At 38.6% G+C, this 144,179-nt stretch overlaps 1 protein-coding gene across 1 annotated transcript; it reads right to left on the bottom strand.

Annotated features, from left to right (window-relative positions):
• Positions 1 to 26,451: 26,451 nt before the first annotated feature.
• CD2AP (CD2 associated protein) lies at positions 26,452 to 140,902 on the bottom strand. Its single transcript, XM_081093990.1, has 18 exons — positions 140,730 to 140,902; positions 124,056 to 124,216; positions 102,396 to 102,549; positions 84,133 to 84,233; positions 81,116 to 81,236; positions 75,314 to 75,501; positions 67,563 to 67,641; positions 67,075 to 67,169; positions 65,817 to 65,921; positions 62,927 to 62,963; positions 61,534 to 61,596; positions 50,208 to 50,373; positions 49,431 to 49,573; positions 42,401 to 42,513; positions 41,032 to 41,133; positions 39,354 to 39,535; positions 33,623 to 33,686; positions 26,452 to 27,983 (listed from the first exon to the last, which is right to left on the bottom strand). Exons 1-18 carry the CDS (start codon positions 140,731 to 140,733, stop codon positions 27,942 to 27,944), a joined length of 1,920 nt encoding a protein of 639 aa, XP_080950116.1. The 5' UTR covers positions 140,734 to 140,902; the 3' UTR covers positions 26,452 to 27,941.
• Positions 140,903 to 144,179: the final 3,277 nt, after the last annotated feature.

Here is a 144,179-nt window from a genome sequence, read left to right as displayed (position 1 = left end):
CTGGCAGCCTGGGAGCCCTCGGGGGATGTCCACTTGCCAGTGGGGAGCAGGCCTAAGCTGCAGTCGGACATCCTCAGCGCTGCTGAGGAGGCGGGAGAGGCTCCCGCCACCACCGCTGTACTGGCAGCCATCAGCCTTGCTTGTGGCTGAGCAAAGCTCCCCCTGTGAGAGGACACTGACCACCAGGGGGCAGCTCCTGCATTGAGCATCTGCCCCCTGGTGGTCAGTTTGTGTCATAGTGACCAGTGATTCCCAGTCATTCTGCTGTTAGGGTCAATTTGCATATTACCCTTTTATTATATAGGATTATTATTATTATTAGTGTTATTCTCTTTTTAAAATATGTTCTTATTGATTTTTAGAGATAGAGGAATGGAGAGGCATAGAGAGATAGAAACATCGATGAGAGAGAAACATCATTGGTCAGCTGCCTCCTGCAGGCTCCCACTGGGGATTGAGCCTGCAACCCTGGCATGTGCCCTGACCAGGAATTGAACTGGCGACCTCTTGGTTCCTGGGTCGACACTACTGCTGAGCAACACCAGCCAGGCATTCGTGTTATTGTTAGTTCACTTTCATCCTAATCAGGCTTCAGTCTTTTGCTTAATAAAATCAGCTGAAGGCATACAGCCCGAGAAATCACATTGAACTCAAAACCAGTGGTTTTTATTCACTCTTTTCTCCATTGCTGAAAGAAAACTTATTTCTAGCTTTTTCCAACACTTAAAGTATCAGTAAATACATTCCTTAAATTCCTTAGAAATGACCTCGTCTTTGTAATTAAGATTCACCCTAAGGTTCAGAGACCTACTGTGCACCATGCTTGTGTCTTTGAAGGGGTTTCACACACTGCTTAGCTCCTGGTGGCTGGTAGGAGCTTTGCATTCTTTCTTTAGGACCTGTCAGGTCAGTTTGTTTTCCCCTCTGGGATTCAAAATCTGATGCTCTGTTGTAAGAGAAAAGCAGAATGGGCACAATTAAGTTTCCATTTTACAGTATCGCCTTTCTTTTAAAATGTTTTTATTCAAGTCAGCTCAACTCCATTTGTTAGGATAAGGGTCTCAAGGTCTGGGCAGTTCTTACTAAATGCTGTTCTTGCTAAGTGTTAAAGTAGAGCACAGTATTTTGTAGGAAGAGCTGTCAATACGATGAGCTTGACAGGAACCCAACCTGATTAAGTGTAGCCAGCTGCAAAGAACAAATCGATATGTAATTAACCAAATAGTGGCTATAAGCAATGGCTAAGCCTCCGTTTCAGGGAGGTGAGTTTTTTATGTGAATCCTGTTTCCTTTACTTGGTTCAAATAGATACAACTACCTAATAACTGAAGGGAGTAGCCAAAGAACATACATGCATAACCCATAGACACAGACAACAGTGGTGATGACCAGAGGGAGGGGGGCGCGAGGGCTGGGTGGAGGTGGGCAAAGGATGAGCTGGGGAGAAATGGGGACACCTGTCAGAGTAACAATAACAATAAATTAAAAAAATAAAACTACCTAATAACAACCATGTCTAATGGAGCACCCCAAAGAGTGAACCTCCCCCCAACACTTTCACCCAAATATGTTGAGGTGATTTTTAACTCTTTTAAGTAAAAATTCTTTTTAAAGCGCTTACCAACCTCCCTGTTAAATGCCTGCAATGTACTTACAGATTTCCTTTAGACAGATGTCTCCCTGATATGAAAAGTAGAAAGTTGAAATGCTGTTGAATTTGCTTCACAGATTTTCCTGGTCCCAGCAGAACTTTGTCCTGTGAGGAGCCGGTGGAGTCTTGCCATTCACGGAACCCTGGGAGTGAATCGAGAGAACCGTGGCCATCATCAGTACTAAGATGTCTCTGAGAATGGCTGGATGTTGGCTCTTTGGTCTCACCTCCACCGCACCGGAAAATGTGATCATCTAAAGTTGTCTTAGGCGGACGAAACCCAGCAAGGACTTCCCGAAGCCACCTGGCCGCTCAAGAGACCATAGACCAGGGGTGGGCAAACTTTTTGACTCGAGGGCCACAATGGGTTCTTAAACTGGACCAGAGGGCCGGAACAAAAGCATGGATGGAGTGTTTGTGTGAACTAATATAAATTCAAAGTAAACATCATTACATAAAAGGGTACGGTCTTTTTTTTTCAATAGTTTTATTCATTTCAAACGGGCCGGATCCGGCCCGTGGACCGTAGTTTGCCCACGGCTGCCATAGACAGTATCACAGTCACATCACCACCATGGATCGGGCAAGTGTCAACCTCTCTTAGAACCTTTGTCCACAACCTCCATCACTTTGAGATTCAATACATGATTTGCTATTGAGAGAGAGAGAAAGCTTTCTGTTAAAATAAAAAGTTATGTCCACTGCAGACAAATTTGAGAAAATATTTTGCTAGGGAAAAGAAAAATAGAATAAAAGAAAACAAACTTACCCATGACCCTACATCTCTTTTCATATTTGGTATGTTTCCAGTCTGGTTTTATTGCTTTCATTCTATTTTTATATATGTATATGTACACTTTTCTGAGCATAAACTATATATATATCAAAGCTGAGTATTATCTCTACACAAACTAATGTATGTTGATGCTTCTCAAGGTATAGTCTGTGAGCCTGCAGCCTGGACATTCTCAAGAAAGTTTAGAAATGTGGAGTTTCAGGCCCCACCCCCGATCTGCCAAATCAGAATCTGCAGCTGACCAAATCCCTAGGTGATTCACATTAAAGTTTGAGAAGTCACAAATCAATATATACCAGACTTCACTCTTGTAATCTCTAAATGTTAGAGATTGACATGACAATGTATGTATTTCTGTATCCCACTTTGTCACTTATAAAAAGTTTTTATTTTTTCCTGTATTCATTCCCCCTGGTTAACAGTGCTGTGTAAATAATACTGTATAGAATTATGAAAACATTTAGAGATTACAAAAGAGCGAAGTCTGGTAGACATTGATTTGTGACTTGGCATAGAAAGCTCTAAAAAGCTTTGTAATTTTAAAAAAGGCCTTATTCTAAAAATTTTTCCTAATAAAACATGGATTGATTATGGGAGTTAGAACTACAGACATGTGGGGCTTACAGACAGATACATACGGTCTGAGAAATGCATTTTCCCATTGTAGGCATTTTCATCTTTGTGTGAACATCATCAAGTGTGCTCACAAACCTACATGGCACAGCCTACTACACGCCGAGCTCTCTGTACAGCCTGTTGCTCCCAGGCCACCCACCTGTGCAACATGTTACTGTGCTGAGTACTGTAGGCAGCTGTAACACAATGCTAAGGATTTGTGTATCTAAACATAGAACAGGTACAACAAATATACACTATCAAATATGAAAGAGTGTCCACCTGTATAGGGCACTCACTATGCATGGAGCTTGCAGGACTGGAATTTGCCCTGGGTGAGTCAGAGTGAATGGTGAGTGAATGTGAGAGCCTAGGACAAGACTGTACACTATTGTAGCTTTTATCAGCACTCAGGCCACACTACATTTAAAAAATAAAATGAGATGAAGTCAAGCACAGGAGAAAATAATGCAATCAAGAGACATGCTCAACACAAGATGCATGATGAGGCTTTTCATTATAAGTAGAAAGAGTATGCTGTAAAATAATGATAGAAAGTATAGTATATAACCATAGCCAGTTTAGCTCAGTGCTTAGAGCAGTGATGGCGAACCTATGACACACGTGTCAGAGGTGACACGCGAACTCATTTTTTTGGTTGATTTTTCTTTGTTAAATGGCATTTAAATATATAAAATAAATATCAAAAATATACGTCTTTGTTTTACTATGGTTGCAAATATCAAAAATGTCTATATGTGACACGGCACCAGAGTTAAGTTAGGGTTTTTCAAAATGCTGACACGCCGAGCTCAAAAGGTTCGCCATCACTGGTTTAGAGTGTCAGCCCATGGACTAAAGGGTCGAGGGCATGTACTTCGGTTGCAGATGCAATCCCTGGCCCCTGTTGGGGCAGGTGCAACCAGTCAATGTGTCTCTCTCACATCGATGTTTCTCACCCGCCCCCCTCTTTCCACTCGCTAAAAATCAATGGGAAAAATATACCCGGGTAATGCTTAACAAAAAAATGTAAGAAGTATAGTAAACACAAAAACAAGTAACATAGTCATTTATTATCATTATCAAGTATTATGTAGTGGACATAATTGTATGTGCTGTGCTTTTGTGCACTTGGCAGTGCAAGAGGTTTGATTGCATGAGCAACATCCCAAACCCATGAGTAATGCTTTGCAGTATGACTTCAGGATGGTTACCAAGTCACCAGCCGGTAGGAGTTTCTCTGCTCCATTATAACCTTATAGGACCAGCAACTTACATGTGGTCCCTCTTGACGGAATATTTTTATGCAGCACATGATTGTATTTCAGAAATGTGGTTCTTTCATTATCTAAGAATATGAAGCAATACACACACACACACAAAAACACCCTTAGGGAAGGAGGGCAACAAGTCATTAATGAGAGCACAGCTGCAAGAGTTCTGCAGGCCAGCCAGGACTTGTCAGCACTTGCAGTAAATTGCTAGGAGGTGGGGGAAGGTGGCACCTGAATTGTAATCACCTGATTCAGATAAGAAAACAAAGACTGTGACTGCAGAACATCTGGACATCTTACAGCTCTACTTTCCTCTTTCATTCTAGCAAAAAGCTCTGTAGCTTCTCCAGATAAGAAAAGAAAGAGTTCAGTGTACTTTGGAAAGACCTAAGGTATTATAACCAGCTCTCAGGCACCAGGCAGACAGTAGGTAACAAAACAAGATTGGGTTGCTTCAAAGCAAGGCATTAACTTGACATTCTAACTCCGAGTAAAATGGAATTCTGAGTGCTTTTAGGAGACTGCAGCCTTCAGCACTAAGGACCCAAAAATATTCAGAGCCCGATATAGGGAGTCGGCCAGCATCGCTGTGCTTGGCAGGGAGCAAAGGCAGGCAGGGCAGTGGGAAAACTTTACAGTGACTAACGTGACCGCATTATCCTCAGCTTGACTTCAATTTAGGTTTCTTTGTCTGTAGGCTCCTGACCTCCCTTTTTCTGAGAGCATTTACTTGAGAAAACCTGCAAGTATAAATTCTTTCTCTGCCCTTTGAGATGTAAATCTCTCAACCTCTGGGAGCTTCTACAACCTAGGTACAACACAGTGTCTGCAAGAGGGTAGGGGCCCAACTTTCTTAAGCATTAGTTAGCAAACAGATGGATTACGGACACTGACCACCCTCCCCTAATGGCTTTCCAGTACTCTTCCACCAGCTCACCCCAGTGCCTCAAAACCCTCCCACCTTTTGTTTCTAAGGGGTTGAGTTCACTCTCTCCTATTGCGTAGTCTTGAATAAAGTCTTACCTGTTTTACTTTGGTGCAATTTTTCTTGGACAATAGTGAAAAGAGGAAGGCTTCGTGTGTGCTCTGATAGTATGGGCAAGCTGGAGGTCGGCTATGTAGAGTGGCTTCTTATATGGTTGGTTTGGGGCTTTCTGGTGGGTCCTGAGTTGGAAGGGTGCAATCAAATAGGGAAGCTGGCAGTCAGATAGGGAAGCTGGCAGTCAAATAGGGAAGCTGGCATTAACCACATCCTAATCTCTCTGGGCTGATTGCAGCAGAGGCTACAGTTTAGCTTCCCAGGCTAATTGTTCCAGAGGTTGTAGGTCAGAGTTCTACAACATGACAAATAGTATCAATCTCGTAGGGTTTTCTTCTAGGAGTAAGTTAAAAATACAATGCCTGGCATACAAGAAGGATTCAAACTTAGCTATGATTATTGTTGTTTAGTTCACTTTTCATTCTAACTAGGCTTTAGTCTTTTAATTTTTTTATTTATTGATTGGTTTTTTTAGAGAGAGAGAAAGGGAGAGAGAGAGAGAAACATCGATTTTTGTTCCACCCACGTATGCATTCTTTGGTTATGTTCTATATGCACCCTGACCAGGGATCAAACTGCAAACCTGGTGTATCGGGAGGATGCTCCAACTGAACTACCTGGCCAGGGCCTGGTCTTTTATGTAATAATAAATTATTTTTTAAAAAAAGAGCAGAAGGCATACAACACAAGAAATCATGTCAAACCCAACCTAGTGTTTTTAACTAATACTCTTCTTTGTTTTTCCCCCACATATTATATATGGTCTGGACATTGTCCGTCTATATACTTAATCATTAATTACAGGACTATCTTAAAAAACACAGTTGGTAACCAGAAGACCCAGTCACAGTATTTTGCGGGGGTGGGGGGGGGTGGGGGTTATCACATATTTTCATTTATTTCTTAGAAATGTCCAGAATGCAGCATTGCAAGTAGTTTTTTATGGGGGTGAACTATGCTTCGGCGTAGTTCAGCCCTGACTGGTGGCACCCAAGATGGTGTATAATGGATTGATGTCACCTCACTGAGAGTACAGTAAGATCTGTACAGAGTCCACCTGAGCAGAGTCTTCCTCGGTGATCACTGAGGTTACTGAGTGCGTAAACTTCATCTTCAAGCTGGCTTGTTGCACAACCTGCCCCAGGCACAAAACCCTGAGTGGCCAAGCTAATTTGTGTGCCCACTGGATCATCATTCGGCTCATGTCCTACTTCCAAAAAGTCTTGTGAAGATTTATTTTGAAAGTCCACAAGGTCTGTGGGCAAGTGGCAAAATTATATCCTGAATTCAGCTTGGCAGAGGGATAGAAAGGTTTAAGTGGCACCAGATACGTTTTACCAAACCAAGAGAACTTTAATGGGGGGCTTCTGCACACAGCCCGCTTCTGTAAGAGTCCCTCACTACTGATGTTCGTATCTTAGAAGCCCTAAGCTTCCCCGTGGACTTCCCAATCAACCTCAATATTGACCCACATTCCTAGGATTATGAGGTTCAGGCTAAGCTATCTTTTTGTCTCAACACAACTGGGTGGGGAAATGTGCAGACTTATGAGTAAAATAATCTTATAATCGAAATGTTGGAGTAGAAGAGAAGAGATTCTGTGGCCCCTCTTCAGTGGCATGCCAAGGACTAGGCACTGGGCAGAGTTTGCCCAGAGGTGAAAACACACAGTGCACCATCTTTAGAGATTTGAAACAATGATAAAGACGGACTAAAAGTCAGTCTGCTTTGTATCATTGCCAGGTGCTTAGTGATAAAATACTACTCTCCTGCAGGGGTGGGGGTGGGGGGGGGCATTGTTGATCTAAATTCTAAAAAATTCCTATGATTACTGTGTGAATTTTAATAATATAGATGTAAGCTTCAAAATAGCACTTTTTAAAATATTTTTTCTATATGGAAACTAAGGAATTCTCAGTGTTGTCCCCTAATATCTCTCTCTCTCTCTCTCTCTCTCTCTCTCTCTCTCTCTCTCTCTCTCTCTCCCTCCCTCCCCACATGCACACAAGGAATCAGTTTAATGCACTTATTCTGAGAGTCAATTCCTAAGGGTTCAGAGTCTTTCAAAATCACTTGGAGTGTACTTTGTGTCTCCAACCCCTATATATTCCTGCATTTCATGAGCAGATTCAGCCCTGGCTGACGTGGCTCAGTGATAGAGTGGTGGCCTGTACGCTGAAGAGTTGCAGGTTTGATTCCGGTCAAGGGCATGTAGCTGGGTTGCAGGTTGGATCCCTGGCCCTAGTTGGGGCACATGTGTGAGGCAACCAATCAATGTGTCTGTCTTACATTGATATTTCTCTCTCTTTCCTCTCTCTCTCTTCACCTCCCTCCACCCCTCCTTTCTACATTTTTAAAAGTTGAATGACTGAATCTGATCAAAGTTAGGGTGAGTTTCCAAATATGAGAACTGATAATATTAGCAAGTGTTTTTTAAATTTAAAAAGTCAACAGTTCAAGATCTGTCATTTTAAATCATGGGTGAAGTAATGTAAGCCTAAATTTGAAGCAGTCCATGAAATTTTACATTATAATGGTAAAAAGTATTTCTAAAACTTGAAAGCTGTTTCTACATTCTTGCTCAGTAGCAAAGGTTCTTATTCAGAGGCCTCAGTGAGTCCACGACCAGCCCCAGGGAAAACTGTGTGGGTATTTTTTCAGTTCATTTTTTCTGGGTAAACGAAGCACAGCTCGTACCAGATTCTCAAAGGGCCTTATAATCTAAACAATAAAGTTATTGAGCAAATCATCCACAAAAATTCCAGTAACATTTCAGAGTGGGGGTGAGTAATGGGAAAAATTACAGAATATCAGTCCATTAAACGGAGAGTCAGTTGAAGTTTAACAGTAAGAATAACAGTGGCTAAGAATAAAAACAGTATTGAAGTGAAGTCAGGGGAATGGCTGCATGAGAGAGCCCCTTGATCTCTCTTCTCCAAGTTTCAACAATTTGAGCAGCTACTCAGCAAAAGCAACCCACAAACTCGCCTGAGGGATCAGAGAGATCCGCCCATTGAAACATCCAAACGTGGTCACATGGGAACAAATGGGGGAGGCAAGAAGGGAGAAGGGCTGAGAATGGAGGTGAGATGGAGGAAAGGCTGAGATGATCCAGGGACGCAGCCCTATGGCCCAGCGCCCTCGGAGGGGCTCAGCGGGAGAGGGCAGGAATCCGGTTGTGTCCGGTGCTTCCTTCAGCGGGAGGAGCAGAGAGATCTGGTGGGCACTCCTGCAGGAGTCAGCAGCCCGAGCCGCGGCTGAGGCCAGAGACTTGGGCAAGGACACAGCTGCAAGGGTGCAGCTGTGGTTGCTGGGTAGTGGGCATTCCAGACAGAGGAACAACGCATACAGCCCTGCTGTATTCATATTCATACAACGCATGCAGCCACCTGGAATTGCGGAGCACATTCTCTGCAAACCTGAGAACTGGTACTACAGAATCACATTTTCCCCTGAGCAAAGGGTGCACTCTGTGACCGGTGCCAGGGTTGGGGCTCAGGGGGGACCCCAGAGAGGTCTGAGGTCGCCATTACTCTGGCAAAATGAGAGAAGCTGGCCAGTTCCTCCAGCCTATCCCATCCCCAGACATCTCTGTTGCACTGATAGCAGCGTCTGGCTGCAGGGACTCAATGATTTCACAGAGCTAAAAACTTGTGATTTGGCGCCACCTACTGGAAAATAATAGAAAGACATTTTTGTATTAATCTGCTAGAAAAGTGCCCAGACAAGGAATCCATCAATTACCAAGAATAAAAAAGGTAGCCAGGCAGCTCAGAAAGAATATGAATCTCCAGGAAACATGCTTAAGGACATGGAAATATATGATATAAGTGACAGAATTCAAGATCGCAGTTCTGAAAATACTTAACAAGATGAGAGAAAATACTGACGGGCAATTTAATGCTTTCAGAAAACAAATTAATGAACAAAATGAGTACTTTACCAAACAGATTGAAACTTTAAAAAGAACCAAACAGAGCCCTGGTTGGTATATCCCAGTGGTAAGAGCACCGGCCTGTGCACTGAAGGGTCGTGGGTTCGATTCCCGGTCAAGGGTATGTACCTGGGTTGCAGGTTGGATCCCCAGAGTGCGTGTTGGGAGGCAGCCAATTGATGTGTCTCTCTCACATCAATGTCTATCTATTATCTATCTATCTATCTATCTATCTATCTATCTATCTATCTATCTATCATCTATCTATTTCTCCCTCCCTTCCACTTTCTCTGAAAATCAGTGGAATATATCCTGTTAGGATTAAAAAGAAAGAAAGAACCAAACAGAAATTCTGGAGAATAACTCAATAAAAGAGATCTAGAATGAACTATAGAGCATAGGAAATAGAATGGAGAAGACGGAGGAAAGAATTAGTGATATCAAAGATAAAAATCTAGAAATGACACAGAGGGGAGAAGAGAGAGACTTGAATATTAAAAAAAAAACTGAAATAACTCTATGAGAACTATTTTATTTAATCAGAAAGAGCAATTTAAGAATAATAGGCACGTCAGACGAAGAGGAGGAGGAGAATGGAATGGAGAGCCCATTCAAACAATTTGTTGGTTAGAATTTCCCAACCTATGGAAAAAGGTAGATTCTCAAATCCAAGAAGCGATCAGAACACTTAGTTACCTCAATCCAAAAAGGCCTCCTCTAAGGCATTATTGCATTAAAATTGTCAAAAATTAACGACAAAGAAAGAATTCTCAAGGTAGCCAGGGAAAAGAAGGAAGTGACCAACAATAAAGAAAAAAAGCCAATCAGGTTATCATCGGATTTCTCAGTGGAAACTCTATAAGTCAGAAGAGAGTGGAACCAAATATTCAAATTACTGAAAGAGAGAAATTACCAGCCATGAATAATATATCCAATGAGGTTACCTGTAAGTATGTAGGAAAAATAAAGACTTTTCCAGACATACAAAGCTGGGGGAATTTGTCACCAGAAGACTTCCATTGCAGAAAATACTCAAGGGCGTTATTCTACCTGAAGTAAAGAACAAAAGGTTATAACACTATGAGTATGATCACCATCAGACTTACAGCATAAATGGATACTTTCTGCCAACAAAAACACAAAAGGGGAGGGATAAAAGTCTGAATTTGCAAAGGAGGATGGAGGCCAGACCATTCCAAATAAAAGGGACTACTGTATATATGAAACTTTCGTTTTCATAAATCTAATGGTAACCACACACACACAAACAAAACTGAGACACTTGGCATAGAAAGAAGCAGCAGAGGAAGGAGGTATGGAACACCATCAAACAAAAACAGCAGACAAAACACAAAGGAAAAGAACAAATGGAGGCACCAAGCTCCCAGAAAACAAAAGATAAAATGGCTAGAGGAATCCTCATACATCAGTAATTATCCTAAATGTGAATGGACTGAACTCATCAATAAAGAGGCATAGAGAAGATTGGATTAAAAACACACACACACACACAACAAAACCCCAAACATATGGCTGCCTTCAGGAGACACATCTAAGCTGCAAAGACAAAGGTAGACTCAAAGTAAAAGGGTGGAAATGATTCGCCAAGCAAATAACATCCAGAGAAAAGCAGGTGTAGCCATACTTATATCTAACAAAATAGATTTCAAGATAAGAAAGGTAATAAGAGACAAAGATGGACATTTTTTTAAAATATATTTTATTGATTTTTTACAGAGAGGAAGGGAAAGGGATAGAGAGAGTCAGAAACATCGATGAGAGAGAAACATCGATCAGCTGCCTCCTGCACACTCCCCACTGGGGATGTGCCCACAACCAAGGTACATGCCCTTGACCGGAATCGAACCTGGGACCCTTCAGTCCACAGGCCGACGCTCTATCCACTGAGCCAAACCAGTTAGGGCAAAGATGGACATTTTATAATGATAAAGGGTTACATCAAGAAGACATAACACTTCTTAAACATGCACCCAATCATGGAGCAACAAAATATGTAAAGCAACTACTAACAGAATTAAAGGGGGAAACAGACCAAAGCACTATCATAGTGGGGGACCTTAACACTCCATTGACAGCTCTTGACAGACCATCCAAACAGAAAATCAACAAATATTGGCCTTAAATGACACACTAGACCAAGTGGACATAATTGACATCTACAGAGCCTTTCATCCCCGAACATCAGATAATATACATTCTTCTCCAGTGCACATGGAACATTCCCAAGGATAGGCCATATGCTAGGTTACAAAACGAGCCTCAACAAATTCAAGAAAATTGAAATTATACCACCCAGCATATTCTCTTCAAAATTAGAAATCAACTACAGATAGGAAGTAAAGAAACCCACAAATATGTGGAGATTAAACAACATACTACTAAATAATGACTGGGTCAAAGAAGAAATAAAAGGTGAGATCAATAAATATATAGAGACAAATGAGAATGACAGTATAACATACCAAAACTTATGGGACGCAGCAAAGGCAGTAATAAGAGGGAAGTTTATATCATTGCAGGCCTATCTCAAGGAACAAGAGAAATCCCCAAATAACAAGATAACATTACATCTTAAAGAACTAGAAAAAGAAGAACAAAAGCAACCCAAAGTCAGAAAGGAAATAATAAAAACTAGAGAAACTAAGATGGCGGCATAGATAAACACCGGGAAATAGTCGCCTCCCACAGCAATAGAAAATTATCCCAAAGGACGGAGCAAACATCGTCCAAAACAACAGGAAGGCTGGCTGAGTGTAATTTCTACAACTAGAAGAAAAGAAAAGCACGCTGAGAGCCAGAGGAGCTGCGGAGGCTGAGTGCAGAGGTACGGCGGCGGCTCGCGCGCGCGGAAAGGGGGTGGCACCTGAGGACGCGGCTGTCTTTTTGAATCACAAGCTCCCGACTGCTCTGATCTCCGGTTCTGGGAAGTCTCTGGGGACCCAGGACTCATACGGGCAGAGGCTGCTCTCTCAGGCAGCAGCGGGCGAACTTGGGGGGCCGCTTTCCCTCAGAGGTGCTTGCAGCCGTTGCCGGGACACTGAGACGCGCGACTCCGGGCGCGGAGAATCAGCCATTGCTTCTTTCTCCGGCCTTTTGACTCCCTGAGACCCCGCCCCACCCGGGCTGCGGCAGAAGCTTTTGCATGTGAATGCCCCAGAACTTTGCAACCTGATAATTACCTAACTGCAGCCGGGCCAGCCAGACCCGGAACTTCCAAGAGAAGGCCCAAGGCCCCGCAGCGGCTTGCATTGCTTCACAGCTGAGCCTCTTCATAGTTCCTGCTGTGTGGCCTCAGGCAGGGGCTGAATTAGCACCTCCTTAGATCCAGGAGCCACTGTACCCAGTGGTCAGAGGGGGTCCATTCTCCCACTTCAGACACAGCTGCTTCCCACAGCCAATTGGCCTGGAGGTCAATTCCTCCCAGTGATCCTACATCAACCAAGGCACCAAGAGTGCACCAAGAGTGTCCACCCCAGGTAACTGGGGAGGCTGAGCCACTGGGCCCTACAGGACACCCGGCGCGCAGGCCACTCTATCAACACAGGGAAGCAGCCAAAATGCGGAGACAAAGAAACAGGTCACAATTGGCAGAAACGGAGGAGGCCAGACGACTGGATATAGAGTTCAAGGCCACGTTTATAAGGTTTGTCAAGAATTTTATGGAAACCGCCGATAAATTTAATGAATCCCTCAAGGAGTATGGTGAGACCATGGAGGTCATGAAAAAGGACCAATTAGAAATTATGCATACACTGACTGAAATAAAGAATACTTTACAGAGATCCAACAGCAGACAAGAGGATCCCAAGAATCAAGTCAAAGATTTGAAATGCAAAGAAACAAAAAATACCCAACCGAAAAAGAAAAAAGAAAAGAGATTCAAAAAATATGAAGATAGTGTAAGGAACCTCTGGGACAACTTCAAGCGTACCAACATCAGAATTATAGGGGTACCAGAAGGAGAGAGAGGGCAAGATATTGAAAACCTTTTTGAAGAAATAATGACAGAAAACTTCCCCCACCTGGTGAAAGAAATGGACTTACAAGTCCAGGAAGCGCAGAGAACCCCAAACAAAAGGAATCCAAAGAGGACCACACCAAGACACATCATAATTAAAATGCCAAGAGCAAAAGATAAAGAGAGAATCTTAAAAGCAGCAAGAGAAAGACAGTCAGTTACCTACAAGGGAGTACCCATCCGACTGTCAGCTGATTTCTCAACAGAAACCATGCAGGCCAGAAGAGAGTGGCAAGAAATATTCAAAGAGATGAATAGCAAGAACCTGCAACCAAGATTACTTTATCCAGCAAAGCTATCATTCAGAATGGAAGGTCAGATAAAGAGCTTCACGGATAAGAAAAAGCTAAAGGAGTTCATCACCACCAAACCAGCATTACATGAAATGCTGAAAGGTATTCTTTAAGAAGAGGAAAAAGAAAAAGGAACTCTTACCATTTGCCACAGCATGGATGGAACTGGAGAGTGGATAAATACCACAAGATCTCACTTATTTGTGGAATATAATGAACAACATAAACTGATAACAAGGACTGATCCAGAGACGGAGAGGCATTGATTGGACTGTCGGGCCTTGGAGGGAAGGTAGGGGAGGGTGGGGGCAAGGGGGAAAGATCAACCAAAGGACTTATATGTAAGCATATAGGCCTAACCAATGGACACGGACAACGGGGGGGTGAGGGGGTGAGCGGGGAGAGGGGGGGTAGAGGGTACACATATGTAATATCTTAATCAATAAAAAATATTAAAAAAAAAAAAGAAATAATAAAAACTAGACCAGAATTAAGTGAAATAGAGAACCAAAAGCTATACAGAAAATTAATAAACAAAGAGCTGGTTCTTTGAAAAGGTTAATGAAATTGACAAACCCCTGGCTAGACTCACAAAGGAAAAAATAAAAGACCCATATAAACAAAATCAGAAATGAAAGAGAAGTTACTACAGACATCACAGATATATAAAGGATCATACTAGAATACTACGAAAGACTATATGTCACCAAATTCAATAATCTAGAAGAAACGGATAAATTCCTAGAAATATATATACCCTTCCTCCTAGACTGAATCAAGAAGAAATGAAAAATCTAAGTAGACAATCAGCAATGAGGAAATTGAAAAAACCATCAAAAACCTCCCCCAAAATAAACATCCAGGACCAGTGGGCCTCACCAGTGAGTTCTACAAATGTTCAAAGAAGAGAGGATACCCATCCTTCTCAAACTCTTCCAAAAATTTTAAGAAAAGGAAATACTGCCAAAACCGGTTTGGCTCAGTGGATAGAGCATCAGCCTGTGGACTGAAGGGTCCCAGGTTCGATTCCGGTCAAGGGCATGTGCCTGGGTTGTGGGCACATCCCCAGTGGGAGATGTGCAGGAGGCAGCTAATCGATGTTTCTCTCTCATCGATGTTTCTAACTCTCTATCTCTCTCCCTTCCTCTCTGTAAAAAATCAATAAAATATATTAAAAAAAGAAAAGAAAAGGAAATACTTCCTAACATTTTATGAGGCCAATAAACCCTGATGCCAAAACTGCAAGGATAACACTAGAAAAGAAAGCTACAGACCAGTATCTCTGATGAATACAGATGCAAAAATCCTAAACAAGATACAAGAAATTTGTAAGCAAATTGAATACAACAATACATTTTAAAAAATGATTCATCATGATCAAGTGGAGCTCATTCCAAGGGCACAAGGATGATTCAACATACACGAATCTATCAATGTAATACACCACATTAACAAAAGAAAGGATAAAAATCAGATGATCTTATCAATAGATGCAGAAAAAGTATTTGGTAAGATACAACCTCCATTTATGATCAAAACACTCAAGAAAAAGGGTATAGAAGAAAAGTTCCTCAACATCACAAAGACCATAGATGACAAACCCTCAGCCAATATCATACTCAATGGTGAAAAACTGAAAGCTTTTTCTTTAAAATCAGGAACAAGACAAGGATGCCCACTCTCGCCGCTCTTATTCCAAATAGCTCTGCCAGAAGTCCTAGCCAGACCAATCAGCAAGAGAAAGGAATACAAACTTTTTAAATTCTCACCTTTAGAGGATATCTTTATTGATGAGAGAGAGAGAGAGAGAGAGAGAGAGAGAGAGAAGAAACACCAATCAGTTGGTTGCCTCTGATATGCGGCATGACCAGGAATTGAACCCGCACCCTGTTGTGCATTGGACAATGCTTCAACCAATCAAACCACCCGGCCAGGGTCCAATAAATTTAATTTCAAAATAAATAAAATTTAATAAATAATATCCATTAAACACACACACACACACACACACACACACACACACAGACACACACACACACACAGTACTTACCAGGGGCTGAAATGGCAGTGGCAGGCTGGGGGTGACTGCATTGCTGCTCAGAGGGGTGGTGGTGGGGGGGTGGGGGTGACTGTTCATGCTGGTGTTGCCACAGCCCCCAGCCGGGTGCGGGCCAGTATTGTGGTCCATTGTGTGGGGCCCGGGGCTGTGGCGCCTGGGGCTGCTGGAGTGGTCATTTCAGAGAGATGACAACGCCCACTTCTGGAAGGGGGCTCACTGCCCTGAAAAAAACCAGGACAGCACCTTGTCCCTGTCACAGCGGCAGCTCAACGAGGAGGAGCTGGGTCAACTTTGGGATGTGGCCGCCCTGAATGGCCTGTGCTGTGTCCAAGTCCGTGGAGATCTGGGGCCCCTGCTGGCCCCAAAGCTGGGGGCTAAGTCTCCTCTGGCCCCCACACCCTAGGATGGCAGCCTTCATCAGGGCCTGGAGATGGGGCAGGCGCAGAAGGCCAAGGACGCCAGGAGCAGAAGTCCTTCGTTCCTAAATAGTGGATAAACGTCACTCCTGTCCTCCTGTCCCTCACGATGGGGGAGTGACGGATCCCAGGGTCCAGGTGGTGGAGGGGGTCTGTGCAGGGCGTGGTCCAGTCAGCGCTGACCTCTTTCATCCAGGGGACTCCCTCCTGCCCAGAGCGCTGAGCCTGGGTCTTACCAAGAGGGATTTGCTATAACCCCAAAGACTTCCTTTTGCCCACGGGATGGAATCTAAGCTCATGGGCCTCTCTGAACTTCTGTCCTGTCACCTCTACCTCCCACCCATCCCCACCACCACCACCACCATGACACACACACACACACACACACACACACACACACACACACAGAGCTCTGTAGTCTGGGAACAGGCCAGCTCTCTCCAGCCTCCAGGCCTTTGTTCTTAGTTCTCACCCTGCCTTCCCATCCTGGCCAGACAGCCCCCCGCCTCCTAGATGATCTAACTCATCAGACACACTCCTGTCTCCCTGTCCTGGTGGTCACAGAGCAGACCTGGGCTGGCCTGGCCCTGGGCACCGGGCCACTCCTCCTAGAATCCTGCCCCAGGGCCCCGCTCTGCCTTGTCTCTTCTCTGCCCAGGATGCCAGGCCTGCATAGGCTTCTGGGATGGAGGTTTCACTGTGACATTTCAAGTCTCCAGGCCTCTGCACACCGTGTGCCTTATGCCTAGGACAACCTTCCATCTCATTTGCTGGCCAACTCCTTGTCCTCAGTCATGGTTCAACCCAACTGTCTCTGGGGAAAGTGTCCTCCAAAGCCTGAGGTGAAACTGAGCACCCCTCCTTTTGCACATTCCCCTAGAGCTCATGCTGTAATGTTGGAAGCTGAATCTTCCCCCCTGAAATCTTCTTCACCAGGGTTGACATCTGCCGTGTCTTGTCCACCTTGCTCTAGCCTAATGTCAAATTGGTTCACATCCCTTTTCTTTTCCATTGGCCGTGACTGCAGCCTGAAAGGACTCTGCCCACCTCTACCCAGAGCTTCACCTGGCTGACTCATCCTTGTCCTCAAGTGTCTCCTCCACTGTCTCACCTTCTATGACCAATCACCCTGGCCCAGACCACCATGGTACACGGTACACAAGACTGACACCACCTCATCACTTATTTTTATTCCCTCCCCCCCATCCCCACTCCTTTAGCAACTATCAGTTCATCATTTAGATTTGAGTTCAAATGTCACCTCCTCAGAGAAGCATTCCCTAATTTGGCAGCCACCATTTACCTACCCATGGTCATTCTATCTTCTTTGTTGCCAAAAATCTACATTTGATGATTTATAATGATTTTTTTTTCACCCATTGTGGCCACTTTTCTTTTCTGGTCATCGAATTAGATGTAGAAATGGGACCATTTGTGTTCGATGAATTTTAGGGAGAAGCTGGCTGGAGAGGACTGAGCTTCTAGGAAAAATTTCTTCCTGATAAAATGAGAGAGCAACACTAGAAAAAAGGTTACCTTGACCCTCTTCCCCCATTTCTTTCTCCCTCTGGCTTTCAAAGCTGTAAAAGAATGTAATATCTGCAGCTACAACAACCATCTTGCAACCATGAAGCATCGAGCCTGAGGAAAAGGCCAAAATGTTGAGGGTAGGGGAACAAAAGGATGAAAAGCCTTGGTCCTTAATGACAGCACTAAACGACTAAGCCCACCTTGGGATCAATAACCTCTGGGCTTTTAAAATAAAAAAGTAATGCTCCTAAGACTTGTGCTATGGTGAGATCTTCTATTACTTGTGGCCAAAGTAGCTTAATTGATACTTCTAACACCTTATTAATAGCAGCACCCCAATCATTCTCTCTCATATTTCACTTACTTTTTATCTATATACCTAGTCAAAATGATCATGCTTGGAAAGGTTATTGGTTAATTTTATTCCCCATGGATTATGGGGACAGGAATTTAGTCCATTTCATTACTGCTGTATTTCCAGGACCTAGGTTAATGCCTGACACCTTGTGGGAGCTCAATAAATATGTGCTAGACAAGTGCTCAGAGGAGTAAACGCCTCTTGTGACAACTCTGGTTCTTGTCCATCTCACAACAAATGGTGAGCTCCTATAGGTCAGATACCCAGATTTCATTATTTTATTTCCCCCAAACCTAACATACTGCTTGGAATATAGTAGGTAAATAATATTTTATGAATGGATACACATGCTCTCTGGATCCCTTCTTCAATAACCACCTTTCTACTTAAGATACAACTTCTGAACATCCAATACTGAACACCTTGGCAAAGGAATTCTGAACTATCATTTCACAAGAGTTAAGCTTACAAGAAAATTTTATGATAGAGTCTTAGACTGGCAAATATCATAGAGATTGGCCTTGTAGACCAAACTTCTAGATGAAACACTTCCAGTAGTATAGAGCTGATCATCTCAGGAGAATGGGCTAATAATGAGGTTGGAATTACATAAAATGTGAATGGGCTCAGAGAACCAAGATGGCAGCATAGCTAAATGCCTGTACTCACTGCCTCCCACAACCACATCAAAATTGCAACTAAAAAACAGAACAATCATCATCCAGAACCACCTCAAATCTGGCTGAATGGAAGTCCTACAACTAGAGAAGTAAAGAAGAAAGCATATTGAGACTGGTAGGAGGGGTAAAGACATGGAATGGGCTGGTCTGACACCCATATGTGACATTTTTTTAATTGGGAGGAATATCTCCAAAGCCCCTGTGAGAATCAGGGGTCCCAGCTGCACACCAGACCCCCAGCCCAGGGTTCCAGAGCTGGAAAGAGAAGTCTCTGTAAATTTGGGTTGTAAAAACCAGCAGGGATTGTGGCTGAGTGACATGTAAACTGCTGGAGACCCAAGTGTTGTTCTTAAAGGGTCCACATATGAACTTATACAGTTTCACTTCCCTTAAACTCCAGTACCAGTGGCAGCTTTGGGGGAATCCAGGGAAATACAGGCAGGAACTCAGGGGCAGCTTTCTCCCAGACAGGGATCTCATAGGGGTCATTTTTCCTGTGCTGGGACCTCCCCCATCACAGGGTTGACTGGTAGCGACATCTGAGTTTCCATCAGTGTGGCCCACTGATGATTCCCTGAGACCCTGTCCCATTCAATTTACAGCCCCACCCAAGCTGTTTGCAGCTGCTTTTCCATATGAATGGCCTGTCCTGGCTCAGGCTTCAGACTTTGCTAAATCTCCAAACAAGCAGCTGCCCCAAAACTATCAATAAAAGGCCCAAGACCCAGCACTAGCTCCAGCCTGCCTTGCTTTACTGCTGGGCCTCACCTGGGTGCTTCCAAGTTCAATACAAGTAGCAGTGATCTGCAGATCTTGAGTTCCTGCCAAGTGGCCCCAGGCAGTGGCTGACTTTGCACCTCCTTGGAGGCCCCAGTGCACCCAGCAGATAGCTTCAGACCATAGCAGATTATAACTCTACACATCCACAAGCAACACACTTAAGGGGCAGATTCAATGAGCACCAACACCCCACTGAAGCAAGTCTTGCTCCATACCAATGGACACAGCAATTCTTCCACTGTAGTCAAAGCTGGTCCTCACAGTCAATTGGCCTGGAGGTCAATTCCTCCCAGTGACACCAACAGCAATCAAGGCTCACCTACAACAAGACTATGCACACAGCCCACACAGGAGTGCACCTAGAGTGCCCAGCTCAGGTGACTGGGGAGTCTGAGGCACTGGGTCCTACAGGATACCTACTACACAAGACCACTCTACCTATTCCAGGAGACATAACAGCTCTACCTAATACATAGAAACAAACACAGGGAAGCAGCCAAAATGTGGAGACAAAGAAACATGTCACAAATTAAAGAAATGGAAGCAAGCAAACTATTGGTTACAGAGTTCAAAACAATTGTTATAGTGTTACTCAAGGATCTTAATGAGAGCTTCAAGGATCTTAGTAACTTTCAAGGATCTTATTGAGAATGTCAAAGACATAAAAAGGACCAGTCAGAAATTAAGCATACACTAACTGAAAAAAAAGAAAAATTTACAGGGATTCAACAGTAAAGTAGAGGATTCTGAAAATCAAATAAACAATTTGGAATATGAGGAAGCAAAAAACACCCAAGCAGCCAAAACCGGTTTGGCTCAGTGGATAGAGCGTCGGCCTGCGGACTGAAAGGTCCCAGGTTCGATTCCGGTCAAGGACATGTACCTGGGTTGCGGGCACATCCCCAGTAGGAGATGTGCAGGAGGCAGCTGATCGATGTTCCTCTCTCATCGATGTTTCTAACTCTCTATCTCTCTCCCTTCCTCTCTGTAAAAAATCAATAAAATATATTTAAAAAAAAATAGATTCTTACTACATTTCTTAAAAAAACAAAACAAAAAAAACACCCAAGCAGAAGAGCAAAAGGAAAAAAGAATCCAAAAATATGAGATAGTGTAAGGAGCCTCTGGGACAACTTCAAGTGTACCAACACTCTCATTATGGGGTTGCCAGAAGAAGACAGACAGCAAGATATTGAAAATCTATTTGAAGAAATAATGACAGAAAACTTCCCCTGCCTGGTGAAAGAAATAGACCTACAAGTCCAAGAAGCGGAGAGAGTCACAAACAAGAGGGACCCAAAGAGGAACACACCAAGACACATCATAATTAAAATGCCAAAGAGAGAATCTTAAAAGCAGCAAGAGAAAAGCAGTTAGTTACCTACAAGAGAGTGCCCACATGACTTGAGCTGGCTTCTCAACAGAAACTTTGCAAGCCAGAAGGGAGTGGCAAGAAATACTAAAAATGATGAATAGCAAGGACCTACAACCAAGATTACTCTACCCAGCAAAGCTCTCATTTAGAATTGAAGGTCAGATAAAGAGCTTCACAGATAAGAAAAAGCTAAAGGAGTTCATCACCACCAAACCAGTATTACATGAAATGTTGAAGGGTATTCTTTAAGAAGAAGAAGGAGGAGGAGGAGAAGAAAAATATGAACAATAAAATGGCAACAAATACATATCTATCAACAATTGAGTCTAAAAATAAAAATAAATGAACAAGGAATCTAATGAACAAAATAAACTAATGAATAAAATAGAATCAGAGGCATGGAAACATGGAAGGACTGACGAATCTCAAAGGGAAGGGGGTGGGGGAGGGTGGGAATAGATTAACCAAAGATCTTATATGCATACATGCATTACCTATGGACTCAGACAGTAGGGTGGTGAAGGCCTGGGGAGGGTCAGGAATCGAGTAGAGGGGGGCAATTGAGGAAAAAAGGAGAATATCTGTAATACTTTCAACAATAAAGATTTTTTAAAAATGTGAGTGGGCTCAAATAGGCCTCTTTGTGATAGGCAGCTATTGTCAAGCTGTTATCTATTCATCTTGTTTTTGAAACCTGACCCTGAAAGAAATGCCTTCTCCATGACTTCACACAGGCAGCTGAACTTGGCAAAGATATGATTACCATATTTCACTGATTATAAGATGCTCATTGTTTTAGGACCATTGACTTAAAAAAATACTGACAATTAAACTCTGAAACAATGCTAGAAAACTATGGAACAATATTAGAAGGTATTCCAATTTCAGCATACGTCTTAGATTTGACCAATATAAAACATGGACGTTTTGGTGTTTTTTAAAATTAATACAGAATTCCACAGCCCTTCATGCAGTTGGGCAATCCTCCTGTGATTCACTGGCAGGTTCGTTTTTCCACGATCCTGGATGACTAAAGACATACATTTGATCTCTTCAAAGTGCTGGTAGAACTTCTCCCCATTCCTCACATTATCAACGTCACTTGACATTTTGCAGAGAAAGTAAAAACCATCCAATGTAAACTCTATCCACTCTCACCTTCACTCCTGTCATCGTAGAGGAACTGTCTGTCTTCCTGTCAAAAGTTGTCCCTTCCCAGGAGCTGTCCCCTTCTCCTCACACTTCCTCAAAGACAGCATTCCTGAAGACTTTCTATTCCTTGCCTCATCACTTTCTCCCTCTACAAGGCATCATTCCATTAACATTCAAGTATGTTCAAATAGCTTCCTTCTTCAAACCAAACCAAACCAAAAGTATCCCTTAGTTTCTACTGACTCTGCCCCAAGGCTTACTCCCTGCTAAGCTTTCCAATTCTAACCACCGTATCTTTTAATCTGATGCCACCTGCAAACATCGCAAATGTTTACCAGTTTATCAATTCCTAGATCAGCGATCAGAACGAGTGTCACAAGCCCGTTACAGGGACTCAGACGACTCTCAGTGACGACAGCTCTGGAGCCCTGGGCGTTATCGATGGCGATGGTGAGGGCACTGGCGCAAACGCGCCCACCTGTGCTCTAAACATGGATGCGCATCACTGTGCGAATTCTACCTCAAATGTAACAAATAAATAAACAAATAATAAATGCCGGCTGTGTGATAAGAAAGCCGAAGGCAACGGGTATTTTCTGAAACAGAGTTAACAGAAGAGGCCCGCGGGAAGGTGTCACTGGAGAAGGGCCCCTCCCCAGGCCTCCTCCTCCCCAGGTGCCCCCACCTGGAAGCCCCTCCTCAGGCGTTGCCTAGCAACAGCTCATTGCAATCTGATCCTTAGCTCCGCCCACATAGTGATTCCTGGACAGTTGGCCAGGTTGTCTGGTGGGGCTGGACGCTTTGGGCAGAGCGACCAGGTCAGCTCTATGACCCCCAGTGATGGCCATTCCCTGGGGCAAGTGGGCGGCTGTGTGGCTTTCTTCACAGACACAGGTCTAACTTCACAGAAGAGGGGCTGCTGGAGGATCAGAAAAAGAGGAAGAGACACCTGACGCTGAGAGGAAGGAGGTGGGAGCCACTCGGGCAATGTTAGGAGCAGAGAATGAGAGACCCGAAACTCTCTGTGGTGACCTAGAACAGACGCATGAAGCGTCAGAGCTTCAAATGCAGCAGCAAACTGCTCCTTGCTGACATCAACTACAACAGAAAGACTTGGAAGTCAAACTTCTGAGAGGAAGACAGACAGAGCTAAGGTGCAGAAGCTGCAGTCAGCCCTTCGTCAGGAAATTCTGGAGCTGGGTTGTACCATCAACCCCTGCATCGCCTTCACTGGTGATGACACCAACCCTCAAGCTACCGCCGTTTACAAAGACGTAGAAATTAAACTTCTGAGAAGAAGACAGATCGCGCTAAAGAATAAGTTGCAGAAGCTGCAGGCAGCCACTTAGGAAATTGGCACGGGGTGGCTGGTGGGGGGCGGGGGCAATGTCGCCGGCCAGCTGAGCACGTACCAGAGCAGGCACAGCACCGCACCCCAGTGCCGTCCCGTTCAGCGCTTCCACACCTGCACCTGCGTCCCCGCTTCCCTGTACCCCTGCCACCTGCCTGGTCATTGGCAGAGGTCGGGCAACGGTTGCTAGAGCAGGCATAGCGCCGCCACCCGCTGCACCCGCCCTGCTCCCCGCTATCCTGCCGGGGCCGCAGTAGCGGTTGGGCAGGGGCTGTCGCTGGCATGTGCCCGCTGGCATGTGCCCGCCTGAGAGCAGTGGCTAAGTGGGGTGGCAGGTCACGCGCCAGGCGCGCAGCAGCGGTGGGAGCCCCGCGCACAGCGCCAGGATGTGGCACAGAGAAGGCGGGCGGAACGCAGAGGCGCTCAGGATCAGCTCTCAACTACGCCCAGCAGGTACCCGAGCAGGCACAGCACCGCCGCCCCCCACCCCACTTCTACCACAGCTGCCAGCCATTCCAGTGAGCTTGACTTTCCCCCCCAAACTGAGCTGAACTGTGTTGCGCCAGGCCCGAGGGCTTCAGTGGCGTCTTAACCCTTTTCTGTGATTCAGGTCTGAATGGATTTCTAGAAAGCCTGGAGCCATGTACTGGCGTATTTTCAACAAGAGTGCATAGTCCTTGATGTCTCCCTTTGTCAGTTACAAGTTCAGAAACCCACGTTTATGCGCATGTTTATGCTTACGGAACCTAGCAATGCATGGGTAGCTGGGACTCAGGAATGATTCGTCATCAGTTTAAAAATCCTTGTGGATTGTTTGCATCTCTTTGTCCTTTATTAAGTAGGTTCTTTCAAATCAGCTTTTTCCAGGTGGCAGAAGAATATAACTGCAGAGAGCTCCCATGCTGAGTCTAGCTCTTTATGTTTCAAATATTTTAAATCTCAAGGTCTCTAAGTCAATAACACCATTTGGGCACAGTACTCTCCCTTCTGCCATCACTGGTGGCCAGAGAGGCGGAATCTGCGAGATGGAAGCAGCTCTGTTGTGAATATAATACAAATGAAAGGGGTATCTCCCCCAAAGAAAGGCAGTACAGGGGCCTTGACTTATGAGTTTAATTCGTTCCGTGCTCATAACTCAAATTACTCGTATGTCAAATCAAAAAGTGAGACACGTGATGTGGCGTTCACTGTGACGTTCGCTGCGCCAGCTAGCGGTGGGGTATCTGAAGCTGGCTCTTAACCCGAATTTTAGCTCGCAACTCAAAGCAAAAAATCGATGGAGACGGCTCATATCTCGAAAAACTCGTTGGTCGGGACACTCGTAAGTCAAGGCCCCACTGCACTAGGCCTCCACATCCACCTCTCTAAAATGCTTCTGAGAAGAGTTTGGGAGGCTCCCATTAAAAAACAAACACCTCCATGCCAAGCACTCTAGAAGGTACTTTATATAAATCATTCAAATTCCCCCAATATTCCTGTGACATAGAAAATGGACTCACAAATGTTTAGTAAATATCACACGGATCTAGAACTTTTAATGCTTTCATTTTACTATTTATAGTTTCTTTTATTTACAAAACTGAAATATAATTTTCACTGTACTCTGCACTAAGCATATGCTAAAGTTAATTTAAAAAATAACCAAGAGACTACATGACTGGCAATAGTATTTTTTATTATTAATTTTTCTTTTTAAAGGAGAAGCATGCTTTTTTTTTTTTTTTTTTTTACAGCACCTGTAAACAAGTCAGTGAGTGTTGAGTTTCTGAGTTTTTATATATATTTTTTCCCACCCACCACGGAATGTTAGCATACTACACCACCAAACTGCATTACATAACAGTTATGTAGGCAATAGTTATTAAAGGCAAGTTAGGCAAAAACAAGGGTAAAATTTCATGGCTAAAAATATAGCAGCAACTTCTAAAAGATGATTTTATTAAATCAAGTCATTGCACTTGGTCATTTTATTGCTATAGCAAAACAAGGCCATTAAGTTTGTAACACTTCTCATTTCTGGTTTCAACTGATTGTCTCCTCTATTCATACATTTCAAGTTTAAATGCAAGCATAAAATGTTTACCAACACCTAGAGAGCACTTGGGTTTGGTTTCAATGATCACAGTAAGAAGCATATAAAAAAGAATCATCTGTTACTCCAGGCCCACTTTCCTTTCTCCCATCTTCAGACTTAGGTTTTCTGAAGAAGCTTCAGAATTAAATTCTGTAAAGGAGCTTTGTGGTCACACACGTGTGCACACATGTACTACTTCTAATATTGAAGCACAATTAGGAAAATTAGTAATATTGTGTGTTTCAAAGAACAGCAACCTGAACGATACATTCACAAATAACTTGGCAATGACAGATTCCGTGCTACTCACCCGTCTGTCATTTATGTTCTCAGAGCAAATAATAATGATTTACCCCCAAGTAAAGGCTGTTATTGTTACACACCATTTTGTGTTATAAACTTTATGAATAGGAATTAACAAAATTCCCATATCAAGGACAAATACTGGAAAATTGCTAGATTTAAGTAACCAGTTTTCCCTTTGAGTATGAATTTGTTTGGTTTTCTCTACTTTTTGGTCAAAGGTAGAAAAATAGAGACAGTACTTTAATTACTTTTCTATTCTGATTGAATAAGTTTATAAGCAAACACTTTAAATGTATTTCTGGACTCATGACCATCTTGCCTTTATGTGCTAGTGAGAAAATGACCAACAGAAACTAACAATAGCCTGAAGTCCGCTGGAAACTTCCCCACCCCATTATTAGGGGGAGGAGGGGCCACTTAGAGATTTTTTTCAGACAGAAAGCTGAGGATGATTTCTAGGACACACTGTTTGTTTCTACTTGAGGACTTTCATTAAAAGAAAGTAAAGTCTAACTTATTTAACAAGAAGGAAGCCATTCATTTGACAAGTCATTTAAAAACATTAGAATAGGAGTAAACAATTTTGTTTAGTAATGACCTCATCAGAAGAGCCCAAGGCCTTTAAAGAGTTAAAACGTACATATTCAACACAGTAAGTTTGCTCCAAACACTCATGTAAGTTGTGCATCTAACATGAAGTAATTATGAATTGGAATTTCTACTATTTTTGGCTTCAGTTATTTTATTTGAAATGTGACAAAATTGATACAAGATTTCAGAATTATAAGATCAAAACTTTAAAGGAAAAATATTGGTTTGGTGCTTTAAAATAACATAAAAAGGAAGCATGATAGAGGGTACTCAAAATCTAAGTCATTTGCAATAAAAAAAATCGTAAAATCTAAATTATTTTGCAAATGAAGAATGTCAAATTTCTACTTTTATTATAAAAACGGACATTTTCAGACTACACATATAACACTTTAAAATATCCAACTGTTCATAAATGACTCTGAAGGAACTGCTAATTCATCCATTTTGTGAAAATGCATTTTTAATATGGTCAACTATATTTGGTTTTAAATAAGCTACGATTTAATGATATATTAACAGTCTTTATGAAGCTGCTTCCTAAATCACAGTCCAAAGTATCTCCACCACTTAGTTTGATCTATTAGGTCAATTAAACATTGTAAAATCTAGCATTTACACAATGATAACTTGTCAAAGTATGAAACCTCACACTGAACTTCTGAAAGTTTTGAGTTTTGTTTACAATTATTAAAAATCAGAGGAAGGGGCATAAAGGATTAAATCACAAGATTATGAAATGGGTAATAGAGAAGCCTGTAAAATAAGCAGAAAAGCACAGCAATAAGGCTGGTGTTTGCATATCATGTATGTGCTGTAGTTTTTAGGCACAACAAGTTAAGGGTTAAATTGACATTTTTAGTTCTTTATACCCAATGAATTTAAAATATAGCTCGTATTTTTCCAAATACATTTAATAGTCCAATATACCTTAACTAAATTCCTTTTATAAATCCTATAGTGCAAGCAATATGAAATATTCTAAAAGCAGAAGAAATTATTCTGATTAATTCATTAGATATTCCTATATGCATGGGTGAGTAATCTGGATACAGCTAGAAAACTCCCATTACATCGCCCAGAATATAAACAGCACTGCAAACAAACAGGCACAACAGTGTCATCCTGGGTAAGAAGCTAAAAGTGAAAGAAAAAATACATATTTATATATATACACACAAAGTACATATCTCCTAAGTATAACGTAGTGACTATAGTTACTATAAAGCTAATTTGTCCCTCTCAAATAGTATATTTTACAGATTATTTGTAAAGATATCACCATATTTATAGTATAGATCTCTTTAAAAATAATACATTTCAATAAAAAAAACTATTGTGAATTTTCCTTTTTATACAGATTCAGTAGTATTTTCAAGCAAACTAAAAAAGAAGTTTGCAATCCCAGCACGTAAGAAATAAGGCCTCTTTTCCCCCTCATATTGGCAAAGCAAAATATATAAAAAAAATTCACCCTCCCCCTACTTTTCTATAGATATTATAGTTCATATACTCATATTTCTTTACCACAACATCAGCATTTGTTATTTTTAAGTAACAAGTCAATTGAAGTTCATAGTGTTGCCTCTGAATCCCCATTTCATTATAAATACTGGGTCTGTGCCTCTTCAAGAAGACAGGACAGCTTTTTTCAGCTTCTCGATTTCTACCTAAAATACAAAACATAAATTGAGCAGCAGAGACAATATCTTTACCCTAGTCAAGATTTTTTTTATTTTATCATATGTCATTAAGATCTGGTCATACTTTCAAGCCTACAGATGCTGATTTCCAGTCTAAATCCAATTTCCAATGGTGTGTACAAAGTTCAACAGAAGAAAATGTCACCATGCAAGTTCCTAAATGGCAAGCAACAACACAAAGGCAACTACAGTTGTTTCAGCCAGGAAAAGGTTATGCCACGTAAGCGTTTACAAGAACTGTAAGAAAATCAGCCCCACAAAGAACGAGGATCTTTGAAACCAAATTAAGAATTTATACACAGACCTTTAACAAAAGGGACAGTGCAGAACAGCAATAATAATAATAATAATAGTAATAATAATAAAAATATATACATAAAGTACCAGTTTAGTTCTCTTTTTCATGTACAACCAATGTGATATTGGTAAATCACTTAACCTCACTTGGTCTCAATTTCTGTATCTGCAAATAACATCTTCTAAACTGTTATCTTTAAATCCCAGAAATGCATTTAAGTTTCAATGTACTGGAAATATTTTGACCTGTAGGCAAACTCTATCCTTCAATTAACAGAAGTTGGCAATTCAGAAACTTAAGAAAATTTGAAGAATTCATTAAATTATCACAATAACTACAGTTATGTAATTTTGATATATTACAACTAAGTTGAGGCTCAAAGAGATTAAATACCATGCCAATGGTTTCCTGCTAGTAAGTGGCAGAGAACTTGTACTGATAAAGTCTAAGGCCCTAAAACACTGTTTTTATAGTCACATTGATATATTTTGATCATCTTTGACCTTTCCTGGCATGTGGAAATATTTAGACCTTACCATCTCCTGAAAGCATCATCCCTCTACCCAAAAGTCTATACGTGCAATGGCTAACCTCTGACAAATAGTTCATTATTAAACAACTAGAGGCCCAGTGCACGAATTCGTGCACCAGTGGGATCCCTTGGCTTGGCTTGAGGGATTGGGCTGAAACTGGCTTTCTGACATCCCCTGAGGGGTCCCGGATTGCGAGAGGGTGCAGGCCAGGCCAAGGGACCCCACCAGTGCACGATCGAGGCCAGGGAGGGACATGGGAGGTTGGCCAGCTGGGGAGGGACCACGGGAGGGCTCCAGGGCATGTCTGGCCCATCTTGCTCAGTCCCGATTGGCTGGACCCCTGGTTGTCAGTGCACATCATAGTGAGCGGTTGAGCGGCCTTAGCATATCATTATTGTATTACACTTTGATTGGCTGAACAGCTGACCAGACAACCAGACACTTAGCATATTAGGCTTTTATTATAGACAATGAGCATTTTTGTCAGTAAAAAACTGTAATTCAATATGCTCACAATTCTCTCCAGGGATTCTAACCATTCAAGAATGGTCTGTTGCAAGCTGATGTGGCTCAGTGGTTGAGCATCAGGAGGTCACAGTGTGATTCCCGGTCAGGGCACATACCTGGGTAGTGGGCTTGATCCCCAGCAGGGTGGAGAGGGGCTGGGCAGGAGGCAGCCAATTGATGATTCTCTCTCATCATTGATGTTTCTATCTCTCTACCTCTCCCTTTCTCTCTGAAGTCAATATAAATACAGTGGGGCCTTGACCTCTGAGTTTAATTCGTTCCGTGACGGAGCTCGTAACTCAAATTACTCATATGTCAAATCAAAAAGTGAACGAGTGAGACAAGTGATGCTGGGCTGATGTTGTGGCGTTCACTATGACGTTTGCTGCGCCAACTAGCAGTGGGGTATCTAAAGTTGGCTCGTAACCCGAATTTTAGCTTGCAACTCAAAGCAAAAAATTGGCCAAGAGACGGCTCATATCTCAAAAAACTCGTTGGTTGGGACATTCGTAAGTCAAGGTCCCACTGTACATTTAAAAGAAGAAAAAAAAAAGAATGGTTTGTTAACTCCAGGATCTTTCTTGATATTATTATTTGACTAATATGATTATTAAACATTTTAGCAGCATTTGATTGGGACAATTCTTAGTCTTCAGACTGGATGAAGATAAAATTGCTCAATGGCCTGCCTACTATGCTATTATTGTCTCTAGTCCAAAGATACATTGACCAACCGTACCAACTTTAATGGGAGAGGAAACACAGAAATAGAAAGAAAAAAACACTGATAGAAGAGAGAGTAGGGGGTAGAAAAAATAATCCCATATGCAGTCAGTAATACTCCTGACAGACTGCATAAATTTAGATATTAGGTAAATACTTATATTGCTGGAGTTTCTCTCACCTACTTCTTTTATGTTCATTATTCAAATGTAATGCTATATAATGCTAACTTCATAGTAACTCAAAGTACTACTTTTAATTTTTGGGGAAATATAATTTCTCCTCGCAGCAGATGATTCTAAAACTCAAATGCCTAAAGAAGAGTGCTTTTACCAATACAAGTGAAAACTTTCCCCATTAGGGAAAAAAAAAAAAAGTACAAGTCACTGAACAGCTAATAGCTGATTTGGCTAGAAATAATGAGTCAAACAACTTTCTTCAAAAACTAACAGTTCTGGCCCTGGCCAGGTAGCTCAGTTGGTTAGAGCGTCGCTCCAATACACCAAGGTTGCAGGTTCGATTTCCGGTCAGGGCACATACAAGAAGCAACTAATGAATGCATAAATAAGTGAACAACAAATTAACATTTCTCTCTCTCTCAAATCAATTAAAAAAAAAACCAAACCCAACAGTTCATTTGATTCTTGTAATATTTAAATATTTTTCCCCTTTATTGAATAAGACATTACAAATGTGTCCTTATCCCCTCAATGTCCCCTCATCCCCCCAATCCTGAGACTCAACACTATTAGTTCCTCTTACCTATTATCATATATGAATATAAATGTGTATGTATAAAATGTAAGGAATAAAAATCAAGAAAACATTTTAAAATTTCTCAATTTCTACCATGTTACACACTGGGAATTTAAGACCTTTTTAGCATGTATCCTCTAACATTTATCAATTTGACAAAAGTTGACTAGCTATCTAATATGTACATAGCACTGTGTTAGAAGATATGGGCAAAGATGAAACAGACATAGATCCTGTCTCCAACAGTCTTATAGCTAAAAGGTAGGCAAAAAGAAGTACATAATGTAACAATGATAAGATAAAATTAATTTCTTACAAAACTAAAGTATATGAACTTGGAGAAACATAAATTAATCTTAATCAGAAAAGACTGGTACCAACTTAAGTGACTGAGCTGGGCCCTGAGAATCTGTAGAACTTGGGCATGAGAAGATGAAACAAAAGGAAAATAAACAGGCATAGAAGTTCAGATGATTAACTGTAAGGGACAATGGAGGATTAGCAAGTGAGGAAAGAGAGATAAACTAGGATCAGGTCATAAAAGACATATGCCGAGTCGAGAAGGTTAAACTTTATTCGGCAATTAAGAGAAAGTTCTTAAAAGTACTGAATAAGGAAATTTGAGATAAGAATGAGAGAAATTTCACCAAGCCAAACAGAAGATAAAGAGCATGAGAAATAGTGGGAATAAGGAGATACATGTTAGGATGTGAAGCTAACAGGCCTGAATGGAATGGAATCAGAAGAGAACAGAAGTACCATGTCCAAATGCTAGAAGGGCAATAAAACCATTGACAGAAACAAAGAATCAGAAGAGCAGGAAAGGAAGATGATAAATTTCACAGGGGACATGCTAAGTCTACATTCAAGTGGAACACCCAGGAAAACTAATAGCTAGAAACACAAGATAGAAGATGGGACAAGAAGGCTTAGATTTAGATGGAGATGCACTAGAGCTAATCAAGATATTCATGGGCTCAGAGAAGAAGAGGGAATGCACAGAAGGGAGGATCAAGGACAGTACTGAGGGAGCACCTCACTTACGCCACAAGAAAGGAAGAAGAGATGGAAAAGTTAAAGATAAAAATGCAGGATCATAAAAACCAAGCAAATCTTTGAAAGAGTGGCAATGTCAAAATGTGAAATGCCGTGGTTAACTGCAGACACTTTGGAGTTGCCATCAGTAAACTAAAAATGCCAGGGGTGAATTCAATGCCAGGACTGAATTAAAAGTGAAGAATTAGAGACTGCTAATATATGCTTTTTCTTCTTCTTCAACAGATGAATCCCAAATGAAAAGAGAAAACTACAGTAGATCCAGAGGGTATCTGGACATGAAAAGGGGCTTTTCTTTGTTTTATTTAGACTAAAAATAAAAAATTAAAAAAAGAGTGTTTTTATGGAAGAAGGAAAAGAACCAGTAAAGGGGATATCTCTATATTTAAAAGCCTAATATGCTAAGTGTCCGACTGTTCGACCAGTCGCTATGATGTGCACTGACCACCAGGGGGCAGATGCTCTGACCAGTAGGTTAGCTTGCTGCTGGGGTCCAGCTGATCAGGACTGGGCAAGACAGGCTGGACATGCCCCGGAGCCCTCCCACAGTCCCAATCATGCACCGGTGGGGTCCCTCAGCCTGGCTTGCACCCTCTCACAATCCGGGACTCCTTGGGGGATGTCAGAGAACCAGTTTTGGCCCAATCCCCGCAGGCCAGGCCGAGGGACCCCATCAGTGCATGAATCCGTGCACCGGGCCTCTAGTGTCATATAAGGGTAAAAACAAAGTTTTGATAATTGACTAAATATCTTCACATATAACACCTCAACAACCAAAACCAAATAAGGCTAAGTGACTTCCTCAAGTTCAAACTGTATAACTTAACCCCCATGAGCAAAGGTTCTGAAGTCTGGCTGCTTTTGTTAAAAATTTCAGCTCTACCGGTGACTTAATCATTCTAAACGTGTTTCATCCTTAAAATGGGAATAATCCTACAAGTTGTTATGTGTGTCCAATGAGATAATGTACAGGAAGCATTAAGCCTGACTGACCCATTGTTTAGAACTGGAAGTCATGAGTAGAAGCCAGAAGAGGAGCTCAAGTTTTTAATGGCAAGTCCGTGTCCTCTCCATGTCTCAGTGCTAACAGAAGAAATGGGTAAGTATAATGAGGCAAGGGAAAAGTTGGGGAAAGTATAAAATAAATAGAGAATGGAATGAGCCTCTGAAAAAAAGGCAGGACACACTGACATATGCAGAAAAAAAGACAAATGAAGGCCAAAAATCAGTGAGGATGGGGAAAAAGTTAAGGAAGACAAAGAAAACAAGTGAAATTGTCAGTCATCAGCACAATGAAGACGATGACATTACAGTTGTAAACTCTCAGTGAGAGATTCAAGTCAGCAAATCTATAGTCATCCCATTACCACCACCACCACCAGCTTTGTTCCCAGCAAAAGTAAGTTGAAAAAAAGAGAACTTAGCTCCAGTAAGAAGCCGGTTGAGTGCAAAAGATCTAGAAGTAGACACTCTTAAGAGGCAAGAGCCATGCCTTACCCACATGCCTCATGCACCGCCAATGAGAGGTAGTGCACAAAGAACATGTGCTCAATCACACAATGGAATGTGACAGGGAGTCAACAAGAGGTTAATTAAATGCTTACAAGCAGCAAGGAGTGTCCAGCTGAAGTAGGATAGCATCATTTGTAGTGGAACCAATCACCAAGTTGGGATGGAAAAAACATGTCTAATTTATCCTGCCTGCAATCTCAATGCTGGCAGAAATGAGTTACCTCTAGATTACTTCTCAGCACCTTCTCTTCTTCCAAATCTTTTCGTAGTTTTTCCAGTTCTTTCCTAAAAACAAAGTCTTAATTACTGTTGAGGCTTAATTAAAATATACATTTGACTAACGTCACCAGTCTCTGGGTTGCCTGACATCCCAAAACATGGGGGAAACTTTTTAAAGGAAAGAGCCATGTTAATTGAGAAAAATTTCAAAATCTCTACATGGAATGGTTCAGTATAAGAGGTAATACTCAACAAAACATGGCACAAGTACCTGAGAATAAATTTTTTTTAAGTGAATACAGAACAGCTCATGACAACTTGTTTTTAGAAGCAATTGCCCATATTCAGTTACCATGCATTTCCCAGGCCTAAACAACTTGGTAAAACGAATGTCAAAATATGCCCCGTATAAGGCAAATTATAGTTTATTAAGATAATCATTTCTCTTCTCTATTTTTTAAATTAAACATTACATTAAAATCCCAAAACCAAACCAATATTCAAAATAACTTCAGCCACCAATCCCTCTTCTTTAACTCATGTGTTCATTTTGTTATGTTCTATCTACCTCTTTATAGTCATTTTTCCTTCCACACATCTCAATATATATTGTATATGTGTCTTTTTCACAAAGTATTTTACACAACATTTCCATGTTGCTAAAATTTTCACATTTCTGATGACTGCTGTTCGGTATTCAAATACTCAGGTTTTTTGTTTGGTTATAGTTGGTTTTGGGGGGGCGGGGGAAGGAAATTGGAGGAATAGGAACTTTAACATCATGAACACATCAATAGATCAAATTTCTAAAGCAAAAAGTGTGGACATTATCAGCCTCCTGATATACTAGGAAAATTATCTTCAAGAGTATTGTAGAAATAGCTTGAGAAAACTGTGAAAACTCTCATGAAGAATATATGAGAAAAAAAGGAAGTTTTAAATTATATAATATCAAAACTAATTTCTTGTGTGGTTTCAATGATTATAAAGCCATATTGTGATTAAATTTTCTACCGACTAATTTTTAAAATATTTAACTCATATTTATGTAGAGTTAAGTTTGATATGTGATATAAAATGTACTTCTAAGTTATTTAACTTCCTATTTTGATAAAGTTTTCATTAAATAAAATAATGCTTCTTTTGTCCAATTATTCTATTATTCTGAATTTATTATACATTTAATTCATATCTAAATTAGTATCTACTCCTAGGATATTTATCCTGTTCTCTATATCTATACTTATAATATTGTTACATTATTCTAAGTATTTGTTTTTTATTTTGATAATTTAGAACCACTTTCACAACTTTACTGCCTTTCAAAAACACATTTACAAAGATAAGCTTTTTACATAGCATTGTTTTCTCTTTACAAGAATAAGATCAAACTACACATCTTGTCCTGTAACTTTTCTACTGAAAATATAAATTACTGACTCCATCACTCTTTCCATGGCAATCTCCCTCAGTTTTTTAATGACTTGTTCTATGTATTTGAGGTTTTAATACTGAATGCATAAAGTCTATTTATGTTTTTATAAACTATAAAGATATAATAACAAAGCAAAAAGCTAAGAACTCCAAGTCAGCTTAGGAAGTAAAATATATAATACCAGTTACCTCTGATACCAAAAGTGACCCCCTCTCCTCAATCCCATTTCTCCCGTCTCCTTCATAGGATGAGTTTTATAGTATTTATTGTTCTTTTTCTTCTTTTTAATTCTGTTATGCATACAAATGTATCATGAAACAAAATAGTTTGCTGTTTTATGTTTTTCAACTTTATGTAAATAAAATAATACTGTAAGTCTCTAATTTACTTTTCCTGCCCCCCCCCAACATTTCTTAGATTAATTCATGTTGATACATGAAGCCATAATTCATTTATTTTTACCACTGTACACTATTTCTCTGTATCAATATACATACATATATGGAATATATATATATACCAGAGGCTTGTTGCAGGAAGATTCCTGTAAGAATAGGGCTTCCTGAGGCCGGAGTAAAGCAGAGAAGGGAGCGAAGCCCACCTTGGCAGGCTTCGCTCCCTTCTCGGCTGCTTCGGCTCCCTCCTGTCTCCGCTGCCTTGGCTCCCTCCTGTCTCTGCTGCCTCGGCTCCCTGCTGTCTCTGCTGCCTCGGCTCCCTGCTGTCTCTGCCACTTCGCTCCCTCCCATCTCCGCTGCCTCAGCTCCACTCCCATCTCTGCTGCCTCAGCTCCGTTCCCTTCTCCGCCGCTTTACTCCCTTCTGCAGCGCTTGGCTTCCTTCTGCTTGGCTTCCTTCTACACTGCCTTCAGTCTTTGCTCCATGCCTGTGTATGCAAATTAATTTGCATATCGCTCTGATTGGCTGGTGGGCATAGTGGAGGGATGGTCAATTTGTATGTTTCTTTTATGTTTAAAAATATACATCATGCCCTAATTGGTTTGGTTCAGTGGATAGAGCGTTGGCCTGCAGACTGAAGGGTCCCAGGTTTGATTCCGGTCAAGGACATGCACCTTAGTTGCGGGCACATCCCCGGTTGGGGATGTGCAGGAGGCAGCTGATCGATGTTTCTTTCTCATCGATGTTTCTAACTCTCTAGCCCTCTCCCTTCCTCTCTGTAAAAAACCAATAAAATATATTAACAAAAAATAAATAAATAAAAATATATTTAAAATATATTAAAAAAATACATCATAAATATTTTATTCATTTTACAGCTAATTTAAGAGCACCTACAGGAAATTTGTATATGTAATTATTAGTTCAGTAAGCACACCTGGTATCAAAAAATGTAAAATGTCAAAATCAACAAATCAGGAGAATTCTTGGGTAAATGCATGGTACTCAGTAAATATTTCCTAGATGAAATAACTTACAGTTTATAATGCATATATTACAGAATCTGTGAAAAAAATAGCTGAACTCAGAAGAGAAAAACTAAAGGATTCAAGAAAGAGCCATTATATATCAAATTACAAATACTCTCCCTATATGATATATATGCATAAAATAATTTAAGTAGTCATTCAAGATAAATTTTTATTTGTATCCAAGGGATGTTTATAAAAATGCTCTGCAAACTACAATACATTCAATTATTCATCTCAATATTGTTTTTATTAAAGAATTGAATGCCAACTGAGTATTGGGAGAGAAATGGTACATTCAAGCTCAGAGGTAACATGATATCTGGTACGGACTTTTACATCAGATTCCAGGAAATACTTGTAGAGGTTATAGGAGACAGTGAGAAAGGAAAAGAGCACCTGACCCTTCACCCTCACTTCAGTTAGATAGCTGATCTTTGATCTGTTTAACTACTGGGCTTTTGCAGAAAACGGTCTTAACTTTCACTGAGGGTATGTGTCAACATACACCATTATCAAAAACTTTCAGGGGTGGAGGAGAAACCAAGATGGTGGCATAGTTAACGCCGGAGATTGCTGCCTCGAACAACCACTTCAAAAAACAACTAAAAGACGGAACGGACATCATCCAGAACCACAGGAAGGCTGGCTGAGTGGAAATTCTACAACTAGGAGGAAAGAGAATATCATACCCAGACTCAGAGGAGGCGCAGAGCTGAAGTGAAATACTAAGGTGCGGAGTGTGCGCGGAGCGGGCTGGAAGCGGAGGGCGCGGTTGTTGTTTTCAATCGGGAGGGAGTCTCAGACTCTGAGCTCCAGATCCGGGCGAGTCTCTAGGGACCCAGACTCAAACGGGAGAAGCGGGACTGTCTGGCTTTGGTCGGAACTCGAAGGCAGCTTTCTCTCCGAGGTTTGCAGCGGTTGCTGGGACTCTGTGAGGCAGAGCCCCTAGGGACGGAACTGAGAGCAGCCATAACTGCTCGCTCCGGCCCGCCCTGTAGATCCCCGGGGACCCGCCCCGCCCAAGCCCTGCGCAGAGCCATTTGCCGGATAGCCTCAGGCAAACGCTAGATTAGCACCGCCCTAGAGATCCAGCACAGAAACTCTTCCACTGCAGACACAGCGGACTCTCATAGCCAGTTAGCCTGGAGGTCAAATCACCCCCAGTATTGCCAACAACAATCAAGGCTTAACTACAACAAGACTGCGCACAAAGACCACTAGGGGGTGCACCAAGAAAGCATAACAAAATGCGGAGACAAAGAAACGGGACAAAACTGTCAATGGAGGATATTGAGTTCAGAACCACACTTTCAAGGTCTCTCAAGAACTGTCTAGAAGCCGCCGATAAATGTAGTGAGATCCTCAAGAAATCTAATGAGACCCTCGATGTTATGATAAAGAACCAACTAGAAATTAAGCATACACTGACTGAAATAAAGAATACTATACAGACTCCCAACAGCAGACCAGAGGAGCGCAAGAGTCAAGGCAAAGATTTGAAATGCGAAGAAGCAAAAAACACCCAACCAGAAAAGCAAAATGAAAAAAGAATACGAAAATACGAAAATAGTGTAAGGAGCCTCTGGGACAGCTTCAAGCGTACCAACATCCGAATTATAGGGGTGCCAGAAGATGAGAGAGAGCAAGATATTGAAAAACCTATTTGAAGAAATAATGACAGAAAACTTCCCCCACCTGGTGAAAGAAATAGACTTACAGGTCCAGGAAGTGCAGAGAACCCCAAACAAAAGGAATCCAAAGAGGACCACACCAAGACACATCATAATTAAAATGCCAAGAGCAAAAGACAAAGAGAGAATCTTAAAAGCAGCAAGAGAAAGAAACTCAGTTACCTACAAGGGAATACCCATACGACTGTCAGCTGATTTCTCAACAGAAACTTTGCAGGCCAGAAGGGAATGGCAAGAAATATTCAAAGTGATGAATGCCAAGAACCTACAACCAAGATTACTTTATCCAGCAAAGCTATCATTCAGAACTGAAGGTCAGATAAAGAGCTTCACAGATAAGGAAAAGCTAAAGGAGTTCATCACTACCAAACCAGTATTATATGAAATGCTGAAAGGTATCCTTTAAGAAGAGGAAGAAGAAGAAAAAGGTAAAGATACAAATTATGAACAACAAACATGCATCTATCAACAAGTGAATCTAAGAATCAAGTGAATAAATAATCTAGTGATCATAATAGAATCAGGGACATAGAAAGGGAATGGACTGACTATTCTTGGGGGGGAAAGGGGTGTGGGAGATGCGGGAAGAGACTGGACAAAAATCGTGCACCTATGGATGAGGACAGTGGGTGGGGAGTGAGGGCGGAGGGTGGGGCGGGAACTGGGAGGAGGGGAGTTATGGGGGGAAAAAAGAGGAACAAATGTAATAATCTGAACAATAAAGATTTAATTAAAAAAAAAAAAACTTTCAGGGGTAACAGATGGGTCTTAGAAACCACTTATCCCAACCCATTTGTTTTATAAACATGCAGCTTGGCTCTAGCAGAAACAGTGATCTAAGTCCTCTGAGAAATAAACATATAAAAAGATATACCCAGATCCAATATACAATAAGATTTTCCTAATTTTTTAAGTTTAATTAACTCCTGAGTTTGGCCAGTAAATGTCTAGCTTTAAATGATAGGTATGGCTGTACCTTTCCTATAACTGGGCTACTTGGACAAGTTTTCTAATTCAAGTTTTTGCCAAGAGGAGACAAGCACTATTGATGGAAATTTCTTTGAAAACATACTTGTTGATACCAATAACTTGGAATACTACATCTGTACTTCATATGATTTGGAAGAATTCTTTACACAAGTGTCAAGTAGTACTCCAGGAAGCAAACCAGGGCTCCTTACCCGTGCTCCTTTTTCAGTGCTTCCACAATGCACAGCAGTTCAATCATCTCAGCTTTAATTTCATCCAGGGAATTTTTTTTCCCATCGTCTGCTTCTAATTTAGCTTTGATTTCTAATGGAGTTAAAAAACTAGCCGCATTTGGTTTTGAAGGACTTGAAGGTGTTGAAAGGTACAGAGATGGCTGAAAATATAATAGAAATTATTATAATTTTATTTGTATTTAGATTTAATATTACATTTAAGTCCAAAACGTTTTTACCAAAGGTGATGAATAAAGCAGTATGTCAAGATAAATAGTAAATTTGGAATACTAAAAGCAGTCTGGTGTTCACAACTGGAAAACACCACACCAAAGAATGAACTTGCAAATCACTAAGGTATTTTTGTGAGAAATATCAAGGGTTTTGTTTTCTTTAAAAAAAAAAAAAAGAAAGTAGGAAAAGAATATACAATAGATTTACCATCAAGAATGGTTTGCCTAGTGGGATGTCTAGAAGCAAGAATATACAGTCCCTCCTTTATCTGCAGTTTCCCTTTATGCACTTTCAGTTACTTGGAGTCAACCTTGGGCTGAAAATATTCTTTTTCTGTCTTAAAATATTAAATAAACAATTCCAGAGATAAAAATTCCTGTTTTAAATTGCATGCCATTCTGAGTAGTGTGATTAAATCTCGAGTTGTCTCGTTCTGTCCTGCCCAGAATGTGAATCATCTGTTTGTCCTGGTGTCCAAGCAGCGTATAGGCTACTTGACTGTTAGTGACTTAGTAGCCATCTTGGTTATCAGATCAACTGGTCCTGGCAATTGATACGCTAAAGAGAAGCCATTGATGCTTCCCAAAAGGAAAAAGGTATGTATGCATATACATATTAAAAATAAAATTATATATACTGGGAGATCTGAAAACAGATCTGCCACAGATAACGGGAGAATACCGTATCACCATTACAATATTGTTTTGATCCTCCATATTAAAATTATTATTTAGATTATCCAAAGAGCTTCACTTACAAGTAATTATGAAGTGCATAGAGAGGCATTAAAATGAATACATGGTCTGACAACCTATTTTTTACTACTTCACTAAAATAACAGCAAATAAAATTTCAATGGACTGCTAACAGCTCAGAGAATCTGATAACGTGTATCTGATAAACTGGAATAGCAGCTAAATGCCCTGGAATGAATGGAAGGAAGAAAGATGACCTCCTTAAATATGATTCCATTGTAGTAATACTCCTTTAAATAAAAATGGCAAGAGTTTAGAAAAGGGTCTTAACATCATAAAATATATGAGAGGAACCATATATTCCACCACTCATTCCAGTGCTTATTATGGTACCAAGCATCAAGCTAGATAAGAAGTAAACACGTGAATGCTTCTGCCCTAATGAATATATGGTTCATGAAAGTAAAATAAATGTATAGATCTATGCCTTAACAAATAGAAAACATATAACATTCTTATATTACGCCTTTAAAATAATGTGAGGTCTTTAAAAAAAAATATCTGCAGAGAATAGTGTGACAGCTTTAACAATTCAATTTTTTAGCAGGTATTATTTTATTTCTTGGCAGAAGAGATATTTCTTAAAGGACACTTCAAATTACACAGCTTTGACGTTTAAAAAGAATCTTATACAGTATATAAATCTTAGACCACAGCGCACACCTCACCTTTGGAGAGGTGCAAGAATCCTTTTTAAATTCAGATGGCTTTATGTTGGCACTATCTTCTTCTTTGGGTGACTTCAAGATTTTTTCTGGGCTTTGAGTTGGCTAAATGATTTTTTTAAAATCAAGAAACAGAAAACACCAAAGCAGGAAAAGTTAGTACTTGAAAATAAAATAAATAACTTTTATCTCTGTTCTCTGCACCTACTGTTCCATTATTATTAACAGGATGTTACATAATTTCAAGCTGAATAAGACATTTGCATAGCTTGAGGGAAAAACAAGTTCCCTCTCAGCGGTGAAAATTTTCTCTAGTTATGTAATTTAAAAGCACCGCAGTGCTTAAAAACGAACATATTAGCACTAAAGTATTACTAGTATCCCCGGCAATGTATAAAAAGCATAAAAGGAAGTTCCACATTTACATACCAGGATTTGTACTACATAAATCACTTCCTACTTCAAGGAGAAAGATGTGCCGAAACCGGTTTGGCTCAGTGGATAGAGCGTCGGCCTGCGGACTGAGGGGTCCCAGGTTCGATTCCGGTCAAGGGCATGTACCTGGGCTGCGGGCACATCTCCAGTGGGAGATGTGCAGGAGGCGGCTGGTCGATGTTTCTCTCTCATCGATGTTTCTAACTCTCTATCTCTCTCCCTTCCTCTCTGTAAAAAATCAATAAAATATAAAAAAAAAAAAAAAAAAAAGGAGAAAGATGTTTTCCATCTTTCCTAAAATGTATATGTACCACTCAACTCTAATTATTGTTGTTCGTCAGGCAGATTACACAATACACCATGTCCTCTTTTGAGTGTTCTGTGGTTATGGTCTTAGGACACTCTATTTCTGATTCTGGAACCTTCCATTCCCAGCTCTTTAAATGAACAGGACACATTCCCACATCTCCTTAAATACAACCATGTACCACTTAAGTGCAACAGCTATCTTCCTGTTTTTAAACTTCAGTAAAGCTATAGAGCAGTGATTCTCAACCTTCCTAATGCCGTGACCCTTTAATACAGTTCCTCATGTTGTGGTGACCCCCAACCATAAAATTATTTTCGTTGCTACTTCATAACTGTAATTTTGCTACTGTTATGAATCGTAATGTAAATATCTGATATGCAGGATGTATTTTCATTGTTACAAATTGAACATAATTAAAGCATAGTGATTAATCACAAAAACAATATGTAATTATATATGTGTTTTCCACTGGTCTTAGGCGACTCCCTGTGAAAGGGTCGTTCGACCCCCAAAGGGGTCGCAACCCACAGGTTGGAAACTGCTGCTATAGAGCCTCCCTCGATCTTATCTTCAGAAGGATTCTGGAGCTGCTAAAGTCCTCGTTTTACAACAGTAAGTGTAACTCACAGAATGCCCGCCATTGAAGCGGCCAGGCAACCTTCTTCCAGGCATCTTCGGTCTGTTTGCAGTGAGATGGAGTAAGTTTTCTGAGGAAGCTATGTCATCAAAATTCACAATATCTGGAGAATAAAATTCAATGTATACACTAAGAGATAACTGTGCATTTTGAAAGGTAAAAAATATTTCTGGATTTTTAGCAAGCTTTAAATTAAAGGACTCACAAGTTGACCTGTGCTTTTCATATGCATTTAGAAAACAACACTCACCCTTAGAAAACAAACTTCCTCTTCACCAGATACATTTTATAGCCTAAGACTTTAGTAACAATATAAAGTTCATGCTTTTAATAGACTTAGATGAGAGCAAAAAGTTCTTGGAAGATACAAATCTGTACTTGTCACAAGCTGTTGTTGCATAAAAGAGCTGTCATCTTAAGTTCTTCCTTATAAAAAAATAATTTATTTCAACTCAATTAATTACTGTATCATATAATAAAAACAAAAACTTTGTTTTAAACTTCAGGTAGTACCCTGATATTCAAATTTTAAGGACTCTACTATATCTGGGACCCACACTGCTGCTTTCCAGTTGCTTTTCTCAATGTGAAGTGAAAGTACAATTTAAAGTGTTTGATATACTGTATGTATGCATGTAACAGTATACTGTAGCTGGGATGCACACTGTTTATAGTTCACTGCACTTCTGCTGAGACATCACCATGTTTAGAAGTTATAAGGTAGTTATAAATCTAAGGCAGATGGGAGATCAAGGAAAAATCCTACATAGATCATCCACTTGTTTCCCAACCATCAAAGGCTGGCTGACCTTCGATCCAATAACAGATGTAAAGAGAAACCTAGTAATTCATATCTCTGAAACAATAATGTATAATGCCTTTACTTTTTCTACATGATCCAGAAAACCTTTTAAAGGAGTTGATCTTTAATTTTGAAGCACAGGTATCTATAAGTATACAAAAACCTTAAGGATAATTCCAGATACTTCCACTGTCACTATTATCTTCCTTAAGCCCAAATTAAAAACTAGGGATATTAATCATAGTCAAGATCCTTGAAATGGCAGATTTCTTTGGCCTAATCTTCCAGGTATCGAATCATTCTTCATGTTATCGTTACCTGAATGTTTATACACTTTCTGTCAAATATTTAGATGCCCACCTCAGTTATACTATTTTATAAAAAAGTCTAAAGATTCTAATCATTACTGCCCTCAGCTTATTCATCAATTTTCATAGTCAAAGTAATTCATTTATATTTTTTTAAAGGGATGAAGAAAAAAAGGGTAAGGCCGAGGAAGTTAGGTATCACTGTTTGGCAATATGCATTTTGTGACACCTTTAAATGTCTGTTGACCACTTAATTCCTCTTAACCTTCACATTCTGTATTATATTCTGGGTTCTATTTTATATCTAGTCACTAGGTTAATACATCACAATAGGCCATCCAATGTGCTTGGTTTAATTACTGTCTTGAGTCAAATAATTGTAAGTCTGTAAGTAATTATAAAATATAACAAATCATAATAAACAGTGGATTTAATGTGTAAGTCATTATACAGTGTGAAAGACCTTGAGTGTACACACACACACACACACACACACACACATATATCACTTTATCTGCAAATGTCACCAATAAAGTAAATAATCAATATTTTTTAAATGTTAAAAATATACTGTAGTTTAAAGGGTGAAAAAATATTTTTTACACTGATGTTTATTGACAACCTAAAAAAAAAAACCTTAAAAAGTACAATCCAATAATTTTGGTCCCTGGAGATTATTTTCAAATGCATATTGAAGCAACTTGCAGAAAGAAAAAGAAATAAACAGAAAACCATAGAAAGGATAAATGAAGATAAATGAAACTGAAAGGGTAAATAAAGGTAAATTATACATCATGCTCATGTAAAAAAGGCCTTTTATGTGTCCAATTTTGGGCTACAACACCAAGATAAATGATTTTACTATTCTAAAACTCTCTCAGGTCCTCCATTGAAGCCATTAGATTAGTAAAATGAAATAGTGCACATCTTGGACTCATGATATATTAAACACTTTTCAATTTCTCTGAGTAATAACAATAGATTTAAACTGTCCAGGTGGCATAAAAGGCATGACAACCACTTAACTCTTGCAATCATAATGTCACTCTGCCAGCCATTTAAATTTTTAAATACTGCCTAAGACGACATGGAGTTTTTAAAAATCACAATGAAATATCACATTGGGGGAGAAAGTAAACTGATTTTTATTGTTTTCAAGTAAACACAAAACTTTTATCAAAAAATATCTTAAACTGACCAGGAAAGTCTTCCCAACATGAATTTCATTTTATTTTAAAATGGAAAACCAAAGGGTTAGAATAGACAGACAAACATGTACACTTTTAGTAAAATTACAAAAAAAAATCAATGTGCACCACCTATTTATACTGAATATAATATTTTGATTTCTTTTATAAATTGTTATCTTACCAAAATGGAGAAAGGTAGAATAATTTTCTGACACGTAAGAAGGGAAACATGGCAAACAGGCTAGGAAACAAAATCTGGAAAGAAAAGTCAAGGATAGAAATGTCTAGAAAAAAGACTAAACCAAAAAAATTATTTTACAAAGCAGGAAAAAGGAACAGTTGTAGAACGAATAGAAGCAGTTCAATGTTTAGCATATACCTCTTACAAATAATCTAAATTTACACAAGATGTGTCCTGGATTTTAGATTTTTTTCTTTCATTTTTCAAAGGGAAAATTATGATGGGTATAAATTTCAATAGATATTTTTTAAACAAGCATTTTTTTATTACTCACTGAACACTAAGACAGTTTCCAAAAGGATGTTTTAATACTAAAATTAGTGGTCAGAGTAATAAATCAATATATTAACAACTCAATACTAGTATAGCTGTTACTAAAATTAAACTACCTTTTGATCAAGTTTTAGTCTTCAGCATATAGTAAATATGAGAAAATTTTAATTCTATGATCTAATAAAAACTATATTATTCTTTTAAAATATTTCAGTATAAAAATGCAACTTAGTATAACACTTGAAATCTCATATATATGTAAGTGAAAATTCATTAATATAATAACTCCCTAGAATGACATCGAGGAAATTATTAGAAAATACAAATTTTAACCCAAGAAGAATTTACCACAGAAAAACAATTTAAAAAGATAAAATACACCATGGCCCGTGTATCTCAGTGGTTAGAGAGTGGCCCTGCATACAAAAGGGTTGCAGTTTCGATCCCCAGCCCCAGTTGGGGCATGTGGAGGAGGCAACCAATCTCTCTCTCCCCCTCTCCCTCTCTTCCAGTCTATCGAAAAATCAATGAAAAATAATATCGTCAGATGCGGATTAACAACAACAAAAGGAAATATGCTACACTCTAAGAATACTTCATCATCTGTGCTTTTGACATAATTACATTACCACTAAATTTTCTATTTTAAAACTAATTGTAAACTGTCTGGAAAATTAACTATTTAGACCACATAAAGTTTATAATTAACCAGTAGTGGCAGCGAGATTATCCTAACCAATTTTTTATTAAGTGTTTGAAAAAGCAATATTAACATGGTTGTAACAGCTCTACAACTTGTAATATAAGAGGATATTTATAAACTTTTCAAAAGAAAAATAAAACCAAATTGACTGTTCTAAGAATGTTTTTCTTATATGTACAAAAGTCAGAGTCTGTACTCATATACATACATGTGTTTTATATGCCTTTATATACAGGAAAATCCTATCTGAGAGGAGGATCAGGAATTTACATCCTTCCTAGATAGGAGCAGAAACAGAACGAGATGGGATTAACAATGGAGGGGGGAGCAGAAAGGAAATAACTTTATACCAACTTCCATGTCAGGCATTCTAATAAGTATCATAGAAATTTTGGGCTGTTCAATTGTTACTTAAGCAAGAAAATAGATTAATAGAAGAAACATGCCAATAATGACCATCAGCTAATTATTTACAACCCACATTTTTTAATAGCAAGGACAGTGTACTTTCTACTCTTCATTTCACTTGAAATTATTTACTACTTTACATCATAATGAAACTCTAAGAAAATTTTTGTATTTTTAAAAACTTTCTGAAACTTGTTAACACATTGCGTACCGCATAGAAATCTCTAAGACATACGCCAGGGACTGCACGTTTTTGGGCAAACTGCACGTTATTTAAATCATCATAATGCACTTTAGGTGTTGTTTTTCAATAATTATAACATTTTTATTTACAAAAACAACTAAACAATTAAAGTTCCTAGTACTTTTTTAACGTATGGTACTGCATAAAACATTTTCCTCTATGAAGAGGGACCAAACAAAACTTACATAAGTATCTAGATTCACTCCTTTTTCCATGGGCGTGAAAAACGAGAACACTTGTGAGCGGTCCTTAACAGATGGCGCGCGAAACACGAGAAAACTCCTGAGCGGTACGAAATGTGTTAAAGGTCTAGCTGATAAGCTGTTTAAAAAATGTAAAACCTGAGTCAAAAATATAATTTAAAATAAGCCAAATTTGAGGCTGTATTTGATGTAGAACAGTTTCTGAAGAAGAGGTAAAACACCTTTCTACTACACGTACTAAGATCGTCTGATATTTTAATAAAAAGAAAGTAAGGACTAGCCTGAGTTACGGTCTGAGACATGAGCTACTGCCAGCAGCTATGTCTTTCACGTTGACACACTACTTGTGCCTAAAACAGTACTGAAGAGAGAACACTTCTTACTCAGTAAGTACCTGCTACTTGAAATGAGCTCAATTTCCAAAATTTATATTTTCTGAACTTTACAGGGTATAAGTGTGGTACACCTAGGGCAGACTGATAGCTTTATTCCTGAAAGAATAAGGGACAGCAGCTTGAAAGTCAGCTGTTAGTTTCTTGACCATATATAAGTCTCAGCATCTTTAAGTTACTCCCTTATTCATTTGATAAAGAAAGAAATCAGAAAATTTCAAAACCCTGTTCCACAAAGCCTTTTTGGTTTTTAATGAAGACTGAATAATGGCTATGGATGTAAGATAAGAATTGGGACCAAAAACAAGACAAAAAGTAGAACTTTTCAACCACCAATACTTTCACACTGTTACACATCATTTTTATTAGAAATGTAGCAAAGGAAACAAAATTTACTGGTGATCGTATATAGAAAAAGTTTGGAAAACTAAAAATGATTTTTATTTACTTAAAAAATTTTTATTTTGTAATTTTCATGACCTTGAGACAACCAAATGATGAAAAATATGCAAGAATGATACAAAGTAACAGAAAAATACAGAATATAGAAGCTCTATTACTTCAGCTCCCAAAATGACTCATTAAAATTTAAGACTTCTGATAAAAATTGAAGATAATTGTGGAAATTAAAAAGGTAATGTCCATGGAGTTTTTATTTCTGGAGTTAAAACTGTGCACTTAATCTTTATTTCTCCAACTATGACTTTTGAAAACACATTTCTAGCTGTATTTTACATCAAAGAGAAAACAGTAAGAACTGACAGAATCATATTTTCACCACTAACCTCAACAGAAAGGAGTATTTTTAAAAACACAAAGAGAATTTTATTTTATTTAACTAACAGTGAATATGAATAATTTTCATCAGATAAAACATACTGAACATATTTGAGTGAATGTCTCTAAAATACAACCAACATCTCAAATTCCAGAAATTATCAATGAATATGGCTTTATCCAGAGCAGGCAGGATCCAAAATACATGATAAAAGGATCTATAAAACACTTAAATTAAAAACCTGAGAGAGGCCATGTTTAGGTCAGAGGTTTGGTATTGGCAAACTGAAAAGAGGAAAGACAAATAAAATCATCTGAAGAATTTTGGAAGTTGATAAATAGTACTTTTCCCAATATAGTGACAAAAAAAAAAACTAAGTGTAACTGACCTTGAGTTTACATCAACACTGAAATATAAATATAAAATATATTATATTATATTATATTATATTATATTATATTATAAATATAATATAATATATATTATATTATATTTATATATTATATTATATTATAAATATAATATAATATATATTATATTATATTTATATATTATATTATATTATAAATATAAAAATATATTTAAAATATTAAAAATTTAAAAAAATATTTCGTAGAGTGCTTAGTATAAAGGGGATTTAAAAAGTTCCCTTCTGGTTTATGTGATCTTGAACATCTTATGTACCTTTAGCTTTCTCTGTTTAGATGTAAAGTAGAAAAATTAGTATTTGCCTCTTACAGTTACTGTAAAGATAAAATAAGAACATATATGAGAAAGTGCTTTGAAAATGTATAAAAACTAAAAACAAATTCTAAGTACTATACAATAACCATTACCACAAGTGTACAATGCTTTAATAGTGAGACCTTTGATTTGTATCAAGACTTTCTCTGTTTCAAGTGTTCCATTTTAGAACTAATATGGATAAAAGACTGGAAACTAATAAAGATGATTAACAGGCTGAAAAAATCAGTCTGAAACTTAATGAACAACATTTATCTAAAGCCTGCTGATATGTAGAAAGAGAGTAAGTCACAAAAAGCCTATTTGTCTGAATTGAAAAGTATATTGGTATTAAGTAGAAAATAAAAATATTCTTAAATGTAATCTAGTGCTGGCATTAAAGTCTACATCACCTCTTTATTTTTAAACTTCTAAAACTAAAACATCCTCAGATCTGCCTGACTTAGGTGGTGTGGTCTTTCTATTCTGAAGAGACAAAACGATAAATGGATGAACTCTTAATAGCCACCTCAGTCCTCTGGCCAATAAGGAAGTTTATGTGAATCATAAATATTCTGCCTATTTATCTTCTTTTATGTTTTTCTATTTTGGCTTCATAGATTTAAAACAAATTTTAATTAAATTCCACTGTATCTATCCACACACAAATTGAATATACAAATTTATTTTAAATAGTTTCTGAAAACTATACCGGCAACTTTTAAAATGTACCACCTTTCTACACGTTAACTTACCTGTTTCTTTAAAGCTCCTAATTGTAAATGAATCTAGATCTACTGATTTTGGTCTAAGTGGTGACTGTTCAGAGTCTAACTTTGGTTTTGATACTGGCTCAGTTTCAAATTTTGATGAAATGGCAGACACTTCCCCATTAATCCTGAAATGAGAAAGTCAAACAGAGGCAAAAATCACTTGTATGTGAAACATGACTATTTTGTAACATTTTAATTTAATGGCACTAAAGATGTTATAGCATAATACCGAGTTTTCTTTCTGTTCTATAAAATGATTTCCATAAACACTGACTTCTACCTTAAAACTATAATCCTAATAAAATCAGAAATGTAGCCGGTTTGGCTCGATGGATAGAGCGTCGGCCTGCAGTCTGAAGGGTCCCTGGTTCGATTCCGGTCAAGGGGGTTGCGGGCTCGATCCCCAGTGGGGTGTGTGTGTGTGTGTGTGTGTGTGTGTGCAGGAGGCAGCCGATCAGTGATTCTCTCATCATTGATGTTTCTAACTCTCTCTCCCTTTTCCTTCCTCTCTGAAATCAATAAAAATATATATTTTTAAAAAAATCAGAAATGTAAAAACAGCTTAATATGAGTATAGTCACTGAATATAAGTATGAATATAAGGTTAATATTTAACAGAGGAATTATTAAAATATATAGGAAAAACATGGAAACCAAATACTTTAAAATTTTCTTTGAGATAAAATTTTCTTTGAGATTTACTAGTAGAAAGGCATTGATGTCAAAGGCAGGTAAATTAATAAACTACTTAAAACTTACCTGGCTACAGGTGGTAGTGGAGGAACTGGTTTCTCAGGTCGCTTTGGGTATACTGTTCCAGAAGATCTCAATAAATTATTGGCTTTGGTGGGTGGAGTAGGCTTCTTGGGTGGAACTTGTGGAGCAGCTGGTTTAGAAGGTTTCTGGTCCAGCATGGATTTTTCATCTGATTATTTAAAAATAGTTAATAAGTTATTAACAACGGGAACTGTTTAGGTTTTTCTAGGGCTTAAAGCTAATGCCAGGCTGGAAAAGTGTGAAACAGAGAAGAGAGACATACTAGTAAGTGAGCGTGTGCACACTGTTTTATGTTTTAAAGTTATAATACGCCTAAATGTCTAAAAAAGTTTACTTTGGTGGGATGGGGGCCCCCAAATAAGCCCTGATGTACAAATAATGCCTGCTTCTTATTGTCTTCTCAGCATCCTTTGCTTTTAGGAATGGTATTCCACTCAAATATAACCACTTGTAATTTTACTCTAAGCTGAGAACAAGATTATCTAGACTTAAGTCCATCAGATCACTTAGTAAAAATAAAATAGAGGGAGCTGAAAATGAGTAGGAATTCTAGTGCCATTTAACAATTATTTTGAAATAATCACAATGACAAAAAAAAAATCAAATGTTAAGAGATATTTAAGAGAAACTGATGCTAGACTGATTAAGCAAAGGTAAGAAAATTACAGGCTTGTATTTGTAATTCTCACCTTGGTATTAGGAATTTTATTAACATTTAATTTACTTACTCTATGAAATAAATGTGAAAATATGTTGGACAAAACAATATTGAGGACATTTTTAAACAATGTTAAGAAAAACAATTTTATCACCGAAAGTGCATGGTATTAACACACTTCCTTGGATCATATGAAATATAGCTTAGTCTTTAAAACTCTGGTCATCCAAACTTAAATTTCTATAAAACAGTTAAATAGATGTTTTATAAAAAATATGAGAAAAAATGTTAAAGGATAGCAAATAGAAGTTCAATGATTAATTGAATATACATTCTTCTTTTAACAGATAATATTCATGGAAAGCAAATGTATCAAAAATAAGATTCATCATCCCTGGTATATCTGTGATTAAATCACTATAGCATACTGATTTATTATACAGGACGTCCCAAAAAGTGTATATATAATTTGAATGATTATGAAGTCAGTGTTTATTAATATAGAGTCCATTTTCAAAACTTTAAAAAATCTACAGAAATTTTTTTGTCAATGCCTGTTTTCAAACTGATAACCATTCTGGTCCAGGCTCTGTTGATAACACAAAACAATGGAATTACAAACATTAAGAATCATTTCCTTTGGTATTTGTGCCCCCTCAATTCGTCGACTGTTCCTGGTTTTGTACCGTAAACTTTATCTTTTATGTATCCCCATAAAAAAAAAAAAGTCTAGTGGCACTTTAGGATAAATTTTTTGTTCAAAGCTTAGTCTGGCTTCACCCATTATTTCGAATTAGTTTAACCCTGGAAGGAATGAAAATTAAGTGAGTTAGCAGCTTTTAAAATGTATATACATTTTTGGGGACACTCTATATAATTAATATATGATGGCAATGTATTTGTGTACTAGGTTTTAATTCAGGTAAAACTTACATAAAATTAACCATTTTAAAGTGAACAAATCAGTGCCATTTAGTATATTCACAATGTTTTACAACCACCATGTCTACCTACCGCTAAAACCCTTTCGTCTCCCAAAAGAAAACTTTGTTCCCTTAATCATTTACTCCCTTTTCCCTCCTTTACCCACCCCCTGGAAACTACCAAGCTGCCTTCTACCTCTATAGATTTATTTATTCTATATATACATGGAATTATACAGTATGTGAACTTTTTTGTCTGGCTTAGTTCATGTAGCATAATAATGTTTTTGAGGTTCATCCGCATTATAGCAGGTATCACTATTTTTTTTCTTTTTGTGACTGAATAGTATCCATGAATATAGCATAATCCATTCATTTATTGAAGGACATTTGGTTGTTTCCACCTTTTGGCTATTGTGAACTGCGCTGCTATGAACATTTGTGTACAACTATTTGTTTGAATACCTGTTTCCAATTCTTTTTGGTATATATCTAAGAGGAATGGCTGAAACATATGGTAATTTAATGTTTAACTTTTTGAGGAACTACCAAAAATTTTCACAGCAACTGAAACATTTTATATTCGTATCAGCAATATACGAGGGGTTTAATTTCAGCACATCCTTGCTAATATTGCTATTTTCCATTTTTAATATTATAGCCATCCCAGTAAATGTGAAGCAGTAGCTCACTGTGGTTTGTTTTTCATCTCCCTAATGACTAATGACACTGAACATCTTGTCAGGTGCTTGTAAGCCATTTGTGTATCTCCTTTAGAAAAATGTCATGTTGCCCTGACTGTCACTGTCAACATTGTTGTAACCACACAAGGGGAACCAGTTTAGAAGATAAAGTAGACACTAGGCTGGCAGAATGAAGAGAGAAAGAGATAGTCCAGGTCTATCATAAATTATAGAGTTTGGGGTGAGGGAGGTCGGATGACCCCTACTTCTGGGCTTCTAATTACCTAAGACTGTTTCCCAATTGTTTAAGTAAGTTTGAACGAGTATTTTATTTTCTTTGCTTTTAAAACGTCCAACTTTTTTTTATCTATACCACCACTACATCTACCTAAATAGCATGAGAACAAAGTTTCAGAAAAACACATCTAAACAGGTCATACCAGTGTTTAAATTATACAATAAATATTGTACTGTGTATCCGTATGCATTATATACCTACTGTGCAAGGACCTACAGAACCAATGTCAAATAAGATTTAGACACACACACACACTCCCTACACCTGTGCCTTTATGAACTTTAGTCACGTGAGAAAACAAAATAAATCTAAACTAATAGGTGACATATGACAATGAGTTATATCTATTTTTAGATAGAGTAATTAAAAAAACTAATTCAAGGAGGTGACATAAGCTGGATATTATAACTGAAACCTGAAAAATAAAAAGGAATTAGCCATAAGAAGTTTCTGAAAGGAGTATAAGAGAGATAGGATTCCAGGGAAAGAGTACTATACCATGTAACTCTGGAAAAAAAAAATACTGGTATTCTAAAAACATGATATAGTGGGGGAGTGTACTACACACAGTGAGCAAGAAAAGAAAATTATGAGAAATATTAGAAAAGTCAACAGAAGCCAGATCACTCAAAACTTGCAAGGCTAGGCTAAGGCTAAAGTGATCAAGCAAGTCTGCTTTAGAGAAAAAAATATTATAAACTGGATATTTCTTCCAAATGCAATAGGAAGCATTCAAACACATTAAGTTGATGTGTTATATATAACATACACATATTTGAGGGAAAATACACTATTTCCATAGTATAAATTCTGAAAGCCTTATCACTACTTTAAATCCTTTTTGGAGCAGGGCAAGATGTAAATAGACTAGAGGCCCAATGCACAAAATTTGTGCAAGGGGCGTGGCCCTCACAGCCCCAGCCTTGTCCGGAAGGTCGTCCAGCTGTCCAGTCTAATTAGCATATTACAATTTTATTATTATAGTTAAATACATGCTATATCCCATACCATTGAAAGGCCTATCATGAACTACACAAATAGTTCTCAATTTTGTCTTCAGATTAGAATCACGCTATATAGGCTAAAACCTGAGCCCTACCCTATAAAATTCCTTAGAGGAACCTAGGCATCGACATATTTTTTAGACACTCAAGTATTCTCACATGTGACCAGGATTGAGGACAACTGTACCAAGCTACCTTTCAAGCTTAGTTCCTCAAAACTCCTCCTAGGTGCCTGTAGCCATTTCCTGAATATGCTATGCTTTCTCTCATTCTTTTCATATTCTCTTTCTGTAGAATCATCTTTGCTTTTCTAGTCAACACATTCTGCTCATTTTCTAAGTCTCTGTATAACCACAATACAGTAGTTAATGTCTATTAACTATTCAACTAGCAATGGTCAGAATATTTTTTAAAATGAAAAAGAAACTTTTTAATCTTCCTAGTAATTAGCAGAAGCAAGCTGCCTCATACATAACTGATTGAATTTATGTTATATGTTTAGCATTTGTTAAGTCTGTTTCAGGTACGGTTATAAATAAATATAGTTTGTCACTTCTTAAGAGGTCAAGATTATTTTTAGGTTCAATCTGGAGAGAGAAATTAGAGATATCAAAATGTCCTTTGTAGAACATTAGAGATAAGTATCATTTCCTTTTTGGTAAGCATGCTAAATATAAAATACAATAGAATCCTGCCACAGCTCTCAACTCAATGTCTATGTACTACAGATTGTGTCACAGATTAAAAGACACCTCTAATAATAAATGATCTTAAATGAGCCTGGTTATGTTCTGTTTAGGAATCAACTGAAAAATAAGAAGGTTGACCCCAACTTCTCAAACAGAGAAGAAATGCTCCTCAAGGAAAAGTGAGCAGATTCACTGCCTCTAATAATTAAAATGTGGAACCAGGCGAGGCTTCAGCAGCCTATTCTGTTCTTGCTGTGGATGTGCCTGAGGCCTTGGGGAGGACATGTTAAAGGTTATCATTTAATTGATTTTTATAAGCCTGATAGAGCTTTTATTATATCCTATCCTACACCTCCCTGCCTGGCACCCCAAAATAAACATCAGTTCATCCCTTCCTGTCATACATATTTCATGCCAAGGATGAGAAAGTACACCAAAAATGAAATAAATTACTGATAGGTATGTCTAGGAAAGCTTTGCCAAAAAGCAAGAGAAAAACTTATACTCAAAGTGCTGATAGTGCCAGTCTTCTGAGGCACAGCATGGCTGGCATTCAAGGTACCTCTGAGAAAATCAGCGGCATAAAACTGCTAAGTAGATCTGAGAAGATACACATGGCGTCTTGGGGCAAGGAGTAGACAGTGAAGATTTAAACTCCATTCTTAAGATTTGAAAAAGTATCCCAAGGAAAAAAGCATCCTCACTTAAGTCAAATGTAGGATGACCAGATGCATGTCTTCCAGTGGCTCTTTTTCCTCCTCCCCAACACAGCAGAGCTTTTCAAAAAATACCTTCTGCGCAATTAGGATCATGAGAGATAAAGTCATGAACACATGTACTGGTGAAATATGCTTTATTTCCTGTCAGAGAGCTAAGGCTTCTAACGTGGCACTTGACATGGCTTGAAAAGGCTTGCTCTGTTGACTGTGGAACAAGGATAGAACTTTAACTTATGCCTATTTTTATTTAAAAAGGGTTAAATTAATCTGCACCAATATTTAGTATCAGATTGAAACTGGCTCTCTCCCCTAGTCCATTTTCCCTATTCCTTGCACCAGATCTATCAAAGTCATGCCAAGTTAATAAAAACTTTGAAAAATATTAAGAGTTTTGTCCCTTGTTATACATTAGTCTTGTTTCACTTATAAAACAACTAGAGGCCTGTTGCACGAAAAGATTCGTGCGATAGGCCTTCCCTTCCCCTGGCTGCCAACACTGGTTTTCCTCCGGCACCTGGCACCCAGGCCTTCACTGCTCCGACTGGAGCCGCCTTCAGTGCCTTCACTGCTCCACTTCGTGCCTACATATGCAAATTAACCGCCATCTTTGTTGGTGGTTAATTTGCATATCTCACTGATTAGCCAATGGGAGGCATAGCGAAGGTACGGTCAATTACCCTGTTTGTCTATTATTAGATTAGATTCTTATATTTGCACTTAAACTTTGAAACCAACACATCAATTTTAAAATCTTTTCAGTGAAGCCCTGACCAGTGTTGCACAGTGATTAGAGCATTGGCCTGCCCAACAATGAGCTGCAGGTTCGATTCCCAGTCAAGGACACGTGTTTTGGTTGCAGGTTTAATCCCAACACTGGTGGAGGTGTGTGCGAGAGGCAACCAATAAATGTATCTCTCACATAGATGTTTTTCTACCTCCCTCCCTCTCTCCCTTTTACTCTCTCTTAAAAAAGAAAAAATCTTTTCAGTGGAATTTTGGTATTAAGATTTAAAACTAAGAGAACAAATGTCTTTTCTATTTATTTACATACAGTGGGGCCTTGACTTACGAGTATCCCGACTAACGAGTTTTTCGAGATATGAGCCGTCTCTTGGCTAATTTTTTGCTTTGAGTTGCGAGCTAAAATTCAGGTTACAAGCCAGCTTCAGATACCCCACCCCTAGTTGGCGCAGCGAACGTCACAGTGAACGCCACAACATCAGCCCAGCATCACGTGTCTCACTCATTCACAATTGATTTGACATATGAGTAATTTGAGTTACGAGCTCTGTCACGGAACGAATTAAACTCGTAAGTCAAGGCCCCACTGTATTTACCATTTCTGGCATCCCTCATTACTTGGTGTACATCCAAACACCTACACAGCATCATTTTCCTTCTCCAAAGAATAACTTTTAACATTTTCTATGTAGCATATAGTTTGTTGGGCATGTATTTCCTCAGATTTTGTGTGAAAGTTTTTATTTTGCCTCCATTTCCTGAAAGGTATTTTTGCTGGATGACAACTCAAGGTTGACAGTTATTTTCTTTCCAACTTTATCCGCTCTTCTCTTTGTCACTGCTTTAGTCAAATGCATTATGATATGCCTTAAGGTGGCTTCTTTTATGTTTCTTCTGCTTGGCATTCATTAAGCTTCTTGGATCTATAAGACTATAGTTTTCACCAGATCTGAAATCTTTTCAACTATTACTTCTTCAAATATTTTTTCCTGTCCCCATTACTGATTTTATCAATAAGTAAAACCAACTGATATTGTCTCTCAGGGCACTGATGCTCTGTTCATTTTTTTCCCTAGTCTTTTCTATACATTTTAGATAGTTTCTATTGCTTTATCTTCTAATTCATTAATATTTTCTTCTCTATTCTCCAATCTCCTGGTAATTCCATCCAGTGGTTTTCATTTCAGATATTGTATTCATCATCCACAAAGTTCAATTTGGGGCATCTTTTTATATTTTCCATTTCTGACACCATCGTGTTCAAATTTCTTCCACTTTCTGGAATACATGGGATACATTTACAATAGCTCTTTTAATGTCTTTGCTGTTACTTCCATTATGTCTTATCATTTTTGGGTCTCCTTAAATGGACTGATTTTTCTTTGAGTTATTGGTCACTATTTTCTCCTGTTTCCCCCTCCCTGATACCTGATAAATTTTTTTTAAATCAGATAAAGGACATTGTGAATTTTACACTCTTTGGTGATATTGTGGGTTCAGTTCCAAACTGCTACAACAAAGCAAGTACCACAATAAAGCAAGTTGTAATCTTTGCTGGTAGAAAGATTTTGCCTTCAATTTGTAAAAGAACACAACATCTGTGAAACACAATAAAGCCAAGCACAATAATAATAATAATAATAATAATAATAATAAAAAGGTATGCCTGTAGGTTGTTTGTTTTTTTGTGTGTTTTTTTTTTTTTTTAATTTTGTTCTAAGATTAGTTTCATTTGTTTCCAAGATAGCTGCAGAGCACCTACGGTGAGATACTTTATTAGAAATTCTATCTAATGCCTTGAGTTCTTTCCAAGATGGCTTGTAAGAACAAAATTTTTGTGAGTTCCAGAAATTGCTTCACCAAATGCTTTTCAGCACTTATTTCTCAAGCTATCCAAGTTCTCTTACACATGTGTGTAATTCAGTACTCAGCCAAAGAAAGCCTCATGGTAAGTTCCACAGGATCTCTGAGTGCTCTCTCCTGTGCAGTTACAGCCATTCTGGCACTCTGCCCCACACACTGTAGCTGCCTTGGCCTCCCTAAACCCCAATCTCCTCAACTCTGCACAAAAACTAAGCTCTGTCTGGCTTCCTCTTTTCTGTTGCTTATTAAATGCTTTTAGACAATAAGCTGGGAATCATTTCAGGGCTTGCCTTTCTTGTTTCAGTGAAAATTTCTCAGTATAACAATCCTATGCTACTTGTTGTTCAGTATCTGAAACTGTCAAACATTTTGCCATTTCCTAGTTGTTTGAGTGTGGGGGGGGGGGGGAGGGGGAAATTCAGTCTTTGCTACTTCATCATGGCCAGGATTCTGGGGAAATAAATGTAAAAAAAGCAATTATCTTTGATTTTGTTTATAAGATCAACTCACAGAGCTCAGAAAATATGAGAAGTCAGCATCTGAATTTTAACAAGCCACTATCTATTTGATGGAGAGGACTATAAGAGAAATATCATAATGTAGATGAAACCAGCAATACACTTCTACATACCTGTACATGAGTTTCACAAGGGACAGATATTATAACCAAGTACTATAATGAACTGATCCAAAAATCAGACCTAACAATAGTGATACCACAAAGGACTAATCTGAGAATAAGAAATGCTTTTATTAAGTACTAGAGGCCTGGTGCAGGAAATTCGGGCACTCAAGGTGTGTGTGTGTGGGGGGGTCCCCTCAGCCTGTCCTGCGCTCTCTTGCAGGCCAGGAGCCCTCGGGGGATGTCCAACTGACAGCTTAGGCCCACTCCTCTTAAGCCGCCAGTCGGACATCCTTAGCGCTGCTGGGAAGGTGGGAGAGGCTCCCGCCACCACTGCTGCTCTCGCCAGTTGTGAGCCCAGCTTCTGGCTGAGATGTGCTCTCCCTATGGGAGCGCACTGAACACCAGATGGCAGCTCCTGCGTCGAGTGTCTGCCCTCTGGTGGTCAGTGTGCGTCATAGCAACCAGTAGTTCCGCAGTTCGGTCGATTTGCATATTAGCCTATCATATAGGAGATAAATTACTTTTATATCATAAATAAAATTCTCAAATGTAAAAAAAAGGAATACGGAAATCTTCCATATTGTATGGTAAATGGGAACATGGGCCCCTTCCCATGCTCCCCCTCCTTCTCCCACCCTGTGGGGAATATAGTGAAGGCCATCAGTAAGTGGACTGTGAGACCTTGGGAGACGAGCCAGCTTCTCAATCAGAAAACAGCTAGTATTTTGATCTCACACAGCAGCTGTCCCCCTCCCCCTGTAGGCTCTGTTTTTCTCTGTTTTCTTTACTCTTTAAAATCTTGTGTTGGGAAAGTCTGGGTGGCAGCAAAACAATGGTACTGGCTGCCTGCCCCCTGTGTGGCCTATCTGTAGGCCAGATGGGAGTTAATAGCTCAACTTTAAAAGTGGTAGCCGGTGCAGCAGGAAAAACTTTACTGCATGGCCCTGGTGTGCATGTACCAGTAAGTCCTAATAAATCCATGCCTTTCACAGCCAGTTCTCCAGGTTATTTCTTTGGAATTGGCAAGCATTACCCTGAGGTTTTACCAAACCTCAGCGCTTTGCATTACATACGCAGAGCTCAATTACTGAATAAGAGATAAAGCTATGAAGGAGCATAACATATTCAGGGAAAAGACTGGTTGTTGCATTTAATGAGTGAAAACAGTAGAAGATGGTAACAAAAATATAATTTGGAATCAGTTCCCCACAATACCAAATACTGGATAGGATATTGAGCAATAGGAGCTCTCAATCACTGTTGGTGGGAATGCAAAATGGTACACACACTTTGGAAGACAGTTTGGTGGTTTCTTATAAAACTCAACATACTCTTACCATATGATCTAATAATAACACTCCTTGGTATTTAACCTGATGAAATGAAAACAGATATATAAAACCTGCATGGAGATGTGAAGAGAGCTTTATTCATAACTGCCAAAGCTGGAAACAACCGTTCAATAGGTAAATGGCCCCAGATAATAGAATATTAATCAGCACTAAAAAGAAATGAGCAATTAAACTCTGAAAGACTTGAAGGAACTTTGAAGACATATTACAAAGTAAAAGAAACCAATGTGAAAAGCTACACACTGTATGATTATAACTATATGACATTCTGAAAAAGGTAAAACTATGGAGAAAATGAAAAGATCAGTGGTTGTCAGGAATTCGGAGCAGAAAGAAATGAAAAGTCCTCTCAGAGAGGAATTTTAGGGCAGTGAGACTATTTTGTATGATATTATAAATGTACATTTACCAAATTCCACATTTGTCCAAACTCGTGAAATGTACACCAGGAGTGAACCCTAATAAAAACTATCATCTATGGATGACCATGATGTGGCAAATGGAGGTGAACTGATTATAACAAATGTAGTACTGGACCACCCTGGTGCAGATGTTGATAGTGGGGAAGTTTGTACATGTGTGCAGGTAATTAGTATATGGGAACTTTGTGCCTTCCATTCAATTTTGCTTAACTCTAAAACTGTTTTGAGCCCTGGATGGGTTGTTCAGTTGGTTAGAGCACTGCCCCAATAAAGTCAAGGTTTCAGGTTTGATCCCCAGTCAGGGCACATACAAGTATCAATCAATGAATGCATAAATAAGTAGAACAACAAATCAATTCTATTTCTCCCTCTCTCTCAAATCAATTTTCTTTCTCTCTTTCAAATCAATAAATTTAAAAAAACCTCTTTTAAAAAATAGTCTATTAAAAAAATGAATTCTGTAAAGATGTAAAATATAAGCAAGACAAGGCACTAAAGTAGGGGAAATCAGTTAAGAGAGGTCAGTCACACGTTAGGTAAGAAACGAAGAAAGGCAGCAGAAACAAAACCATTCTAAAACAGTATTCATGTTTTTGCAGGTAAATATAGCCTCATCTACTAGATATAACCATTCCAGATCTTTCTGTACAAAGGAGGTATATTCTACAAACTAATAATAGCCACACAAAATAAGTAATGAAGTAATGTTTTTTCTTTGTTTTTAAATATATTTTTGACTTCAGAGAAGGAGAGAGAGATAGAAACATCAATGATGAGAATCATTGATCGACTGCCTCCTGCATGCCCCGCACTGCAACCTGGACATGTGTCCTGATTGGGACCTCCTGGTTCATAGGTGGATGCTCAACCAGTGAGCCACACTGGCTGAGTTGAAGTAATGTTTTTTAACAAAATACATACAGGTATCCTGAATAATGTTCAAGTTTACATGATAAGTGAAGTGAAAATTGAACAATACATAATTAATCACTTCCATGTTTTAAATAACCCTATTTTAACAATGTTTCTCGACTGGGGCACTATAAAAATAATAAAAGTATGAATGTTTATGCTTAGTTTTCTTATACATTATTTGAAATAACTATGAATAAATACTAAACCCTTACTAAAAAAAATGGTTTAACATTTTAATGGATATAAATTGGTAAAATCTTAACTTCTTATGGATCTTGACAAACTATTCCTCCCAGAAAACACCAAACATTGCAAAGTAAATACTAAACATTTATTAAATGTCAGTATAAATGGCTCAGTGTGGCAAGACAACAAAAGAAAGTTATTTTTTTTTAAAGTGGAAAAATTAGGCATACCTCTTTCTTCAGGCTTTACAGGAAAATACTTTTTCTCTGTAGATATCGGCTCAGGCTTTGGGGCTAAGGAAAAAAACAAAGTTCATACCTTAAAAAAATCATTTTAGAGCACAAAGACAATTCTAGTACAGGTTCATTTAAAAATAACATCAGATGAAAACATGGTCAACAAAAAGAACAATAAAGCAGAATCATTATGCTCAATTTAATGCTAAACCTCCCACTGTTAGCATGAGTAAGTAATAACTCGGTAATCTGAGTTTTTTGTTGTTGTTTTTTTGTCAAATGAAGGTATTCATGTCCTCTACACCACCACTGTCTAGAGAACTAACTACAGTGATGGAAATATTCTACTGCTGTGCTGTCTGATATTGACTGTTGAGACTTGAAATGCTGCTACAGCAACTGTGGAATTAAGTGTTTTATTTTATATAACTAGAGGCCAGGTGCACAAAATTTGTGCACAGGCAGGTTCCCTTGGCCTGGCCAGCGATCAGGGCCAATCAGGGCCTTCCGGCTGCTGGCTGGGCCCTTCCTTCATTCCGCACCTCCCCCTGGTGGTTAGTGCATGTCATAGAGAGCGGTCAAATTCCCAAGGGGACACTTTGCATATTAGCCATATATATATATATATATATATATATATATATATATATATATATGATTTTAATTAACTTTGTAGGACCAATTTAACTAGTGTCTACAAAGCCTCCAAAACTATCTTATATAAAAGTTATTTTTAACTTTTTTCCATGGTCTGGGATTAGGTCACAGATACAAGGCTAAAACTATAGAGCAGGAAAGGACTTGCATTATTCTATAAAGAGCAAATCTTTCAGAAAAAATTGTACTATATTTATAAACATCAGAAATTGGATGCTTTGAAATTCACAGACATAGACAAACAGCCAGATTATAAAACTCTGGAAAATTCTTCTAGGTTTGTTTAATTCAACTCTTTAAAAAAATAAACTCTTCTAGTTTCTTTAATCCCTAACACACTCCCTTAAGGAAGAGTACATAAAAAATCAGCATTTGTTTGAGACATTAAAAAATGGATTTCATCTGTAAAGACAGAAAAAATAATTTGTCAGGTCAATATATTAAGTTTCTCAGCAGTTCTTAGTCAATTCTCTTAATAAAAATGACAGAACTAAAGTATATAAATTATTTTCAACATTCCTATTTCATACCTTGTATTAATTGATATCTGTTGAAAAACACTAACACTAATGCATGTGAACACTCAGTTTCTATATATTTCTAAAAATTGATACATAGCACATACTTTTTTTGCTAATGAAAATAAATGGTGCACATAACACCAAATTTCACCATTTTAGAATTTAAAGATATAAAAACAGCAAACTGAAAAAACAGTTTTCTTACATACCTGGACCCTTAGCAGGAGGTGGTGGTTTCTTTGGTTTCTATTAAAATAATAATGGTGAAAACAGTTCAATACTTATATATTAAATATACTTAAAATAAATTCTGATCATTAAAAATCAAAATTATATGAACATCTCCCCTTAATCCCTACCAGCTAAAAATTATAAAATAAAATCCTAACAACTCCACAAAAGGTCATGGAGAAAATTTTATTCTATTAGAATACCTCCTTGATCAAAATTTATCAGTGTTAGATAAAACTACGAATTCTTGAAGAGCAAAACTGTTCTGTTCTGCCTCCCCTAGTTTAAGATTTCTATGTACCATTTCACTGTGTTTAGCAATTGACACTTGGGTGGGGAGGGGTAGGAGGGAAAGGAAAAGAAATACTCATTGTTTAAACAACAAAAAGAGCAGCTAGTAAATATATGTAGCTTTCATTCTTGATTCTTCAGAATGATTAAAAAGAAGATAAAAGCAAAGGTATGTGTTTCCTTAATTTATTCAAATTCTCTTAGATTTATAAGGATTTACCTAATGAGTTAAAAAACTCGAGATACCTTTCTAAGTATGTGAATTTGGTTTTTCCAAATTTAAAATAATTATCAATAGGGTATAAGCATCCAATAAAAGACCAAAAAAAAAAAAAAAAGTATTCATTAAGAAAAAGCCCTGGCCAGGTAGTTCAGTGGATTAGACCGCCATCTCCATACACTAAGGTTGCGAGTTCAATCCCCAGTCAGGGCACATACAAGAAATCAACCAATAAATGCATAAATTAATCGAACAACAAACTGATGTTTCTTTCTCTCCCTAAATTCAATAAGCAGAAAAAAAAGTATAAAAATAAAGCACACTGGAGGCTGAATCAATAGTGAATCAAATCCAGCTAAGGAAGGGCCTCAAACAGTGTGAGCCTCCACAGAGTAACCTCTGGTAATTTACTTAACTAAATGCGAGACTGAGAAGATTAGAGAGTTTTGCATTGCCTAAGTCAAATGTGGTAGACTGTCTTGCTGTGTATCTGCAATCTAACTCCCTTTCCCTCTATATATTTTTAAAACTCAATTAGGTTCATCACTCCATGGGGGAAGAAGGGGTCAAGGTGCACAGAAACAAAAGATTACTGATGCAACTCAGATTTACTTTATTCACCATGAGAAAATAGATACTAGTAGATTAAATCCTATAAGGAGGCAAAGACTGCCTTTTATCCTACCAAAGAATGAACTGACAGAGTAACAGTAAGATCTACATTGCCTTATTTTCAACAAATTAAATAAAAATATAATGTCTCCCAGCTAAGTGCTAATTTATCTAACTAGAATGGCCAGCTTTTTTTCTTTTTCCACTGCATGTAATATTTTATTTTTTTTTGTAATTTATTAAGAGTATCTGTTTCCATATTAAAAGGTGTGTGTGTGTGTGTGTGTGTGTTGGTGTTTCTTTTCTTCCTTTAAAAAAAAAAACTTTTTTAAAAAAAATATATTTTATTGATTTTTCACAGAGAGGAAGGGAGAGGGATAGAGAGTTAGAAACATCGATGAGAGACAAACATCAATCAGCTACCTCCTGCACACTCCCCACTGGGGACGTGCCCGCAACCAAGGTACATGCCCTTCACTGGAATCGAACCTGAGACCCTTGAGTCCTCAGGCTGACGCTCTAGCCACTGAGCCAAACCAGTCATGCTGGGAGCCGGTCCATCCTTGCTGCTTGACACAGTCACTGCAGGGAAGAAACATCTGCACAGCATATGTTTCAAGGGGCCTGGCGTATATGGCATACTGTTCTTAATATGTTTGCTCACCTTCTTGGCGCTATGTGTTTTAACCAAGGTCACCTCTCCGAGAAAGGTTGTTTCCCCAGGTAGGGATTTTCCCCTGAAGTTAAGACAGGGGATAAAAACCCTTAACTAAGTGCCAGGTGGGTAGTTAATCACTTTAACTATGAACAATCACGCTTAAGCTACATAATCTTTACTCCCTGGAATGGAGATAAGAAACGCCCTAACCTTTGGAATAGAGATTGATAGGACTGGAATCAACTGGTATAAATACAGATGTAACAAGACAACAGGACACAGAACCTGGCTACAGAACCTGGATAGAACATGGCAAGAGAACCTGACTAGAACCTGGTGACTGAACCTGGCTGGAGAACATGGACACAGAACCTGGCTGGAGATGCTGACCAGAACTTGGCTAGAGATCCTGGCTAGGCTGCTGATCAACTGAACGCTGTCTCTGTGTCATTCCTTCTTCGCCGACTCTGTCCACACCTTTGGGGACCCCTGGACCTGCTGGGGTTGGACCCCAGCACAGTCAGGGCAAAAACCCCCAAAACTTTTAATGTTGACATTACTGCAGGTATCCCTCTCCCCCAACTGCTTTTCCCATCTCCACCACCTCTGACTCCCCTTCGACTTAATTAAATAAAGTAATGAGCCCAGCTGGTATGGCTCAGAGGTTGAGCATCCACCTATGAACGAGGAGGTCTCGGTTTGATTCCCAGTCAGGGCACATGCCTAGGTTGCAGGCTCGATCCCCAGCGGGGGGGCATGCAGGAGGCGGCCGATCAGTGATTCTTTCTCATCATTAATGTTTCTATCTCTCTCCCCCTCTGAAATCAATAAAAAATGTATTTTTTAAAAAAAGTAATGAGTCAAACGTTACTCTCCAATATTATCAGCAGAGAAAGAAAACCAGGAATAAAGGACAGAACTGAAATACTGTTTTGTTTTTACTATTATTCAAATAAGTTACTTGAAGACATGAGACTCTAAGACACCCTCATAACAGTATTCAGTAACAATGTAAACATTCTGTTTTTTAAAAAATATTGAAAAAAGGTTCTTTAAACTATTATCATCATTGAAAAATAAATCTTACTGGAAAGTCCTTATCCAGTTCATTTATCTGAACAGCAAAATTGTCCGGAAATACTCCTTCTTTACCATTAAGTTCACCCTTCCACCAGCCAGTTTCTCCAGTCTCCTAAAATTCAACATGAAGAATAATTAAAATAAGTGTTATCTTTAAATAAGAAAAAATTATAGAAAATATTGAATTCCATTATTTTTTACAAGGAAAAAAAAAATACCTAAACATATCATGAGATCCTCCTAATAAAAATATTTCTCACTATTGCTTCTAGCAGCAGTTATAAAGTTGGGTTTATAAGTCAAGTGTTTTAAATTTAATTTATAAGGATAAAAAGTTCTTGGGGAGGAGAAAGGAAAAAGAAAAGGAAGTAGGAGAGGAGGGTGAAAAGAGAATATGAATTTCCAAACTGTATCTTACTAAATATTCCTCCCAATATTTTAATACTCATTATTAATCACATTATTCACTTGGTTTAGAAATTAACACGTTCTTCAATTCCTTCCAAATGCCATCCTTCCATGAGAAATTAATCCAAACTGTATGAATATTAAAAAAGGCATACAGTGAATCATCTGATCATTAATTTAAAACAATAGAAATAAATTTCAAAAATGATTCAATGGGATTACACCAAAAACAAAATATTTATAATTTTGCTCTCTTACAAAGACTAATTATAGGATTTTGCCTACATACCAATAATACTGTTTAGCTGCATTACTTTCCACAGGATAATTTTACATGTTGAGGGACATTTAAATTGTTTCCTCATTATTCCTTGTGGGTTTTTTTTTTTTTTTTTTTTTTAAATATTAACATGTTAAGCACCCAGCCTGTTTTGTCTTCCGGACAGAAAGTATAGTGTCAGTCACTGGTGACTGACTGGGCGCTTAATGTATTAAAAACAAAACAACAAACAGTAGGTTCAAATAAAATGGGGTGAGGCAAAAGAGAAAGTAAGAACAGAAACCTGAAGGTGGGTTAAGGTTAAAGAAAAACGCAACATGACGGTAAAAATAATTCCCAATAAGATCAATTATAACGAAGTCTCCTAAACACACACACACACACACACACACACACACACACACACACACATATGCGTGCCCGCCTCTCACTATGTGCCAGGTTCTCAGGACACAGAAACAAACATGACAAGTCCCAGCACTTCCAGGGCTCAGATGCTAGGGGGAATATAAGAATACTGAAAAAATGTTTCTATGAATAAATTACATATGATTTTCAAACCAGAGAAAGATCTTACCTTACTTATCAAGTGGATTATGTCTCCCTCTTTAAAAGTAAGTTCATCTTCATTAGTACCTTCATAGGCAAATAACGCTCTACAATAGTCCTTAGCTAAAATAAAGAATGTAAGTAATATAACTTATATACATTGATTCTTTCCATAAATACTTAAGTTTCTATCTAGTGCAAAGTAATGTATACTAGAAACTATTAAAATGAATTTAATAATTTCAGCTAATACCATATGTGAAATTAAGTAATAATTTCATTAATCATATCCATTCAACTGCTTACGAAGTTCCTGCTATGCTCTAGGCACAGTTCTAACTGTCAGGGTAGAACATTAGTGAACAAAGCATATTAAAATCTTTGACCTCATGATACCTATAGCTAGCAGGATTTAATACTCTGATCAAGTGGTATGGTGTTGACAAATGCCTTCAACAAATATAAATTTCTGAGCATGTTTCAATCTTAGTATGAAGATTTTATTGAAACACTTACCTTTTGTTTTACCTTCAGTGTCTGATTTTGTTATCTCCGTGTTCTGAGTTCTGGATCCTAGTGACTGTATGATTGAGGGCTACAATAGAAAAGGATAAGATCAACTATTTTAAGTTAGAATAAAGAAAATGCTGTTAAACAAAGTTTACATTTACAGGTATCCAGTTTTCCCTAATAGTACTTAGTAACGTGACTGAAAACTCTACCATAAGAAAGAGAAAGATTTCAAAAGTGAAATGATAGCTCAGAACATCTAACTTTTAAAACTTCCTGGTTTTATGATAAAAAATACTGATACCCATAATACATTACCCTAATTTTAGAACCTCTAAAATAACAATAGCATTTAAAAACTTACTATGGGCCAACCCCTGAGCTAAGAACTTTACATTCATTATAACTTAGTCTGCAGAACACCCTGCATAAGGCAGGCACTATCATTTGTTCCTTTTATAGACTAGGAAACATTTACATAATCCGACTATGAGAAGAGTAATTTAGTAGAACCCAGATTGAAAGTCAGAAAGTGAGCTCTTAAACATCATTAAACTTCCTTCAATGAGAGTGAGTGAGAGAGAGAGAGAGAGAGAGAGAGAGAGAGAGAGAGAGAGAGAGAGAGAGTCTTGTTACTTCATTGCTCCTATTGCAATGAAAATATCATTAAGGTCATTATAACTATAGTCTTATTATAACTATAGTCTAGTAGACAACTTTCCACTATAATTTACTACAGTTAAGTCCTTTGCCATTTTATACCATTTCCTTGAGTCCTAGTCCCAGAAATAACATTCTATTTGACCTTAGATTTCATTGCTTTAGTTAAAAATCTGAACACACTGCTAACTTACCCACTGACTTTAAAGAGAGGAAAGGGAAGGGAGGCAGAGAGAGAAACATCTATGTGAGACAAAAACATCAATAGGTTTGCCTTGCCCTAGCTGGTTTTGCTCAGTGGATAGAGCATCAGCCTGTGGACTGAAGGGTCCAGGTTCAAGTCCGGTCAAGGGCACATGTCTGGGTTGTGGGCTTGATCACCACTAGGGGATGAGCAGGAGGCAGCCAATCAATGACTCTCTCTCATCATTGATGTTTCTATCTCTCCCTCTCCCTTCCTCTCTGAAATCAATAAAGATATATTTTTTAAAATGTAAAAAAAAAAAAAAAAAAAAAAGGTGTTTGCCTCCCATACATGCCCTGACCAGGGATCAAACCAACAATCTAGGTATGTGCCCTGAATAAAAATCGAACCCACCTGGCCAAGGTTGTTCTGTTTAAATTTTAAAACACTTTAATTCCTCCTAATTCTAACCACCTATCTTCCAATCTGGTGTCATCTACAAACATAGCAAATGTGCTCCCTACTTTATCAATTCCTAGGTCAGTGATCAAAGTAAGCATCGCAAGTCCATCATGTAGGGTGACCCTGAGACTACTATCATAATCACAACTCTGGAATAGTGGACATTATAAATGGCAATCAAAAAATCACTAGTGTTGGAGTCAATACGCAGGCACAGATATCTACCAAATATCACCCATTTATGCTCTTAAGATGAATATGTGTCACTGTGTGAATTCTACCCCAAATGTAAAAACAAAACAAAACAAAACAAAATGGTGGCGTGGAAATCAAAAACTGCAGGACAACATGAGCTGTGTGACAAAAAAGTCAAAGGGAATGTGTAGTTTCTGCTTGCCTGCGTGTAGGGAGTGTTTGAAGGCAATGCCTTCACAGTGGCCATAGTGGCAGTAGAGTTTATGTTGGTGGAGTGGAAACAGTCACTGGGACAGAGGAGCCCACCTTGTCAGGCCCAGGCCAGGCCTTTCAGCTCCCAGGTGTTCCCCACGTGGAAAGACCCTTCCACCACTCAGGTGTGGCCTAGAAATGGATCATTGTGATTTGATCCTTAGCCCTGCCCATGCAGCAATTCCTGGACAGTTGGTGGGATTGTCCCTGGGCACTGGACATTTTTGGCAGGCGGATCAGGTCAGTCCTATGACCCACAGCAATGGCCTCCTGGTTTGGTGGCCTTGGCTCTGGCTAAGGCCATTCTCTGGGGCAAGTGGGCAGCACTGTAGCTCCTTTCAGAGACATATCTCTAACTTCACAAAAGAGATGCTGATGAAATAATTAAAAAAAAAGAGGAAGAGCCTGGCCGGCATGGCTCAGTTGGTTGAATGTTAACCTATGAACCAGGAGGTCATGGTTCAATTCCCAGTCAGGGCACATGCCCAGGTTGCGGGCTAGATCCCCAGTGTGGGGCGTGCAGGAGGCAGCCAATAAATGATTCTCTCTTATCATTGATGTTTCCATCTCTCTCTTCCTCTCTGAAGTTAATAAAAAAATATTTTTAAATAAGAGAGGAAGAAACACTTGACTCTAAGAAGAAGGAGGTGGAAGCCACTCAGGCAATTTCAAAAGCAGAGAATGAGAAACCTGAAACTCTCTGTGGTGACCTAGAACAGAAGTATGAAACGTCAGAGCTTCAACTAAAACAACAAAAATGCTCCTTTCTGACATCAACTACAACAAAAAGACTTGGAAATCAAACTTCTGGAAGGAAGACAGATTGTGCTAAAGAACAAGGTGCAGAAACTGCAGTCAGACAATCAGTGAGAAATTTTGGAGTTTGCCTTGTACCATCATTCCTGCATCACCTTCAGTGGTGATGACATCAACCTTCATGCTTCAGCTTGCAATGGAGATGACATAGACTTTCCTAACCTGATTTCATCACAAGGAAATAAACTGTCAAATACAACTGTAATACTTGAGGCTGAAGTTAGTCATGTGAGGTGTTTTGTTCAGACTTCCACAGCCAACAGCTGTGATCACCATGAGTTCTACAAATTCCAATAAACCATCAAGAAACTTAAACAGAGGCAAAACAAATATATTGGTAAACATCAATTTGAAATGGCAATGCTACAGAATGTTCACAATAAGTAAGGGGTAGGTATCTACACTAATAAAAGAGAAAGATGCAAATTGACTGTACCTTCACAACATCCACCAGCCAATCAGGAGTGAGTATGCAAATTAACCCAACAAAGATGCCAGGTTAATTTGCATACACAGGTGCCAAGCAGCTGGGTAGGGCAGGACACTTGCATCATAGCCATGGCGACTATGCAGGTATTCAGCACCGCCCCAGCTGCTTGGGGCCTCTGGGCAGCATGGGAAGGCGGAAAGGCAGCTCTGGGTCTGAAGGAAGGCAGAAAGGAGGCTCGGGGATGGAGCGAAGGCGCAAAGGTGGCTCCAGCTGGAGAGCCAGGGGAAGAAAGGCCCATTCTTGCACGAATCTTCGTGCATCGGGCCTCTAGTCATAAATAAATGAATATGAAGAAAAAATTGAATAACTTGAAAATCTGTTACAGCAGGGAATCTGAGAAAGTGACCTAAATATCACGAAATCTAAAATTCATGATATGCAAAAAGTCTATTCAATTCTACAAACAGAAAAAACAACCAAAAAACCAGTTCACGAAAAGACCATAGGATTTTAAATCAGAATTAAATTCCTCAAGAAAAAATTACCATCTGTACAAAATGAGAGATGTTTCAAAAAGAGAACAAGATGAAAAGAATGAGGAAAAGGAAAACAGCTAAAGAATGTGAATTGAAGCCTGTTGTTACAAAGCAAAATAGTGTGACAAGAAAGAAAAAAGTTCTTCCCCAAACTACATTCATGGAAGAATCACTGAGTGCAACAAGCACTGTCTGCTGCTGAAAATAAAATAATGAGATGGAGTAGCTTAAACCAAGGTAACAATCTCATTGAAAACAACCAACTTTTGGAGAAGGAACCAGCATTAATTCAGCTCAGTATAAGGCAGCTCTGCTGTTTTAGGTCAGTTGAGCTTATTTTACCACAGCCCTCCACCGGGTCAATGACCACAGAATGCACTCTCTCTGAAGGCAATGAAATCTGATGAACTCAGTGAGTCTTCTAAATTGTTCTCAGAAGGGCTACAAGGGCTGAGAAATCAATGCAGGAAAAAGGAGCAACAATTAGAACCCTCCAGGAAGAGAGAAAGATCACCAGAGATTGATTCAATTGCTGCCACCTCTGAACCAGAAAGAAAACAACGTGAACAAACTGATTCAGAAATTAAGCAGCTAAAGGAGAAACAAGATGTTTTACAAAATCTATTAAGGAAAAAAGAGCTCTTATTCAAAGCAAAATGTGATGAGTTTCTTTCTTCAAGTGAAAATTTTACTAATTAAGTGAGTGAAAATAAACTTCTGAGGTAGATGGTAACCAACCTAAAGGAGGAGACTACTGAATTTTGAAGTCAACATATGGATAATCTAACAGGGAAATGAAACAATAGTAGAAACTTCATAGGAAAAGCAAACAGAAAATCAAGCACTACAAAAGACAAATGTGTGGCTTTCTATGGTGAAAAAAGAAAAAGAATTGAAGTATGCTGCAATGACGAAAAAGACTCTTGTTTTAGAGTAATTACTGAAAAAAAAGAACAGGACAGGACCAATTAAATCAGCTCTTAAAGGCAGTCACATCACTCCAGGAAGAGAAAGTTATGTTTCATCAGGAGGGAAACGAAGTCCTGTTTGCACTGAAACAGAAACAAATGGAAACCTGTGCCTTATGGGAAGGAGGTTCGGTATATATGTGACAAAGAATTACACTTAAAGCAGGAGCTGGCGAGATCCCTTAACCATGCTTTAGGATCACAAGATTTCCCTTTGCCAGAAGCCTGGGCTACAGAAGATGGAGCAGCTAATCTGAGAAGGAAAGTCACAGTGTTGAAGGAAAAGCCAGATTCACCTTCTAATGCAAGCCATCGAGTCAGTCAGTAAGTATAGTCATTGCAGGAACAATGGAATGTTGTCACCAAGGAGAAAGATGAAAGTGCATTACAGCTTTCTGTCTCAGGAACAAGAAAAGCAGTGTGCTCACACATTAGCTAACATAAAGCTGGTACTAGCTGAATTGATACAGAAGGCAGACAGTCTAGATCAGCGGTTCTCAACCTGTGGGTCGCGACCCCTTTGGGGGTCAAACGACCCTTTCACAGGGGTCGCCTAAGACCAATGGAAAACACATATATAATTACATATTGTTTTTGTGATTAATCACTATGCTTTAATTATGTTCAATTTGTAACAATGAAAATACATCCTGCATATCAGATATTTACATTACGATTCATAACAACAGCAAAATTACAGTTATTAAGTAGCAATGAAAAAAATAATTTTATGGTTGGGGGTCACCACAACATGAGGAACTGTATTAAAGGGTCGCGGCATTAGGAAGGTTGAGAACCACTGGTCTAGATGGAAAACTGGGGGCGTTTGGTGGGGGGTAGCTAGATAAAATGAATGCTGGCTTGTATCAGAACAAGAACAAATTAAAGAATTTAACAAAATGAGGGCCAACGGGAAGTACTGGATAACATAAAAAAGAAATTAATTAACTTACTAAGTAGCACAGAAGGAAAGTCGACAGAGTCCAAATGAGAAATCTCTTTGCAGTGGTTCTCAACCTTCTGGCCCTTTATATTTATTTATTTATTTATTTATTTATTTATTTATTTATTTATAAAAAAAAATATTTTATTGATTTTTTACAGAGAGGAAGGGAGAGAGACAGAGAGTCAGAAACATCGATGAGAGAGAAACACCTATCAGCTGCCTCCTGCACACCTCCTACTGGGGATGTGCCCGCAACCCAGGTACATGCCCTTGACCGGAATCGAACCTGGGACCTTTCAGTCCGCAGGCTGACGCTCTATCCAATGAGCCAAACCAGTTTCAGCTTTCTGGCCCTTTAAATACAGTTCCTCATGTTGTGACCCAACCATAAAATTATTTTTGTTGCTACTTCATAACTGTAAAGTTGCTACTGTTATGAATCGTAATGTAAATATCTGATATACAGGATGGTCTTAGGCGACCCCTGCCAAAGAGGTCATGACCCACAGGTTGAGAACCACTGCTTTAGAGGATATTTTCAAACATCTAAACATGAACATCATGAAATGTTACAACTGATGGGAAGCACCCTGCATATCAAAAGCAAGGAAATGGAACAGTTGTTCAACAAAGAGCAAGGCAGTGTTACTAGGTGGGTGATCAAGTGGCTTAGATCAAAAAGTGTCCCCCACATAGCTCTGAGACCAATACAGCAGTTGTGCAAAGGGTTCTTTTTCAGAACTTTTTGTTAAATATCTAGAAGCAAAATTTCATTCAGCTTTTCCAGCAGCAAAACACTCCACTTCGTAATATGAAGCCTTGAGATTCAACAGGAAAGACAAAATGAGCTAAAAATGTGCCACTAAGTCTTCAACCTTCCCGAGGATCCATACCCAAAAAACAGGTGTGAATCCCTGTTCCACAGCTGTGTCTTATTAATCCACCTGAACCTGCAACTGGTGGTCCTGGGCATCATCTTCTAAATGCCATTGCTAATGTTTTGCACACATATTCACCTTTATTACTCCCATCTGACAAGAGCATTCAAGCTGTCCTGAAAGACCTTCCAAAGCAAAATAGATGATTCTCAAACCAGAGATAAAATGGCACTTTGAAACAGTGGCCTCTAGGAAAAAGGCACATATTTGTTTTTGCAGTTTTACTTTGTTTAATAAAAATATTCTTAATAATTAAAAAATGTTGGTGTCGTCATTAATCAAATGAAGTGTTTCAATATAGTCCTAAACTGTAGAGTTGAAAAGAGACCCCATATCATCTATTCTAATGGCTCTCCAATGCAGACATTGCCTCTCCAATATTCCTAGCTGTTATAGCTATAGCACCACTCCAAAATCCACAAGAATTCCAATCTTTATCTTGAAAACCAAGAATCAATTAGGCCCCAAAATCTTAAGGCTAGAAGTCTTATAGCTAGGAGAAGATAAGATACAAAATACAAGTTTTCTTTCCCAAACCCAAATCACAATTACATGAGAAAATATGTAGCAAGCTAAGAAAGAAAGAAAAAAAGTTGAAACTAAACATGTTAGGAGAAAACTTAAATATGTATTTCACCAACCAAAACAGTCCTAAAGTGAAATACAGCTAAACAAGGCAAGTAAATACTGAAATATCTTAAACTTTTAAGAGTTAAATAAAGACATACAAAGGAGAACTAAAAAGGAAACAATGCCGTAAACATCACAGGAGAGCCTCCTATCTGAAACAAGTACTTCATCTGAAGCTCCCAGATATTAATTAACACCAGGAACAACAGCTTTGAAATAAATGCTCTTCAGATTGTAGCTATTTTCCCCCCAAAATAAAAACTCACAAGATTTAGTTTTAAATCTCTTATTAGAGCTTAGAATGTATGGTACATTCACTTTGACCTATGTTACAATGCCAGAGAAAAGTTAAGCAGTGCCCAATACACTTCATATCTCATTTTTAAAGCCATTTAAAAATGGTCCATTTGAGACCTACTTCAAATTAAATATGTAATTTTAGTTTTAAAAGGAAAAAAAAGACTTGCCTTTTCTATTTTTAAACTGTGACAACTAAAACTCTAAGGCTTCCACTAAGGAGAGTTTGTGTTAAATTTTACCACAAAACATTCTAATTTTATAAAAATCAAATGGAAACATTAATCACTGTAAACTTGAAAGGAGTTTTCTCAGTCTTCTTAACCAATGATCAGCGATCTCAAAAAAGAACATTTAAGAGTTGCAAAGTGATTTTTACATTTTAAAAAATGCTTAATGAGAGAAATGGTGATATTAATCTAAGTGAAGTTTATCGATATTACCTTTTCTGATTTTTTCTCTTCTGTTTCACTACTGGATGCTCTTGTCCTAAGTTTCACAGAGCCTTCTTTAAAAATATCTCCAAATCCAATCCCTCGAATTTTCTTTGGCTGTGTCACCGATCCGGGTGCAGTTTCATTCCCATTCCCCTGAGAGGGGAAAGATAGGGTAGGCCCAGTCCAAACAGATTCTGAAAGAGTAATTCGTTTTTGAAGAATGACATGAAAATCTTGATACTCCCCCCGCCTTCCATAGTGTTTACATTCTATGCCTCCTAATAAAAAATGTCAAATAAAAATAAGTTAAATGACTGAGCACTAACATATTCAAAAGAATAAGATATACTTTATCCTGATGTTTTTCTGGATGTTATGTGAAACAATAACAATTTAGGTATTTTCTTTTTTAAAAATATATTTTATTGATTTTTTACAGAGAGGAAGGGAGAGGGACAGAGAGTTAGAAACATCGATGAGAGAGAAACATCGATCAGTTGCCTCCTGCACACTCCCCACTGGGGATGTGCCCGCAACCAAGGTACATGCCCTTGACCAGAATCAAACCTGGGACCCTTAAATCCGCAGGCAGATGCTCTCTCCACTGAGCCAAACCAGTTAGGGCAATTTAGATATTTTCAATTAGTAAAATGCTAATTAAGAAATCCAAAAAATCATAATATACAAAATCCTTAACAAGAGCATGTCAAATTTACAGCTTCTGTGCCCAGCCAGTGTGGCTCAGTAGTTGAGCATTAACCCAGTGGTTCTCAACCTTCCTAATGCCGCGACCCTTTTTAATACAGTTCCTCATGTTGTGGTGACCCCCAACCATAAAATTATTTTCGTTGCTACTTCATAACTGTAATTTTGTTACTGTTATGAATCGCCATGTAAATATCTGATATGTAGGATGTATTTTCATTGTTATAAACTGAACATAATTAAAGCATAGTGACTAATCACAAAAACAATATGTGATTATATATGTGTTTTCCGATGGTCTTAGGTGACCCCTGTGAAAGGGTCGTTCAACCCCCAAAGGGGTCTCGACCCACAGGTTGAGAACCGCTGCATTAACCCATGAACCAGGAGGTCAGGGTTCGATTGCCAGGCAGGGCACATGTCAAAGTTACGGGCTCAATCCCCAGGGTGGGGTGTGCAGGAGGCAGTCAATTGATGATTCTCTCTCACTGTTAATGTTTCTATCTCTCCCTCTCCCTTCCTCTCTGAAATCAACAAAAATATGTATTTTTTAAAATTTACAGCTTTGGGCAAAGATATGAAATGTAAGTCTGAAGCATTAAAAGAGATAAAGTTAATCATTTTTAAAAGTGGTAGTTTCCAAATACAAAAACTGGTAATATTAAAAAAATTTTATCTTAAAAAGTCAACAGTTCAAGATCTGTCCTTTTAACTCATGGATAAAGTAACATAAGTCGATGAAATTTTACATTATAATGGTAAAAAAAATATTAAAGAAAGTCTAATGTTATATGAGTAAAAAAGTTGTTTCTACATTCTTGCTCAGTAGCAAAGGTTCTTATTCAGAGGCCTCAATGAGTCCATGACCAGCCCCAAGGAAAACTGGATATTTTTTCAGTTCATTTTTCTGGGCAAAAAAAGCACAGCTCATAACAAATTCTCACAGGCCCTATAATCTAAGAAATTAAGTTCTAGAGTAAATCATCAAAGAAAATTTAAGAATAATTTTCCTAAAAATCCGTGATTATCAGCTCATTGATATTTAACAGTAAGAAAGCAATGAGTAATAATTAAAATGGTAGTACCATTTATTTCGGGCTTATTCTGTACCAGGCATTTTCTAAGCACTATACATGAATTGTAGCTACTTTGTATAACTACCCATAGGCTTAACATTAGCATTATTACTCCTCATTTTGAAAATAAGTAAACTAGGCAAAGAGATGTTAAGAACTTTCCCAAGGCCACGGTAACAAAGCCAACATTTGAATGTAATTCTAGATGACCCCAAAACCATTTTAAACATTTTAGTGTAATGATTCAACAACAAAGCTTGAGCCAAAAACCTGGTAGCCACTGGCTCTTCCTTCTCAATCATTCACAGTTCCCATCATCACACGGTGCAGCTCTTTATATCACCTATTTAGCTCCTATTTTACCCATGCTGCTTCATTCCTATGATCACTCCTCTAGTTTAAACTGATACTATTTCTACCTTAATTATCAAAACATTCTCAGCTAATCTCCGTATGTACTTTTTACTCTTCTCCAAACTACTTTCAACAATGCAACCAAACCAATCTATCTAAAAACAATCTAATCATTTCACTCTTGGTGCCTGGATTTAGCATTTTTGCATTGCTTTCTTAAACCTGACCCAATAATTTCTCCAGCCTCAACGTTCACCACATCCAAGTATATACTCTACAATCCCTCTGAATTGAATCTCTTTCAGGATCTTGAAAATACTATGCTCTTTCTTTATCTTCTGTCACAAACTTGCCTAGGGATCTCCTACCTATTTCGGGATCTCAATCTGTAACTTCCTCTAAGGCGCAGTCCCTCATACCCTGCTAAGTTTGGTTTCTCTAACATACATCTATAGCACCCTAAAGTTTCCTGTCACAAACATTTCTCATGTGGAATTATAATCACTTGTTTAAGTCTTTTCTTTCTCAAAGGACTAGAAGCTTCAAATATGGAGAAGAATCATGCCTATGTTGCTCACTACTGTATTCTCAGAACCTTGCATAATATGCTCACCAATAAGCACTCAATATATTAAACAAATATATGAATTTTGAATTAATTAATATGTGAACTAATATATGAATAAACAAATATATGAATTTTGAATTAATTAAATTTATATTAGGAATTTTCCTTCACTGGCATTGACTTTCAAATGCCACTGATATCACTGCTCATAACTTGCATAGGAATAAAAGTATATGAGAAGACAATTCTACAGGCATGATTTTTTAAAATTAAAAGACAACAGGCAAACAAAAGGGATAAAATAATGAGAATCATCTAATATCCATACCCCCACATATTAAATAGCATAGTGAATTTAAAAGATCAGAACAGAATTCCAATTGTGACTTTTACCACTTCATGGATAAATAATCTCAGAGTTACAATTTCTTCACCTTTAAAACAGGAGTGAACTAATCTCCTCCAAAGTTATGAGACTTTAACATGACAAAATGTTTGAAAAGTTCTCTGTAAACCACAAAAACCATCCATTCATTCATTCGTTGAGCATCAATGTGCCAATGTTCTAGAAACTGGATATGCAGCAATGAACAAAACAAAATGTATATTTAACACAAGGGTACACAGTCAATAAGAAAATTAATAAGGACCAATAACAAATATGTCAAAGATCAAAGAATAAAAGGAAATTAGAGTGGAGGATGGGAGCTTTTGGCTGTTTTATCCAGAGCTATTAGGAAAGGCCTAACTGAAAAGGTGACTTCTGAGCAGACTATTGAAATCAGACCAAAAGCCATAGGGAGATCTCGAAGAACATTCCCAAAGATATACAGCAAGTACAAAGGCTGTGAGACTAAAATGTTCCTGATTTCTTAAAACGCATAACTACTAGAAGTGAGCACTTGAACATTCAGAAGGAAAGTAATGGCAAATAACAGGCTGTTACAATTATACAGCAAAATAAAACTTACACCAGGGTAGCAGCAGTGGAGGTAGTAAAAGAAAACAGATTCTGCACATTTATTTAGTAGGTGACAAATAGAGTGTAAGATTAAAAAGAAGAGTAAAAGGTGAATCCAAGTCTTTGATCTAAGTAAGAGAGAGATGGAGTTGTCATTAACTTGGATAAAAAGACTGTATAGAGCAGATTTGGGTGCCAAGAAAAGGACAGAAGATCAGTTTTGACCATCTTAAATTTAAGATACTTATTAGACATAAATGGAGATTTTGCAGAACAGAACAAATTATGAATTTACCACACTCCTATAAAAATGTAATAGTGGCTCTTGTAACTCTTATTCTATGGTCCTTCAATAAAAACTGAGGGCATAAAAATAAGTTATCCATGAAGGATCAGGAAATATTGTCTAGCTTTTGTCTAGAATCAGAATTATCTTCTTAACAGTAATAGCTAGAGTTTAACTGGTGAAACCAAGAACATTATCCCATTTATTTCAGTTTATTGATTAAAAGAAAAGAACAGAAGAGCTCTACTAAATGAAAAAAGGGTAAGGAGAAACTATGTAAAACAATCAAATTGTGGTGGATATGGCATTACAATACTATAGGGAAAAAATAACATTTCATAATATATAGTCAACTATAATTCCTATAACAGCTACTAGAAATACACACTACTACCTAAAAAGACTGTTAAAATACCAATTATAAACAGAGGCTATTACACTTTGTTAGGACACAGGAAGAGTGAAGGTCAATTCTTTAATGTGTAAGATCAAACTCTTAAATTAAAACTTAAAGGATTATATACTTTTATCACTAAAGTTCTAAAATCTTTATAGCACACTCACTTCCTGGCATTCAAATCAATATTCAAATACTCTCTGCCTAAAACCTAGAGTTTAAAAAAAAATGGAATTATAGTGCACTTAAACCGCTGTCTTACCACCCCATAATCACAAAGCTCCACATTTAGAACGCTTGTTATTGTAAATGGGTTAAACAAGCAAGGAAGTGTATTTTTAACAGATATAACTGCAAGGTTACTAAAATTCAAATAAGGCTAAACAATGCGAGAAAAATGCCCAAAATATTCACAATTATAAAAATAATAATCTATATCCAAATTTAAATTTGATTTCTTTTGCTAGTGGTCCCACTTGGACTTTAAATTTTGTACATATTTTAAGGGCTCAATTTATATAGCATTATAAAAATCATTTCAAGATAAGTTTTAATTAATACCAAATTCTAATGTTAAGAAAAAATATCAGAGGATCTAATACCTATAAAACATAAGATATAACAATATGGAGCAAAAGTAAATCAGGGGACAGTCTGCTATGGAGTAAGTGAACCATTAAATTTAAGCCAGATGTTTTCAGGACTTGTTTGTTCTCTAATGGTTACTATACATCCTTAAAACGTAAGTTTTGACTTCAGAACTGGTACCAATTATTCTCAAATAAGTGTAACGTAAAATACTAAGTCTATTTGTTATGAGTCCTCTATTTATTCCTATCTCAATGATTTTCTATCTTTCAATGGAATCAGTATCTGCACTGAAGACTGACTTCAGCATCTCTGACTTGAGGAATTTCTAAAATTGTGAACAGGCTATTTGCAAAATCAGATCAAAACTATATGTAAAGCCTGGCCAGTGTCGGTCAGTGGTTGAGCATCCACCAATGAACCAGGAGGTTATGGTTTGATTCATCCATCAGGGCACATGCCTGAGTTACAGGCTCGATCCCCAAAGGGGGGTGTATCATTGATGTTTCTATCTTTCTCTCCCTCTCCCTTCCTCTCTGAAATCAATAAAAATATGTATTTAAAAAAACTGTATGTAAGCATCTTAAGTGGGAAGAAATAAGGTAAGTATTATCACTTCACAATCAGAGTACATACAGTACTACAGGTTTACTTCAAGCTAAAGCAGACATCAGAGGAAAAAACATTGTTATTTTGCCTACTTAGTTCATTTTGAGACCCTGTCATAAGTTATTGTTGGTGGGTTTTTTTCTTAAAGTAGATAAACCAAAGCTCACAGTTCAAAAGTAAAAAAAAGAGATTCAAAAAAATATAAAATAAACACTAATTGATATATAAGTTTATTTAAATCTATTAAAAATTTTTTGAGTTTACCTGAATCCTCCTGGGCTTCATGAGTTTCACCATCATCTGTTATCTCTAATTCTTTCACAAAATTTGAGGGAAACAGCCCCGACTTATTGTTCAGGGTTCCACTCCACCAGCCTTCTTCTACCTGAAAGAGTTCACAACTCAAAAATTAAAAAAAAATTTCTCCTAAATGAGAATCTTCCCCCTATGGAAAAATTTAAGCTACTGAAGTGCATGAGCACAAAGTTAGTAATGCAAAATAATTCCTTTAAACCTATAAGAAAATACAATGGGAAAATATATTCTACATAGATTAAATCTAAATAGATTGGATTAACCACATCAACAGCACTTTGCAACATTTGCTGAGAACTTGTAATCTATAAAAGTATCAGATAACCAAGAATAATGTATTAATAGCAAGAAAATAGTTTTCTTCTGGAATGTTACTCTTTTAAAGACTACTGAGCCTTGGTTTGTAATTATGACATAATATTTCAGTATTTGTAAATTTTTGATTTGGAAAAAGTTTGATGAATATTAGAATATACCCTCCTAATAGACACATGAAATTCCTCAGCCTTTTACTTGAATAACAAGTCTTAACCTAAGTATGAAAAAGAAACATTTACTTTTAAAAGTCAAGATTTCAGGCTCTACTAAACACTGCCTCCACCACAACCAGAAATATCCTCAGAAACCAAACTCTTTAGAAAAATCTATATTCACTAACAAGGATACTAAATTTTCATGAAGTTACTTAACTATTTTTTTTTCAGGTTAATTTTTAATGTCATGTATAGAAACACATTAAAGGGAATTTCACTAGTAAAAAGTCGATCCCTTATTAGGTTTTGAAACAAGCTGTTTGGTTAAAGTGAACCATTTCTTTACTATAATTAGATATTTTAAAAAGACTAGAATAAAATACCAATAATAAAGGCACTTGATTCTGTTGATGAATAATTTTGAGTAGCCGACCTCTTTACCTAGTTGTAGGAGTGGGTGCTCAAAGATTAACTTGAGATCCCTGCTCGAAGGCATCCATACACCCGAAAGGAGGGACAGTTGGCTTGGTGCATTATAACTACAAGGTACTAAGAGGCACATAAGGAGGAGAAAAAGCTCAGAAGTAAACCAAAATCTAAAACCTGAGCATTTTCAGGGGGACTCAATTGTGAAAGTAGACCAAACTGAACAGGCACAACAAAGAGGTAAACATCAAAAAATTTATTATCTACACCTGGAATCCCAAATTGGCAGCAACTGGGTACTTAGGTAACTAACCCTATAATAATTTCTATTAATTAAGGAATTCTTAAGAGGTAGGTAGTACGGTGGTAAAGAACACTGATTCAAAAGCAGACTGTGTGGATTCAGATTCCAGCTCCTCTGCATGCCAGGCATATGAACTTGGGCAAAGATGTCTGAAACAAAATCTATCCCATATGCTCACCTACAAAATAAACTTAACACACTCCTCCCACCAAGAAGTGGTGGCCTTTGTCCCTAACCCCTTCAATCTTGCTTGTAACCAACAGAATGTGGTGAAAGTTAGATTATAAAAGGTTATGTTTGCTGAAATGCTTACACTTTAAGAACTCTAAACTGCCATGTAATAAGTCCAATTATCATGAGCCCTCCCTCGACTACAGTAAAAAAGGCAATCCTGATGAAGAAGCTACATAAAGGCTCTCCACAGTCAGTCCTAACCTTCAAGTATTCTAAGCACCAGACATGTGAGTGAAAAGGCCTTCCCATCATTCCACAAGCACTCAATCTTGAATCTTTCCAGTGGAGGCCCCAAGACATCAAAGAACAGACACAAGTCATCCTTACTGTGCCCTATCTGAATTCCAGACCCACACACCCATGAACCTGTCTTTACCACAACAGTAAATGGAACAGCCAATCACTTATCTTCTATGACTCAATCTCTTCATATGTAAAACTGGGATAAAAATTCCTATCTCTAGGTTGTTTAAAAATTTAAAGGAAATAATACATGTAAAACATTTTTTCAAGCATGATATAGGCTCAATAAACATTATCATCATTGCCAACTAGTAGAAAAAAAACAGAATTGCCCTTTGTATAAACACACTGAAGTTAACATAAACCTAAGTGATAAACTACATTACATGTTAGGACACAATATCAATCCTTGTGGCACTATATGATATCAAAACATATACACTGAAAATGAGAATTTCAATTGCCAAGTAAAACTTTAATATTCCTTTAATGGTAAAAACAGAGATGTGAAATTATTACTTTTGTTGTTGTCATTAATCCCCCCTGAGGATATTTTTCCATTGATTTTTAGACAGAGTGGAAGGGAGGGAGAAGAGACAGAGAGAGAAACATCAATGTTAGATACATCAACTGGTTGCCTCCCGCACATGCCCCTGACCAGGGCCAGGGATAGAGCCTGCAACAGAGTTATGTGCCTTTGATCGGAATCCAACCTGGGACCCTTCAGTCTGAGGGCCGAGGCTCTAGCCACTGAGCCAAGCGGGCTAGGGCTAAAATATTTTTAAATATCATTCTAAAACATTAAAATGAGGGAAACATGTTTTTGGGCAATATTTCAATGTGATAATTCAAACCATGCAAAGCTTTATAAAGATTCTTTTTAAAGTATTCCTTTACTACGTAAAAGGTAAAATTTCTTCTATTTTACTGCTTTGTACCTAAAGCGAATTCAGAATCAAAGGAAAGGTTTATTTATATTCTTAAACACTTAGATTACATTAATTTTTAGTTTAACAAGGTTTTGTCTTCCTAAAGTCAACAAATACAGTACACAAATATTAGATATAGCAAGGATGAGTGAAATTTTATTTCTACATATAAGACAATGAGATAGTAAGTCATTAAAGATTAATTTTAAAGTCTGTATCTAAAAATTTTTATTAAAAAAGAAAACCAATAAACTTGCAAAAAATTGTAACAAAAAATTAATATCCTTACAAAGCATTTTTCTGATATCCAGAGCATTAATTCTAACTGCTGCTTAATCTCGAACACGTTTTCCTTACCTCATCATTAATATCAATAATATCTCCCACTTTCAACTCCAGTTCATCATCATTTTGTGGAATGTACTCAAACAGAACCTTACATTGCCGCTTCCTGATCTCTAAAAAAGTAACATTAAAAAAGTCAGGTTAAGAAAGATCATTAAAATAAGCAATAGCACCTTTATTTACATACTTTACATACTATGTTTGTTGTCAGAGTATTTATATACAGAAACAGAACATGTAAGCATTTTAAGCAACTAACCACAATCAGTTCTTGTTGGCTTTCCAACTTGCCCCCACGTTACAATCTATTCAGCCCCAAATAAATTCAAACCAACTACAAAAAATGTATAAGGATCACAGCAATGAAATCATTTATACAATTGATCCCACCGATTACACAAAAGTAAAATGTCAACTGCCACTTTTGAGACTAAAAATATAGAATATAAAAGACACTGTTGGCACAAAAAATGTATCACATACAAGTCCTCCACGCCAATGATTTCCAGACTACATCCTGATCAAAGCCTAGGAATACTTAAAATGAACTAATTTAAGAGTATCTGTTTCAAGAGATAAAACGCACAAGTCTACAATGTACTTTATCTTCTTTAATAGCCCTGTTTTCTGACAGATAAAAATCAAACTCATATAGGAAATGATAAAAATAGTTTTATTTTTAGCCTGGCTGGTGTTGCTCAGTGTTGGAGCATTGACCTATGAACCAAGAGGTCACTGGTTAATTCTGGTAGGGCACATGCAGGCTCGATCCCTGGTAGCGGGCATGCAGGAGGCAGCCGATCAATGATGTTTCTCTCTCATCAATGCTTTTATCTCTCCTTCTCACGTTCTCTCTCTAAAAATCATTAAAAACATATATTTTTAAAATTTTTTTGTGTTAGCTTTTCAAACAAGGTTCATTTATTCAGATAAGTTATGATCACTTATAACCATCCAGGTTTGTGGTTCTCAACTTCTTTGAAACTCTTAATAATTGGGAACTCAGAATCACTCCCATCTTTAAAAGTGAATCATTAAAGCAGCTATGGGTAGATGACCAAGTATGGTTAATTAAAGGATTGCTTCTTGCTACTCAAAGAAATCAAGAGGAGGCTAAGACTTGGAAGAGTAGTAATTGAAGAATTCGGAGAAATCATGAAAAACAAGTTGTAGTGAGGATGTGGAGAAAAGGGAACCCCAGTACACCACTGGTGGAAATGCAGACTGGTACAGCCACTATGGAAAACAATATGGAGTTTCCTCAAAAATTTAAAAATGAGACAGGCATTTGACCCAGTGGTCCTACTTCTAGGAATATATCCTAAGAAATCCGAAACACCAATCAGAAAGAATACATGCACCCCTATGTTCACAGCAGCGTAATTTGCAACAGTTAAGACCTAGAAACAGCCCGAGTGTCCATCAGTAGATGAGTGGATTTAAAAAGCTGTGGTACATTTACACCATGGAATACTATGCTGGAGGCAAAAATGACAAAGCTGAAGCTGTACTACCCTGGGCACATCATGAGAAGGCAGTTACTTCGGCTCTCACATTCTATATATCTATGAAATTATCAACACAAAAAATAAATCCAATTGGACCATCAAAACAACAGAAGAACATCATAACCAACATTGTGAAGAGGTGCAAAAACAGACATGACAATCAGGTAGATAGAAGAATCTATAATCTCCAAATAAGAAGCAATTACAACAACTGCTGGCGAGGAAGCGGAGGAAAAGGAACCCACCCTCTTGCACTGCTGGTGGGAATGCAGACTGGTGCAGCCACTGTGAAAAACAGTATGGTGTTTCCTCAGAAAATTAAAAATGAAACTTCCATTTTGACCCAGTAATCCCACTTCTAGGAATATATCCCAAGAAAACAGAAACACCAATCAGAAAGGATATATGCACCCCTATATTCATAGCAGCACAATTTACAATAGCTAATTTTTGGAAACAACCTAAGTGCCCATCAGCAGATGAGTGGATTAGAAAACTGTGGTACATCTACACAATGGAATACAGACAGTCCTCGGGTTAGTACGTCATTTTGTGGTTATGTCACCATCTCCTATTTATTTATTAAAAAAAAAAAGTTCCATCATTTCGACGTATGTACACATGTGCTTTATGTAAAGGTCAGGAATTGTTATCTTTCTTTTAAATTTTTTTTTCTGTTTCACTTCATTACTGTTGTGTATGTGCTCCATGTGAGTGACGTAGGTGCTTATGTAGGTGGGTTCCGACTTACAGTGAAAATCGCGTTACGTCACTCTGTAGGAACAGATCTCCAACGTAACCCGAGGACCTACTGTACTATGCTACTGTAAAAAAGAAGGAATTCTTACCATTTGCAATAGCATGGATGGAACTGAAAAGCATTATGCTAAGCAAAATAAGCCAGTCAGAGAGGGATAAATACCCCATGACCTCATTAATTTGTGGAATATAATGAACATAAACTGATGAACAAAAATAGAACCAGCATCACAGAAGCCTTGAACAGACTGTCCAACACATGAGGGAAGGTGGGGGATGAGGAGGTAAGGAAACAACCAAAGGACTTGTATGCATGCATATGAGCATAACCAATGGACACAGACAGTAGGGGGGAGAGAGCATGTGTTGGGGGCTGGGGACGACCAGGGAGAGGTCAATAGGGGAAAAAGGAGACTTATGTAATACATTAAACCAGCGGTTCTCAACCTGTGGATTGCAACCCCTTTGGGGGTCAAACGACCGTTTCACAGGGGTCGCCTAAAACCATCGGAAAACACATATATAATTACATACTGTTTTGTGATTAATCACTATGCTTTAATTATGTTCAATTTGTAACAATGAAATTGGGGGTCACCACAACATGAGGAACTGTATTAAAGGGTCGCGGTGTTAGGAAGGTTGAGAACCACTGCTTTAAACAATAAAGAATATTTTTAAAAAAGAAAAAGAAACAGTTACATTTCAATAATAGTTTACCCCTTCCTAAAGGAATAACACTAGTTCTTTTTATGACAATACATTTTTAGCCCTGGCTGGTTTGATCAATGGTTAGAGCGTCAGCCTGGGGACTGAAGGTTCATGGGTTTGATTCCAGTCAAGAGCACATAGCTTGGTTGCAGGATTGATCCCTGGCCCATATGGGAGGCAACCAATTGATGTGTCTCTCTCACACTGATGTTTCTCTGTATCTCCCCCTCCCTTCCACTCTTTCTAAAAAATAAGGAAAAAATATCATCAGGTGAGGATAACAACAACAAAAATCATTTTTAAACTGACCTTACTTTTATAACGAGCCTAGAGTTTACAGTAAAAATTCTGCAACGAGAGATGTCTGAGATTTGACTGCCTACAGTTTCTTCTACATTTTTATGGTTTCACAACTTACATTTAAGTCTTTTGAGTTTATTCTTGTGTATGGTGTAAGTTGGTGGTCTAGTTTCATTTTTATGCATGTACCTGGATAAAAGCACCATTTATTGATGAGATTGTCTTTACTCCATTGTATGCTCTTGCCTCCTTTGTCAAATATTAATTGAGCATAATGACTTGGATTGATTTCTAGGTTCTGTTCTGTTCCATTGATGTATATGACTGTTCTTGTGCTAATAGCAGGCTGTTTAGAATACAGTGGCTTTGTAGGATAATTTAAGTGGTATTGTGATCCCTCCAACTTGGTTCTTCTTTCTCAAGATCACTGTGGCTATTCAGAGACTTTTGATTCCACATAAATGTTTGGAGTATTTGTTCTAGATCTGTGAAATATGCTATTGGTATTTTAAGAGGGATTGCACTGAATCTATAGATTGCTTTGGGCAGTATGGACATTTTAGTGGTGTTTATTCTACCAATCCATGAACACAGTATAATCTTCCACTTATTTATATCTCCCTATATCTTTTTCAAACATCCTGTGTTAATTTCATAGATCCACAGAATGTCAGAGCTGAAGTAACTGCCTCCTCATGATGTGCCCAAAATAGTGCAGCGTCAGTTTTGTCATTTTTGACCCCAGCTATGTTTCAGGCTTAATTTGCTCTAGGATCCACATTTCATCTTTCTGGTGGTTCCGGGTACCATACAACTCTCCTGCAGTATCATATTTCTAAAGAATTGATTTAATTTTCTATCCGCCTTTTTCACTGTCCAACTTCCATATTTGTAGATAGTAATTGGGAATATGAGAATGTGGGTGATCTTAGCCTTGGTGGCTAATGACACATCATTTGTTGATGGTAGCCATTCTAACACATGTAAGGTGATACTCTGTTGTTGTTTTAATTTGCATCTCTGATGATTAGTAACTTAGAGCATTTTTTAAAAATGTTTCTTGGTCATCTATCTGTGTCTATTTAGGTCCTTTGCCCATTTTTTAATTCAACTGTTTGACCCTTCAGTACTCAGGCTGACGCTCTCTCCATGAGCCAAACAAGCTAGGACTCCCTTTTCATTTTGTTGATGGTTTCTTTTGTAGTGCAGAAGCTTTTCATTTTGGATGTAGTACAATTTATTTCCTCTTAGTTTCCCTTGCCCTAGGACAGTGATGGCGAACCTTTTGAGCTCGGCGTGTCAGCATTTTGAAAATCCCTAACTTAATTCTGGTGCTGTGTCACATACAGAAATTTTTTGATATTTGCAACCATAGTAAAACAAAGACTTATTATATATATATATATATATATATATATATATATATATATATATATATATACATATATATATATTATTGATTTTCCACAGAGAAGAAGGGAGAGGGATAGAGAGTTAGAAACATCGATGAGAGAGATCGATCAGCTGCCTCCTGCACACCCCCCAGTGGGTATGTGCCCGCAACCAAGGTACATGCCCTTGACCGGAATCGAACCTGGGACCCTTCAGTCCGCAGGCCGACGCTCTATCCACTGAGCCAAACCGGTTCGGCAAGACTTATATTTTTGATATTTATTTTATATATTTAAATGTCATTTAACGAAGAAAAATCAACCAAAAAAGTGAGTTCACGTGTCACCTCTGACACATGTGTCATAGGTTCGCCATCACTGCCCTAGGAGATGTATTGGCAAACATAGCGCTGCAATAGATTTCTGAAATTTTCCTGCCCATGGTTCCTTCTAGGATTTTTATGATTTCATGACGAACATTTAACTCTTTCTTCCATTTTGAGCTTATTGTTGTGTATGGTGTAAGTTGGTGGTCTAGTTTCTTTCTTTCCTTTTTTACTTTTCTTTTTTTGCATGTAGCTGTCCAATTTTCCCAGCACCATTTATTTAAGAGATTATCTTTACTTCGTTGTGTGCTCTCGTTTCCTTTGTCAAATACTAATTGAGCATAATAGCTAGGGTCAATTTCTGGGTTCTCTGTTCTGCTCCACTAATCTATATGCTTTTTCTTGGGCCAATACCAGGCTTTTTTGATTACAGTGGTTTTGTAGTATTACTTGGTATCTGGTATTGTGATTCCCTCCAACTTTGCTCTTCTTTCTCAAAATTTTAGAGGCTACTGGGGGTCTTTTTCAGTTTCAGATAAATTTTTGGAATATTTGTTCTTGATCTGTGAAATATGCTGTTGGTATTAATCAGAATTGCATTGAATCTATAGATTGCTTTGAGTAGTACGGACATTTTAATCATGTTAATTCTACCAATCCAAGAACACAGTAATTTGTCCATTAGTTTGTATCTTCCTCTATCCCTTTTCCAACATCCTGTAATTTTCCAAATAGAGGTATTTTACCTACTTGGTTAAGTTTATTCCTAAAAATCTTTTTGTTGTTGTTGTTGCAATGGTAAATTGGACTCTTTTTTTTTGGTTTGTTTTAGTTTTTATTCTGAGTATATTATTAGTGTATAAAAATGGCATCAATTTCTGGGGGGGAAATTTTATATCCTGAAACATTGCTAAATTCATTTATTAAATATAGTTTTTTGGTGGAATCTTTAGGGTTTTTATGTCATCTGTGAATAATGACAGTTTTACTTCCCGCTTTTCAATTTAGATACTTTTTACATTTTCTTGTCTGATCACTGTGGCCAGGACCTTTCAGGACCATGTTTAGTAAGCGTGGTGAAAGCAGACATTATTGTCTTGTTCCTGCTCTTAGGAGAAATTTTAGTTTTTGCCTATTGAGTATGATGTTGGCTGTAAGTTTGCCATATATGGCTTTTATTATACTGAGGTATGATCCCTCTATTCCCACTTTGCTGAGAGCTTTTATCAAAAATGGGTGTTGGATTTTGTTGAATGCTTTTTCTGCATCTATTGATATGATCATGTGATTTGTCTTTCAAGTTGTTTATGTGATGTATCACATTTATTGATTTGCAAATATTGTACCAGCTTACATCTGTAGAATAAATCCCACTGGGTCATGGTGTATGATCTTTTCAATATTTGCTGGATCCAATTTGCTAACGTTTTGTTCAGGATTTTAGCATCTACCGGTATATTTATCAGGGATACTGGCCTATAATTCTTTCTTTGTAGTGTCTTTATCTGGTTTTGGAATTAGGATAATGTGGCCTCATAAAAGGAGCTTCCTTCACTTGGATTTTTTAGAATAATTTGAGGAGGATAGGTATTAGTTCTTTGAATGTTTGGTAAAATTCCCCTATGAAGCCATCCGGACTAGGGGTTTTTTTTGCTACAAGTTTTTTTTATTTTTTTATTATTATTTTTTTTATTTTTTAATATTTTTTTTAATTAAATCTTTATTGTTCAGATTATTACATTTGTTCCTCTTTTTTCCCCCCATAACTCCCCTCCTCCCAGTTCCGGCCCCACCATCCGCCCTCACTCCCCACCCACTGTCCTCATCCATAGGTGCACGATTTTTGTCCAGTCTCTTCCCGCATCTCCCACACCCCTTTCCCCCCCAAGAATAGTCAGTCCATTCCCTTTTTATGTCCCTGATTCTATTATAATCACCAGTTCATTCTGTTCATCGGATTATTTATTCACTTAATTCTTAGATTCACTTGTTGATAGATGCATATTTGTTGTTCATAATTTGTATCTTTACCTTTTTCTTCCTCTTGCTCTTCTTAAAGGATACCTTTCAGCATTTCATATAATACTGGTTTGGTGGTGATGAACTCCTTTAGCTTTTCCTTATCTGTGAAGCTCTTTATCTGATCTTCAATTCTGAATGATAGCTTTGCTGGATAAAGTAATCTTGGTTGTAGGTTCTTGCTATTCATCACTTTGAATATTTCTTGCCACTCCCTTCTGGCCTGCAAAGTTTCTGTTGAGAAATCAGCTGACAGTCGTATTGGTATTCCCTTGTAGGTAACTGAGTTTCTTTCTCTTGCTGTTTTTAAGATTCTCTCTTTGTCTTTTGCTCTTGGCATTTTAATGATGATGTGTCTTGGTGTGGTCCTCTTTGGATTCCTTTTGTTTGGGGTTCTCCACGCTTCTTGGACCTGTAAGTCCATTTCTTTCACCAGGTGAGGGAAGTTTTCTGTCATTATTTCTTCAAATAGGTTTTCAATATCTTGCTCTCTCTTATCTTCTGGCACCCCTATAATTCTGATGTTGGTACGCCTGAAGCTGTCCCAGAGGCTCCTTACACTATCCTCGCATTTTTGGATTCTTTTTTCATTTTGCTTTTCTGGTTGGGTGTTTTTTGCTTCCTCGCATTTCAAATCATTGACTTGATTCTTGCGCTCCTCTGTTCTGCTGTCGGGAGTCTGTATAATATTCTTTATTTCAGTCAGTGTATGCTTAATTTCTAGTTGGTTCCCCAATATAACATCGAGGGTCTCATTAGTTTTCTTGTAGATCTCATTAAGTTTATCGGCGGCTTCTAAACAGTTCTTGAGAGACCTTAAAAGTGTGGTTCTGAACTCTAGATCTTCCATTGACAATTTTGTCCTATTTCTTTGTCTCCGCATTTTGTTATGCTTCCTTGGTGCACCCCCTAGTGGTCTTTGTTCGTGGTCTTATAGTTAAACCTTGATTGTTGTAGCTAATTCCAGGGAGGGTTTGACCTCCAGGCCAAGTGGCTATGAGAATCAGCTGTGTCAGCAGTGAGAGAACTTCTGCCTTCTAGGGAGGTGCTAATCTGGCGTTTGCCTGAGGCTATCCGGCAAATGCCTGTGTGCAGGGCTTGGGCGGGGCAGGTAGCACAGGATCAACAGGGTGGGCCGGAGAGAGCAGTTATGGCGGCTCTCAGTCCTGTCCCCAGGGGCTCTGCCTCTCTGAGTCCCAGCACCCGCTGCAAAGCTCGGAGAGAAAGCTGCACTCGCTCTGACCGAAGCCAGGCAGTCCCGCTTCTCCCGTTTGAGTCTGGGTCCCTAAAGACTTGCCCGGATCTGGAGCTCAGAGTCTGCGACTCCCTCCCGATTGAAAACGCCAACCGCGCCCTCCGCCGCCAGCCCGCTCCACGCACTCCGCACCTCAGAATTTGACTTCAGCACTGCGCCTCCTCTGAGTGTCCGTATGCGTTTCTCTTTCCTCCTAGTTGTAGGACTTCCACTCAGCCAGCGTTCCAGTGGTTTTGGGTGATGTCCGTTCCGTCTTTTAGTTTCACTTTTGAAGTAGTTGTTCAAAGCAGCAAACTCCGGCGTTAACCTATGCCGCCATCTTGGTTCTCCAAAATCTACAAGTTTTTTTTTGTTGTTGTTGTTTTTTATTACTGCTTCACTTTCATCACTTATTATTGGCCTATTCAGGCTTTCTGCTTCTTCCTGATTCAGTTTTGGAAGATTGTATTTTTCTTGGAATTTCTCCATTTCGCCCATGTTGCCCAATTTGTTGGTAGTTGTACATAGGATTTTCTTACGATTTCTGTGATGTCAGTTGTTACTTCACCTCTTTTATTTGATTTATTTGGGCCCCCTCTTAGTTTCTTGATGAGTATGGCTAAAGGTTCATCAATTTTGTTTATCTTTTGAAAGAACCATTGATCTTTTGTATTGTTCTTGTTTAGTCTCAGTGTTATTTATTTCCACTCTGGTGTTACTATTTACTTCCTTCCACTTACCTCTGTGTTTTTCGTATTCTCTTTCTAATTCTTTAAGTTGTAGGGTTAAATAGTTTATTATTAATTTTTCTTGTTTTTTGAGGTAGGCCTGTAGTGCTATGAACTTGCCTCTTGGGACTGCTTTTACTGTGTGTCAGAGATTTTTGGGTTGTGTCTTCATTTTCATTTGTTTCTAGGAACTTTTTGATTTCTTTCTTGATCTCACTGGTAACCCATTCATTGTTTAATAACATGCTATTTAGCCTCCATTTGTTTGAATGTTTTTGACGGTTTTTACTTTAGTTGATTTCTAATTTTATGCCACTGTGATCTGAGAAGATGCCTGATATAATTTCAATTCTTCTAAACTTCTAGAGACTTTTTTTGGGTCCTAACATGTGGTCTATCTTTGAAAATGTCCCTTGAGCACTTGAGAAGAATGTTTATTCTGCAGATTTGGGATGAAATGTTCTCTAAATGTCAATTACATCCATCTGATTTAGTATGTCATTTAAAGTCACTGTTTCCTTATTGATGCTTTGTCTGGAAGATCTATCCAGTGAAGTCAGTGGGGTGATAAAAGTCCCCTACTATGACTGTATTGCTGTGAATCTCTCCCTTAAAGTCCTCCAGAGGTTTATTTTTAATATATTTAGATGTTCTTATTTTGGGTGCACATATGTACCAGGGTTATATTCCCTTGGATCAACCCCTTTACTATTATATAGTGACCATTATTGTCTCTTATGATGCCCTTCATTTTGAAGTAGTCTGTTTTGTCAGATACGAGTATTACTACCCCAGCTTTTTTTTGGTTTCCATTTGCATGGCACAATTTTTTCCATCCTTTCACTCTCATCCTGTGTGGGTCTTTTGTTCTGTTGTTCTGAGATGAGTCTCTTGTTGACAGCATATAATTGGGACATGTTTTTGTATCCAGTCAACTACTCTATGTCTTTTGATTGGAGCATTTAATACATTTACATGTAAGATTATTATTGACTAGAGGCCCAGTGCACAAATTCGTGCACACTGAAACTAATTAGAAGAAATATTTTAATATCATTATTCGTCCTCTCTCTATAATAGAAGTGGCAACCAAATTAACAATTGAGAATGACAGATTGAAACACACGCATGCAATTGGTGTGAGTGAAAGCTTTATATGTATTGTGCATGCGCAAGTCAACTTAGCTTTTTATATATATATATATATATATATATATATATATATATATATATATATAGAATAAACTTGCTAAATTAGACTTGCTTTCTGATGTAGCTAAACTTTTTCCAGCCCAGTGAAGCACCCCAACTTCTCTTTCAGGTAATTGTCAGCAACATGGCAGTAAATATCAACACAAAGCAGATTATTATTGTAGATTACACAGGGAAAATAAAGGGTAAAATATTTAACTGCAGCAGTGTTTGACTATATTCTGTGCAGTGAGAAAACCTGAAGTCATTTTCAAAGTCCACCATTTCTTACTTCTTTTCAGTCGGGTCAAGTTTCTAAACTTTCTAAATCTCCACTTTCCAGCTAACGAAAAGAAAATAGGATTCCACCAAGTCTCCTATCTACTTACTCTAGGGCTTCTGTGAGAATCAAATGAGATGAGGCACGGGAAAACACTTCACAGACATTTGGTTGAAGTGTGAAATGTTTGCACCTGGCTATAAAGCAAGTCATGTTCCTGGGCTGAAGAAACTGCAAGGAGGCTAGTTGTCACTAGAGAGAGGAAGCCGGGCATTGCTATGTGACGTCATTACCCGGCGCCCACAGCCACCGTTTCCGGGCTGGCCTGGGCTGTGGGCCGCATTTTGTGCCATGGGGTCTTGGCAGTGTCGGCTGCAATTTGGTGGCATGTCGCTCCGGCGTGGTGGTGGGGGCTGTGCCCCACTTGGGGGAAGTTGAGTGTTGCTTTGTGGGTGCCAGGTCCATGGTCAGGTATCATAGCAACTGGTCAGACGGTCAGACACTTAGCATATTAGTCTGTTATATATATAGATAGTACTTATTTATTGCCATTTTAATTCTTTATGCCTATGTTTCTCTCTATATATATTTCTTATTATTACAGCAGTCCCTTTAGCATTTCTTGCAATACTGGTTTGAACTCTTTTAGCCTTTTTTTTGGTCTGGGAAGCTCTTTGTTTCACTTTCTATTCTGACTGATAGCCTTGTTGAATACAATAACCTTGGTTTCAGATCCTTGCTTTTTATCACCTTGAATACTTCATGCCACTCCCTCTGGCCTGTAGAGTTTCTGATGAGAAATCAGCTGACAGCCTTATGAGAGTTCCTTTGTAGGTAACAAATTGCTTTTCTCTTGCTACCTTTAAGATTCACTTTTTGTCTTTAATTTTTGGTATTTTTAATTATGATATGTCAGGGCATGGGCCTGTTTGGGTTTTTCTTGCTTGGGACTCTCTGTGCCTCCTGACCTAGTATGACTTTTCCCTTCACCAGGTTAGGGAAGTTTTCTGCCATTTTTTCTTTAAACAGGTTCTCTATTCCTTGCTCACTTTCTTCTCCTTCTGGTACTCCTATGATGTTATGTTTTATGTTGTCTCACAGCTCCCTTAAGCTGTCCTCCTGTTTTTAAATTGTTTTTTCTTTTTTGGTTCTCTGACTCAGTGACTTTTTTTCTACCCTCTCTTCTAATTTGTTGATCTGAACCTCAGCTTCCTCTAATCTGCTGTTTATTCCTTCCTATATATTCTTTATTTCTGTTATGTCATTCTTTATTTCCGACTGGTCATTTTTCATAATTTCTATACCTTTTCTCATGCTGTTAAGCATCCTTATCATCATTGCTCTAGACCAGTGATGGTGAACCTTTTGAGCTCAGTGTGTCAGCATTTTGAAAAATCCTAACTTAACTCTGGTGCTGTGTCACATATAGAAGAAATTTTTTGATATTTGCAACCACAGTAAAACAAAGACTTATATTTTTGATACTTACTTTATGTATTTAACTGCCATTTAACAAAGAAAAATCAACCAAAAAAATGAGTTCGCGTGTCACCTCTGACACGCGTGTCATAGGTTCGCCATCACTGCTCTAGACTCTCTATTTGATAAATTGCTTATCCCTATTTCATTAGCTCTTCTTCTGGAGATTTCTCTTTTTTCATTTGGGTTTTTTTTTTGTCTCCCCATTTTGGCTAATGTTTGGGTTTATTTCTATGTATTAGGTACATCTGCTACAACTACCTATTTTTGGAGGATCTCTGGTGCAGGACAACATCAGACGCTGCTTGTGACTAGCCCAGAGTACCCTGTTTGGAGGTATCAGCAATCCACAGCTTCTGTCTCCCTCTGTTGGAGCTGGGTGCCTTTGGAAAGGACCAAGATGTGGACTAAGATCTGCTTTTCCTAGAAGATCAGGCAAAGACTCAAAGCATTCAGAGATCCACCTCTGCCTGCAATCTGACTGTTATTCTCAGCCTTTTCATGAGCCTCTGGCTATAGACCACAGCATGGCATACACTCTACAGGGTGGGATAAAAGGTTTTCCAACAGGGTAGGGCAACTGCTTTCCCACCAGGCAAAAGCTGCCTGGATGGTAAAGGTCTGCCTGAGAGAGATTTCCTCTACAGTATGGGGGAATGACTCAGCACAGGAATGTTAGGTGGCTGGCTTCTGAGTTCTATTCCCAGAGCCACCAACCCTAAATTCTCCTTACACAGCTCTAGTCCACTCTACCATCCCTCTTCTAGAGCCCAAGGTGAGTGGCTGCACACAAAATTTTGTACATTGGCCCTTTAAGTGGGTGCCCGCAATTCTAGCCATCTCTCCCTGGCAGATAGAAACCCCACTGCTTTTCACAGCCAGATGTTATGTGGGCACATTTCTCAGTTCCGGTGTTCGGGGCCCAGCTTGGGGTTTAGACCCCAGGGTTCTCAATGGGGACCCCCCTCCCAACACCCTGCAGTTGAGATATTCCACTGGAACTTCAGCTGCTGTCTATTGAAGCCCGGCCAGCCCTCAAACTCCCCTGTCCTTCCTACCAGTCTTTATGCGGTCTCCACTTTCCATCTTTGGTTATAAGGGTTCTTCCCAGCTAGGCTTCAACTGGTAATTCAGGATGGTTTTTCTATATTTTAGTTTTAATTCCAGTTTGGTCCAGGGGGGTGGGGGGGATGTGTAGCTTCCACTTAATCTGCTGCCATCTTGGAATTCCCACTGGCAGATTCTTATATGTACCATGACCAGGGATCAAACCAGCAATCTTGGCATACTGGGACGACACTATAAGCAAATGAGCTAACCAGCCAGGGCTCTCTTTTTTAAATTGAATTTATTGGGGTGACACTGGTTGGTGAAATTACATAGGTTTCAGGTATACAATTCTACAATACATTAATTTGTATACTGTTGTGTGTATTTACCATGCCAAGTCAAGTTTCCTTTCATCATCATTTATTCCCCCTTCACCCTCTCTTGCCTCCCTTCTCCTCAAATTCCCTCTGGCAATCTCTATACTGTTGTCTTTGTCCATGAGTCTTTCTTTTTATTTGTTTTGCTTAATCCCTTCGTCCTTCTCACCCAGCCCAACAACTCCCCTCTGAGAGCTGCCAGTCTGTTCTTTGTATACATGGGTCTGTCTCCACTTTCTTGGTTTATTTTGTTCATTAGATTCTACATATAAGTGAAATCATATAATACCTTTCTTTCTTTAACTGGCTTATTTTACATTGCATAATATTATCCGAAAGTAGTAATGAGTATTTTCTTATCACAAGTAATTTCCACATAGCTTTTCAGATCTACAATGCCAAAAAAGTTTTTTAAATTAATAATTTATAAATAAAACTATTAACAAGAGAATAAAGGAGGTACAACAAAGGCAGAGACATATTTCATGTATTTTATGTACCACTACTATTCTAAGCCTTTCACAAACATCTTCCACACAGCAGACCATGAAAAATGTATTATCAGCCCTGGCCAGTTTGACTCAGTGTATAGAATGTTGGCCTGTGAACTGCAGTCTCAGGTTTGATTCCGCTGTAATAGTTGCTTAGGCTTTTATATATATAGACTGCAATGGACCACTTTTTAAAACTAGTCTATTTTGTGATTGCAGGATATGATGCAAACTAACAATAACCAAAAAAAATCAGATTAAAAAAAAAACACATAAGCTTGCTTTTCCTGGAAAAGTAATCTGAAAGCAAAAACAACCTGCATCCTGTTTTAAATGTTAGCTAGCACCAAATGACCAATTTAGTCCTTCTGGCACAGGAACTAAAAAACTAGTTATAGAAGATCCTTAGGAAAAAAACCTAAGCTTCCTGGCACCAGTGACATATTTTTTTTTTCCTTACAAAAAAAAAAAAAAAAAAAAAGGAATTACATCCCATATGAGGAAGATAAAATTTAGTGTGTCTTTATCTATTAGGAGACAAAATAAAATACTCATAACCTTTAAGCCCTTTGTCTAGCCTTCACTTAAGAAGAAACCTATCTCTTTATAGCTCAGTAAAGCTAAAAAAAAAGAGGTAAGTGAATTTTAGAGTAAGCAGAAGTCATAAATAGTCCTTCTGTGGGCCTAAAAATTCTCCTGTTGCACAGAAAGTCTACATAGAGCTTCACCTGTAGGATGTGGACACACTGTTAATTGTTCCCAATCTCAAAACAAATGGAATTTCAAAATTCAGGACAATTAAAACTACTGAAACTGTCCATCTTCAGCCAGTGCATGTAAAGACTACAGGTAATATCTAAATATGGTTTGTACGTTGCATTTACTGGGATACAAAGGACACATAGAATGCTTTTACTGATCTGTCTCAGTGTCATAAAATTTGTTGCATTTTTATGAAAATCTGATTTTATTTTATGAAAGTAATCAAAGGGTAATATAACCCAGAAAGTACAGGTTTCCCCCAACCTTCAGACAGTAGCACAGAAAGTAACAGGTTGAAATATAAGAAGACTATAAAAGTCCTACATTTTTCTTACATTTGTGAAATGCATGTAAATAAGATTTGTTTACAGTAGAGTACTTGGTACTGCAAGAGATTTGAAGACCACATATCAAATACACTAATTTAAGATAAATGTGGTTGAACACTAACTTACTACCTATTAAAGTAAACTGAACAAAGTAATTAGTAATCAATCTCTCAAGGAGCTTCAGAATTTACTATGTTAAAATGCTATCTGCTCCCATAAATGTTGCACTTCTTTGTACATGTTTAATACTTTCTGGTACAATCTTTCTCAAGATGTCAAGCTCTTTGAGAACAGCAATATTATCCATTTTTTCTAACACTTTCTCACCAGCAACAAAATAAAACTGAAGAGTTTCAGGTTGGGAAACGTCTGGCCCGTGGGCTGTTTAAGGCCGGAGAAATCACTTGGTCTGGCCCTGCCAAGGCATTAGGGGTGAGTTAATTAAATGTTTGACCAAATACAGCAGGCTAATTTTTAAGTTGATAATTTTGTATGGCCTGCAAATGATATTATAAATATCCAAATGGCCCATGGCAGAAAAAAGGTTCCCCACTTCTGGTTTAAATGATCTAAGATAATAAGACAGACCCCAACTCATGTCTGATTTCAAATGTGGTGCTGTTCCTCTATGCTAAACTGTTCTTCTAACATATTTGCAGAGTGCCAAATATTTAAAAGGCACTCTCTTGGGGCAGTCACCTTGGAAAACTGAATGTTTATGTTCAGACGTCTAACCACTAAAGAATCATACTATCGATATCCAAAAAACCAAGATGGCAGCATAGGTAAACACCGGAGTTTGCTGCCTCGAACAACTATTTCAAAAATACAACTAAAAGACAAAACGGAAATCATCCAGAAGCACAGGAAGGCTGGCTGAGTGGAAATTCTACAACTAGAAGGAAAGAGAAAAGCACACTGAGACTCAGAGGAGCTGCGGAAGTAAAGTGCAGAGGTACGGAGGTGCACGCACGTGGAACGGGAGGGAGTCTCAAGCTCCCAACTGCTCTGAACTCCAGTTCCGGGTGAGTGTCTGGGGACCCAGACTCATACGGGGAGAAACTGGACTGTCTGGCATCAATCGGAACTCGAGGGCGGCTTTCTCTCAGAGGTGTTGGCAGCAATAACTGAGGAACATTGAGACCTGGGGACTCTTAGGGCAGGGCTAAGGATCAGCCATTGTTGCTTGCTCTGCCCTATTGATCCCCTAAGACCCCACCCCACCCAAGCTGTGCACAGAGGCTTTTGCATATGAAAGGCCTGGCCCTTTGCAATCCGAAAATTACCTAACAAACTGCAGCTGGGTCAGAGAGACCCAGAACTTCCAAAAGAAGGCCCAAGGCCCCACAGCAGCTAGCACTGCTTCACAGCTGGGCCTCATCTGGGCACCTCCAAACCCCAAACAAAGAAGAGGAATCTGCAGATCTCTCCATAGCTCCGGCTGGGTAGCCTCAGGCAGAGGCTAAATTAGCACCTCCTTAGAGATCCAAGAGCCAGTGTACCCAGAGGTCAGAGTGGGACCATCCAGATTACAACTCCTCAGATCCATAAGGGACACACTCAGGGGGCAGACTCAGTGAGCACCAAAGCCCCACTGAAGCAAGTCTTGCCCCAGAAGGGTGTCTTCAGCACAGAAGTTCTCCCACTGCAGACACAGCTGATTCTCACAGCCAATTGGCCTGGCAGTCAATTCCTTCCAGTGATACCTACAACAATCAAGGCTTAACTACAACAAGACTGTGCACAAAGCCCACAAAGGGGTGCACCAAGAGTGTCCACCTCAGGTAATTGGGGAGGCTGAGCCACTGGGCCTTATATGACACCTAGCACAGAAAGCCACTCTATCAACACAGGGAAGCATAAAAAATGCGGAGACAAAGAAACAGGTCACAAATGACAGAAATGGAGGAAAGCAAACTACTGGATATAGAGTTCAAAACCACACTTCTAAAGTTTTTCAAGAATTTTCTAGAAACTGCCCATAAATTCAGTGAGACCCTCAAGAAATCTAGTGAGACCCTTGAGGTTATGAAAAAGGACCAACTAGAAATTAAGCATACACTGACTGAAATAAAGGATATTATGCAGAGTTCCAACAGCAGACTAGAGGATCACAAGAATCAAGACAAATATTTGAAATATGAAGAAGCAAAAAACACCCAACCAGAAAAACAAAAAGAAAAAAGAATCAAAAAATATGAAGATAGTGTAAGGAGCCTCTGGGACTTCAAGCGTACCAACATCCGAATTATGGGGGTGCCAGAAGAGAGAGAGCAAGATACTGAAAACCTCTTTGAAGAAATAATGACAGAAAACTTCCCCTACCTGGTGAAAGAAATAGACTTACAAGTCCAGGAAGCACAGAGAACCCCAAACAAAAGGAATCCAAAGAGGACCACACCAAGACACAACATAATTAAAATGCAAAGAGCAAAAGACAAAGAGAGAATCTTAAAAGCAGCAAAAGAAAAAAAGTAAATTACCTACAAGGGAGTACCCATACAACTGTCAGCTGATTTCTTAATAGAAACTATGCAGGCCAGAAGGGAGTGGCAAGAAATATTCAAAGTGTTCAATACCAAGATCCTATAGCCAAGATTACTTTACCCAGCAAAGCTATCATTCAGAATTGAAGGTCAGATAAAGAGCTTCACTGATAAGAAAAAGCTAAAGGAGTTCATCACCACCAAACCAGTATTATATGAAATGCTGAAAGGTATCCTTTAAGAAGAGGAAGAAGAAAAAGGTAAAGATACAAATTATGAACAACAAATACACATCTATCAACAAGTGAATCTAAAAATCAAGTGAATAAATAATTTGATGAACAGAATAAACTGGTGAATATAATAGAATCAGGAGCATAGAAAGGGAGTGGACTGAGTATTCTTGGGGGGGGGAAGGGGTGTGGGGGATGCGGGAAGTGACTGGGCAATAATCGTGCACCTATGGATGAGGAGAGTGGGGAGGGGTGAGGGCGGAGGGTGGGGTGGGAACCGGGTGGAGGGGAGCTATGGGGGGGAAAAAGAGGAACAACTCTAATAATCTAAACAATAAAGATTTAATTAAAAAATAAATAAAATTGCTAAAAATGAAGTGTTAACAAGTCAACAGAGCCTTAAACAGTAATAAGAAAACCATTCCCACACATAGTTGTCAGCAACTCATATAAAGAATTGACTACATGGGCCAGTAACTGGTAACATGAGAGTAAGTGGGAAGTTTCTGCCCTCAACTGCAAAAGATTGAGCTAATTTTTCATAACGTAATTTATAAACAGCTACAAGACATCCTTCTATTTTGACTCAATTTATTAAAAGTAAAGAAATTATTTACATACTTTTTTTAATGTTTTTAGTTGGTGGATGTGGCTGAATTCCTCCAGCTGGAAGTCCATAGGTGCTTATTCGTTGTACAAGACTTGCTACATTCCCATGCCTTTCCCGTCTGATGGGCAAATTGTCATCCTTGGATTCTGTTTCTCTCTTAATTTCCTATAAAAGGGAAAATCAGGAAATAGGAAAATTAAGTTATTTTATTAAATTCTCTATTGTAAAATGCCAAAGCACAGGTACAGTGATCTATAATAATAAAAGTGTAATATGCTAATTAGACTGGACAGCCAAAAGACCTTCCAGACATCATTCCAGACGAAGCCGCTGTGGCAGGGGCTGAGGAATAGGCGGTTAGGGGCGATCAGGCAGGCAGGTGAGCAGTTAGGAGCCGTCAGGCAGGTAGACAAGTGGTTAGGGGCAATCAGACAGGCTGGCAGAGTGGTTAGGGGTGATCACACAGGCAGGCAGAGTGATTAGGGGTGATCAGGCAGGCAGACGAGCAGTTAGGGGTGGTGAGGCAGGCAGGCAAGTGGTTAGGGGCGATCAGGCAGGCAGAGTGGTTAGGGGCAATCAGATAGACAGGCAGGCAGAGTGGTTAGGGGAGATTAGGCAGGCAGGCGAGTGGTTAGGAGCCAGTGGTTCCAGATAGTGAGAGGGTGCAGGCCAGGCTAAGGGGAACCCCCACAACCCCATGCATAAATTTCGTGCACCAGGCCTCTAGCTATTATATGAAACATGATATCAAAAGTTTTCCAACTTTTTCTCTGCCCACACAAATTTAAAGAATGCAACGCACTTTGGTAACAGTGGCTCACTATGAGTTTAGGTCTTATCAGAATTGGAGATATAGGTAAAGAAAAGGAAGCTGAAACACCACCTACACCCAACATACACATGGCACCCTGAAATACGTAGACAAACAATGACAAACAATAATTCTAAGTCAGGGGTGGACAAATTTTTTCTATAAAGGATCAAATAATAAAATATTTTAGATTTGTGGGTCATTCAATCTCTGTTGAAACAATAGACTCTGCTATTTGAAGTGCAGACACAGCCACATACTTAAATGAATGAATATAACTATGCACCAACAAAATTTTATTTATGAGTAATAAAATTTCAATTTTATATAATTTCACATGTCACTAAATGTCATGCTTCCTTTGGTTCTCCCCTCCCCCATTTATAAAATTCTTAGCGAGCATTCTCGGCTCATGAACTACAAGAACAGGTGGCATTCAGATTTGGCCAATGGGTCATAGTTTAATGAACCATGTTCTAAGTTGGAGGCTAAGAGAAGATATGCAAACCTTCACGAAAAGAAGTATAAGAGAAAAGGGAAGTTATGCCATGTTCAGTGATTTTAAAAACTCAGTATCACAAAGATATCAAATCTTCCTAAAACTGTTGATGCAATGCAATTTCAAAAATATCTCACAGATTTAGGAGAGCAATTTAATAAACAGGTTCTAAATTTGTATAGAAGAACAAAAGGTCAAGAATAGCCAGAACACTTCAGGGAAAAGAAAGTGAGGGGAATTCCTCTTTTTTACTATGATATACAGAAAAACTATGTGACACTATAAATTAGTACAGTACTGGCATAAAAACAGACATAGTGATAAATGAAACAAAATAAAAGTCCATAAACAAACAAACTTGATTTATAAGAGACAAAAAGTAAGAGAAAAAATAGATTCTTAAAATACATAGTACTTGTAAAACTAATGTTCCCTATTTAGGGTGTAGGGAATGAAACTGGACTCCTAATCTCACACATTTAATATTAAAATTAACAGTTTCTGTTCATTACAATTAAGCATTAAAAAAAGTGAATCACAAACCCAAAGACATTTTTCACATACAAAGTTAACAAAGAATTTCTGTCTCTAGGTGTTTGTGTCTACCACAATGTTAACCAGTTGTTACTGTCTAACTAGTAGGATTTCAGGTGATTTTGACTCCTTTGTACTATACAAAAGTGTTTGATGCTTGCTTTGTGTTTTTTTAAAACAATGAATATCGTCTTTCAATCAGAATAAGTTTTTCATTTCGGGAAAACTGTTAAAGTTGGTGGAGAATTGTGAAAAATTGTTAAAGTACAAATTACAGAAGACAAAATACTTTATAATATAGACACTTGCTTCATTTTTATGGTAATGCAATTAAGGAAAAATACTTCAATTTACTATTAATAATACATGACATTTCAACATTTGAAAACCTTACAGTTTTCAGACTGCACTAAGTATTTTTCAAACATAAAATCTATGTGAAAACTGGTACTTTACAAACTCAACATGCCAAACCTATTCATTTAGGATTCTCCTGAGCTAACAAGGTTTTAAACAAATAAAAGTCGTACCTCTGAGAGCTACTGTTGCTTTTTAGTACAAAAGACCAAGAACTTAGCTTGATATTCAAATCTTGTTCTTCTAAGAAAGTAAAGCTAGTTTAACTTAATATTAAGTACAGTATCAGATCCTAGCCCGTTTGGCTCAGTCGATAGAGCACCAGTCTGCAGACTGAAGGGTCCCGGGTTTATTCTGATTAAGGGCGCATGCCCAGGTTGTGGGCTCAATCCCCAGTAGGGGGTGTGCAGGAGGCAGCTGATTAATGATTCTCTCTCATCCTTGATGTTTCTATCTCTCTCCCTCTCCTTTCCTCTCTGAAATCAATAAATGTATGTAAAAATAAATAAATAAAAGTACAGGATCAGGAGACAGATGACTTGGGTACGAATTCTGGCATTATCCTGTATACTAGTTAAATAACTTTGGATATTTATGTTATTTTTAAATAAAAATTATGTGAATAAATATATTCGAGACAATGTTTCCCATTTCTATAAAATTAATTTACAACATATTGCTCAAGATTTAGAAACATTTTAAGGACCTTCAAAATTCTTTGAACCATAATCACATCCATGAATACTAGATATAATAAATCTAAGGGCAAAAGATATAAAATGAAAGGGAGAAGTAAGCTAGAATATATATACAGTCTACCCTACACAGGGAAAACTCAGGTTCCAAATACAAAGTACCAACTAAGATATCACAAGTACCAAGTGACCTCCAGGCTATAAGCAAAATTACAAATAAAGTTTACACTGGGCTCCCCCTCCACCTCCTACTGATACTATCTACCGCCAGGCACTTACTTACTTTCTCTCTCTCCCTCCTTCCCTTTCTCTCTTCCTCCTCCTCTCTCAGCAACCTACTAACCTAACTCTCTTTTCTAGTTCCTAGATACATAGTGCCCCCAAATTACTCTTTGGCTATCATCTTCAACAGCAATTTTATTGAGTACTTTTTTATTAGTAAGGCTTCCAGTGTTTCTTCTTCTCCCTTTACTGCTTTCTACTTAATTAGCCAGTAAATAAAATACATATTAATCCCGTAGCATCCATTGTCTACCAACTTCACTTTTTTCCTGATTTCCTTTACTGCTTTCTACTTAATTAGCCAGTAAATAAAATACATATTAATCCCGTAGCATCCATTGTCTACCAACTTCACTTTTTTCCTGATTTTGAAAATGACTTCAGGAGATCCAGTAACAAAAAAAAAAAAAAAAAAAAAAAAGGAGTCCTCACTCAGAGTATCATGTCTTGACAAAGCAAACACAGAAAAACTCTGAATCTCATTCCACAAATGAGGAAAGCCTCCTACATAATAAGTAATCCAATTTTTCAATCCAAAATTGACCAAGAAAAAATACACAATAGGGATAATTTCCAAATAGATAAGAATGTATTATATTGATTGATTTTATTTCATAAGGAATAAAAAGTAACAATTAAAGGAAGTAAAAAGTAAAAGTAAAGGAAGATGAGAAATATAAGCAAATGAGGAAGCTAAAAAGATTGGAGAGCATATAGTTATTCTTCACCTATTAAGGTAATCCAAGATACTTAGCTCTGATTGCACTAAGCAAAACCAGGTAACTTGAAAGATTATCAACAAAATTCACAACCTCTCCTTCATGTTGTAATTTATCTATACAATAATTTGGTTATCTGATCATGGCCAGTGCCATGATCAGGATTTGAAAATAGAAATCACTTAAGTTCCATATCATAAAATCAAAGGTCGAAAAGAATAAAAACCAGGTAAGAGCTTCTTTTTTCTTAAATGAAAGAGAGAATATCTAATCACCAAATTCCTAAACAGAGTTACAGATCTGTTTATGTTAATTAAAATTAAGGAATACACATAATTATTTTAAAGTTTACATTCAGGATTTGCAAAAAGTGTTGGAAATCCTGAATGTAACCTCCATCTTTACAGAAGCATAAATCAGAAGGTATGGAAAAGTGACATTATTAAGAAAAATAAAAATAAAAATAAGATTAAATGTTTATTTGGTACCATATGCTGTTCTAGCTAACAAGATAATTAACCCCATTCTTAAAAATCTTATTATGAAATCTGTATGTATCGCTGAATGCTAGCATATCAGAATCATCAAGGAAAACAGTAAAAAGATAATGTAGGATGGCCATTTTGAAAGTTTCTAAACTTATTTTTCTCCTTCCCCAAATAAACTATTCTCCATGTAACCACTGTCTCTTCAACTTGGACAAAGGGCCTCCCTATTTCAACTGTCCCTCCCCCACCTGTAAAAGGGAAGAGTAGGAATAGGGGTGGGAGGATTTATGTACATTTATTGGCATCCTACTCCTTTCCTTTTCCTATCACAAGAATGCTAATGACAGCCAAGTGAAGTAGATTAGAAAAAAACACTATGAAGAACTCTTCTACCCATATTCTTTCAGACATACCACACTGATCTAAATGAACTAGAAATACCGCAATAATTTATAATGGTCACACTTTTCATACTAGTTTTATTAATTTTTAAAAAATGCTATTTGTGTTTTTAGCGCTAGGATAAAGGAGTTTTAGAATAAGAACAACAGGGGATGAGGGTTAGTCTATGACTCAAAAGACACCAAGCCTACATGGAGATCCTTCTCTCAAGCCTCCTAGACTCCCTTGAGGCCACAGATGACAGTGACAAGCAGGCAATGAGGAATACTGACCTAATAAAAAGCAAAACCAAGAGATATCCCAGAAGCCCACGTTCTGGCAATCAAACTTTCCTGGTTTAAATCATTACAACTTGAAATACTTTTGCAGAAACAAAATATATTAACTGCTTAAGGGAAAAAATTAGATTTTAACTTTCCAGGTAAGTCCCAGGTAAACACTAACATGATTGATATCACAATGTCTCAACTTGAAATTTATGGTGTGAAAAATAGGAGATAAAGGGGATGAGGGTACAAATAATTCAGTTTAAAAGAGTTTCTATAGAAAACAGTCTATAAAATATCTACCAAATTCCTAAATGTAAAAGGAGGTTTTTGAAGGAGGGTTTTAAGAAAAGAAATGTATTTTTCCCATTAAATGCTGCTATACTACTTGAATTTTGTTTCAGCATGTATTACTTATTTTTAATTAAAAAAAACTTGGTGTGCCCACAAATAATATCACTGTAAGTCAAATTGTTTTAGAGCATTTAGAAATATCTTAGGTGTGTGAGCACACATTACAAAATCTAAATCCTTGTACCTCTTTTCTAACATTACCTGTATTAAACTATTTCTCTAACTCAGTAAATATAGTCTATATGGAATTCAAAATATTATCAAAAGTAACCCAAGTCACAAAACAAACTGCTCTAATCAGTGTGTATAGTTAATGTTTTACAATATGTACAAGAAAATGTACTATGAGGTAACATGAATAACTATATATAACTTTTGCATTATATCTGCTATTTTTATTGTAATTCCCAATAAGCAAATAAAAGTTGTCTTCTATTTAATATTCTGTTATCTACAGAGTTGTTTTCTCCTCTCCTGTGTTTCCGATTTACGAAAATAAATCAGTCTTCTTCTCCTGATTTAAAGCTAGCTTTCTGAACTATTTTATTAAAGCTACCAAATCTCCTACTGCTCAACAAAATCACTGAGGTTTATCTAAGCAAATTAATAGTTTTCACAAAGTAAGGGATTTAAAAAAGAAAGTAAAATTGTCAATTCCTTCACTCAAATAGTAATTTCTCTTGTTGAAACAGTGGAATATGGTAAGATTTAAACACAATATCAGCACTCTTCCAGAAAAAGAAGTTATATTTAAAAAACAAAAAAATCTCGAAGACCCTTTCCAAAGTAGCCATGTACATCAGGTCATCTTATTCCCCATTTTGCTACTTAGTATTTTTAAAGAAGTCTTTTAAAAGGTTTTTAAATATATTTGTAACCTATATAATCTAGAAATAAAATGAAATTTTAAAATGCAACATAAGTTGTCAAACTGCCTATTTTTTTTTAATCTAAAAAAAGCAGATTCGATAATTTAAATCTTTTTCCTAAATGTGAAAAAAAAAGCCTGCTAGAAATTTAGGTCAAAACACATCCAAATGATTTTTATTTACTTGTCAGCTTTTGTTTCTTTGTTTCTTATTATATCAAAAAGCCTAAAATACTTTATAAAGTTCCAAGGATTCTTCAAAGGAGATCAAACTTTCATTTAAAATTTTAAAATATAATAATACACTTACCAACACCTGAGACATCTTCTGTAAACATATCCACTTCTTTTTTAAAACACTAAAGTAAAATCACCATAACAGTAACCGATCCTATAAAAACCTGTAGCACCTCCAAGATCAGTATAAAGCCCACAAGAAAGCTGCTTGGAAGCTGGTATCCCCAACCCAAAACTACTGTCCTAACACTCTTTAAATACAACTAATGTTTCTGCTAACCTCTTTTGATATCTCATTTCACTGATATTTCTCTGCTTTCCCCATAACCTCCTGTACTTCAATACTTGTGAAACTACCAAATGTGCCTTCTACATTGGTGCCCAACCCCTTCCCTCCCCAACTTCCTCTGACTCATTCACTCAGGTCATCAGACTATGTACTCTACCATATATGAAACTCAATGAGCAGAGTTCACTAACATTTATTAAATGCCTATAACTAGTCAACTGCACTATTACCTATTTTCATGTGTTATCTTAATCTTCAGAAGTCATAAAAGAAAATAAAGGTATCAACTATGCTTATTACCTTTTTACTGAATGCTAATCTATTCTTGTGCTAATAATAACTAATATTCATTTTTCTTAGCACTTTATAACAATGGCTTAAGAAAAAACTATTCCTACACCACTTCCAAAAGAAGAAACTCTTCTAGATTGTGAGATTTTAGACTGTTAAGGATGTGCATTACAATCTCTACTTAAACGCATCATCATCTTGCTTTCCCCTTACAGAAAGATAGATATATTTTCCCCTATTCCTCCCATTAAGTACAGTTAAAAACTCTAGATACTACTTATTTTTAAAAATAGATAAAAGTATTGTGAAAAGTGGAGGAAAGGAGGTAACATAAGCCAAAGAGACCAGGTTTCTCTGAACCTGTTGAGTTCACTGGATTTTCTTTCTGCCTTATATATTCCAGACTGAGTACTGGAGGAGCTGGCAACCTGGAAATGCCAACAGACAGAGAGAAAAAAAGCTCCAAGAAAAGCCTTCTCTCTTTAGCCAAAGGACCAAGGAAAGGATAGTATAGCACAGTGGTTGGCAAACTCATTAGTCAACAAAGCCAAATATCAACAGTACAATGATTGAAATTTCTTTTGAGAGCCAAATTTTTTAAACTTAAACTATATAGGTAGGTACATTGTTATTAACTTAATTAGGGTACTCCTAAGCTGGCCTTTGCTAAAAACATCCTCAATCTGATTGAGGTACATTCGCTGAGGTTGACCCCTTCCAACTCTCCCATCCACACTCGTCTTGTATACTTGTTTCTCAGTGGTCGGCAAACTGTGGCTCTCTGGCCCCTTGAGTGTGGCTCTTCCACAAAATACAACGTGCAGGCGCGCATGTACAGCGCGATTGAAACTTCGTGGCCCATGCGCAGAAGTCAGTATTTTGTGGAAGAGCCACACTCAAGGGGCCAAAGAGCCGCATGTGGCTCGCGAGCCGCAGTTTGCTGACCACTGGTCTAGCAAGACAGAAAGCTCTTAGACAACAGCCACTACACTGCAGTCAAATATCACAGGAAAAAAACCTATAGCCCCATCCTCACCCACACCAACAAAGGCCAAGCAGGGAGCCTACATTTCCACCCTTAGCAGGCTGTAATGAGGTACCCCAACTACCACCCCTTCCCCATGTCCCCAGCCAGGGTAGTATCAAAGAAGGCCAAATGGAGAGCCAAAATTCCCCTCCCAACCAGGTAGGAATGAGCCCTCCTCTCCCACTTACTGTGAAGGCAGAGGCAGGCCACAAGGCAACATTAAGGCACACATGCCCCTCCAGGGAGGAGGGTATCAGTGGAGGCTACTGGAGCCTGAACTCCTACTCACCCAGAATTAACAAGAAGCTCCTCCCCCTCCAAGTGACAATGGAGACAAGTAGGGAATCTGAATTGGAGGTAACTTTTTTCCCCCCCAGCACAAGTTCCCCCTTTAATTAAATAAAGTTTATGTTTTGATCCCAGGTCCTCAACCAATATTCTGATTTTTTTTTTAAATATTTTTACCCCCAGATTTCTGCTTTCTCATCTTACAACTGAAGCAACCTTCTAAAGGCATTTTATCTTAGACCCTTATCTTCAAAGAATGACTTTTTCCCCCCAAAGGACTCAATAACAACAAGAACAAAAAAAGATAATTTCCATCAGGTCATTTTTCTATAAATATGATTACACAGAAAAAACCTATCACAATTAGTGTTATCCTAAGGAACTATAGGTTACTCAAATCCTAACCACCAAAAGCTTTTTTTAGTGTCTAGTTTTTCATCCAGTCAGTCCACTTTTAAATAAACTTAATCTGTTCTATCGCTACTACCACCACCGAGACAAAATGATTTCCCTAGGCACATAGGCTAACCAGGCTAACTGCTTGTTCCATATTTTCTCATTTTAATTACTTTCTTCTTTATTTTCTCCTTCCTTTAAAACTATTCACTTTTTCTAAAGAGCAATTAGTAAAGTTCTACCTTATTTACCTACTTTTATTATTAACATTTAATAGTACCCGGACTATTACAGGCACAAAAACAAAACAAAACAAAACAAAACAAAAAAACCCTAAATATATGTTGGCTAAATTAACAATTTAGCTGATTTTCTTCTCCCATTTCCCCATTCAAAATGGATGAAATAATAAACTCCATCATATATCTACAAGCAAGACACATAATCAAATACCTACCAATAACCCAAACAGGTGGAATATCCCACTCTTACATAGAAAGAAATGAATGCACTAGAACAGCGGTTCTCAACCTGTGGGTTGCGACCCCTTTGGGGTTGGAAAGACCCTTTCACAGGGGCCGCCTAAGACCATCAGAAAACACATATATAATTATAAATTGTTTTTGTGATTAATCACTATGCTTTAATTATGTTCAATTTGTAACAATGAAAATACATCCTGCATATCAGATATTTACGATTCATAACAGTAGCAAAATTACAGTTATGAAGTAGCAACAAAAATCATTTTAGGTTTGGGGGTCACCACAACATGAGGAACTGTATTAAAGGGTCGCGGCATACGGAAGGTTGAGAACCACTGCTCTAAAGCAAGCATGTCAAACTTGCAGCCCACAACAAATATTTCTGCGGCCCAGCCAATCTAACGGTATGTAAGAAACATTTTAATAAAAATTTTGTAACTTAATTATTACAATATTCTGTTATACATAATTATTAATAACAAACTACAACGTTCATTAATGACTGATTACTATAATCGTGTTGCAGTCATTCCCCTTACATGCCTTACCGGCAGGCACACCATTTCTCTCCACTAATAATAGCAGCAAATATCTTAGCAGCCGACTGGCACATCATTAGTCTTGTGCTGACTTGTTTGGTGCGCTCAGAAGGAAATATTTTGCTTTCGGAGAACAAGAAAAATAGGTTTATCTGCGTTATGCTTGTTAATTTGAGCAGTTATCCAGTGTCTGGTAAGTTAATGTTCAAGAAAAAATACTAATTTTTATTAAAATGTTCTATTATTTTATGTTAACTATTACTCATTTATTTCAGCCCTTTGTATTCAGCATGTCTCTATCGAAATAAACCTACAAAAATTGAAGCTTTGTTTATTTGTGTCCCACATAAGCTTAAATCTTGTTTATTTGGCCCACGTTAGCCTTTGAGTTTGATATGTTTGCTCTCTAGAGAGGTGTCTTCAGGAAGAATACAAAGCAGGTATATATGTGGGTATGAGGGAGATGAAGAAAGAATCAAATCCAGGTACATACACCGTGACTCCAAAGGCCATGTTCCTTTCACAATGCCATGCTATTTTCTTGATGTACCTCTAGTACAGTAGATGGAAACCACAACCATCACATTGAGCCTACCTTCCTCTAATTTCAGGGATCTTTCTCAAAGGAAATAAATGCCTTATCTACTCCACATTCTTCTGTGATTTATTGGCCAAATAACCTCAGAGATTTTATCCAAGAATGGTATTGATAGTTTGACCCAATTTAAAGTATCAATGTCATTTTGCATCCCACCACCACTCACTTATTTCTTTCAAAGCACACGTGACTATCAAAAATTATCTTCATCTATTTCATTTACTTTTTTAAGATGTCTATTTCCCCCCACCATTAAAATATAAACTCATTAAGAGGGAACTTACCTGTTATTCACCATTGTATCCCTAGCATCAACAAAAAGTCCTAGCAATAGAACATCTATAATAAAAGTATAATATGCTAATTAGACTGGAGGTCCATCGGGACGACCTTCTGGACAAAGCCGGGGCTGACCAATGATGTTCCTCTCTCATCGATGTTTCTCTCTCTCTATCCCTCTCCATTCCTCTATCTCTAAAAATCAATAACATATTTTTAAAAAAGAATAACTCTAATAATCCTATATAATAAAAGGGTAATATGCAAATTGACCCTAACAGCAGAATGACTGGGAATCACTGGTCACTATGACACACACTGACCACCAGGGGGGAGATGCTCAATGCAGGAGCTGCCCCCTGGTGGTCAGTGTGCTCCCACAGGGAGAGCTTTGCTCAGCCACAAGCCAGGCTGACCGCTGCCAGTACAGCGGTGGTGGCGGGAGCCTCTCCTGCCTCCTCAGCAGCGCTAAGGATGTTCGACTGCAGCTTAGGCCTGCTCCCTGCTGGCAAGTGGACATCCCCCCGAGGGCTCCCGGGCTGCCAGAAGGATGTCTGACTGCCAACTTAGGCCCGAACACCAGGGAGTGGGCCTAATCCAGTAAGTGGACATCCCCCAGACTGCGAGAGGGCACAGGCCAGGCTGAGGGAACCCGAGTGCACAAATTTTTGTGCACCGGGCCTCTAGTCTATATATATAAAAGCCTAAGCGACCACTCAACTGGTTGCTATGACATGCACTGACCACCAGGGGGCAGATGCTCAATGCAGGAGCTGTCCCCTGGTCGTCAGTGTGCTCCCACAGCTGCAGCCTTAGTTGGGTTAATTTGCATATTTGCTCCTGATTGTCTTGTGGGCATGGCTTGTGGGTGTAATGGAGGTACAGTCAATTTGCATGTTTCTCTTTTATTAGATTAGATAGCCTCTACTCTTTCCTCTTTAAAAACTTTTCCTTCGAAAACCAAGATGGCAGCATAGGTAAACACCGGAGATTGCTGCCTCGCACAACCACTTCAAAAATACATCTAAAAGACGGAATGGACATCATCCAGAACCACAGGAAGGCTGGCTGAGTGGAAATTCTACAACTAGAAGGAAAGAGAAAAGAATACCGAGACTCAGAGGAGGTGCGGTGAGGAAGTAAAATACAGAGGTACAGAGGCACATGCGGACAGGGCTGGCGGCTGAGGACACGGTTGTCTTTTTCAATCAGGAGGGAGTCTCAAGCTCTGAGCTCCAGTTCCGGGCAAGTCTCTGGGGACTCAGACTCATATGGGAGAAACTGGACTGTCTGGCATTGGTCGGAACTCCAGGGCAGCTTTCTCTCAGAAGTGCTTGCAGCGATTGCCGGGACACTGAGAAGCAGAGCCTCTGAGGGCAGGACTGAGAACAGCCATAACTGCTAGCTCCGCCCTGTTGATCCCCTGGGACCCCGCCCTGCCCAAGCCGTGCACGGAGGCTTTTGCATATGAAAGGCCTGGCCCTTTGCAATCTGATAATTACCTAACAAACTGCTGCTGGCCCAAGGCCCCAGGGCAACTTGCACTGCCTCACAGCTGGCTCCTGCTGGTAGCATCAGGCAAAGGCTAGATTAGCACCTCCTTAGAGATCCAGGAACCAGTGTGCCTGGTGGTCAGAGTGGGACCATCCAGATTGCAGCTCCTCGGATCCATAAAGGACACACTCAGGGGGCAGACTCAGTGACCACCAAAGCCCCATTGAAGCAAGTCTTGTCCCGGAGGGGTATCTCCAGCACAAGAGTTCTCCCACTGCAGACACAGCTGATTCTCACCGCCAATTGGCCTGGAGGTCAATCCCTCCCAGTGTTACCTACAACAATGAAGGCTTAACTACAACAAGCCTGTGCACAAAGACCACATGGGGGTGCACCAAGAGTGTCCACCTCAGGTAATTGGGGAGGCTGAGCCACTGGGCCCTATAGGACACCTAGCACAGAAAGCCACTCTATCGACACCGCGAAGCATAAAAAAATGCAGAGACAAAGAAACAGGGCACAAATGACAGAAATGGAGGAAAGCAAACTACTGGATATAGAGTTCAAAACCACACTTTTAAGGTTTTTCAAGAATTTTCTAGAAACCGCCGATAAACTTAATGAGACCTTCAAGAAATCTAATGAGACCCTTGAGGTTGTGATAAAGGATCAACTAGAAATTAAGCACACACTGACTGAAATAAGGAATACTATACAGACTCCCAACAGCAGACCAGGGGAGCGCAAGTATCAAGTCAATGATTTGAAATGCGAAGAAGCAAAAAACACCCAACCGGAAAAGCAAAAAGAAAAAAGAATCAAAAAATATGAAGATAGTGTAAGGAGCCTCTGGGACAGCTTCAAGTGTACCAACATCTGAATTATAGGGGTGCCAGAAGAAGAGAGAGAGCAAGATATTGAAAACCGATCTGAAGAAATAATGACAGAAAACTTCCCATACCTGGTGAAAGAAATAGACTTACAACTACAGGAAGCGCAGAGAACCCCAAACAAAAGGAATCCAAAGAGGACCACACCAAGACACATCATAATTAAAATGCCAAGAGCAAAAGACAAAGAGAGAATCTTAACACATTGTATGCAGGAAACATATTTATATGTTTTACTTATACGTTTTATGTTGACTGGTAGTACAGTGCGAGACACGTATTAATACGGTTTTTATAGACTAGTGGTAGAATGCAGGTAACGTATAAATATGTAAACTAAAGTTATCGTAATTTTACTGAACATTGCCATTTGCGCAAAAAATTAGCAAAAATGGCCCATGCCACCTGTTAGCGCGCGATAAAAACTACCCACAAACAATGTGTTAAAAGCAGCAAGAGAAAGACAGTCAGTTACCTACAAGGGAGTACCCATACGAATGTCAGCTGATTTCTTAACAGAAACTATGCAGGCCAGAAGGGAGTGGCAAGAAATATTCAAAGTGTTCAATACCAAGATCCTATAGCCAAGATTACTTTACCCAGCAAAGCTATCATTCAGAATTGAAGGTCAGATAAAGAGCTTCACAGATAAGAAAAAGCTAAAGGAATTCATCACCACCAAACCAGTATTATATGAAATGCTGAAAGGTATCCTTTAAGAAGAAGAAGAAAAAGGTAAAGATACAAACTATGAACAACAAATACACATCTATCAACAAGTAAATCTAAATATCAAGTGAATAAATAATCTGATGAACAGAATAAACTGGTGATTATAATAGACTCAGGGGCATAGAAAGGGAGTGGACTGACTATACTTGGGGGGAAAGGGGTGTGGGGGAAGCGGGAAGAGACTGAACAAAAATCGTGCACCTATGGATGAGGACAGTGGGGAGGGGTGAGGGCGGGGGGGGGGGTGGGAAACAGGTGGAGGGGAGCTATGGGGGGAAAAGAGGAACAACTGTAATAATCTGAACAATAAAGATTTAATTTTTAAAAAAAGAATAATTACCGCAGGGGTTGGATAGAAGGTAAAAAGGCAATAAATGGTTGACTTGGGATGTTAAATACACAATACAATAAACAGATGATGTATTATAGAATTGTAGACCTAAAACCTATATAATTTTATTAACCAATGTCACCCCAATAAATTCAATTTAAAAAAAGAAAAAAAAAAACAAAGAAAAAAACCCAACTTTTCCTTCTCACTCAGATTACCTTTAAGTAATATTCAAAATGTACTGTACCACTGGCTTTAATCCACACTTTTGGCCTTAAATCCCATTATCCCCATCCCCAATATGAAAACTTTCAATCAACTGAAGTAGTCCACCTAATTATATTTACCACAAAACACCTTTTGCCGTTGCCAGACATACTACAATGAATATTCATCTAACTCCCCATCATTAAAAAACAAGTCAAGTGTTACTTTTAACATATTTTCTGAATAATATTTTTCCAAGACCCTTTAACACCCATCTCTTTACCACACATCTAACATTCAATCACTACAATTTACCATCCTGTTTCCATGCTGTCATTTTCCCATATAAAATAAAACATGGGAAATACTCTTCACTCCATACCACAAAGCACTTCATAGTCAATTGCTAAGCACTTATTTACTGGAGTGTTTATTTTGTTTCCTATCTCAATTATAAAGCAGAAAGTCTAACGGCAGAGTGTCAAATATCAACAAAGACATGGATACTGAATCTCAAAATTTACACAAAGAAATAAATCAGACACTCATTCTCAACTTTAGTCTAAAACACCGAAGTAGAAAGATCTGATAAACCAGCATGTTTCTTCTCAATTTTGACTTCTTAAATATTATATAAATCGGTGAGAAAAGAGTAGACTATCTGATAACTTTTCATGTGGAAAAAATGTAACCGTGCCCAAATCATATATGTACAAAAAGGCAAAACTGATGAAAGATTCATACTGAAAACTAAAACTAATAAACACAAAAAAGAATATTTTTAAGACTTCTCTGCTCCCTTAGTTATAAATATGTTATACTTAGACTAGAGGCCTGATGCATGAAATTCTTTACTTAGACTAGAGGCCCGATGCACAAAATTTGAGCAAGAGTAGGACTTCCGACAGAAGTTTTCCCACTGCAGACACAGCTGACTCTCACAGCCAGTTGGCCTGGAGGTCAAATCCCCCCAGTATTAACTACAACAATCAAGGCTTAACTACAACAAGACTGCACACAAAGACCACGAGGGGGTGCACCAAGAAAGCGTAAAAAATGGGGAGACAAAGAAACAGGACAAAATTGTCAATGGAAGATACAGAGTTCAGAACCACACTTTTAAGGTCTCTCAAGAACTGTCTAGAAGCCGCTGATAAACTTAATGAGATCTACAAGAAATCTAATAAGACCCTCAATGTTATGATAAAGAACCAACTAGAAATTAAGCATACACTGACTGAAATAAAGAATACTATACAGACTCCCAACAGCAGACCAGGGGAGCGCAAGTATCAAGTCAATGATTTGAAATGCGAAGAAGCAAAAAACACCCAACCGGAAAAGCAAAATGAAAAAAGAATCCAAAAATACGAAGATAGTGTAAGGAGCCTATGGGACAGCTTCAAGCATACCAACATCAGAATTATAGGGGTGCCAGAAGAAGGGAGAGAGCAAGATATTGAAAACCTATTTGAAGAAATCATGACAGAAAACTTCCCCTACCTGGTGAAAGACAACTCCAGGAAGCACAGAGAACCCCAAACAAAAGGAATCCAAAGAGGACCACACCAAGACACATCATCATTAAAATGCCAAGAGCAAAAGACAAAGAGAGAATCTTAAAAACAGCAAGAGAGAGAAACTCAGTTACCTACAAGGGAATACCAATACGACTGTCAGCTGATTTCTCAACAGAAACTTTGTAGGCCAGAAGGGAGTGGCAAGAAATATTCAAAGTGATGAATGCCAAGAACCTACAACCAAGATTACTTTATCCAGCAAAGCTATCATTCAGAATTGAAGGTCAGATAAAGAACTTCACAGATAAGGAAAAGCTAAAGGAGTTCATCACCACCAAACCAGTATATGAAATGCTGAAAGGTATCCTTTAAGAAGAGGAAGAAGAAGAAAAAGGTAAAGATACAAATTATGAACAACAAATATGCATCTATCAACAAGTGAATCTAAGAATCAAGTGAATAAATAATCTGATGAACAGAATGAACTGGTGATTATAATAGAATCAGGGACATAGAAAGGGAATGGACCGACTATTCTTGGGGGGGAAAGGGGTGTGGGAAATGCGCGAAGAGACTGGACAAAAATCGTGCACCTATGGATGAGGACAGTGGGTGGGGAGTGAGGGCGGAGGGTGGGATGGGAACTGGAAGGAGGGGAGTTATGGGGGGGAAAAAAGAGGAACAAATGTAATAATCTGAATAATAAAGATTTAATTAAAAAAAAAAAAAGAGTAGGACTTCCTTTCCCCGGCTGCCCGCACCAGCTTCCCCCAGCTGCTGGCACCGGCTTCCCTCCGGCACCCAGGATCCAGGCTTCCCTAGCAGCCGTGGCTTCATCCATAAGGTCGTCCGGAAGGACGTCCAGTCTAATTAGCATATTATGCTTTTATTATTATAGATTATTATAGAAGACAAGTCACAAAAAGTGCTCATGATGGATAGGATATAAGCAAAAAGAAGACAAAGGACTAGTATTTACAATATCTTAAGAACTACAGGTCAATGAGAAAATGTGCAAGAACTCAAGTGAAAAATGTATAGGTATATATGAACAAATTATACACAAGAAAATAAATTTCTAACTCCATTAGTAATTATGAAAATGAAACACTGAAAAATGTTGACTACTACTGCTTGTCCCCCAAAATCTGATGATATCAAATGTTAGTGAGAATGTGAGAAAGGTACTCTCCTATATTAGTGGTAGGAGTTTAAATTGGTATACTTATATAGTGAGAAATTTGACAATATTTAGTACACATGAATATGTGCATACCCTAAGATGCAGCAAATCCTCTGGTATGTAAGATGTTTATTGCAGCATTGTTTTTAATAGCGAAAAACTGGGAAATAGCCCTAAATATTCATAAAATGAGGTACAGACATACAATGGAATATAACACGACTATTTAAAAAAAATTAGTTGTAAATGAGCCTCTGCCATAACACTAGATGTGCATTCCTAAACATCTGACATTCTGAACACAGGCACACTAAAATACCACTGGTTATGTGAAAATATCTAAACCAAACACTGAAAATACTAGTAATTGTGTAAACAGTTGGGTTTGGAGAAGACCACTCTAAACCTATGCAACTTTAGAACCTGAACACTAAAAATGAGAGTAAGTAAGTAACAGTAATTGGAGCCTCAGAAGATAACTTAGGACTGTCCAAGCAGTTATGACAATGGATTCCTAGGGAAATACTAAAAATGCATAAAAATAATAAGGAAATGTTGACTTGTGAATGCTGAAACAGTGCATTCACTGAAGTGGAGGTGAGCGCCAGAAGTTAAGAGCCCTACAATGCTAAGACTGTGACATTAAAGAGAAAAAAAGAACACTAAGCAGACAAGCTGAGAGCCTACCCCCGTCCCTTCCTTGCTAAAATTGTAATTCTACACTCTATCACACTTCTCCTTAGCTAGAAAATAAAGGAACACAACTTTCCCACTGACCTGACATCATTCCTGCATTTATCAATCACTTGTGAGGTAATGAGTTTCAGAATACAGGTGGTTGGAAAAGAGAAATAAGGGGGTAATAAATTTTATCTGTAATGTGTGTGTATATACATATATATGTGTGTATATATATATATACATACACAAATACGTATATACACACACATACACACACACACACACGTATATACACATTTCTTTTTTTTTTTTTTTTCCTAACAACAGAAACAGAAATTTGACAGTTTTGGAGGCTAGAAGTACAAGATCAGAGTGGCAGCACGGTCAGGTTCTGGCTAAGGCTCTCAGGTTGCAGAGTGCTGACTTCTTGCTGTGCCCTCACGTGGTGAAAGAGGCATTCTATATTCTTCATAAATTATTTCTTAGATCATGTAAAGATGAACTAACATTGCAAAGGGACACTAAAATGCACGTTTGTTTTTCACAAAACAAATTTAGAGTGTTCTATAAAAGGCTGCAAAAATGACTTGACCTTTCTATCCACCTTCCAGCCCAATCTGAGTATCAAGGGTCTTCAGTACAGGTATCTGAAACAATAACAGGGATGTGAGTTTTCCATAGGAAGCCTAATTCTACCATTCGCTCCATAATCTCGCACTTAGAAAATAGCAAATGTACCTTAATGTCCCACTGAGAAGCTCATTTTCAAGTAGACAATGATTAAAAATTACAACTTTCCCTTGAATCTTCATACATACATCTCACGTGCAAAAGCCAATTATTACTGTCAACTAAACTACTGACTTTATACAGGTTTCATTAGTTTTTCTACTAACATCCTTTTTCTGTTCCAGAATCCAGTCTAGGACACCACAATGCATTTGGTCATCATGTCTTCTTAATCTCTTCTGATCAACATCAGTTTCTTAGTCTTTCCTTATTTTTCATGATGATGTTATTCTTTATCACTTGTTTCAGGTAGTATTTGCCAGGTTTCTTCATTGTGAAGTTACTATTTTTTTCTTCCATCTATTCTTTAGTTCAGCCCATACCTGAGGGATGCTTCTGAAGAGGGCAGGAGGTTAGGAGGGTATGGGGAGAAGATTCATCCCTTCTCCCTAATTATGTATTTATTCAAACATTTATTTATATCAGCATGGACTCGTTTATATTTTTGTTCTACTTTGGATAATAATCAAATACTAGATTATTTTGTTGCTCATACTGTTCCTGTTCTAGACATTGGGAGCTCTTTCAGATTGGCTCCTGTATTGCTTTGACATGGACCATCATTTTTTTTCAAGTGCTTCCTTACTTTCTGGCACTACTAGATGCTCTAGTGTCATCTTGTATTTTCCTTACTCCATCCATAAAATCAGCCATTTCTCAAAGGACTCCTGCTTGCTTTTACTTCAGAATAATATTTAGAAATCAAGATCTGGGCACTGTGTCTACTAGCTTCTAGACCAGTGATGGCGAACCTATGACACGCGTGTCAGGTGACACACGACGTCATTTTTTTGGTTGATTTTTTTTGGTTGTTAAATGGCATTTAAATATATAAATAAATATAAAAAATATAAGTCTTTGTTTTACTATGGTTGCAAATATCAAAAAGTTTCTATATGTGACACGGCACCAGACTTAAGTTAGGGTTTTTCAAAATGCTGGCACGCCGAGCTCAAAAGGTTCACCATCACTGCTCTAGGGATTGAACCTTCAACCCAGGCATGTTCCCTTGACAGGGAATTACACCCTTTGGTGTGTGGGCTGATGCTCCAAACACTGAGCTACACGGGCCAGCTTCTTTGGTTTTTAATCCCAGACTGAGTTTCCCTCTAATACCTAGCATACTCAAACTGTATCCTCTATTAGCATGCAGTTCATTAAACTCAAGTTCTAGTATTAGTTTTACTGAAACAGGAAAGTAAAATACATTTCAAAATAGAGTCCCATGAGAGGTCATCTCCAGTGCTGGGACTATACATCAGCACACAATTAGAACTATATAAAAATATATTCTTTGATTGGTTTTAACCAGTGTGCTGTTATTTCAATATTCACTGATCCTTGAACAACATGCATTTGAACTGTGCAGGTCCATTTAGACACAATTTTTTTTCAATAAATACTCTAAATGTATTTTCTCTTATGATTTTCATAATATTTTCTCTTTTCTAGCTTAATCTGTTATAAGAAAACAGTAATATAATATACATAACATACAAAATATGGTTAATTGACTATTCATGTTATCAGTAAGGCTTCCAGTTAACAGCAGGTTATTAGTGGTTAAGTTTTTGGGAAATCAAGTTATATATGAAGTTTTGACTATAAGGGGGGAGAGAGGGACGGAGGGAGGGAAGTGAGGGGTCAGCACCCCTAACCCTTGCATTATTTAATAGTCAACTGTCCTTGCTCTGAAATAATAAAAGCCATTTTCTGTTAAAAAGAGAAAGAGACCAATATAATGGCTTACTATGTATATAGTATAAATATACCAGTTTAAAGATAAGAAAATAGAGAAATTATGTGACATGCCTTACATCACACCACCAGCAAAGGGCAAAACTAGAACTTAACTGTTTAAATCCAATTATTCTACACCAGTTTCCATGGTATCTGTATCACACTCCATTTTAGGTTATAAAAAAGAAGTCAATTTATAAAATAAAAACAAAAGTGATCTTCTTGTTTCAAGAGATAAAATGTAGTTAGTTCACCTTCTAAAATCAATTAACAGTATAAAGTATACATTCATACTTAAGAAGCAAAAACACAACTAAAATAAACACAAATTTATTTAGGGAACGAGTATTTACTTAACAACTACAAACAAGCTGGACAAAGATGACACACATTCTAGCTTTCCCAGAAGAACTCATAATCTAATGATGCCAGGGATGTGGCTGGGTGTAAGAAAACTAATCTAGAAACAAGACAATTTAGGTGAAATGCAAATATACAAATATTCTTCATTTTCCTTTTCTTATAACTTTATCAGTTTATAATAGATGTTATTGTTTACTGGCAGAGGTAACTAGACTATTTACTAAAAAGAAATGTTTGGTTATGATTGAAGTATAACTGTTACTTTGCTAGATTAACTGTTGCAATGCTGAAAAGCAACAAGATACAACAAGACTTAAATAGAGAGGCAACAATCCTGGATTTCAGTTCAGATTCTATGTCATATTAGCTATCCAACATTGGGAAAACCATTTAGCCTCTCAGTCTATATATCGCCATATTTAAAATGGATATATAGGAGACACACACACACACACACACACACACACACACATATATAAATACATATCCCACTTATTTCACAAGACTTTTGAAGGCTCAAGTAAGAATTTCATGGTAAAACTTCTTTGTAAATTATGAAGTGCTATCCAAATGCAAACTACTACGACCGTTCAACCAGTCAACAGATCGACCAGTCACTATGATGTGCACTGATCACCAGGGGGCAGACGCTCAACACAGGAGCTACCCCTGGTGGTCAGTGCGCTGCCACAGTGAGAGCACCGCTCAGGGAGCTTACCGAGCAGCGATGGCAGGCACAGAGGAGCCAAGATGAGCGGGAGCGGGCGCGGCACCCGGTCCAGGCTCCAGCTCCTCCCAGGCCACCTGCCGCTTGGCACACTACTACATCCATCAGTGGGATGTTGAACTGCTGGGAATCAGGCTGAAACCAGCAGTCCAACATCCCGCGAGGGGTCCCAGATTGCAAAGAGGACGCAGGCCAGGCTGAGGGACCCCACCGGTGCACGAATCCATGCACCAGGCCTCTAGTTAAGATATAATGCTAAAGATTAAATCCTATAAAGCCATAGCTAAATGTTTTAACTGAAAATACCTACCTTAACAAAATTATCAGGAAACATTCCTCTTCTCCCATTTAGTTCTCCTTCTAGCCATCCTTCCTCCTGTAGTTTTTTCACATTCCTGATGATTTCCCCAACTCGAATAGTTAATTCATCATCATGCACAGCATCATAGTCATACTCCACAATATAGTCAACTAAAAAAAGAAACAATAGATTAATGTCTAAAACTTATTTATATAACTTTCAAGTTTTATTATTTATATAATCATCCTTCATTGATTATCTTAGCTAGATCTCTGGATAATTTGCTGAAGATTCCACATCAGATGGCTTTTTTCTTTAAACCTCATGAACCTCTGCTAGCATCAAACTTTTCTTCTGCAGTCTCCTCTCCTCTCAGTCTTCAGATCCTGGTCAACACAACCACTGAGCCACACTGGCCAGGCTCAGTTTACTTTTAAAGTGTGAAGAAAGCAATCCAAATTGTGCACTGTTGGTAGGAATATAAATTGGTACACCCACTATGGAAAACAGTATAGAGTTCCTCAAAAATTAAATACAGAACTACCTATCACATGATTGAACAAATCCACTTTTGGGAATTTATCCAAAGACAAAAAACTAACTTTTAAAAGATATATGCACAACCATGTTCAATGCAGCATTATTTAAATAGCTAAGATATAAAAACCACCCAAGCTTCCATTGTTGAATAAATGGATTTTTTTTAAAGAAAGTGATATATATACACAACAGAATACTATTCAGCCATAAATAGAAGGTTATATTGCTATCTGCATCAACATGGATGGAACTTGAGGGCATTATGCTAAGTGAAATAAGTCAGACAGAGAAAGACAAATACCCAAATACCGTAAGATCTCACATGTGAAATCTTCTGTACTGCATATTTGAAAGATGCTAAGAGAGTAAAACTTAAAAATTCTCATTACAAGAAAAAATTTTGTAACTACGTATATAGGTAACAAATGCTTACCTAGACTTACTGTGGTGGTGATTTTGCAATATATACAAATATCGAATCATGTACAACTGAAAGTAGTGTGTTATATGACATATAATAATAGGAAGAAAATTAAAATACAGAAAGATTAAAATAACAGCAGCAGTACAAAAATCAGGAGAAAAAGTATACTAAGATGGCCCTGGCCAATGTGGCTCTGTTGGTTGGAACATCATCCTGTGCACCAAAAGGTTGCAGGTTCAGTTCCCAGTAGGGGTGCAAATACAGAAGACAATTGATTGATGCTTCTCGCTCACATCAATGTCTCTTTCTCTCTCTCCCTTCCTAAGTAATAAATATTTTTTTTAAAAAAATACATGACTCAGTTTTAGCTCCAACATGTAAAAATCTTGGAAGTTGTCACTCTCATCCTTCTCATCCTTACAAGAAAAAAGCTAAACAAACTGAAAATCAATGACTTTCTTTGAACCCATCAGAGAAATGAGGACACAGAGCAAACTACCACTTCAAGACATGGAAAGATAGACATATTCAGAGAGTCACAGCCATCATCTACTAGATCACATCCAGTAGAACCACTAGAGCCATAAACTGGGAGTAACACTGTTACCAGTCTCCCAAAGCTGTTGTAACAAACTGACACAAACTAGGTGACTTAACATACAATACTGTTCTCTCAGTTATAGCTCTGGAGGCCAGAGCACAAAATCAGGGTATCCAGCGGGGCTGGAACTTTCTTAAGACTCCATGGAAGAATTGCTCCATATTTCTATCTTGGCTTCTGGGAGCTGCCAGCAATCTCTGGAATTCCCTGGCTTGCCTAATTCCAACCTCTGCCTCCATCTGCACATGGCCTTCCCCTTATATATATCTGTCTCATATCTCCCTCTCCTTAGTCTTAATAAGGGCACCAGTCTTTGGATGAATGGCCAATCCTAAACCTAGATGACATCATGTTCAGATCATTAGTTACATCTTCAAAGGTTCTACTTTCAAATAATGTTGCATTCATACTTACCAAGAATTAGAACTTGAACATTACTGTCTGAGGGACAAAAAGTTAATCCATCACAAATACTTTCATGGTAATTTCAATGAATTCCTGGAGGCTGAGTGTGGAATATCATGAGAGTGGGAAACTTCTGGGGACTGTAGTCTTAAGAGAACCCCATACTTTCGTGGGCTTTACTTCCAGGAATCCCATCCTGTTCTCACCCTGAAGAGCCCACAGATATGTCTTTGTAGTTCTGGCGAAGGGGAAGGAAAAAGTAATCACTGTGAAATAACCAAGAACCAGAGCATTCTCCATAACAAAGACCTACACTCCAAGGAAATGACCTTATCAGGGACTTATCCTACCTGTGGAAAGGGCATTTCTCAGATTCCAGTCCCTTCTCTTCTGTGTTGGGGGTGGAGGGAAAGACAACAACTAAGAAAGGCTTATAATGGTCACAGTCCCAGGACAGAGATCCACTAAGTTTAAGATTTAATTCTAAGGTTATAGGATGCTTCCTCTCTCCTACACCTTACCACCACTCCAATGGAGCTCCAGTCTAAGAGTTAATTAATGCTGAAAGAGCTGCACAGTGCAAATGCTATCTAGAAAGAGTTCTTAGGGAAACCCAAATACATTAAGAGAGACAACAACAAGGACACTAAAAGAATCTGAAGCCTCTGGCACTTACAGCTAGAGCAAATATTAAACAAAATACAATCCCTAGCTAGATTAATATAAACCCTTACACTAAAAACCTATTTACCTCAGCTCCTATTGCCTAATACATCATGCCCAACTGTCAACAACAACAAAAATTACATCATGCTTTTATTTATTTTTTATTGAATTCAGAGGAAGGAGAGGGGGAGAGAGAGAGAGAGAAACATCAATGATGAAAGAGAATCATTGTTTGGCTGCCTCCTGCACGTCCCACACTGGGGGTCGAACCCACAACCTGGGTATGTGACCTGAGAAGGATCGAACCGTGACCTCCTGGTTCAGAGGTAGACACTCAACCACTGAGCCATACTGGTTGTGCCACATCATGCTTTTAAAAGGCAAGAAAAGACACAAATACAAAGTAAGCATCAGAGCTGAACTCAAAATATTTTTGGAATGAGACAGGGTATTTATTATTTTTTAAATATGTTTTTGTTGATTTTAGAGAGAGGAAGGGAAAGAGAGAGAAAAAAAATCAATGAGAGAAACATCGATCAGCTGCCTCTTGCACGCCCCCTACTGGGGATCGAACCCCAAACCTGGGAATGTGTCTTGACCAGACATCAAACCAGCGGCCTCTTGGTGCAGAGGACGACACTCAACCAACTGAGCCACACCATCCAGGGCCAGACAGGGAATGTAAAATAACTATGCTAATATGTTACTAGTGACAATGGAAAAAACAACAATATGCAAGCACAGTTAGTAAGGTAAGCAGATGAATAATCACGAGGAAATACAAGAAATCAAAAACTCTGTAACAGAAATAAAGGATGCCATTGGTAGGTTCAACAGCAGACTAGACACTGCCATGGACAGAATCAGTAAGCTTGAAGATAGGCCAATAGAAATTTCCCAAAAAAATGCAAAGAGAAAAAAATAATTAAAAAAACAAACAACTACAATAGCAAAAAAAAAACAGAACATCCAAGAACTGTAAAGTAATTTCAAAAAATGTAACATATCTGTAATTGGAATACCAGAAAAATTTCCACAATTAATAACATACACCAAGCTACATATCCAGGAAGCTCAGAGAACACAAAAGAGGATAAATGCAGGAAGTCTACACCTATGCATACCATATTCAAACTACAGAAAACAAGACAGAGAAAATCTTGAAAGAAACCGCAAGATAAAAGCCTAGAGATGAACAAGGATAAGAATTCCAGCCCTAATGGGTTTGGCTCAGTGGATAGAGTATCTGCCTGCAGACTGAAGGGTCCCAGGATCGATTCCAGTCAAGGGCATGTACCTTGGTTGCGGGCACATCCCCATTAGGGGGTATGCAGGAAGCAGCTGATCTATGTTTATCATTGATGTTTCTAACTCTCTATCCCTCTCCCTTCCTCTCTGTAAAAAATCAATAAAATATATTTTTTAAAAATTCCATCAGCTTCTTTCTCTTCAGACACTCAAGCAAAAAGGGAGTGAAGTAAACTATTTAAAACATTGAAAGAAAAATAACTACAAACTTAGAATTCTATTTCCAGCGAAATTAGCCTTCAAAAGTGAAAGAGAAATAAATATTTTTTCTCAAACAAAAACAAGCATTCATTGCCAGACCTGCCATGAAAGAAATATTAATAGAAGTTCTTCAAGGATCTTGCCCACCTTTTTATTTTGAGTGCTTTTGTCTTTGCTGATGGATATATAAAGACTTTAAGAAACTTCACCAAATTTAAACCAAAGTATTTACTAACAAAATAAAATTCTAACTATTTTCCTGGCAAAAAACAATTAATGTGGGATATGACTGATTAAAAAGAAGTAGAAATGTTTGATTGTGGGGGAAAAATCATGTAATAGCTATTAACAGTCATTCAGAATTTTTCTTATCATAGAACTCACTGAAAAGCTAATAAAAGATACAATCCCTTTAGCCATAACAATTCCATCACAAAGATCTGTTCAAAAAATTTTAAATATATTTTTATTGATTTTAGAGAGAGGTAGGGAGAGGGAGAGAAACATCAATGATGAGAGAGAATCATGGATCTGCTGCTTCCTGAACACCCCACACTGGGGATCAAGCCCACAACCTGGGCATTTATCCTTACCAAAATCGAACCATGACCTCCTGGGTCATAGGTCAATGCTCAACCACTGAGCCATGCTGGCTGGGCCAAAATTTTATGTTTAAAACGGACAGGCTTCTGACATGTTTTCTCCATATCATTTCTGAGGACTAACATATCCCCAATAATTATTTGTGTTCTCCTTTTGAGCTTTTGACCAACAGCATTCATTTATTTGTAAAATGTGACTCTTAACCTTACTTATTTCTAAAGATAAGCATTCTAAACTAAAAGAACAGCTCTCTTATTATTAAGGCCAAATTACACTTTCAAGTAACAATCCAAATGCCATTCAAAGGCCTCAAATTCTCTCACACAAGTAGGCCAAGTGCCCAAAACCACATTTTATTTAGAAAACAGAATGAAATACACTCCAGGCCTATTATATGTAATACACTAAATTGAATATTTTTTCCATTAGAAAATATACTAGCTATTTAATTATAATAAATTATCATTAATATCTAATACAGAATCAAACAAGGACAAAAATGACTTATCATTAACAAACCCTAAAACAGTACAATTCCTTATAATTTAAAGTTGTATAATACTTTAAAAATATTTTCACATATGCTCCTTAGATTCACAACAAATCTATAAAGTTTACATTCTAAAACTAAAACTGCACTGTCCAGCTAGTAACCACCAGCACAGGTGTTTACTGAGCACCTGAATTGTGAATAGTCCAAACAAAGATGTTTTATAAAATACACAACAGATTTCAAAACCAGGGGAAAAAAGTACACTATCTCATTAATAACGTATTACATAATTTTGAAATAATGTATTAATTTCAACTATTCCTTTTTGTGTTTTTTTTTTAATTTTCTTTGATTAATTAAATCTTTATTGTTCAGATTATTAGTTATTCCTCTTTTTCGCCCCCATAACTCCCCTCCACCCAGTTCCCACCTCACCCTCCTCCCTCACTCCCCACCCACTGTCCTCATCCATAGGTGCACGATTTTTGTCCAGTCTCTTCCCACATCCCCCTCTCACCCCTTTCCCCCCCAAGAATACTCAGTCCACTCCCTTTCTATGCCCCTGATTCTATTATAATCACCAGTTCATTCTGTTCATCAGATTATTCACTTGATTTTCAGATTCACTTGTTGATAGATGTGTATTTGTTGCTCATAATTTGTATCTTTACCTTTTTCTTCTTCTTCTTTTTAAAGGATACCTTTCAGCATTTCATATAATACTGGTTTGGTGGTGATGAACTCCTTTAGCTTTTTCTTATCCGTGAAGTTCTTTATCTGACCTTCAATTCTGAATGATAGCTTTGCTGGGTAAAGTAATCTTGGCTATAGGATCTTGGTATTGAACACTTTGAATATTTCTTGCCACTCCCTTCTGGCCTACAAGGTTTCTGTTGAGAAATCAGCTGACATTCGTATGGGTACTCCCTTATAGGTAACTGAGTTTCTTTCTCTTGCTGCTTTTAAGATTCTCTCTTTGTCTTTTGCCCTTGGCATTTTAATTATGATGTGTCTTGGTGTGGTCCTCTTTGGATTCCTTGTGTTTGGGGTTCTCTGCACTTCCTGGACTTGTAAGTCTATTTCTCTCACCAGGTAGGGGAAGTTTTCTGTCATGATTTCTTCAAATAGGTTTTCAATATCTTGCTCTCTCTCTTCTTCTGGCACCCCTATAATTCTGCTGTTGGTACACTTGAAGCTGTCCCATAGGCTCCTTACACTATCTTCGTATTTTTGGATTCTTTTTTCATTTTGCTTTTCCGGTTGGGTGGTTTTTGCTTCTTCATATTTCAAATCGTTGACTTGATTCTTGCAATCCTCTAGTCTGGTGTTGGGAATCTGTATAATATTTATTTCAGTCAGTGTATGCTTAATTTCTAGTTGGTCCTTTATCACAACCTCAAGGGTCTCATTAGATTTCTTGAAGGTCTCATTAAGTTTATCGGCGGTTTCTAGAAAATTCTTGAAAAACCTTAAAAGTGTGGTTTTGAACTCTATATCCAGTAGTTTACTTTCCTCCATTTCTGTCATTTGTGTCCTTTTCCTTTGTCTCTGCATTTTTTATGCTTCCATGTGTTGATAAAGTGGTTTTCTGTGCTAAGTGTCCTCTAGGGCCCAGTGGTTCAGCCTCCCCAATTACCTGAGGAGGACATTCTTGGTGCACCCCCTTGTGGGTTTTGCACACAGTCTTGTTGTAGTTAAGCTTTCATTGTTGTAGGTATCACTGGGAGGATTTGACCTCCAGGCCAATTGGCTGTGAGAATCAGCTGTGTCTGCAGTGGGAGAACTTCTGTGCTGGAGACACCCCTCCGAGGCAAGACTTGCTTCAATGGGGCTTTGGTGCTCACTGAGTCTGCCCCCTGAGTGTGTCCTTTATGGTTCCACGGAGCTGGAAACTGGATGGTTCCACTCTGACCTCTGGGTACACTGGCTCCTGGCTCTCTAGGGAGGTGCTAATCTAGCCTCTGCCTGAGGCTATCCAGCAAAAGCCTCCCTGCAGGGCTTGGGCAGGGCGGGGGGAGGGGGGGTTCCATGGTATCAACAGGGCAGGGCTAGCAGTTATGGCTGCTCTCAGAGGCTCCACTTCTCAGTGTCTCGGCAATCGCTGCTAGCCCCTCCAAGAGAAAGCTGCCCTCGAGTTCCAATTGATACCAGACAGTCCTGCTTCTCCCATATGAGTCTGGGTCCCCAGAGACTCACCCGGAACTGGAGCTCAGAGCCTGAGAATCCCTCCCGATTGAAAACGACAACCGCGCCCTCGGTTGCCAGCCCGCTCCGCATGCACCTCCACACCTTAATATTTTCCTTCTGCACCGCACCTCCTCAGAGTCTCGGTATGCTTTTCTCTTTCCTTCTAGTTGTAGAATTTCCACTCAGCCAGCCTTCCTGTGATTCTGGATGATGTCCGTTCCGTCTTTTAGTTGTATTTTTGAAGTGGTTGTGTGAGGCAGCAATCTCCGGTGTTTACCTATGCCGCCATCTTGGTTTCTCTTCCTTTTTGTTTTTTAACATAACTACTAGCAAATTTATTGGTATGTAATTTTTCAATTCAGTATACTTCAGAGAACATATGTACACTTGCTTTGCAGCACCCAATGAAGATAGTATAATTTTACAGTTCAACCAACATTGTTCAAGTTATTAGACAAACTTTTTAAAAATATATTTAATTGATTTTTTACAGAGAGGAAGGGAAAGGGATAGAGTCAGAAACATCGATGAAAGGCAAATATCAATCAGCTGCCTCCTACACACCCCCTACTGGGGATGTGCCCACAACTGAGGTACATGCCCTTGACAGGAATCAAACCTTGGACCCTTCAGTCCGCAGGCCGATGCTCTATCCACTGAGCCAAACTGGTTAGGGCATTAGACAAACATTTTTAAGCAAATTAGTTCTTAATGCCTAAATTTGTTTAACATAATAAAAGTCATATAGAAATATCTCATCTATAAAATAAGTAATTTTCACTTTATTTACTAGATGTAACATCAATGTAACATACTAGTACATGGAGTAGGCAATCAGCAGATCCACCTGACAAGATGCTTAATATCCCAGATCATTGATTTTTCTACCAAAGGGACTTACTAGTAAGAGCCACAATGAGTCAGACAGAAAGGATTAAAGAGTTTCTTTTTAAAATGATAGACCTCATCCACCAACTTGAAACAGGAACTTCACTTAGTCAGCATTCTGTTAATCTGGTTTAGGTGGACATATTTCAATATATTTAAATTTTGTATTGTTCATTAGATTGACCCCCTCTCCCCAACTATTCCAAATTAAAGTACTATTGAACTTAGTGAAAGTACTATTGACGTAGTGAACACATAGTAGCCTCCAAATTTTCTGTTACTTATTAAGGGTGTTAACAAATTTTTTAAATAGAATAAAAAAAGTGATGTAGTTTCTGGCATCAATTAGTTCAGGGCAAGTAAGGTCATTACATATGAAAGGAAGAGAATAACAAGAGTTTTTATTTTAGCCTGGTTGGCATGGCTCAGTGGTTGAACGTTGACCTATAGTCACGGATTCCCAATTCCTGGTCAGGGTATATGTCTGGTTGCAGGGCTCGATCCCCAGTGTGGAGCGTGCAGGAGGCAGCCTATCAATGATTCTCTCTCATCATTGATGTTTCTATGTCTCTCTCCCTCTCCCTTCCTCTGAAATAAAAAAATATATATATTTTTTTAAAAAAAGAGTTTTTATTTTGGCTTTAAATTATGAGCTTCTAAATTATAAATTCAACTGGGTTTTGGTCCCTTTCTTTCCAGCTCTGGCACCAGATACTACAGTCATTGTGATGTTAATGCCCAAAAAAACCAGATTGCCATTTATGAACTCCTTTTTTTAAAAAAATATATTTATTTTATATTATTTTTTATTTTTTTTAACCCTCACCTAAGGGTATTTTTCCATTGATTTTTAGGGAGAGTGGAAGAGAGAAAGACAGAGAGAAATATCAATGTGAGAGAAACACATCAATTGGTTGACTCCTGCACACACCCCAACCAGGGCTGGGCTGGGGAGAAGCCTGCAACCAAGGTATGTGCCCTTGACCGGAATCGAACCCAGGACCCTTTAGTGCACAGGCCGACACTCTATCCACTGAGCCAAACTGGCTAGGGCTATGAACTCCTTTTTAAGGAGGAAGTGATGGTGGTGAAGAATGATGTTCACATGCTTAAATACTCCCAGCTTGCAGACAACAATGTGCCTAATCTTCATGTCATGAAGGTCATGCAGTCTCTCAAATCACAAAGTTTGCCTGGAGACATTATTACTGCTACCTTACCAATTAGGGTATCCAGTATCTCCCTGGTTATCTCCACCTGCCCCCTGAAATTTTGCCTGCCACTTTGCCTCTAGCTGGCCTAAGACTGACAGGCCAAGACCCAAAGGTCTGGAGGGCATGCAACCTGCTAGAGTCACAGGAGAGGAAGCCAAGAGAGACACCTACAGACTATAGAAGGAGTGCTGTGCCTGCTGATGCTAACAAGGAAGCTGAGGCTGGTGCTGGGTTAGCAACCAAATTCCAGGATTTCGTTGTGGACATGGTCAATCACCTCAGTAAAGTTGGAGGGATTATTTTGTGTTGAATATTTAAAAATTTTTAAAAATAAAATTTAAAAATAAATAAGTTCAACTGAATTTTATAGAATACTAGAGGCCCAGTGCATGGATTCGTGCACCACGGGGTCCCTCAACCTGGCCTATGGAAATCGGGCCTGAACCAGCTGACATCCCCCAAGGGGTCCCAGATTTCGAGAGGGCACAGGAGAGCTCCAGGGCGTGTCCGGCCCGTCTCACCCAGTCCCAATCAGCCGGACCCCAGCAGCAAGCTAACCTACCAGTGAGAGCATCTGCCCCCTGGTGATCAGTGCCCGTCATAGCGACTGGTCGAATGAACAGTCGCACACTTAGCATATTAGGCTTTTATTATATAAGAAATTTAGGAAATTTTCATGGCAAAGGATTTACATTTTCATTTGATATTCATTCTGAAAATTCTGAACTGTCAACAGACCTATTTTCATTATTTAAGGTAATTTTCTTAAATTGCTTCAGAAAGTGTGCTTGATAAGAATGGTCTAATTAGTAGATAAGTAAAATGGAATCTTCATCTTAAATAGTGTGTACACATGCACAAGTGCACAAACACACATACACACTCCAATATAGCAAGATAAAATACTCATCAGAGTACAACCCACTGCAGCAGAGTGCAGGAATTTTAATGGAAATCTAATACAAAAACTTTGATATCAGCAAAACACAGTTCTCAATAAATGAAGTTACAAAATACAGAAAGATTATACATTTGAAAGACCAACTTTAAATGTTTCCTAAAAACATTATGAATATGTAGTCTTAATTTCACAAATATACAAACTTCTAAACTTATAATCCAAAACAAATAATTTGGCACTTGATTATTATAATGATCATGATAAATAAATACTCTAGGAATGACACTGTTATAGTTAATAAAATCAGTCTAGATGTTGGGTAAATTTTTTGCTTCCGTTCTGGGGCACTGATGGATACTAAGAAAGTTAAGACAGTTTGAATAGTTAAGTACAAGGATCCTAAAGACATCATCAGTTCAACTGAAAGTATGCTTTACTCTAAGGACTCAGTGACAGGAGTAGAAAAAATATATATATTGGCTATGCCAAGTACTCACTATGTGCCTGGTCAAACTAAAGAGAGATGAACAAATCTTACTTATCTTCCAATGTAGGAATCTATATCTTCATCTTCTTTATATTACTCCTAGTACATTTTAACATATCTCTTGGCGTATGTTCTTTTAATGTACTATATATTTCCTCTCTTGTTTGGATTTCTAATGATTCACCTGTTAAGTTTTATTCCTATCTCAACACTGTAAACTATCCCCACACATTCATGACACTCATCAACAAATGGAGGGGAGGGGAGACAAGAGCATTTATACCAGTTTTCAGGGGTTGCGGAATTTTTTTTTTTTAAATCTATGATTCGAATAATATACCCAACCCCCAATACTTCTGTAAACCATTTGATGCACCAAAAACTTAAATTGGTCCTAATTCCCTTAATGTCTAGCATGGCATTAATCACATTGCTCATAATAACACAAATTCATCTTCATTAATCTCTCATCTAACGCTCCTTTCCTTAATGATGTGACAGAAACTTTCTCTTAATGTTGGTGGTAACTGTTTGTTATTGTTACTATGCTTACTAGTAAAGTATTTTTCTACTAGAAACTCCCAGTGGTTAGATGCCACACAGTCTCTTGCAATTACCTGAACACTGAACCATCAAAAAAGAACCTGAACTAAGTGGCACTAAAATAGACACTGAAATTTAGGATCCCATCTTAGTCATCTGTCTTATAAATTAGTTGAGAAACAGAATGAGATCATGATGGTATGTTTAACAAAGTATAAAAAATTTGAAAGATTATGAGATGCAAGTCTACTTGGAGGCATTGGGAAGGACTGACATAGCACAAGTAGGTTTTAGGAAAGAATGAATCCATAACACTGCCATATCTGACACTAGATCAACATCTTAGGCTAGATGTAAATTTAGAATAATGACTTTTTTTAAAGGAGAGTTTCTTCTTAGAGTAATAGCTTCTTTAAATACAAACAACTAGTAAGTATGTTTTTAGCTGAATGAAAACGGTGAGAGAGTGGAACATCCAGGCACCTGAGACCTTCAGAAACTAAAACAAAATCCAAAACAAAACAGAAGTAATGTCAATTTACTCCAAAGAAAGAAACATTTAGGAGCCCAGAGAAAAATGCCTACCTCACTTGGGCTAAAAGCCAAAATTATGACTGAAAAATGAAAGTATTACATATAGCAAGGTCTCAGGTCAGAGAAGCCCTAGTAAGATGATGAAAGAGATTCTATCTGCTTAATAATGGTAATAAATTACTCTATTAAATTTGAACATCTAACATAAACCTAAAGAAAGCTGGATGAAATGATGTGGGGAAGTGCAAAGGAGGACTGAAAAGGACAAGTACAGACTACCAAAAACAAAAAAAAACAAAAAACAAGGTCTTTCCAATACCCGTTCAACACCACTTCAGTGAAATCAAGGGACCAACAATTAGTACTTTCAAGTTTCTTATGCTTCCTTGCTTGTTTATTATGTTGGCAGTTACGAATACTTGACACTATTAAAAATTGTGTGCTTATTTCTGAAACTGAAGGGTATGCTGAAACTTTGTAATCTGCTTTGCACTGGGTCTGAAAGGAGTTGACTCATGTGAAGAGATAGCAGCAAAGAAAAAGCAGGCATTAAATCCCTGGGACCAAATGAACAAAGGGAATGCTAAATTGTGACCAGGGAATATCCTCAAACATTGAGATAAAAGATTATCTCATTTCACTTATCTAGCACCATTTATATCATGTTTATAGATCCAACTACTAATATAGACAACTAATGTGGTCCCAAGACAAAAAATACAGGAGTCCAACATCCTGTCAGTTTTACTGCTTGGCTCATCCTTTATAATAAAAGCCTAATATGCTAAGTGTCCAGTTGTCCAGTCAACTAATCAAAGCATAATATGCTAAGGCCGCTCAACTGCTTGCTATGACATGCACTGACCACCAGGGGGCAGACTTTCTGGTTGGTAGGTTAGCTTGCTGCTGGGGTCTGGCTGATTGGGACTGAGTGAGACGGGCCGGAAATGCTGTGGAGCCCTTCCACGGTCCCTCCCTGATTGGCCAACCTCCTGCGTCCATCTCCGGCCCTACTTGCGCACCAGTGGAGGCCTGCGCCCTCTCACAATCCCGGACCCTTTGGGGGATGTTGGAGACCCGGTCTCGGCCCAATCCCGCAGGCCAGGCCAAGGGACCCCACTGGTGCACAAATTCGTGCACTGGTCCTCTAGTCTTAAATAATTCCAATAACCAAGCTCATCCTGGAAACAAATATCTACCTTGTATCTCTCACAAGAAACCTAGACTCTCTCTGGTTTTGCTTCCCTATGGCTAGGAGTCTTCAAGGCCTACATACTATCAAACCCCACATCCTTCCCTTTCCCCCAAGATGCCAATCTGAACTGCTACCAACAACCATCCCACTCTCACACCAAGCTGCCCTACTCCGTCTATCTGTCTACACACTACCTTTTGCTACACATATCACTCATGCTGACAAGCTGACTGTAGATATGGACGAACCTCCATCCAGACTTCCCAGACCAGTTTTCTCCCCCACCTAAAAAGACAAGTTCTATTTGAGGACAATCTGCCTAGCAGTAGTGGATATCAAACTCTACAACTAAGCAAGTCATAGCTCCATCATCATGATTACCCAATTTACCTAACTTTCAGTCATATATTAGGTTTTAGTCACCCTTTCTTTTCAGAACACAAACTAAAACTTTCAGATCTCTCACAACTTGCTTTACCAGTTTACCTAGGACGCAGATTTGCAGTTCTGTCCTATTTTCACCCAAATCAAGAATCATTACAGCTCTTTCCTTGCCTACCTTCAGGCCCTTGACAAAACACCATTTCTTTATATACATTAGAAAATTAAACAGTTATCACACTTAAAATACATTTAATAGGGGAAAATGTTCCATGACTAAGGAGGGGAGAAAAAAATAACAAATTTGGATTACATAGCAATAAAAATTTGGAGGTATTTTTTAAAAAAAAAAAACCCATTATCTTTTTTTAATTTTTTGAGAACACTGGCATTATTTTATTTTTTTAAAGTATGTTTTTATTAATTTTAGAGAGGGGAAGGGAAAAAGAGAGAATTCCATGAGCAAAACGTCGATCTGCTGCTTCCTGGACGCATGCATCTTGGTGCATGGGATGATGCTCAAGCAGCTGAGCCACATGTGCTAGGGCTTGTACATACTTTTGATTGGCAATATGGAATGAACTAAAAGCATTTCATGTTCTATAATTTTTATATTAAATACTTTAAAATTCAAAACAAAGAAATTAAAGATTTTTTCATTTTGTGACAAAACCAAATAAAATACCATGTAAATATTTTAACCTGTCATCTGAAAGCATAAGAAATAAAGACTGCTGCCTTGGTAGGCATGTTCAATGGTTAGAGCATCAGCCTGCACACTCAAGGGTTCGCTTTCCCATCAAGGGCATGTACCTGGGTTACAGGTCCTATCCCGCCCCAGTTGGGGTGTGTAGGAGGCGCATGTGGAAGACAGCCAGTGGATATATCTCTGTCACATCAATGTTTCTCTCTCTCCCTCCCTTCTCTCGCTTTTCCCCCCTCCCCCTCCCTTCCACTCTTTTTAGAATTAATGTAAAAAAATCCTAACTCCTGAGGAATAAAAAAAGAAAGACTGCTGATAACCAAGCAAATGAGATTTCTATTATAAGAGGAAACTCCCTTTAAATGATTTTAATAATTTTAATATGATTACTACAGGACCAATAAATTTAAAGTATACATAGATATGGAAATATCTGACAAATACCTTTCAAAAGTTAATTACAAATGCCCCAATAATTCAACCTTCGAGAAACACATTCTGGGTAGTCAAAGTGAAAGTACGCAACAATCACACTTTACCAAGATAATTTGGCAACTCATCTAACCAGAACACAATGAGAAAGTCACTAAGAAAAGACCTCTGGACAGTCAAAAGAGATACTCCAATACCCAAGTATTGATACTCATTTCCTTTTCACACACTACCTAAGGGTCTACTTTATTTTTCCTTTATACAGAACTAGAAATATGAGCAGGATCTCCACACGTGTAGAAAATTTGAGAAAACAGAGTTCGGAAGGGGGACATTGATCTCAGTGACAAGCACACCCAACAGCAAAGCAGAAAAATACTTAAATAACATCAAAATGCAAAGGAGTCTGATCAACACTCCTATATACAATCCACAAGATAACTCCAGGCATGACAGACAGTACCTGACAGATCTGAAATAATGACCCTAAGTCACCAAGAAGATTAATTACATTCTGCATCTCCCACTCAAATGACAGAAAAGTAGTACATATTTGACTTTAGTCTGATTTTTCATTCAAAGCAATTACAGTGATTTTACAATTTGGTGCTTGAAGGAACAATCCCTCGATTACCCAATAAGCTCAAAACCAATCAGTCAGAAAGGAATTCATCCGCAAGTTGGAAATACCAAAGGTTTTCCTGTTTCTGAGTGTTAAGGGCACTTTGTGCGCAAAAGTCACCTGGAAGTGAGCGGGAGGCGGCGGGACGTGAAAGCGGCAACCAGCCTCAGGAAACACAGAAGCGCACGGCGAGTTGTCCAGAAACACTATATGCTTAAAGCATTTCCCACAAAACGACGTGTGGGCCAGGAGGAGCCACATCAGCAGGATTCTGCATATGCCCTGCTCCTAACCCATTAGCTGGTTTCATACATTATTCATTTAGGCTAACAGCGTGCCCGTGTGAAGCAGCAGTTTCCAACTCCGCTCAACTGCAAGCAGTGCTCGCACCCTCCTCATCGACTGCCCGAGACCAAAATCAAGGTGACGCTGGCAGCACATGCTCGTGCCTTATGGCGACGCAAACTCAGGCTTCAAAAGGTAGCACGCTTTGATTTTTTTTAAATTTTTTTTAAGCAGCTCTCTTTCAAACTGCTTTTGATTTTTAACGCGCCGAGGGAGATCGTGTCTCGCCCTACGCGGCACTTGGTTATCAGCAGAACTGTCCGGCGGCTCAGCAACACTCCCTCGCACACCCGGCTGCACCCTCCCCCCTCCCCCGCTTTCCCTAACTTTCCCCAACAAAACTTTTAAAAAGCAAAACAGTAAATAACATAGAAGGCCTTGGACTTTTCCCTCCTCTAGCAAGGAAGTCTACATTCCCAAACAGGAAACTGCTTCTCCAAGGGTTTGCACACAGAAATCCTACCAAACCCCAACCCGGTCCTCGGGGATTTAATATTTAAATGCCCCCAGGCCCGCCTGGGTAGGAACGGAGTCGATACGCGAGCTCCCACCCTGTCCTCGAGGCACCCCCGGCGAGTTTTTCACGGAGGGGACTGCCTTTCCTCACCCAAAATAAACTTCTTTAAAAGCCTCGAGGGAGAGAAAGCAGTTGCAAGTGCTACTCTGTCAGGTTTTTCGATCACCCTTCCCCGTGGGGGGGAGAGGAAGGGGCCGGGGAGAGAGGGCAGCGGGAGCTGAGTAAGCGGGTGGCGGGCGAGGAGGCGCGGCCGGGCGCCCCACTGCCCCCCTCGCCCTTCCCTGCGCAGGAAGAGGCGGGGAGGGGGCGCGAGGCGCACCCGCGAGCCCTCCGGCTCCCCTCTCCCCGGGGAGAGCAAGGTGGCCGGCGGGGCGGAGGGAGGAGGGCTCGGGCTGGCCACCCCCCGTCCCTTCCGCGCCGAGACCAAGCAGGGACGCCGCCCTCCCGAATGGGCCGGGCCGGCGGCCGGTGGGGAGCGCCCCCCGTTTCTTACCCATGCTGGGGGCCCCCGCGGGGAGAAGCCCGGCGCCGCCGCTCCTCCTCCAGCTGCTCGCGCCGCCGCTCTGGCGGCCGGAGGCGGGCCCAGCGCCCCGCGCTTGCCCCTCCTGAGCTCAGGCGGGGCGAGGAGGTGCCTCCATCAGCCCGCGGCGCTCCCCGGACAGTCCCGTCGGCGCGGCCGGCGAGGGGGAGGCGGCGGCCGCGGCTCCTGGCGCCTGGCCCGCCCCCGCCCGCCCACACAGCGGCTTTCCCACCCGGCGTGGCACCCGCAGGGGGAGGGGACCGGCGGCTCCTCTAGGCCGCTGGCTCCAACCCGCCGAGCCCAAGAGCCCGCCCCGCGCCTCCCCTTCGGTGCGCGCCGTTCAAAGCGAGCGCGACGCCGAAGACTGAGGTGGAGACGCGGACCGAGGCCGGGAAGGTGTCGGGAACTGGGCCCGGGAGGAGGGAAATCTCGCGAGATTCCCTCGCACTCCCCGGCCCTCCCGCCCCGCCGGGTGCCGGCTCGCCACCCCGCCCGCGGCCCGTGCCAGGTGCGGTGACGTCACGGCCGGAGGTCGCGCGCCGCCCGCGTCCAGGTGCGGCGGGCGGATGTCGGAGGCCGCCGGAGGGACTGCGGTTTACCCCCCGCGCTCGAGCCGGGACCCGCTGGGAGGGGGTTGCTCGGTGGGCGCCTCGGATGAACAGAGTTTGCTGGGAGGCAAAGGGCGCCTGGGTTGCCCCACTTTCCGCGGCGGCGACGCGGAGCTGCAGAGCATTTCTTCATGAAAAAACAAACAAAAAAATCCCAAGTACAAAATAAATAATATTTTACAGGAATAAATTATTGGCTTCCTATAAGACAATTTTTAAACCCCTTTTCTCTTTTATAAGTATAAGTTGTTACATGATATTCATAATTTGAAGTATTGCCAGGTATGTTTTCTATCCTCAGCATGAAGAAGGGCAAAGGATTATTGTAATCAAATAGTGTTTTTTTTTCTTTTTTTAAAAAAATGAAACATTGGCTACAGTTACACCTTCGCTAAATCCCAGTGTGTTTTTTTGTTTGTTTGTTTTTGTGTTTATGAAAGATTCTTACTGATTTCAGAGAGAGGAAGGGAGAAACTTCCACGGGCTGCCTCCTGCATGCCCCCAACAGGGAATCCAGCCCGCAACCCCGGCATGTGCCCAGACCAGAATCCAGCCACAACCTCTGACTAACCTGATGCGTGGGTCCACCCACGCTCAACTACCGAGCCACACAGGCTGGGCTCAGTCTTAGAATTAGAAACTCTGAATAGAGGTTAAGGAAAACTAACAGGAGGGGGGGAAAGTATAATTAATTCAGCCGGGTTTTTTCCCTTCTTGTTTAAGTATACCCAACCCCCAGACAGAAGTGTGTGACAGCAACATTTGTTGAATGCCAACCACTGTGCATAGTGCTTTAAAAAAAAAAAAAAAGTCATTTAATTCTAACAATCATCCTATAGTAAAACTGCCTTGCTCTTTGAAACCAGACAGACCTAGGCTTCTGAAATTCAGCACGGCCATTTACTTTTTGTGGAATCTTGGATAAATTAATTAACCTCCCTGGACTTCAGTTTCTTGAGTCTTTTGAAAAAAATCTTCACAATGCAAAGCACAGTGTCTGGCACAATGTAGCAGCCTTATAAATATCCATTCCCGCTGTCTCCTATAGGCCTGCTTTTGTGAACTTTTAATTCCTTTATGACTTCTAAAATGTTGCATGTGGTACCTTTATAAAAAGAATTGCCAGTTATAATCAGATGCCAGAAAGGAGAAAAAATAATTTAATATGCACACCTAAACAAGATGTACATGTTAGTTGTGTTGTATTGAAACCACAGAATATATTGTGCCTTTTTCAATCAAATATTTGAGAATTATGTTCATTGTCCCCTACCAAGCAAGCAAACAAAACCAAAAAACAAAAAGCTGAAGTACAGCCCTTATCCTCAAGATTTTGCATTCTAACTAGGAAGTGACACATTAACACAGTATATTAATAGTATGAGGTAGGGAGGGTCAAATGCCTGAGAATTTAAAGGAAAATAAATTACTATGGGCAAGGCAAGTTTCAGGAAGAAGGTATAAATAGAACCAAAGCTTGGGAGAAGGCAATAATTTCAGCCTGGAGGCGTCCTAGAAGACGAAGTGGATATGCAAAAAGAACATTCCTGAACCTTAAAGAAGTCTATGAGGCTCCAGCTGCCCCTAAGAAAGTAAACCATTTCAGATTTAGAAGAGTGAGGATGGTGGGAGGCAAAAGAAAATTCATGAAAGGAGAGAAAGAATAATAGTATATTGGAAAAGAACTAAACTCCCAGGTCTCTAGAATCCTAGACATTTCAAGAAGAAAGGCCAATGAATAGAATTGAATAGAGGTTAAGGAAAACTAACCTCTGGAAAAAAGACCACTGGATTTGACAATACGGTTATGTTTAAATGTGTAATTTCTGAATAGATGATATAAATATAGGTATAGGTATAGCTATACTGAATATATAGAATATGTAACAGAAAAGTTAAAATTCAGTTTCAGGTTTTAGTGACTAAATGAGTGGTAAGGAGTGGAGGCCACAAAGAAATAAGGTGACCATATTTTCTTAACCAGAAGTCAGGTCATATGATCTGACAACAAGATAAAACATTTAGCCCTGCCCCCAGCTGATGTGAGTGTGGTTGAGCATTGACCTATGAACCCAGGAGGTAACAGTTGGATTCTGATGCCCAGGTTGCGGGCTAGATCCCCAGTGGGACGTGCAGAAGACAGTTGATCAATGATTCTCTCTCATCATTGATGTTTCTATCTCTCTCCCTTTTCCTTCCTCTCTGAAATCAATAAAATCATATTTAAAAAAACAAACAAAAAACATTTAGCCCTGGCCAAGTGTCTCCTGTACACCAAAAGGTGGTTGGTTCGATTCCCAGTCAGGGCACATACTTAAATTTCAGGTTTAATCCTCAGTTGGGGTGTGTTCAAGGGGCAACTGATCTCTCTCTCTCTCTCTCTCTCTCTCTCTCTCTCTTTCCCTAAAGCATATCCTTGGGTGAGGATTTAAAAAAGAAAAGAAAAGATAAAAGATTTACTATCAGTTCTAGCCTAGAAATGTCAGAATCTGTATTATTTCCATAATAAGTCATGTACTTTAGATGTTAGAAAATTAAAATAAGCAAAATCACTGCAAATTCAGAGGACAATATCCCATGAGATATTGCTGAAATATTGGATCATAAGAAAATTGAAAGGATCAGGGGAATAGGACCCATAAGAAAGGTTGAGAAAACTGAAGTAAAGTGCCCTAACCGGTTTGCAGGCTCCTCCCTGGCCCAGGCCCTTGTTGGAGCACCTGCAGGAGGCAACCAATCAATGTGTTTCTCTCACATCCATGTTTCTCTCTGTCTTTCCCTTTCTTCCACTCTCCCTAAAAAAAGAAAAAAAATC

Source organism: Myotis nattereri (assembly GCF_964212035.1).
Source record: "Myotis nattereri genome assembly, chromosome: 6".
Classification (NCBI taxonomy): Eukaryota; Metazoa; Chordata; class Mammalia; order Chiroptera; family Vespertilionidae; genus Myotis; species Myotis nattereri.
Note: the sequence above shows the minus strand (reverse complement) of the source record. Positions and strands in the feature narration are given on the sequence as shown.

Coding starts and splice junctions, on each gene's coding strand:
- CD2AP (XM_081093990.1), bottom strand. Junction 61,597..62,926: donor ACCTCCTGCTAAGGGTCCAG/GTATGTAAGAAA, acceptor TTTTTTCCTTAG/CCCCAAAGCCTGAGCCGATA. Junction 27,984..33,622: donor TGCTGAGAAGTAATCTAGAG/GTAACTCATTTC, acceptor TTTGTATTTTAG/GTAGAAATCGAGAAGCTGAA.